This window comes from Scyliorhinus torazame, chromosome 16 (genome assembly GCF_047496885.1).
Source record: "Scyliorhinus torazame isolate Kashiwa2021f chromosome 16, sScyTor2.1, whole genome shotgun sequence".
Lineage (NCBI taxonomy): Eukaryota > Metazoa > Chordata > Chondrichthyes > Carcharhiniformes > Scyliorhinidae > Scyliorhinus > Scyliorhinus torazame.
The window spans coordinates 23,484,477-23,628,655 of NC_092722.1; the positions used below are offsets into that span (position 1 = coordinate 23,484,477).

The window sequence follows — 144,179 nt, forward strand, 5'->3', positions numbered from 1 at the left end:
GGTAGCTTTGAGTAGCAATTACTCTGCAACAAGAAAGATACAGCTGGGGGTGTTGTATAACACAAAGGGAAACAGGCTGAGCTCGGGCTGTGCCTTGTTTCGGAGAAAGGAACAAGGCAAGCAGTGCAAAAATGTTTGGCACATTGTGCACACAGGGCCTTCTATAGAGAAAAGTGTCAAGAGTTCTTAGCACCCTGGGACAATTTGATGAGAATACAGAGCGATGGAGCTTGTATACAGAGCGCCTTGATTATTTTGTTCAAGCCATCAAGATAGCAGCAGATATAAAAGTCCCAACATTCCTGAACACAATGGGTTGGGGGGGGGAAGCATTTAACCTCCTTTGGAGTCTTGTACAGACCAAAAAGCCAGGCGCACAAACATACAAAGAAATAGTGGTCTTTTTCAGGACCACGATTCACTGAAACATCTAGCCATTGCAGAAAGGTTTAGGTTTCATAACCAAAACCAAGAAGAAGGAAAATCGATTGCACAGTTTGTAGCTACCCTAGAAAGTTTGGCTGAACACTGAGAATTCAGGGATGTATTAGACGAAACCATCTGAGACAGACTAGTCCGTGGGTTGAGGAGCAAGGCACTTCAAAAGTGGTTGTTAACCAAAAGCAACCTGACTTGGAAGTTTCTGTGACAATGGAATTAGCAGCCAAAGGAGCTCAATAGTTGAGTTCAAACACAAGAATTCATAAGGCGTCAGCCAAAACTCGAATGCAAACAGACAAACAAACTCGCACTTAGCCATAAGTCTGCTAACACCAGACACTCAGCAGCAGATTGTTGGAGCAAAGACATCATGTGCAGAAATTGTGGGGAAAAGGACCACATTAGACATGCAAGGATGTTAAACAGGCTGGATTCTCCGTAGCCCGATGCCGAAATTGCGATCGACGATCGGGTGGAGAATGGATTCCGACACTGGAATTGGGGCAGGCGACAGTTTGACGCCGGGCCGCCATGCTCCACTCCCTCCAAACCGGCGCCAATGGGACGCACGGCGCGCGCTGTTGCAATGCCGTCAGCACGTCATCAGCCGGACCACCCACGATGCTCCGCCCCCCCGGTGGGCCGAGTTCCCAACGGCATGGACAACGGGTGGTACCAGTGGTCGGGAACCCGGTGTGCCGGCTGCGGACAGTGTCCAGCACCGCCACACCCGTCCGGGATCTTTGTGGCGCGATCCATGGGTGTTTCTCGTGGTGCCGGTGCTAGCCCCTCACCGGTAGCGGAATCGCTGAGGGATTTGTGCTGAGTCTCCCGTCGTGAAACTCCCGCAGATTCTCCGTTTGCTCCAGCACTTAGCCTCAGGAATGGGGAATCCAGCTCAGTGGAGAAGTGGTTCCATTGAGGGGCCGTATTGATGTAACCGTACAATTGAATGGGCGGCACGGTGGCACCGTGGCTAGCACTGCTGCCTCACAGCTCCAGGGGCCTGGGTTCAATTCCAACCTTGGTGACTGCCTGTGTTGAGTTTGCACATTCTCCCCGTGTCTGTGTGGGTTTCCTCCAGGTGCTCAGGTTTCCTCTTGCGTCCAATGATGTGCACGTTAGGTGGATTGGCCTGTTAAATTGTGCCTGTTAGGTGGGGTTTTGGGGTTATATGGATAGGACAGGGGAGTGGACCTAGGTAGGGTGCTCTTTCAGAGCTTCGGTGTAGACTTGATGGGTTGAATGGCGTCTTTCCACACTCTTAAGGATTCTATGAATGGACAGATGACAGATTTGTCTTTGCAAAGGAAATTATCCAGCAATAATGAGAAGAACTTGATTGGAAAAGATTATGTTAAATTGGGCTGAAGTAAACCTCATGATAGATCCTGAATTAGGCCGTACCAAAATGCTGAAGAAACATGCTACTGTTTTCAACTGTGATCTGGGACGTATGAAGGATATCTTAATAATGTTGAAGATCAAAGAGTCAGGAGTCAAGGCTATGTCGGTGTCTGACGCAATCAGACCTAAAGCTAAAACAGAATTAGAGCAACTGGTCAAGGCAGGCACCCTAAAACCTGTTAACGTGAGTGAATGGGCTACACTGATCGTGCCTGTAATGAAAAAAGACAGATCCATATGGATTTGTGGTGATTTCAAAATAACTATTTGTCCTGTACTCCTTGCAGAATGATACCCTCTATCTCTGATTAATGATCTGTTTGCTGGGTTGGCTGTAAGCTAACACTTTAGTAAGATCGACCTCAGTCAAGCATAACTACAAATGAAAGTAGGTCAGGATTCCTGACGATTGTGACACACAAAGGTTATTCTGATACAAAAGATTACCATTTGGCATCACCTTAGCTCCGGCATTGTTCCAATGGACTATGGACCAAATATTTTCGGCAGGATAAATGGAGTCCAGTATTACCAGGATTACATCTCGGTGACTGGGAGGAATGAGGAAGATTATCTCTGCAATCTAAATCCTACATTTTAGAGATGGAAAGATTATGCGACACGAGCCCAAATAGACAAATGAGAATTTTTCCAATCTTCAATCAAATATCTGGGATATGTAATCAATGCCAAATAATCTTTATTATTGTCACAAGTAGACTTCCGGGGACGGCGGGCGGGAGGCGGCCGCACAATGGAGAGCCCCCGCTCGGGAACGGCAATTTCGGGGCTTTAAGCCCAGTCCCAGGGTCCGCGGAGGCGGCAGAAGAAGGGAGAAGGCACGGAGGAGGCACTGAGAAGACACAGGAGGGAAAAAAAACCCAAAGAAAAATGTCGAGGGTGAGCAGAAAAACGGCCGGAAAAAAACCAGCTGGAGGTCCGTCGGGGAGTGGAAAGGTCACCGCGGGGTCACCAGGAAAAATGGAGGCTGGAGCACCAGGGAAGGCCGCACTGCTTACGGCTGAAGAAATAACCAAGGTGATGGCTGCGGAATTTGAAAAGCAGTTGGCGCAGATTGCAAAATGCATGGAGACGGTAAGGAAGGAGATGAGGGAGGTTTTGAGTGTGCTGGTGGAGGAGGCGGTTTCCCCGGTGAGGACGGAGGTGGCGAGCGCAGTGGCGGAGGTGCGAGAGCAAGGGGAGGCGCTGAAGGAAGTGAAGGAGACGTTATTGCAGCACGGTGATCAACTTGCCTCGATGGGGAAAGAGATGCGGAAGGTGATGGATACTAACAAGGATCTGCGAGGAAAAATGGAAGACCTGGAAAATAGATCCAGGCGACAGAACTTGAGGATTGTGGGGCTGCCCGAAGGAGTTGAAGGACCGAAGCCCACTGAGTATTTTGCTGCGATGCTGGCAAAACTACTGGGGGAGGGAGAGGACCCCTCCCGATATGAACTGGATCGGGCTCATCGGTCGTGGAGGCCTGTACCAAAGGCGAGTGAGCTGCCAAGGGCAGTGACTCTGTGCTTCCGTAAGTACAGGTAAAGGAGAAGGTCCTGAGCTGGGCCAAGCAGAAGTGGGTGGTGCAGTGGGCTGGAGCTGGTATACGTGTATACCAGGACTTTACGGTGGAGCTGGCAAGGAGGCGGGCTGCCTTCAACCGGGTGAAGAGGGCACTGTACATTAGCAAGGTGCAGTGCGGCATTGTATATCCAGCGAAGCTGAGGGTGACTTACAAGCTCAGGGACTTTTATTTTTAACGGGGAAGCAGCGTAGGAGTTTGCGAAAGCAGAAGGACTGTGGCAGAACTGACAAACTGAGGAATGGCCATGTGCCGATGTAACCTCATGACTGTATTTTCTTCTTTTTTGTATCACTGGTGTAGAGATTAAAGGAGCCAATGTGGTATATATTTGGACAAGGGAAGGGACGGGACTTTCACTCGAAATGAGAGTTCTTTGGGGTGTAAGTGGATAGGCGGGGTTTGTGTGCTAAAAGGGGATCTTTGGGCTTTCCTGGGGCCGGGCAAGTGGGAAAGGGACCCGGGCGGGGGCCTCCACGCTGGCCGGTTTAAGCCGGCCAGTGAATGGGAGTGAGGTGGGGGGAGGGGCTGCGGCCATCGGAGCCTGGCAGAACAGGGCCGAGTGGTCTAGCCGGGGTGGAAAGTTGGGGGGGGAGGAACCGAGGTTGGGAGGAGGAGTTTTACAAGAGGCAGTGGACGGGAGGAGCTGGAGGCCTGGGGTGGGGGGGTGGGGGGTGGGAGCTGTGTAAGATTAAGGGTGACTACGGGTAATCCCTGATTTATTTTTGTCATTTGTTTATGTAAACATGCGGGTTGAGGTTTGGGGGTTGGTGGGTAGATGGGATCGTTGTTATTATGGGGACTGACATATCTTGCTGATTATTGTTTATTGTTGATGGATGTAAATGTGGGAGAAAATGTGAAAATGGAGAATTAAAAAAAAAAAAATTATTGTCACAAGTAGGCTTACGTTAACACTGCAATGAAATTACTGTGAAAAGCCCCTAGTCGCCACACTCTGGCACCTGTTCGGGTACACAGAGGGAGAATTCAGAATGTCCAATTCACCTAACAAGCACGTCTTTCGGGACTTGTGGGAGGAAACCGGAGCACCCGGAGGAATCCCACGCAGACACGGGGAGAATGTGCAGACTCCACATAGAGAGTGACCCAAGCGGGAATCGAACCCGGGTCCCTTGCGCTGTGAGGCAACAGTGTGCTACCGTGACGCATAAGACATCTTCGAAGGTCAGAGCTATTACCAAGGCACCCATACCTCTGAAGTTAACCAACTTTGATCTCTCACAGGCTTGAGAAATTCCTACGGAAGGTTTGGCCCAAATCTGGCAACTATTCTTAAATCCTTGCTTAATCAATTGTGTCAAAATATTAAGTGGAAGTGGGAAGAGCAATGTGAGAAAGTGTTCGTGCAAGCCTAGAAGCGCTGCTCAAGTCAGATGTACTGACATTTTTTTTTCTTATAAATTTAGAGTACCCAATTTTTTTTTCCAATTAAGGAGCAATTTAGCGTGGCCAATTCACCTACCCTGCATATCTTTTTGGGTTGTGGGGGTGGGACCCCCGCAGATGCGGGGAGAATGTGTAAACTCCACACGGACAGTGACCAGGGGCCGAACCGGGTCCTCAGCACTGTGAAGCAACAGCGCTAACCACTGCGCCACTCTGCTACCCCAGTCCTGACACATTTCGATCCAAACCTACCCCTGCAGTTACTTCATCAAAGGAATCAATAAGGTTAGTCAAGCAGGACCTTCCCTATTAAAAGTGCTAATAAATCTCCATTATAGTTATGGTGTTTTGATTTTTCTTCTATGACATTTATAAAGATTTCAATATGTTTCCTGTCACTGACCTTAAATTAGTGAGTCTATAGTTTCCCAAATTGTTCCGACTCCATTTTTGAACATAAGAATACATAATCAATAATGATATCTTCTCTTTCCACCAGGTGTGTCGTAGGCCATAATGCCGGGTGTGGTGAGCGCTGATTTATTTGAACGGGCTGTTCCTATGTTACCGTTGCTTTCAACGTTTGGGAGTCAGAAACATTTTAAATGCAACAGTCACCTAGAGAGCCTGGCGCAAAACCTTTTAATAATTACCATGGTGTTTGTGTTGGTCCTCTTTGCCAATGATGTTTTCGACGGTAAGAATTACATTTTGTTTTGAATTCTGTCTTCCTCCATTTAAATTTATTATCCCCCCCCCCCCCCCCCCCGGATTGTAAGGATGGGCGTAGATGTTAACAGGATTGTTTAAGTAGTAGTCAGGTCTGATAAGTAAGAGATTGATTTAAATATCTTGACAGGAGTCCCGGAACATGTTAATGCGAGTGAATGGGTGACACTGATTTTGTTCTCAAGTCTCTGGAGTGGATTTGAACCCCACAATTTATTAACTCAGCAACAAGAGTACTCGACACTCAGCCCCAGCGTAATCTTTCAGATTGTAACCGCCTAGAAGGAAAAATAAATAAAATGGGGAAATACGTGGCAGAATTCTCTGGCCGATGGAATTCTCTGTTCCCGCCAGCAGTGTCCCCGACCATGGGTTTCCGGGCGGAATGGGGTGGCTTCAATGGGAAATCCCATTGACAAGCGGCTGGAGTGGAGAATTCCGCCTCCAGTGAACGGCACGCGGCCAAGGAACACTCGGCTGGCAGACCAGAGTAATCCCAACCAAGATTACTGGTCTGAACTGGTCTTGTACACGTTAAAGTGGAACACCAGTAAAACAGGGAAATAAGAATACTGGCCCAACCTGTTCTTTCCCTTCTGGGATTCTCCATCCCGCCAGCTGGCCAATGGGGTTTCCCATTGCGGGCTCCCTCACGCCTTCGGGATACCTGCGGGCGTGAGTGCGCTGCCGGTGAAGCAGAGGATCCCACCCCTGATTTTTCCAATTCACTAAACCCCCCCTCCCCCCACAGCTCCAGCACCAATGAATTAAGAGAAAAGTCTTTGTAAATTGCCACAAATCCTTTGCTGTGCAATCCGAGTCCTGTTAGTTGCTGGATATTGAGCAGCAGTGAGGGTTAGTGAGAAACCTGATTATTTAAAAGTTGTTAACTTTGTAGGTGTGGTGTTCTTTGTTGCTCGTCTTGGTCCTTCTAATTCTCTTTGCATTGTTTCCTGTCTGTCCAGAATCTGAGCTGCTTTTTGCATCGTTTATGAGAACTGTGTGTTATATTACTTGTCAGTAATATGCCGTTACTCTTTGCTTTATACTTCCAGAATGGTCTGATGGTGTGATTCTCAAGAAACCATCAATAATTAACTCAAAGCAAAATAGGTGTCGTGAATAACAAATTGATTAATGTTGAGTTTGTTCACTCTTACAGAACTATAACTATTGATTAGGTAATTCAAAATAAAGTCTTAACTATTTTAGCTACATGTGGTAACTATGCTATTATCTATCTCTCTATCACTCTGCTGTCTAGTCACTCCTGGTTCGAAGAGCCCCAAGATCCTTTGAGTCCACATATATATACATGAATCTAGTGCTGCCATCTAGTGTTGTCTTACACTGTGATGTAGTCATTAACCCTTTATATATCTCTCTATATACATATCACTACACTGTGGTTTTTGAACATGTAAAACCAGCGCTCAACATAGAATCCAGATAGTCTAAGCCTGTACTACAGAACTACACAGCTTCCCTTCTTTCTTGCTGCTTGGCTTTTTCTGTTTTTGGTAATGTTTGCCTTGTTTCCGGCCACTTTCTGCATCATTTGTATAAGAGCTGAGTTCTTTAAACATACATAAAAAAGACCCAAGGCCAATCGGGGGAACAAAATTTGGATAATTCCTCTCCAACTCTGCTGAACAATATGAAGTACCCCAGCAGACTATATGGACCATGCATAAAACAACGTGTGTTGTATCCAGACTTTATAAGAAATGGAGCTGGATTCTGCTGTGGGTAGCAGAGTTCCCGACGAGGTGGAGAATCCAGTGTCGGGCAATAAATGGCATCAGAGCTCATCCAATGCTCCAGTCCCCCGCAGCCGACGGCACCGAGATTCGTGCCCCTCACCAGCAGGAGGGTGTAAATGAGTCACATTTATTAATTTGCATCCAATTAACAGGGTGTGCACTGGATCCTCCGGTCACCTGGGCTGGAATTCACATGGGTGAGAATTGATGCAGGTATTTTTCCCACGGTGGCCTGACGTGGTGGCCCTTGGGGTGGGCCAAGGGGTTAACCCTTTAAGGAAGTTGCCCACAATGGAAACCCTGCCCAACTCACCCCCACAAGACCCTCCCCCACTGTCCCTCACCAGGCACCCCCTAAGAGAGACTCCCACAAGAGACCTCCAGAAAACCCCACCATTACAGTGGCCACTACCAGAAACCCCCCATAAAAGAGCCCCCCACCAGAGCCCCGTGTTGAATCTGTTGGGAAAGAAACACTCAGGATGCATGGTAGGATACAAAGAAAGAGATTTATTAAGATGCACTTCTAAACTCCCACGCCCCAAAGTGCCAGCCTCTCTGACCTGCACCCAGGTCAGGGTTTTTATACTGTGGAGCCTTCCCTGTTAAGGGGGAAGTTCCGCCCACAATTACCGGGAATGGGGGGGGTGGTGCGGGTTCATACTAGTTGTGAGTTAATGGGAACCGGGTGGTGCACACTTCCGTACTTCCCAAGGTGTTCATAAACCCCCCTCCCTTGCACGAGCGCAAATCAGTGGTGATACATCTCCAGGGGGAGGACATAGGGGCTGGTTTAGCACACTGGGCTAAATCGCTGGCTTTTAAAGCAGACCAAGCAGGCCAGCAGCACGGTTCAATTCCCGTGCCAGCCTCCCCAAACAGGCGCCGGAATGTGGCGACTAGGGGTTTTTCACAGTAACTTCATTTGAAGCCTACTTGTGACAATAAGCCATTTTTCATTTCATTTCATTTCATTTCATTTTCATTTCATTTTTCACATAGTCTCCCAAATGAAGAATGCTGCCCATGATCTTCATCCCAGGAAACACAGCAAGTCTGCACTCACCACATTTTTCATGTAATTTTCATTCAGGTTCAGCTTCATGTAATTGACCCTGGGATTTGTGCAATACTGTCAAACTGCTGAAAGGTTGAAATCAGCTAATGGTATAGATGGGGGATTGAACCTGGGATTTGCTGCTGTTCAAAGCTCACAACCACACTGGGCAATATCTTGGACCAGAGAGTTATTGGAAGCTTATGTCCCAATGTGCAAATACTGAGAGAACATTACTTCAAATTTTAATTATTTCCCCCTATTCTTTACAGTTGGACATTACGTTGTCTGCTATGAAAACAGTACAGTTGTTAAACAAAAGGACATCAACATCTGTGTGGAAAGCATGAAGGGGCCTAATGAAACACAAGCCCCCGAGGTCAGAACCTGATGGAATTTTTAAAATCTTCCCTTCATTCTTCTTCCCTTTTCTTTTACATTTTCTGTTAAACATGCAGTACAAAATGTTTATTAGTTTGCCCATTTCCTTCACTCTATTGGCGGCCATGTCTCCAGCTGCCTTGCCCAAAGCTCTGGAATTCTTTCCCTAAATCTCACCTCCTTAAAACCCAGCTCCCTGACCAAGCTCATGGTCACCTGCTCTGATATCTCTATGTGTACCTCTGTGTCCAATTATTTTCTGGTAACGCCCCTGTGAAGCACCTTGGGACATTTCACTATGTTGCAGGTGCTATAAAAATCCAAGTTGTTGATCCCTGTTCTGTTCTTCATGGCTCCCTGGAATCACTGGATTCCAATTCTTGGAGATTCCAGACCCCCTCACTTCATGAAGTTCAATAGTCTCTGTGGTGAGCCATGTATGGCTACGTAAGGCTGTTGTATATATGTTCTACTATTCTATTAGTATTGTTATCTCCACTGTTGTATATACTTATTGTTATTGCTGTTCTGTTATTGGTTGTTGCTGTTGTACTGTTGGAATGTTATTATTGGTGCTGCTGTTGGCTCCGCCTGTGGCTCCGCCCAGCGGAGGAGGTATAAAGCCTGTTGACCTGGGTCAGCCCTGCAGTGCGGGAGGAGCTACAGGTCAGCACATACTTAGCCTATTAAAGCATCGGTTCACTGCTTCTCAGCGTCTGGTCTGAATCGATGTCTATCAATCTCCTAACCTTCCAGGAATATTTCAGTTTGATTCAATGTGGTGACATCAATGTTCTCCGTCGATAGAAAATTCAGCTTTTGTATTGATCAGCTCAGTGATGGTGAGTAACTTGTTAAGCAGTTCATGGCAATGTCTTGGGAACTTAACCTCTCAGACCATTGAGCTCATCTGACCATGTTCGTTGTTTTGGTGAAATTAGTAAAGCAACTGAAATGGTCTTTATGAATGTTTTGCTGCTTATTACAGGTCCAGCTGATCATTTTCCTCTTCTATCCATGGCAGCAACATATCTGAAATTGTCCCAGTTTCCTGGAATGGACTACTCGTCCCACAGACCTGGTATTAAATCTTGGAGTGTTGCCAGCCCCTCTCCAATTTCTGATCAAAGATTCCTCCAAAAATACCCAGTATGGTCTGTCCTGACCCCAATTTAACCCTTGTTAGTGTTATGGGCGAGGTGTTTTCAGAACCCCAAAATGTATCATGGAGTTCAACCAACCTCTCCCTTTAATGGATTTGTTGCTTTTTCTAGCACACGGCTTTTCCCCTAGGTGTGGGATTACAATTATGAACACGTGGGTTTTTAAACACAAAACACTGTTTATTCCATGAACTCAACTTAACATCTTAAATAAACATTGGAGCTCTTAACACCCCTTACTTCAGAAAATATTGCAAAAGTAAATAATTCCTTAAAATGTTCCTTCAAACTTCCAAGAGACTTAACACCTTTAAACAAAATCACATCAGGTTAAAGGCTTTACATTAAATCACCCAAATGATCCAGAGATAGTCTTTCATGGCAGAGATCCAGCTCATTGCAAAACACAGACACACACAAGCTGCTTTTCAAACTGCAAAACTAAACTGCAAAATGGCTGACCTGACCTCAGCCCCACCCACTCTGACATTACTGTTTTCTTAAAGGTACATTGCTTAAACATCCATGTCTTAAAGGTACTCTAACATGACACCTCCCCACAAGAAAAAAAAATAAACCACCAACTTCAAGATGGTTTCATTTTTCACTTTTGCACCATCCACTAATAAATGTACACAGTAAATATACCTTTTCGTTTTAAAAAAAAACAACACATGCAAATCGGTATAATAATATAGTCCATTTTTCTTTGTTCTTCTCCCTCCAACCGAAATCCTTCTCGATTGACAGTCTCTTTGAACAAAGTCTCTGCACGATCCATCCATTCCTCTACTCCTCGGCATTTCTCTTTAGAATCAGATACTTTAGTTCAATCTGAGCACTGAGTCCCTTGCAATTCTCCAATACAGGAGTATTGGTAATCACAGCCTTCAGGCAGTCAAATGCCTGTTGAAAGTCCGTTGTCCATTGACATTTTTTACGTTTCTTCAGCAATTCCATCAGTGGAGTAATCACGCCACAAAAACGTTTGCACAAATGTTCGATCAAATCTACTCATGCTAAGAAATCGCATTATTTCCCTTTCGTCTTGAGGATATTGGAAACTCCGCAAGGAAAGTGATTCGGGCTTCTCCAAATTCACTTTCGGCTAGGTTCATCACCAAACCCGCCTCCTGAAGTCGATCAAAGAACTCCATACGATGTTTTAAATGTTCTTTCCATGTCTGGAAGTTGGAAATAAAAGCAGATTGTCCCACTTTCTCAATGCAATCCTTCAAACGTGGGATAGGATAAGAGTCCGTTCTTGTAACTGCATTCACCTTTCAATAGTCCACACACAACCGTTGGGTACCATCTGATTTAGGTACCATCACTCTGGGTGAGCTCCATTGGCTGCAACCCACTTCATTTATGCCATTCTTCAGCATACTATCAATCTCTCTGTTAACCTGTGCCAATTTTAAAGGATTAAGTCTATATGGATGTTGTTTGATAGGAACAGCATTTCCCACATCTACATCATGTATACCAAAAATTATGGCCATGAGAATAGAGGACTGTGTGCCGCAGGTCATACACGAGGGTCAGACGGGGTTTGTGAAAGGGAGGCAGTTGAATACTAATGTACAGAGGCTCTTGAATATTATAATGATGCCGGCGATGGAAGGGGAGGCGGAGATAGTGGCGGCGATGGATGTGGAGAAGGCCTTTGATAGGGTGGAATGGGGTACCTGTGGTAGGTGTTGAAAAGGTTCGGGTTCGGGGAGGGGTTTGTCAGGTTGGTGAGGCTGCTGTATGAGGCCCCGGTGGCAAGTGTGGCCACGAACAGAAGGAGGTCAGAGGCCAGAGTGGTCCCTGTCCCCCCTGCTCTTTGCGCTGGCGATTGAACCCCTGGCCATGGCGTTGAGGGAGTTGAGGAACTGGAGGGGGCTGGTGCGGGGTGAGGAGGAGCATCGGGTGTTGCTCTATGCGGATGATTTGCTGCTATATGTGGCGGACCCGGTGGGGGGAATGCCGGAGGTGATGAGGATCCTTTGGGAGTTTGGAGATTTCTCCGGGTACAAGCTTAATATGGGGAAGAGCGAGTTGTTCCTGGTGCACCTGGGGGACCAGGAGAGGGGGATTGGTGAGCTCCCGCTAAAAAGGACGGAGAGGAGTTTCAGGTACCTGGGGGTCCAGGTGGCTAGGAGCTGGGGGGCCCTGCATAAGCTTAACTTCACGAGGCTGGTGGAGCAGATGGAGGAGGAGTTTGAGGTGGGATGTGCTGCCACACTCCCTGGCAGGCAGGGTGTGATGTGTTGGGTGTTCTGGATCACAAACAGGTCACCAACACTGGAAGTGGTGCTACTCTATTTTATTATAAGGTTAACTATATTAACATACTTGAACTGTGGGTAAATGCAATACCAGCTTTAACTGTTGACCCTTGCCTAGTCCTAACCAGTCGATGCACTCAGGACATGGTGAATGTCTGTGTTGCAGGCTGTGAGCTCTGTGCTCCGAGCTGACTGCTACTAGAATGAGCGGGAACTCTCCTGTCCCCTGTCTTTATAGTGCGTGTGCTCTCACTGGTGATTGGCTGCGGTGTTGTGTATGCTGATTGGTCCCACTGCATGTCCATCAGTGTGTGTGTCTGCACCATAATATACTGATGTATATTATGACATCACCCCCCTTTATATAAAGAACATGTGCCTGCGTGACAATAAATATTGTGTAGTGAATGTACCTGACTATGTGTGTGCGTGTTATTTACATGACTATGTACATGAGGCTAATCTATTTACACGAGAAGGTGCCTGGTGCAGAGAAATAGGGTGTCACACCAACAACGAAATGAACATTATGTACAAACTACTGGAACGATGAAACAGGATAACAGAACAGATCAAAGAGTCCAACATTGTAAAACTCATAAGTCAAGTCTCTGAGGATTCACAACCCTTTGGGTGAAGAAGTTCCTCCTACACTCCGTCCTAAATCTACCTCCCCTTATTTTGAGGCTATGCCCCCTAGTTCTGCTTTCCCCAACCTGCATCTATCCTATCTATTCCCTTCATAATTTTATATGTCTCAATAAAATCCCCCCGCATCCTTCTAAACTCCAATGAGTACAGTCCCAGTCTACTCAACCTCTCGTCATAACCTAATCCCCTCAACTCTGGGATCAACCTAGTGAATCTCCTCTGCACTCCCTCCAGTGCCAATATGTCCTTTCTCAGGTAAGGAGATCAAAACTGAACACAAAACTCCAGATGCGGCCTCACCAACACCCTATACAATTGCATCGTAACCTCACTAGTCTTGAACTCCATCCCTCTAGCAATGAAAGACAAAACTCGATTAGCCTTCTTAATCACCTACAACGAAGTTAAGCTTACCGGCCTATAATTACCCGCTTTCTGCCGACCTCCTTTTTTAAACAGTGGTGTCACGTTTGCTACTTTCCAATCCTCTGGGACCACCCCAGAGTCTAGTGAATTTTGATAAATTATCACTAGTGCGTTTACAATTTCCCTAGCCATCTCTTTTAACACTCTGGGATGCATCCCATCAGGGCCAGGAGACCTGTCTACCTTTAGCCCCATTAGCTTGCCCAATACTGCCTCCTTAGTGATTCACCTATCATATCCTTATTTCCATCAGACTGACCCAAAAAACCTGTTCAGCTCCTCAGCCATTTCCCCGCCTCCTATTATTAAATCTCCCTTCTCATCTTCCAAAGGACCAATATTTACCTTAGCCACTCTTTTTTTGTCTTATATATTTGTAGAAGCTTTTACTATCTGCTTTTATGTTCTGAGCCAGTTTACTTTCATAGTCTACCTTACTCTTCTTTATGGCTTTTTTAGTAGCTTTCTGTTGTCCCCTAAAGACTTCCCAGTCCTCTAGTCTCCCACTAATTTTTGCCACTTTGTATTTTTTTTCCTTCAATTTGATACTCTCCCTCACCTCCTTAGATATCCACGGTCGATTTTTCCTCTTTCTACCGTCTTTCTTTTTTGTCGGTGTAGCGCACAAAGACTCACGAGAGACGAATAGAGATGAAGTCGATGAGGCTTTATTAAGCGTGACTTGTTCCCCGCAGTTCAGTAACAGACTGGCCTGCGGGGGAGAACTCCTGGTTCTTATACTCCGCCTTCAGGGCGGAGCTAGAGGTCAACAGCCAACCAGGACCCGGGATCTGTCAGCCAATGACATCACAGCTTCACAGTCCCACATGACCCCTATTGCATACTACCACAGTCGGTATGAACCTTTTCTGAACACTGTGAAAGATCGCTCGGAACGTTCTCCACTGTTCCTCAACTGCTTCACCATGAAGTCTTTGTTCCCAGTCTACCTTAGCTAGTGCTTCTCTCATCCCATTATAATCGCCTTTGTTTAAGCACAAAACACTAGTGTTTGATTTTACCTTGTCATCCTCCAACTGTATTTTAAATTCCACCATATTGTGGTCGCTCCTTCCAAGAGGATCCCGAACTATGAGATCATTAATCAATCCTGCCTCATTACACAGGACCAGATCTAGGACCGCTTGTTCCCTTGTGGGTTCCATTACATACTGTTCCAGGAAATTATCCCGGGCACATTCTATAAACTCCTCCTCAAGGCTGCCTTTACCAACCTGGTTAAACCAATCGATATGCAGATTAAAATCTCCCATGATAACCGCTGTACCATTTCTACATGCATCCGTTATTTCTTTGCTTATTGCCTGCCCTACCATCCTGTTACTATTTGGTGGCCTATAGACTACTCCGATCAGTGACCTTTTCGCCTTACTATTCCTGATTTCCACCCAAATTGATTCAACCTTGTCCTCCATAGCACCAATATCATCCCTTACTATTGCCCGGATGCCATCCTTAAACAACAAAGCTACACCACCGCCCTTACCGTCCATTCTATCCTTTCGTATAGTCTGCTACCCTTGGATATTTAACTCCCAGTCGTGACCATCTTTTAACCATGTTTCAGTAATGGCCACTAAATCATAGTCATTCACGATGATTTGCGCCATCAACTCATTTACCTTATTTCGTATACTACGAGCATTCAGGTAAAGTACACTTATGCTGTTTTTTATGTCTTTGTTATGAATCCTAACACCTTGATCAGTAACTTTTCGCAATTTATTTTTCCTGTTACCCTTTCTCCTAATTTTCCTTGTCTTTGAACCCATATCTCTATATAATAACCTGTCACGTAACCTGCTGCATTGATCTCCATTAACCATTATACTGTCCATAGCTTTACACTTCCCTTCCCCCCAACTTGCGAGTTTAAAGTCCTTGTGACCAACCTATTTATCCTATTCGCTAGAACACTGGTCCCAGAATGGTTCAGGTGAAGACCGTCCCAACGGTACAGGTCCTTCCTGCCCCAGTACTGATGCCAATGCCCCATGAAATGGAATCCCTCTTTCCCGCACCACTCCTTTAGCCACGTGTTAACTTCTCTAATTTTCTCAACCCTATGCCAATTGGCACGGGGCTCAGGTAGTAATCCAGAGATTATAACCCTGGAGGACCTGCTCTTTAATTTAGTCCCTAGTGTTTGATAATCCCCAAACAGGTCCTCTTTCCTAGTCTTACCTATGTTGTTAGTCCCAACGTGGACCACAACAACTGGATCCTCCCCCTCCCTCTCCAAAATCCTTTCAAGCCGATCAGAGATGTCCCTCACCCTGGCACTGGGCAGGTAACATACCATGCGGGACTCTCGATCTGGCTTACAAAGGATGCCATCAATCCCCCTAATTATAGAATCCCCTACAACTACCACTTGTCTTTTTGCTCCCCCCTCTTGAATGGCTTCCTGTACCACGGTGCAGTGGTCAGTCAACGCATCCTCCCTACAGCCCTCTTCCTCATCCACACAGGGAGCAAGTACCTCATACCTGTTGGACAAGGTCAAGGGCCGAGGCTCCTCAACTCCTAAACTCAGGATCCCCCTACCTGCCTCCCTTGCTGTCCCTGACCACTGTCCGAATTAACAGAACTTATTCTACCGGGTGTGACTGCCTCCTGAAACAAAGCGTTCCCTCTCCCTGATGTGCCGCAGTGTGTGCAGCTCAGTCTCCAGCTCATCAATTCTGAGCTGAAGTTCCTCGAGCAGCCAACACTTGCTGCAGATGTGGTCACTGACGGTCTCAATGGGATCCACCAGTTCCATCATCATACAGCAACAGCACGTCACCTGTCCAGCCATATTCAACTAGTTAATTAATTTAAATATATTTTTTTTTTTTAATTTCTTTATAGAACCTCAAGGATAAACCCGAACACCAACAAAAACACAGCCCTCTCTCGCCACTCGCCCGAACTCAGTCACTCACCTAAACTCAGATGCACTCTGTTCCAATCAGCACTCCGTGACTAAAGGCACTCCTGCCACACCTTTTGTGCACTCACCTCTCCCAGCACTGTCCCGGCTCTCTCCTCCCGCACTTTTAAAATCTCCCGGCTCTCTCCTCCCGTGCTTTTTAAATCTCCCGGCTCTCTCCTCCGGCGCTGTTTTCACTGTCCCGGCTCTCTCTGCTCCCGCGCTGTTTTCGCTGTCCCGGCTCTCTCCTCCCGTGCTTTTTAAATCTCCCGGCTCTCTCCTCCGGCACTGTTTTCGCTGTCCCGGCTCTCTCTGCTCCCGCGCTGTTTTCGCTCTTGTGAGTGGAGGCCCACCTAGCTGGGGCTCGTAAACTTGTCCCTTAAAAGTCGGCCTGGACTGGACCCGGCACTTCTGGTAGTCCCGACTGGGGCCTGTGAGCTGTAATCTGCGTGGCGGCCTTTACTTTATGTTTATACATCAAATAAGAACATAAGAACTAGGAGCAGGAGTAGGCCATCTGGCCCTTAGAGTCTGCTGTGCCTTTCAATGAGATCATGGCTGATCTTTTGTGGACTCAGCTCCACTTTCCCGCCTGAACACCATAACCCTTAATCCCTTTATTCTTCCAAAAACGATCTATCTTTATCTCGAAAACATTTAATGAAGGAGCCTCAATTGCTTCACTGGGCAAGGAATTCCATAGATTCCCAACACTTTGGGTGAAGAAGTTCCTCCTAAACTCAGTCCTAAATCTACTTCCCCTTATTTTGAGGCTCTGCCCCCTAGTTCTGCTTTCACCCGCCAGTGGAAACAACCTGCCCGCATCTATCCTATCTATTCCCTTCATAATCTTATATGTTTCTATAAGATCCCCCCACATCCGTCTAAATTCCAGCGAGTACTGTCCCAGTCTACTCAACCTCTCCTCGTAATCCAACCCCTTCAGCTCTGGGATTAACCTAGTGAATCTCCTCTGCACACCCTCCAGTGCCAGTACGTCCTTTCTCAGGTAAGGAGACCAAAACTGAACACAATACTCCAGGTGTGGCCTCACCAACACCTTATACAATTGCAGCATAACCTCCCTGGTCTTAAACTTCATCCCTGTTGTTTCATTTACCTTCTCGGGCCTCCTGATCTTTTCTAAGGATGTGGGTTTTATTGGCGACGTCAGCTTTTGTTGCCTATCCCTAATTGCCATTGAACTGAATCATATCAGAGGGGCAGTTAAAAGTGAACAAGACGCTGGCCTGGCGATACATTTAGTAAGGACAGTAGATTTCCTTCCATTAAGAGCATCAGTGAACTAAACAGTTTTTTGCAACAATGTATGATAGTTTCAAGGTCTCCATTGATGGGACTGGCTGTCAATTCCAGATTTTATTCATTGAATTTAAATGCCAGAGGTTGTCATGGTGGGATTTGAACCCATGTCCCCAGAGCAGTAACCTGGGTCTCTGAATTACATGTCTAGTGACATTACACCACCATCACCCCTCATATTCACTCTATTTCTATTTATTTATTTTTCCAATTAAGAGGCAATTTAGCGTGGCCAATCCACCTACCCTGCACATCTTTGGGTTGCGGATTGAGACGCACGCAGACACGGGGAGAATGTGCAAACTCCACACGGACAGTGACCTGGGGCATGGATCGAACCTGGGACCTCGGCGCCGTGAGGCAGCAGTGCTAACCACTGCGCCAACATGTTCGCTCTAACAAGCTCTAAGATCATTCACAACGCAATTATATTTATTACTGGTGTGTCTTTATTCTGATTTAACTATATCAATGTTAACAACCTGTTCAGTTAAGATTTATTGAATGTGTTTGGAGCAGATATATCAATCATTACAAAAATTTAAATGATCCTTTCTACAGTTCCTGATGTTGCAAATAGGAATCTTTCTTGGACTAATGTTCCTCATCAACAGAATCTGGGAATTGTGCTTCCAAAATTGGATCCGCAAACATGTGGAGGAGATGATCTACGAGCTGAACGATAGTGTTTACCGGGCTATGATGGTGAACATTAGTGAAAACACTGAACAGCCTGCACACAGAATTAGGTAATTATTAATAATGTCTTTTTCTGGATATGAACTGTTGGTTATCTGGTGCATTTGGTTCGTAGCTGTCTCGTAGTTTGAGTGGTTTAGACAGACCTCCAGGTTCCCTCTGAGGTCAACATTCTTCATTCTTCATGGGTTTAGGAACCAGTGGTTATTTGATATTGGAGGACATCATCACCAAGCTGGATCAGCGATGAGGACATCATCACCAAGCTGGATCAGCGATGAGGACATCATCACCAAGCTGGATCAGCGATGCGTTAAATTCCATTCTGTACCTGCAGGCTACCTTTTTGTTTTAATGCTTGAATCCTGTCCTGTTCTCAACTGGGTCCAAATTAGACAGTCATTTCTTTTGTGCATTTCCTCAGGACCACCGATGCAGGATAGATAGATAGCAGCAGCTGCAATGGTTCCGTTCTGATGTGGTTCCCGGAATAATTAATGTCACTAATAGGAATCTATTTTCCTTCCACGTTAGCATTTACAAGAAGATCCTGACACTGCATATCGAAGATATCTCCCCCATGAACAGCCGCAGATGCAATTGGATTACATGTTTATTCGTCACAAAGAATGCCGCTTATTGTGGTGTCGCGGTGGCACTCAGTAAATTTCTTAATTCAATGGTTCACAGTTACAATGAAGAATCTGAAAAATGCAATATTGAGAACAGAAACCTTTCGTGCACCGTTCCAGAATATAAAACTTTAAAATCTATTCAAATAATAGCTATTGTTTGCAGTTTAATTAGCATTCTGACCATTTTTATTCTTTTGGTTTATACTTACTTTAATATAAATTCCAAGTGGACCTCATTCTTAGCTGCTTATAACCGTAACATTATACCTCATTACAATTATGTATCATTGAAATTTCGATCCAAGTGTTCTTGTGCCTGGGGTGTAATCCTTTACTATTTGAAAGAGAATCAATCCATGCTGACACATTATGGGTATTTGAACAGTTTGTACAGTATACGGGGGATCACTGATCCCAGTGAAACCACCCCTCTTCTCCCAAATCGAGAACAACTCACGCTTCTGAAAGAAATGAAACAGCGAGTACTAATTGATGCGTTTGACAGAGATTTGCCTGACAGGGTACAATCTCTGCCTATACCAGGCTCCCAACGTCGGAGGTCTATTTCCTTCTGAACTTAACTCCTTTAAAAAAAATATTTTATTCAGTCATTTTCATAAAAACAAAGCAAAGTAGAAGTAAAATTTACAACATTATAAATAACCAACACCCACTCCCCCCTCTGCTCCCCAATCATGCTCCCTCCTCCTGTCCTGCCCTCCCCATTTTAACCCCCTCACCCTCATCCCTCCCCCTCTGCTGATCTCTCAATCCTCCTTCAAGAAGTCAATGAAAGGTTTCCACCCCCCGGGCGAACCCATCAACCGAATCCCTCAAGACGAACTTGAGCTTCTCCAGCCTCAGGAAGTCTGTCACGTCACTCACCCACACCCCCACTTTCAGCAGCTCTGCGTCCCTCCATCCAAGTAAGATCCGTCTCCGGGCTATCACGGAGGCAAAGGCAAGACATTGGCCTTTCCCACCCCCTGGACTCCCGAATATCTGGACTCGGGGGCTACCTTTACGCCCAACACCTCGGACATTACATCCGCAAACCCCTGCCAGGACCCCTTCAGCTTCGGACATGCCCAAAACATGTGGAAATGATTCATGGGCCTCCCCGCACACCGCCCAGACCTGTCCTCTACTCCCTCAAAGAACCTACTCATCCTAGCCACCGTCATGTGTGCCCTGTGAACTTAATAAGACTGAGCCTTGTACATGATGAGGATGCATCCACCCTTCTCAGGGCCTCTTCCCACGTCCCGGCCTCCACCTCCCCACCCAGCTCCTCCTCCCACTTCCAACTGGGGCCTCCTCCCAATCCATCAGCTCCTTGTAAATCGTGGACACCTTCCCTCCCCATTTCCCCTTTCAACAGCACCATATCTTGCAACTCCACCCGTGGCACAGCCCTCAATTTGCGAAGCCAACACCTTCGCCAACAACTTGGCCACATTCAATAGCGATTTTGGACGGTGCGATCTACACTGCTCTGGATCCTTGTCCTTTTTCAATATCAGGGAGATGGATGCCTGCGATAGTGTAGGTGGGGGCTCCCCCATCTCCCTAGCCTCATTGTATGTCCTCACCAGCAACAGCCCCAGTTAACCCCCAAAATTTTTCTAAAGCTCCACCAGGAGCCCATCTGGGCCCGGCCTTTCCCTGCCTGCATCGCCCCCATACTCTCCATCACCTCCTTCAGTCCAATTGGGGTCCCCAATTCCTGCACCGACTCCTCGTCCACCCTGGGAAACTCCAACACGTCCAGGAACACGCCCCTCCCTCCCCCTGGCTGGGGACTCTGAGTCAGACAATCTCCTGTAAAAAGCCTCAAACACCCCATTCACCCCCACCGGGTCCGGCACCACCCTTTCCGTCTTTACTCTACCAATCTCCCTCGCCGCCTCCTGCCCCCTCAGCTGGTGGGCTAGCATCCTGCCCGCCTTCTCTCCATGGGGCTTTTCACAGTAACTTCATTGAAGCCTACCCGTGACAATAAGCGATTTTCATTTCATTTCATATACTGCCTATTGGATTCAACAATTATTTAGGGGGTCCTTTAAGAAATTGACTGAACAATTATGCTGGAGCATAAAATGAATCTTGAAAAATGACTGAATCTGCAGGAGCATGATAAAATTCTAAAAGATTGACTGAACCATTGAACCCTGACCATGACTGTCTATAGATACTGACAAATGTTTCAAAAGGTGTACTGTACAAATATGTCTAAAGAAGCGATACGAAGGTACATTCAATGAATTTGCAACAATCTAGTAACAATGGTATAGCTGTGACTAGACATGACGGAAGGAGTTTGACAGGTGATATAGATTGCATGAGAACGGTGCTGTGTCAGAGAAAGAATAATTAATTTGGAGTAAGTGATTAATGTCTAATTAATCAATCACCTGTTAAGTGACTGACACTTCCCTGAATGAATCAAGTGGGTCTCAGCTGAGAATTAGAACCAATGAAAGTAAATAAGGGGCTAAACCATAGATAAGAATTTCCTTAAGTGTGTGATCTGTATGACTGATTATGAGAAGAATTTTACCCTTCTGAGATTCTCGAAGGATCGTGGAAATGACTTTCATTTTCAAGCATCTGTTAAGACCACTTTTATTTTGAAGTCTTTTTCTTTTACTTTTTTTTATCTCAAAACTAAGAAGATTTTTCTCTGTAGTCTCAAAAGTTTATGTGTTATTTTGATCTGAGTTTCGATTTAATTGTATGCAATTGTATTAAGTGAATTCTTGAAAAATAAAGAGTGTTTTGGACACCTCTTCAAATGAACTGAGTACCTTATTCCGAGGAGAAATAAGAAGATCTTACACTGCCCCCCTGGCCCTCCGCAACTGCCCCACCGTCTTCCCCGTGGACACTAATCTGAACTCCATCTGGGGCCCAGCCGCTCCTTCAGCAGCCCTGCCTCCGGGGTCTCCGAATACCTCCTGTCCACCCTTAGAATCTCTTCCACCAGCCTTGCCGTCTCTGCCCATTCCGCCTTCTCCCTATGCGCACAAATTGAAATAAACTCCTCCCGAACCACCGCCTTGAGTGGCTCCCACAGCGTGGTGGCTGCGACCTCCCCCGTGTCATTGAGCTTTACATACCCCCGAATGGCGGCCCTAAGCCGCTCATACCCCTTCTCATCCGCCAACAGTCCTACATCCAGCCTCCACTGCGGGTGCTGGCCTGCGATGTTTATTGCAAACAAAGCACTTTTATAGGCTTTCATTTTCGAATAACATTTTCCATAAAAATATTATACATTTGGCAATGTGTTTAATTCCTCTCCTGGTCATGGAGTATGGTTGTGTCGTTTGAAAGCCAATCATTGCAGCCCCAGGACATCACTGCAAGAGTTCCCCAGGATAATGTCCTTGGCCTAACCATCTTCAGCTGCTCCACCAATGACCTTCTCTCAACCATGAAGTCAGATGTGGGGATGCCTGCAGATGATTGCACAATGCTCAGTCCATTTGCAATTCCTTCAATGCAGTCTGTACCCTCATGCAGCAAGACCGGGACAACATTCCGGTTTCAGCTGATAAACGGCAAGTCCTTGCTGCACAAGGGCCAGACAATCAGCATTTCTAAGAAGAGATTTGGATTTGTTTGTTTATTATCATGTGTACCGAGATACAGTGAAATGTATTTTTCTGTGAGCAGCTCAAACAGATCATTAAATAATAAAAGCAAATTACTGCGGATGCTGGAATCTGAAACCAAAGAGAAAATGCTGGAAAATCTCAGCAGGTCTGGCAGCATCTGAAGGGCAAGAAAAGAGCTAACGTTTCAAGTCCAGATGACCCTTTGTCAAAGCTAAAAGACTGAGAAAGTGGGAAATATTTATACTGTGGAGTGAGAATGAAAGATGCATCAGAGCCACAGAAACCAAGGGAACAGGGTGTTAATAACCACAGAAACCAAGGGGAAAGAGTGCTAGTGGCAGTCCCCAGAGAGAACAAAAGGTGTGAAAGGCCAAACAGCAGAGAAACTAACATCAGAGGGTTCTATCTCTCAACAACTTCTCCTTTAACTCATCCCATTTTCTCCAAATGAAAGGTGTAGCAATGGGTAGCCGCATGGGTCCTAGCTGCACTTGCCTTTTAATGGGGTATGTGGAACATTCCTTGTTCCAGGCATATCTGGACCTCCTCACACAACACCTTTACCGGTACATTGATGACTATGTTGGTGCTGCTTCATGCTCTAGTCCGGACCTGGGAAAAAATAAAACCTTCCCCTCCCCCCCCCACATCTACATCTGTCAGAGTTTACCCTCTGATGTTAGTTTCTCTGCTGTTTGGCCTTTCACACCTTTTGTTCTCTCTGGGGACTGCCACTAGCACTCTTTCCCTTGGTTTCTGTGGTTATTAACACCCTGTTCCCTTGGTTTCTGTGGCTCTGACGCATCTTTCATTCTCTCACTCCACAGTATAAATATTTCCCACTTTCTCGGTCTTTTAACTTTGACAAAGGGTCATCTGGACTCGAAACGTTAGCTCTTTTCTCTCCGCACAGATGCTGCCTGACCTGCTGAGATTTTCCAGCATTTTCTCTTTGGTTTCAGATCATTTAGTACATGGAAAGAAAAGAAAATACATAATAGGGCAACACAAGGTACACAATGAAAATACATAGACACCATTGAAGCATACAGGAGTGTAGTAATAATCAGGTGAGTCCATAAGAGGGTCGCTTAGAAGTCTGATAACAGTGAGGGAGCAGCTGTTTTTGAATCTGTTTGTGCGTGTTCTCAGACTTTTGTATCTCCTGCCCAGTGGAAGAAGTTGGAAGAGTGAGTAAGCCGGGTGGGAGGGATCTTTGATTATGCTGCCCACTTTCACAAGGCAGCGGGAGGTGTAGATGGAGTCAATGGATGGGAGGCAGGTTTGTGTGATGGACTGGGCGGTGTTCACGACTCTCTGAAGTTGTTTGCGGTCTTGGGCCGAGCAGTTGCCATACCAGGCTGTGATGCAGTCAGTTAGGATGCTTTCTATGGTGCATCTGTAAAAGTTGGTAAGAGTTAATGTGAATATTCTGAATTTCCTTAGTTTCCTGAGGAAGTAGAGGCGCTGTTGTGCTTTCTTGGTGGTAGCATCGACGTGGGTGGACCAGGACTGATTTTTGGTGATGTGCGCACATAGGAATTGACCAGAAGCCTTAACTGGACTCAACTGCTTGGCCCAAGATCGCAAGAAACTGCAGCGTGTGGTGAACTCAGCCAGCTCATCACACAAGCTTGCCACCCCCACATTGATTCTGTATACACCTCCCACTGCCTCAGGATACACCTCCCTCTGCCTCAGGAAGGCAGGCAGCATTATCAGAGACCCCTCCCACCCAGGCATTGCCTTCTTCCAGACCCTTCCATCAGGCAGAAGGTACAGAAGTCTGAAGACCCGCACATCCAGACATAGGAACAGCTTCTTCCCCACAGCTACAAAACTCCTCAACGACTCCCCCTCGGACTGATCTGTTCCCTGTAAGAACACTGTTCACGACGCCCTATGCTGCTCTTGCTCATGTATTTGCTTTGTGGTGGAAGTGGAGATGATGAATAATTTATTTTTAAAATAAATTTTGAGTGCCCAATTCTTTTTTTTTTCCCAATTAAGGGGCAATTTAGCGTGGCCAGTCTACCTACCCTGCGCATCTTTGGGTTGTGGGGGCGAAACCCACGCAAACACGGGGAAAATGTGCAAACTCCACACGGACAGTGACCCGGGGCCGGGATCTGACCCGGGTCCTCAGCACCGTGAGGCAGCAGTGCTAAACACTGCATAATTTAAAAAGGAAATTTGATAAGACACTGAGGGAACTTTGAAGGGCTACTGGGCTAGAGTGGGTAAATTGAACTGATTGGATTGCTCTACCGAGAACTGGCATGGATTTAATGGGCTGAATGGCCCCTTTGTGCCATAATGATTCGATGACTCTAGGTACTGCAGTGGTTCAAGATGAAGGTTCATCACCATTTTCTTGAGGGGGATGAGGGATAAGTGAGGGATGAGCAATAAATACTGGCCTTGTCAGTGATGCCTACACCCTAAGACTCAATTCTAAATTAGGTGGTTGAAGACTGAAATCTGATGTAGTCAAGACTCTACTATGACTAATTGAGTTATCCATCCATTCTGGTTATCATATGTTTTACAGAATGGTTTAAGAAAATCTTGGGAGAGTCAGAGGTTGGGTACCGTGGGCTGATTTAGGATGAGGTACTAGGACGGACTAAAGACAAAGAAAGTAATTGATGGGAGTTCTCTCAAGGGAAGAAGGACAAGTAGGAATAACACTTTCTTAAAGTATTAGAGGAAGCATAGATTTTCAGAACATTTTCAGAACGGAACCAGATAATCTGAGTCTAATCACCTTGGAACCTCGTGATATTATGTTGTGTACCAATGTTTTATTCAATGTGTAACTATTCAGTCAGCATAATCATTGCATTTTAGCTGTGTTTCTTCAAATGCAGTTTCTATAAATACAATAAACATTCATACTTTGGAGCAAAGCTCCTTCTCGTCTTTTGATTTTCAATATCCCAATCTTACATTCTTCCACGATGGAATAATCTGGCACCTCTTGGTTTAGATTGACACATGGAGAATGGGGATTTGGGTCAGACACCTGGGAGCAGTTGGTGATTCTGGAAGTGAGTCTAATCAGGAGAGATAAAGTTCAAGCTGGATCTTGACAACATACCTGTTATTCAACGTGCATTTCACCCACGCTGAGTGGGACATCAGCTGCTGGGATCCACCGTCATTTGATGGATTTGTCTCTCAGCTAATTTTTACAAGTTTGCTCTTCCAGCCAATTGTGTGTTGCTGGGAGCGATGCCGGAGCCTGGTTTGTCCACCCACTTCAGGCTTCAGCTATTGTCTGAAAATAGGAAATCCCCAGTCGTGGTACACAGATAATGTAGGAAGGACCATCTTGCTGGAGGTGGATCCCAAAGGTGTGCTATTCTGCTCTGACATGATGCAGCCTTATTGCTCAGCATCGAGAATAAGCTCCAAGCTCCGACTACATCAGTATCTGTACATGAATCACGGGTTATGGGGGGCTGACAGGAAAGTGGAGCTGAGACCAGATCAGCCATGATCTTATCGAATGGTGGCGGAGCAGACTCGAATGGCACAATAAGCCACGGCTGTTCCTAAGTCAGTACTGTCAAAAAAATTAACTGTTCGTTCATCTTATCCTTTTAAAATGGTTCTCCAATTTCCCTAAGCGATTATTTTAGCCTAATGCTAAAAAGTTAATTGTCTGAAACTGATGTTTCAAGAAATAAATCCCATATCAATGTAAATGTTTATTTATGGACTTCTGGTTGCGGCTATGCCGAGGTAGGTCGCACGGTCGGCAGCTCCCGCCGATAACGGACTTTTAGGCCCTTTTACGGAGCTCCAGCGGCACTTTGACGGCGATTCCCGGTGTGGGAAGGAAACAGTGAGGGTCCCCCAGCACTGTATGGAGTGGACCAGGAGCGGAGCGGTCAAAAAAGCGGCTTTGGAGAAGAGAGAACGGGCACGAAAAAACAAGATGGCGGCTGGCGGGGATCAGGCAGCGTGGGCCCAGTGGTCACGGGAGCAGCAGGAGTTTTTGAGAAGCTGCTTGGCGGAGTTAAAGGCGGTGATGTTGGCCCCTATGAAGGCGTCGATTGAGAGGTTGGAGGAGACCCAGAAGATGCAGGGGACGGCGATAAAGGAGGTGCAGCAGAAGGCCTCGGATAATGAGGACGAGATTCTGGGCCTGGCGGTCAGAGTGGAGGCGCACGAGGCGCTGCACAAAAAATGGCAGGAGAAGCTGGAGGACCTGGAGAATAGGTCAAGGAGGCGGAACCTGCGGATTCTGGGTCTGCCTGAAGGCGTGGAGGGGTTGGATGCTGGGGCGTATGTGACCACGATGCTGAGTACGCTAATGGGCGCGGGGGCTTTCCCGCGGCCCCTGGAGCTGGATGGGGCGCACAGAGTCCTGGCAAGGAGGCCTAGGGCGAACGAGCCGCCAAGACCTATGGTGGTAAGATTCCACCGCTTCACCGATAAGGAGTGTGTCCTGCGATGGGCGAAGAAGGAGCGGAGCAGCAAGTGGGAGAACACCGAGATCCGTATCTATCAGGACTGGAGTGCAGAGCTGGCCAAAAAGCGTGTGGGATTCAACGGGGCCAAGGCGGTCCTCTACAGCAAAGGGGTGAAGTTCGGGCTGTTCAACCGGCGAGGCTGTGGGTTACATATCAGGACCGGCACCATTATTTTGATCGCCGGACAAGGCGTGGACTTTTATCAAGAATGAGAAGCTGGACCTGAGCTAATGGACTGTAGTATGTTGTGGAGGTTGCTGTTGGGGTGGTGGGTGGGGGGGGGGGCGGTGTTATGTTGGGGTTTTCCCTGTGTTCTCTTGTGTTTTTGTTGCCCCCTTTGCCCTGGGCCCTCAAGGCTTTGGGCGAGGTTGCAGTTGGGAAGAGCTGCGTCACAGGTGGTGGGGTTGGCCCAGACAGGGAGAGCGGTTTATCTGCTCAATGGTGGGGGCAGCACCCGAAGCTGGGGGGGGGTTTGAGAGGATTGTGCCTTGTTTTTTTTTCTTCTTTCTCTGTACACACGGGGTGTAGGGGGGGGGGGAACGACGACACACTCTCGTTACCTCACTTAGGGGGGGAGGTGGGAGACTCGTAAGGGGAGCCGACAGTGGGATTGGATGTGTAGGCGGGAGCTGCCGGGGTCAGCATGAGTCAGCTGACTTGCGGGAGTGCAATGGGGTGGTAGGGGGGTTAAGCGGATGCTGGACTGGGGTGGGGGGGTTGAGGGGGGGGGCTGCGATGCTGCTTTGCTGACTGAAGGAGAATCGATTTTAAAGGGGAGAGTCAGGACGGGGAGCCTCCGGCTGGGGGGCTGGAGTGTGCGGAAGACGCGGGCACGTGGCTGGCCTAAAAAAGGAGACAGCTAGTCGGCGGGGGTGGGGGTGGGGGGTGGGGTAATTTGCCCCCCGACCAGGCTGATCACGTGGAACGTGAGAGGCCTGAATGGGCCGGTGAAGAGGGCCCGTGTGTTTTTGCACTTTAGGGGGCTAAAGGCAGACGTGGCTATGCTACAAGAATCGCATCTGAAGATCGCGGATCAAACCATGCTGGGGAAGGGATGTGTGGGGCAGGTTTTCTACTCAGGGCTGGATGTGAAGACCAGGGGGGTCGCAATTTTGGTGAGCAAGCGGGTGGCATTAGAGGTGGCGGGTATTGTGGCAGATAAAGGGGGGAGATATATTATGGTGAGTGGCAAGTTGCAGGGGGCCCGGTTGGTGCTAGTGAATGTGTATGCTCCGAACTGGGACGATGCAGGGTTCATGAAGCGGTTGAGTAGGATTCCGGATCTGGAGTCATGCAGTTTAGGGCACTAATCCCGAGAATGGAGGGGGAATATTCGGCCATTGCGATCTCGGACCATGCCCCACACTGGGTGGAGTTGGGGCAGGGGGAGGATAGAGGCCAACGCCCTCTGTGGAGAATGGACGTAGGACTATTGGCGGATGAAGAGGTCTGTGGGCGGATTCGGCGAGGTATCCAAAGCTTTGTGGAGACCAATGATACTGGGGAAGTTTCAGTGAGTGTGGTCTGGGAGGCGCTGAAAGCAGTTATCAGGGGGGAGCTAATTTCAGTCAGGGCCCACAGGGAGAAGAGGGACAGGATGGAGAGGGAGAGGTTGGTGGGGGAGATACTTAGGGTGGACAGGAGGTACGCGGAATCCCCCGAGGAGGGGTTGTTAAAGGAGCGCCGGAGTCTGCAGGCGGAGTTTGACCTGCTTACCACTGGGAAGGCTGAGGCTCAGTTGAGGAAGGTACAAGGAGCGGTGTATGAGTATGGGGAGAAGGCAAGCAGGATGCTGGCGCATCAACTGTGGAAGAGAGAGGCGGCCAGGGAGATTTGGGGAATGAGGGATAGTGGGGTAACACGGTGCTGAGCTCGGCAAGGATCAACGAGATCTTCAAGGACCTTTATGGCAAATTGTATGAGTCAGAACACCTGGAAGGGGGGGGGGGAGAGAGAAAGAGAGAGAGAGAGAGGGGATGAAGCAATTCCTGGACCAATTGAGGTTCCCTAAAGTGGAGGAGGGGCGGGTAGAGAGATTGGGGGCCCCGATTGAGATGGAGGAATTGGTTAAGGGGTTGGAGGGTACGAAGTTGGGCAAGGCCCCGGGACCGGATGGTTATCCCGTAAAATTTAACAGGAAATTCTTGGAGCTGATGGGTCCCCTATTGTTGAGAACTTTTAATGAGGCTAAGGAAAAGGGAACCCTTCCCCCGACGATGTCGCAGGCTCTGATCTCGCTCATCCTTAAGCGAGATAAGGACCCGTTGCAATGTGGCTCCTATAGGCCGATTTTGCTCCTTAATGTAGATGCCAAACTGTTGGCCAAGATCTTGCCCACTAGGATTGGGGACTGTGTCCCGGGAGTGATCAATGAGGATCAGACGGGGTTTGTGAAGGGCAGGCAGCTGAACACGAATGTGCGGAGGCTCCTGATTGTGATCATGAAGCCCTTGGAAGGAGGGGATACAGAAGTGGTGGTGGCAATGGATGCGGAGAAAGCTGTCGATCAGGTGGAGTGGAAGTACCTGTGGGAAGTGTTAGGCAGATTTGGGTTCGGAGAGGAATTTATAGGGTGGGTTAAATTGTTGTATCAGGCCCCGGTAGCGAGTGTGTCATAGAATTCAGAGTGCCGAAGGAGGCCATTCGGCCCATCGAGTCTACACCAGCTCTTGGAAAGAGCACCCTACCCAACCGCACACCTCCACCCTATCCCCATAACCCAGTAACCCCACCCAACGCTAAGGGCCATTTTGGACACCAATCCACCTAACCTGCACATCTTTGGACTGTGGGAGGAAACCGGAGCACCCGGAGGAAACCCACGCAGACACGGGGAGAACGTGCAGACTCCGCACAGACAGTGACCCAAGCCGGGAATCGAACCTGGGACCCTGGAGCTGTGAAGCAATTGTGCTAATCACTATGCTACCGTGCTGCCCACAAAGAGAATCTTGGATGGGTCAGGGTGCCAAAGTGTACTGATCAAAGGTATGAAATGGAGACGCAGATCAGTTGTGATCTGGCGAAATAGCGTTGAGGGGCTGAATGGCCTCATCTGCTTCCTAACTTTCCAACGTAATGAATGAGGGAAGGATTCACTTTATTGAAATGAAATGAAAATTGCTCATTGTCACAAGTAGGCTTCAAATTAAGTCACTGTGAAAAGCCCCTAGTCGCCATATTCCAGCACCTGTTCGGGGAGGCCGTTACAGGAATTGAACCGTGCTGCTGGCCTGCTTTCAAAGCCAGCGATTTAGCCCTGTGTCGACAAACCGGCTGCTGTCGGAGTACTTTAGGTTACATCAAAGAATGAGGCAGGGGTGCCCCTGTCCCCCCCTGCTGTCTGCCCTGGTAATCGAGCCACTGGCCATGGCATTGAGGGAGTCCAGAAACTGGGGGGGGGGGGGGGGGGGGGGGTAGCAGCATCGGGTTTCACTGTATGCGGATGACCTGCTCCTGTACATTGCGGATCCGGTGCAGGTCATGCAGATCCTTAGAGATTTCAGGGACTTTTCGGGGTATAAGCTGAATGTCGGGAAAAGCGAGCTGTTTGTGATACATGCGAGGGGCCAGGAAAAGAGACTGGGAAAGCTACCGCTTAAGATGGTGGAGAGGAGCTTTCGCTACTTGGGCATTCAGGTGGCTAAGAGTTGGGATGCCCTGCATAAGCTCAATTTAGCGCGGCTGGTGGATCAGATGAGGAGGACTTTAAGAGGTGGGACATGCTGCCGCGTTCCCTGGTGGGCAGGGTGCAGTCCGTGAAGATGATGGTCCTCCCCAGGTTCTTGTTCGTCTTCCAGTGCCTTCCCATCCTCACCCCCAAGTCCTTTTTCAAGCAGGTAAACAGATCACGGGATTTGTGTGGGCAAACAAGACCCCGCGTGTTAAGAGACTATTCTTAGAGCGCAGTCGGGGTGGGGGTGGGCTGGCGCTGCCGAACTTTTGCAGCTATTATTGGGTAGCGAATATATCCATGATTCGGAAGTGGGTAGTAGAGGAAGGAGGGGGCGGCCTGTAAGTGGTTGGAGGTGGCGTCTTGCAGGGATACTAGCCTGGAGGCATTGATAACGGCTCCGCTGCCGCCGACACGATACACCACAAGCCACCACCAGGATCTGGGGTCAGCGGAGACGGCACAGGGGGAGGCAAGGGCTTCAGTCTGGACCCCGATACGGAACAATCACAGGTTCGTTACAGGTATAGATGGTGGGTTCCTAAGATGGCACAGAGCGGGTATCAAAAGGATGGGGGACTCGATGGGACTTTTGCTAGTCTGAGGGCGGTGGAGGAGAAATTTGGGTTGCCCCAGGGAATACCTTTAGGTACATGCAGGTTCGGGCATTTGTGAAAAAGCAGGTGGGGGAATTCCCACTGCTACCTGCCCGGAGGATACAGGACAGGGTGGTCTCGGGGGTATGGGTGGGGGATGGCAAAGTATCGGACATATACCAGGAGCTGCAGGAGGCCTCGGTGGAAGAGCTGAAGGGCAAGTGGTTGGAGGAGCTGGGTGAGGAGCTAGATGAGGGCCTGTGGGCTGAAGCCCTGGGCAGGGTCAATTCCTCATCTTGCGCCAGGCTTAGCCTGATTCAGTTTAAGGTGGTGCACCGGACACATCTAACAGTGGTGAGAATGAGTAAGTTCTTTGGGGTGGAGGACAGGTGTGAGGTGTTCAGGGCGCCCTGCAAACCACGTCCATATGTTTTGGGCATGCCCAGCACTTACAGAATTTTGGAAAGGCTATGTCCAAGGTCTTGGACACTCGGGTAAAACCGAGCTGGGGGATAGCGATATTTGGGGTGTCAGACGATCCGGGAGTGCAGGAGTCGAAAGAGGCCGGAGTTCTGGTCTTTGCCCCCTTGGTAGCCCGGAGGCGGCTCTTGTTAATGTGGAGGGACGCGAAACCCCCAAGTGTAGAGGCTTAGACCAATGACATGGCGGGGTTTCTCAGGCTGGAGAAGATAAAGTTTGCCTTGCGAGGGTCTGTGCAGGGGTTCTCCAGGTGGTGGCAACCGTTCCTTGACTTTCTCGTGGAAAGTTAAGTAGAGGTCAGCAGCAGCAGCAAAGCGGAGGGGGGGGGGTTGGCAGATAGATTTTATTTGTAAAGGGCAGACACCCCACCTTGTTTTGCTAATTTGTGAAGTTGTTTTCTTAATTATTACTATGTTTCTTGTTGTTTTCTTTTTGTAGTGGTTTGTAAAAATTATTGAAAATTTTTGAATAAAAACAAATTAAAAAAAAAGTAAATGTTTATTTATTTCCCTTCCTCCTGCTGCATTGTTCAACAAATTTCCTTAGAACTATCTTCAAAAAGCAGTGCACCCAGTGACTGCCAATTCTGTTCACAGCTGGAGATTTAAACACTCCTTACTTGGTGAATTCAGTCCGTGAAGCACAAATGCTTTCACTGAGGTTCTGTTACAAATGTTCCTAAAGTAAGTTTCGTTCAAGATGGTCGAGCTCTCCACTCAATCCATCTTTAACAGCCTGCTTGCTGCTCCCCAAATCATGTAAGCGATACTCTGAACACCTGCACCTTGTCCCCATGCTCAATCTTTATTTCTCCACACAAAATCAGTTCAGCAGTGGGATCACTCACAGTGCAGATTCAATGCAGACTATTTCCAACTCAAAGACCCAACAAAAAGGAATTCCTGATCTGGAGTTTGTGCAATGGTGTAAATGGAGAGTTAGCTAATTGTTTCACTTCTCTTCGATTTTTCAATTTAAAAAAGATGAAAATCAGACTGTGACTTGCCGTCACCTGTTTTAAATACTGCACAGGGTCAAAATCCTCTACTTTAGTGTTCATATTGGCCCACTAACAGGAAACCTTTTCCAAAGCAATGTCACATAAATGGACAAAGGGCACTCAGCAGTAAGAGGAGTGGAGAGAGATGCCCTGATTGCACATTTCTGAGGAGGGAGAAAGGGCTAAGTTGCAGCATGTAGGGTTGGTACTGGAGGTATGAGTTGGAACACCAAAGGTTAACGGAGAGCTTGAGGAGTTTGCAGAAGTAGTGTTAGGTGTGATGGGGTAGGGACAAAGCAGGAGGGAATTTCTTAGACAAGTGCAAGTTTTTTTATGGCAATTGTGTCTGGTTTTATTTTTTTTATTATACATCAAATAGACTTAATAAAACGGAATCTTCTTCCAGGGCACAGGAATCACTGACAAAAAGGTCTGAATCCCATTGTTACAGATTCCCGTGACAAGTATGACATGGAGAAAACCACAACTGAATGTTGCTATTTAGTGATCTGTAAAAGCAGTTTTTAAATCTTTTATACATGGAAAAGAACCAAAAAACTCTACATACATAAAAATAATTATATATGTGCACTTTCTCTTTAATTTATGGGACAAGGAGAAGATTTTTAGCAGCTGGTCTCTGTTCGGGTCCAACTTCTCCATCACTGTCTGCACATCACTTCTTCTCAACCATCTGTGTCAACCCTGTGTGCTGTGGAGGGAATCAGAGGAACGGTGATTCCACGGTTACAGATCACACAATTTACAAAGATAGATCAGGCTGGCTACAACTTCAAAACAAAAAAGCTGATGAAGCAAAACTAATCTTTATTAGACACAAAGTTAGACTGAAATAGCAGTTGTAATATATAGTTGCAGATATATCCAACATTTCCATCATCTTCATAATGGAAAAGTACGGAAAAGGAACAAAATCCGCTCCTGCAGCAGTAACTAAAAACTACTAAATGGGCCACAGTCTTGATTACAATGGATTTATTCTCCATGTGGAACTGGGGATATGGGAGATGCTGAAAAGTGTTTGATGACACGGGTAGGATCCAGTTCCCATTTTAAGCCAGTTTCCAATACTTCAGCTGCAGACATCACTTCCATACATTGTACTGTACTCCTGTATTGTAATTCCATATCAGTCATTCATACAGAACCTGTCCTAGAGCTTTCCAAATGCTCCTGTCCACTAGGTCATTAATATCTATGGGGTAACGGGAATACAACCACAAGAAGCAAATTAAATGTTAAAACAGCTTAATCTCTTTCTTATACTCAGGTGTTTTCACACCACGCCTTTGCAAAATCAGTTCAAATTATTTTCCTACAACTGGTGTCAAACTGACTGATCTGTAGAGTTCAGTTCCATCCACAATTCTTCAGAGAATGAAGTAGCCCGTGCCTACACAGCATAACCTGGACAACATTCAGGCTTGGGTTATAAGTGGGAAGTAACATTTGCCTAAAGTGCAAGCACTGACCATCTGCAACAACATTCCCTCATCATTCAATGTGTTGTAAATCAACCAGCAAGTCCTGGAGTTTCATAACTCGAGGCATACCCCTAAATGCCCTGCGCTTGATGGCTGGCTTGTACATTACTAATGGTGTACATTATTAACACTGTTATTTATCCTGCATGGTCCAACTCATGATCTCCTTAACTAACAAACTGATAGTGAACAGGTGGTGGCATGGGGATCTCTTTGAACTTAACTCACATTGCTTTGGTATCCTAAGGGACTCGTTGTCTGCTGTCATGACCTGGTGCAGAACCCCTCGGAATAGATAGATCACTTTCAGACTCTTTTCCTCTCCAACACATGGGTCATAGAATCCTGGTACCCCGATCTGTGATAATCAGAGTGAATGAGGAATTATACAAACAAAACATACACGACTGAACACAGCAGGAAAAATCTGGGAATACCAGGCTCCCAAGGAAATTCAAACAGCACACCCCACTGCTGTGGGAGGTTGTTAGCGCAGCATGGAGTCTTACAGCCCAGGGTTCACCCCAGTCAGTGCTGAATCATAGTCGGGGTAACAGAAAGGGACCATCAAGAGGAAGTCAAGATAAGGAAAATTAGAATAAATTCTCCAAAGTTCCCGCCCCTGAATATCATGTCGGGATTCCTGTTGCGAAGGGCACAACTGCAAATCCTGGTTGTGATGAAATGCAAAATACTTCATCGGCAGATCCAATTCCAGAATTACAGTCCCTGGTGGGTCTTGGGATCTCTGCACACGACTGGCTGGGAAAGGGCTGCGCACATGCAGTCAGTGGGTTTTACTTTCTTTATGCCATGAACCGGCGCTGTGCGTCTCCACAGAAATGGTGAGTAAAGCAGGTCAGGTGACCTGGAACCGGAGCGCCATTAGGATGGGAGTGGGACAGGGGAAAAGGGACAGGGAGAAGGTTCAAAACTAAGGAGTGGGGCCGCAAGAGGTCCCAGGTAAGGGACAAGGACAGACATCAGAGACTGATCCTGTAAATTAATGTTGAGAGAAAGAAGCAGTTAAATAGGTTCCAGGTTAAAGAGTGTGCTGCGGGGATAGACTTGAATAGAAATACAGAAGATGAGAGGGCAGCTGAGTTTGGCGAGTCCACACTGTGGGCATTGGGACAAAGGTATCCTTTTTGTAGAAGTGGTGTCCTGCTTGGCATGGCCGAAGATCTAAAAGCATGTTTAGAAGGTGAAACAGGAATGTACTTGGAGATCCACAGGAAAGGAATCTTGGCCGGAGACTGAAATCCTGGATATGGATCCTTGTTGAAGCCGACAGAGTGGAAGTGACACTGGGAGACCATTTTCAGGGTGAGTTCTTCAACCGTGGAGATTGGAAGCCCTCCTGACAAAGTCAGAGTTTCAGTGAAACTAGTTGGCTCACAATGTGACAAGCATCTGGGTAGGTTGTTGAGAAATCAATGGAATCAGCTTTGGTAACATAACTTACTCCAGAGCAAATGACATGTTTGACCACAGATCACCTGCTGATTCACATGTACTGCACATGTATCCTGAATATTATTTGCATTGGTAAATATTAGAAATAAGATAGAGTTTTAAGTGGGTTTAATTTAGAGTTTTTTTGTAAGGAAGAGTAAAGCTATAGTTAGATTCATGACAGACAATGGTGTTTGTATGTGGCCGTTTTGGTTGTAATTCAAACTGTGTTTCTATTGTGCTCAGAGAAGTTACATGAAAATAAAAGTTGGCAGAAGTAGAAGTATTTGCTTAGTGATTAGGGCCACTTTTCAAAGAGAAGAGATTTCCTTTGTTCTTAGTTTAACTGGAAGCCAGGGCAGTTGGAAATAAGACGCTGAGGAGTGACAATCTCTCAACTCTGCCAGAACAAACTGGTCAGGACAAAGGGGCTGAAAAAAGGCAGACTTCCCAAAGAACCAGATAAAGTCCAGTAAACCAGGGGATTGGGACAGAAGGAATGTCTTAGGCAGACTGAAGTTTAAGGGAACAGAGACCCAAGAAGTTGAACAAGGAACTGCTCAGGCGAATCCAAGGGAAAAGCAGACAAAGTGCTCTGAAGAGGCAGCTGCAGTAACCAAATTTAAAGTGGGAAAGCAGACTTCAGAGGTCAATCACAGGTTTGTTGCCATCTTAATAGAATCTGGAAATTGATAGTTAAAGCAATTGTAAGGAGTTTGTATAACAGTCAAGACAAAGAAATGCTGAAGATGGTGGTGTAAAACCTGAAAGCCAAACCTTGATGGAAGCAGATAAGGAAAAACATTGTTTAAAAGAGGCTTTGAAAGTGTGTTGTTTAGAAAGTGGAATTTGAAATCACTCGTGCGGAAGCTGGAGTTCAGTGAGACAATGCGGCTCACGGTATAACAATCATCTGGGGGAATTTTGGGGAGAAATGCACAGAAATTCATTTGGGTTCAGAGTGCAGTGTGTCAGGCCACAGCCAGCCTGTGTGCTTAAAGGGACTGTGTGTTACTGAGACTGTTGTAGTCCAAGATATCCTTTGTAACCAGTGTTAACCTTAAAATCTCTGTATATTCGTGAAGATAAGTGGGAATGAAAGAGTATTATATCATAATCAGCCCTCTCATATTTAATAAATGTATTTTTTTCTTGCTATTAAAACTATTTAGCTGTCCTGTGACTCTGTTGTTCCTCGCTTTCTAAAAAAGTTACCGTCTTTTGAGTCAGGGTTCAATTCTGGGATCTTCCTGTCCATTTATAACATCAAGTAGAATCAAAAGGATCAGAAACGAGAGGGCACAGATTTAAAATGATTTGCAAAAGAAACCAATGTAACATGAGAAAAACGTTACACCACGAGTGGTTTGGGTCTGGAATGCACTGCCTGGAAGTGTGGTGGAGGCAGGTTCAATCAAATCATTCAAGAGGGTATTAGCAGCACGGTAGCATTGTGGATAGCACAATTGCTTCACAGCTCCAGGGCCCCAGGTTCGATTCCGGCTTGGGTCACTGTCTGTGTGGAGTCTGCACATCCTCCCCGTATGTGCGTGGGTTTCCTCCGGGTGCTCCGGTTTCCTCCCACAGTCCACAGATGTGCAGGTTAGGTGGATTGGCCATGATAAATTGCCCTTAGTGTCCAAAATTGCCCTTAGTGTTGGGTGGGTTTACTGGGTTATGGGGATAGGGTGGAGGTGTTGACCTTGGGTAGGGTGCTCTTTCCAAGAGCCGATGGGCCGAATGGCCTCCTTCTGCACTATAAATTCTATGAAACAATGTGCAGGGATACGGGGAAAAGGCAGGAGAATGGCACAAAGTCATAATGCTCATTTGGAGATCCCTGTGCAGACACGCTGGGCCAAATGGTCCCTTTCTGTATCTCGAACAATAGTGTGATTCTATCGAGCCAGGTTTAGCTCTGGGATCTGACTTGCCCAGGATTAACACCTGGGATCGTAAAATGGTCAAGGAAAAGATGAATGCTTCGCTGTGATGCCACCCATGGTCAAATACTCAATTGACAATCCTGTTTTGGTTTTATGCAGAATGGTCAATTGTTGTCAGGTATGGTATCTGTGGAGCCACAACTCAGGTAGGCTCACTATCTTGGGGAGTTATCAATTCCAGCATCCTGCAACCCAGAACAGAACGATCCTTTCATATGTGCCGTTTAATTACATTTTTTATTTTGAATAGTCAGAAGCTTTTTCCCAGGGTGGAAGTATCAATAACTAGGGGCCATAGGTTTAAGGTGCGAGGTGCAAAGTTTAGAGGAGATGTACAAGGGAAGTTTTTGTTTTTATACAGAGGGTAGTGGCTGCCTGGAACTCGCTGCCAGAGGAGGTGGTCGAAGCAGGTACGATAGTAATTTGACAAATTCAGGAGTAGCATGAGAATAGAGGGATACGGGCCCCAGAAGTGTAAAAGGTTTTAGGTTAAACAGGCAACATGGTCGGCACAGCCTTGGAGGGCCAAAGGGCCCGTTGCTGAAATGAAATGAAATGAAATGAAAATCGCTTATTGTCACAAGTAGGCTTCAAATGAAGTTACTGTGAAAAGCCCCTAGTCGCCACATTCCGGCGCCTGTTCGGTGAGGCTGTTACGGGAAACGAACCATGCTGCTGGCCTGCCTTGGTCTGCTTTCAAAGCCAGCGATTTAGCCCTGTGCTAAACAGCCCCAGTACAGCTGTGCTGTACTTTTCTTTTTCTTTTGAACTTTAAGCGTTATCACTGGCAGGTGGCAGCTTGTCTCAGTTGCGAGCACACTGATTTCCAAGACAGGTGGTTACGGGTTCAAACACCATTGCAGGACTCCAGTACATAATTCTGCCACAACAGTACGATACAATCCTGAGGAAGTGCTGCACTGTTAGATGAGATATTAAATTAAGGCGTCTTTAGGTGGATATAATAGAGTTGTGCATTCTACCCGTTCCTAGGCCAACGTTCATCCCAATCAACAGCATGAAAAGCAGGTTAACACTGTGATTTGTAGGAGGCTGCTGTGTACAAATTGACACTGCATCTCCCGAAGTCACAATTGTAACTGTATTTCATTGGCTGAGATACTCTGGGTCTGGTTTGTCCTGATGTCATGAAAGACAGCATAAATGAAACTCCTTTTGATCTTTAATACAAATTAGATGTTTAATGTGTGAAGCAACCCAAGGAATTGTACATCGAGTCCAAGGGTCCTGAGGGGAATTGGGGGAAGTGACTGAATGTTTGATTAAAATGGTGAGGATGGTAAAATGGTAGATTATAAAGAGTCAGGAGAGGATGGAGTGGTCATATAGGAAATGGAAGCGACTGTTCATCACACTGTGGGGTGTGTTATATCACCACAGGGATCACATCCTTACATTACTTAGATGATGACAGGGAAACCAGTGGGATGTAGTATATTTTTACATTCAGGAGATACCAGAAGAGAATGTTGCCATGAGATAGACTCATGGGACTAAGGGTAACATATTAGTTTGGGTTGGTTAACTAGCAGAAAACAGTAGAAATAAACAGGCTGTTTTCTAGATGGCAAGGCATAACTAGTGGTGTGTCACAAGGATCAATACTTAAGGCTTCAACTATTAACAATCCATGTCAATGACTTGGATAATGGGGCGAGTGCCATATGACCAAGATTGCCGATGATGCAAAGTTAAGTGGGGAAGTAAACGATGAGGAGAACGCAAGGAGCCTGCAAAGGGCTAGAGACAGGTGGAGTGAGTGAAAAGAAAGCAGTAGACGGAGTACCATGTGGGAAAGGCTGAAATCAGCCATGTTTGTCGGGAGAATGGAAAATAATCTTATTAAAAGGAGAGAGTGACTATTTACTGTTGGTGGATAGACAAATTTGAATTTCCCTGCACATCCGGAGCTACAATAAGCAATTAGGAAGATCAATTGTATGTTAGCCTTTATTGCAAATTGAGTACAAGAATAAGGAAGCCTTGCTGAAAGTATATAGGGTTTGGCAAGGCCACATCTGGAATAATGTGTGCAGTTTTGGTCTCCTTATGCATAGAAGGATAAACTAGTTTCAGAAGGATCGCAATAAAGGTTCACTGGATTGATTCCGGAGATGAGCATACTGTCCTATAAGGATAGACTGAGTAGACTGGAGTTCTCCCAGTGAGCCAGAGAAGACACAGCCAGAGTGAGACACAACCAAGAGTGAGTTTGGGAATTTGAATTGAGGTGGGAATTCGAAGCTTGGGGGGGGGGGGAGGGGGTGCTTTTTATCTCTGGTAAGTGACTGGTAAGTAGTTTTTCTTTTCATTGTCTAATTTATTTATTGTTTCTTTAGTTTTTTGGAATTGTAGTCGTATAAGTTTACCTAAGGTTTAAGACATGGCAGGAGATCCCAGACCCGTGTCATGTTCCTCGTGTGCGATGTGGGAGCTCAGGGACACGTCCACTGTCCCTGGCTCCTTCACGTGCAAGAAGTGTGTCCAGTTGCAGCTCCTGTTAGACCGCTTGACGCTCTGGTAATGCGGTGGACTCACGTTGGAGCATCCGCGATGCTGAGGACGTCGTGGATAGCACGTTTAGCGAGTTGGTCACACCGCAGGTGAAAGTTACTGAGGGAGATAGAAAATGGGTGACCAAAAGACAGAGCAAGAGTAGGAAGACAGTGCAGGTGTCCCCTGCGGTCATCTCCCTGCAAAACAGATATACCGCTTTGGATACTGTTGAGGGAGATTGCTCACCAGGGGAAGGCAGCAGCAGCCAGGTTCATGGCCCCGTGGCTGGCTCTGCTGCACAGCTGGGCAGGAAGAAGAATGGCAGGGCTATAGTGATAGGGGACTCAATCATAAGGGGAATAGACAGGCGGTTCTGCGGACGCAATCGAGACTCCAGGATGGTATGTTGCCTCCCTGGTGCAAGGGTCAAGGATGTCTCGGAGCGGCTGCAGGACATTCTGGGGTAGGGGTGGGGGGGGGTGAACAGCCAGCTGTCGTGGTGCACATAGGCACCAACGATATAGGTAAAAAACAGGATGAGGTCCTACAAGCTGAATTCAGAGAATTAGGAGTGAAACTAAAAAGTAGGACCTCAAAGTAGTAATCTCAGGATTACTACCAGTGCCACGGGCTAGTCAGAGTAGGAATGTCAGGAAAGATAGGATGAATGAGTGGCTCGAGAGATGGTGCAAGAGACAGGGATTCAAATTCCTGGGGCATTGGAACTGGTTCTGGGGGAGGTGGGACCAGTTCAAACCGGACGGTCTGCACCTGGGCAGGACTGGAACCGATGTCCTAGGTGGGGGTGTTTGCGAGAGCTGTTGGGGAGGGTTTAAACTAATGTGGCAGGGGGATGGGAACCGATGCAGCAAGTTGCAAGGTAGTAAAACAGTGACAGAAACAAAAGGCAATAAGGGGGAAACTGTAAGGCAGAGAAGGCATAGTCAAAAATCAAAAAGGGCGACAGTACAAGGTACAGTGACTGAGGGGAGCTCAGTAAATAGGCCCAGTAATACTGAAAGGAATAAAACGGGGAGTAAAAACATTAATGGTAAGCGACGCGGCAGGCTGTTACATGAAGATATGGGATCAACGACAAGGAAAATTAGGAGAAAAGTTAAGAGGAAATATAACTTAGGAGAGGTTACTGATCGAGGTGTTACGATTCAAAAGAGAGGAAAAAAAGCCAACATAAGTGTACTTTACCTGAATGCTCGTAGTATTCGGAATAAGGTAAATGAGTTGATGGTGCAAATCATCGTGAATGACTATGATTTAGTGGCCATTACTGAAACATGGTATAAAGGATGGTCACGACTGGGAGTTAAATATCCGAGGGTCTCAAACTATTCGGAAGGACAGAGTGGATGGTCAGGAAGGTGGTGTAGCTCTGTTATTTAAGGATGACATCTGGGCAATAGTAAGGGATGACATTGGTGCTATGGAGGATAAGGTTGAATCCATTTGGGTGGAAATCAGGAATAGTAAGGCGAAAAAGTCACTGATAGGAGTAGTCTATAGGCCACCAAATAGTAACATTATGGTGGGGCAGGCAATAAACAAAGAAATAACGGATGCATGTAGAAATGGTACAGCAGTTATCATGGGGAATTTTAATCTACATGTCGATTGGTTTAACCAGGTCGGTCAAGGCAGCCTTGAGGAGGAGTTTATAGAATGTATCCGCGATAGTTTCCTAGAACAGTATGTAATAGAACCTACGAGGGAACAAGCGGTCCTAGATCTGGTCCTGTGTAATGAGACGGGATTGATTCATGATCTCATAGTTAGGGATCCTCTCGGAAGGAGCAATCACAATATGGTGGAATTTAAAATACAGATGGAGGGTGAGAAGGTAAAATCAAACACTAGTGTTTTGTGCTTAAACAAAGGAGATTACAATGGGATGAGAGAAGAACTAGCTAAGGTAGACTGGGAACAAAGACTTTATGGTGAAACGGTTGAGGAACAGTGGAGAACCTTCCAAGCGATTTTTCAGTGCTCAGCAAAGGTTTAAACCAACAAAAAGGAAGGACGGTAGAAAGAGGGAAAATCGACCATGGATATCAAAGGAAATAAGGAAGAGTATCAAATTGAAGGAAAAAGCATACAAAGTGGCAAAGGTTAGTGGGAGACTAGAGGACTGGGAAATCTTTCGGGGGCAACAGAAAGCTATTGAAAAAGCGATAAAGAAGAGTAAGATAGATTATGAGAGTAAACTTGCTCAGAATATAAAAACAGATAGTAAAAGTTTCTACAAATATATAAAACAAAAAAGAGTGGCTAAGGTAAATATTGGTCCTTTAGAGGATGAGAAGGGAGATTTAATAATGGGAGATGAGGAAATGGCTGAGAAACTGAACAGGTTTTTTGGGTCGGTCTTCACAGTGGAAGACACAAATAACATGCCAGTGACTGATAGAAATGAGGCTATGACAGGTGAGGAGGACCTTGAGAGGATTATTATCACTAAGGAGGTAGTGATGGGCAAGTTAATGGGGCTAAAGGTAGACAAGTCTCCTGGCCCCGATGGAATGCATCCCAGAGTGCTAAAAGAGATGGCTAGGGAAATTGCAAATGCACTAGTGATAATTTACCAAAATTCACGAGACTCTGGGGTGGTCCCGGCGGATTGGAAATTAGCAAATCTGACACCACTGTTTAAAAAGGAGGTAGGCAGAAAGCGGGTAATTATAGGCCAGTGAGCTTAACTTCGGGAGTAGGTAAGGTGCTGGAATCGATCATCAAGAAAGAAATAGCGAGGCATCTGGATGGAAATTGTCCCATTGGGCAGATGCAGCATGGGTTCATAAAGGGCAGGTCATGCCTAACTAATTTAGTGGAATTTGTTGAGGACATTAACAGTGCGGTAGATAACAGGGAGCCAATGGATGTGGTATATCTGGATTTCCAGAAAGCCTTTGACAAGGTGCCACACAAAAGGTTCCTGCATAAGATAAAGATGCAGGGCATTGAGGGTAAAGTAGTAGCATGGATAGAGGATTGGTTAATTAATAGAAAGCAAAGAGTGGGGATTAATGGGTGTTTCTCTGGTTGGCTAGTGGTGTCCCTCAAGGATCAATGTTGAGCTCACAGTTGTTCACAATTTACATAGATGATTTAGAGTTGGGGACCAAGGGCAATGTGTCCAATTTGCAGACGACACTAAGATGAGTAGTAAAGTAAAAAATGCAGAGGATACTGGAAGTCTGCAGAGGGATTCGGATAGGCTAAGTGAATGGGCTAGGGTCTGGCAGATGGAATACAATGTTGACAAATGTGAGGTTATCCATTTTGGTAGGAATAACAGCAAAAGGAATTATTATTTAAATGATAAAATATTAAAACATGCTGCTGTGCAGAGAGACCTGGGTGTGCTAGTGCATGAGTCGCTAAAGGTTGGTTTACAGGTGCAACAGGTGCATTAAGGCGGCAAATGGAATTTTGTCCTTCATTGCTAGAGGGATGAGTTTAAGACTAGGGAGGTTCTGCTGCAATTGTATAAGGTGTTAATGAGGCCACACCTGGAGTAGTGTGTTCAGTTTTGGTCTCCTTACTTGAGAAAGGACGTACTGGCACTGGAGGGTGTGCAGAGAAGATTCACTAGGTTAATCCCAAAGCTGAAGGGGTTGGATTACGAGGCGAGGTTGAGTAGACTGGGACTGTACTCGTTGGAATTTAGAAGGGTGAGGGGGGATCTTATAGAAACATATAAAATTATGAAGGGAATAGATAGGATAGATGTGGGCAGGTTGTTTCCACTGGTGGGTGAAAGCAGAACTAGGGGGCATAGCCTCAAAATAAGGGGAAGTAGATTTAGGACTGAGTTTAGGAGGAACTTCTTCACCCAAAGGGTTATGAATCTATGGAATTCCTTGCCCAGTGAAGCAGTAGAGGCCCCTTCATTAAATGTTTTTAAGATAAAGATAGATAGTTTTTTGGAGAATAAAGGGATTAAGGGTTATGGTGTTCGGGCCGGAAAGTGGAGCTGAGTCCACAAAAGATCAGCCATGATCTAATTGAATGGTGGAGCAGGCTCGAGGGGCCAGATGGCCTACTCCTGCTCCTAGTTCTTATGTTCTTATTTAATAGACCTATATTCTTTGGAGCGTAAAAGAATGAGGTGTAATCTAATCGAAATGTATAAAACTGTTTGAGGACTTGACCATGTAGATGCTGAGAAAATGTTTCACCTCTCATGAACTCAGGTCCTAGACTCAGGTTAGGTGGTTTGCCAAGTTAACTGGTTTAGGACTGAGGTGAGGAGAAATTTCTTTATTCAAAGGATTAGGAATCATTAGAATTGCCTGCTTCGGAGGATGTGTAATCGATAGGTATATTCATGACTGCGACCCAAAGATTTGTGGTCACTAGGGAAACAAAAGGTTTGGCGATAGGGCAGGACAGAGGAGTTTATCTGGAGGTTCAGCCATGATGAACTCATTGAACGGTGAAGGAGCTTGAAAGGCCGAATGGGTGTTTCAGCTCCTACTCCTCTTCTTCTGATGTCCTGGCCAATATTTATCCCTCAGAGTTAATGTTGTGAAAGAGACTATCTGGTCATTATCACATTGCTGTTTGTAGGATCTGGAAGTGTGCGAATTGGCTGCTGTGTTTCCTACATTACAACAGTGACGAAGCTTCAAAAGAATTGACTGCAAAGTGCTTCAGCACACCCGAGGTTGTAAAAGGTGTTTCTTTTCTTTCCTGAGCAAGACTGGGATATTTGTGTGGAGCGAGTCAATGCAGGTCAGGTAAACGTCAAGGGATGAAGTGAAGAACGGACAGCAGGAGGTGGACGATGGTTTTAGGGGAGGTGAAGCAACAGGGAGAAAAAGGAAAATGATTGGATAGTCACTCCTGGGCCAGAATGAAAGCAGTGTAAACAATACAATCTTGGAGAGTTGAAGTGAAGGGAAACATTCAGCCTCACCTTACAGGCTTCAGTGAGAATTAGTTTTGACTCCTTCACCAGGCACTGAAGAGGAACAGTCACGTCAATCACCTTCGCCCTCTCGTTCCTCCCACTGCTGTCAGTCACAAACTTCCCATACCAGGCGTTGGTTATAATTAATCCTGAAGATGACAAGTGAACACTTACACACGTTCCAGCAATACCGCTTTCACACCAGACTTACCCAGTATTACCGTACAAGACAGTGAGGCTCTAAAACAGAGATTCTAAAAATGAAGTCTTTACTTTGGAGGAGTTCTCAATGGTCCTGAGGAAGGCATGGGGTAAGTAGAGTCCTGTCTATATCAGGTCTGGCACAGAGCACATACCGAACAGAGAGTTTGTATTTGTTAATTTACTCGGGTTTTGCCTTTACTGCAAAATACCAGTGATAGAAGATCTGTGGTAATTATAGCATTGTTTTTCCTTAGGTTCCTGAACCACTTTTTTGCCAGTTAGTACAGGGGCACCCCAGGACCATGTGGATATGGGTCGCATGGTACCCTTGTGAGTGATATAGATACGGGTCACGTGGTCCCCTCGTAGTATGTAGGTTTAGCTGGGTTTATTGGCCTTGGAATACAGAGTCATCGAGTTTTAAAGTACAGAATTAGGCCATTTGGTCCATGAGTAGATATGGGTCAGAATTTCTCCCTGAAAGTACATCAAAATTAGCTGGAGATGTCCACACAGGCGTTTGGATTCATGACTATCATTCTCTTTAGGCACTATACACAGAATCCGAAGAAATAGACTTTGGTTGGTGTGATTTCCTTACAGGACAAAGACCAAAAGAATTCTTCCTTCCCTTTCCATAAACAATCCGGGCCTAAATTGGTTTACGATTTTCATAAATTACTTCCTGCTGTGGCGCACACCATTTTTCTCAGTTTGAGATTAACAAAAAATTAAAGAATCTCTAATTTTCCATTCATTGCGGGGAAGAATTGCAGCCTCAACGACTGATTTAAAAAATATATATATATTTTATAAGTTTTCAAACAGAATTTTTCCACTTTACAAATCAACATAAAAATAGTACAATAACTGATAAATAACATTATTTAAATAAAATAGTCAACTAACAAGCTAACAAAAAATAGTGCCCCCCCACCCCCTGGGCTGCTGACGATCTATTTTCCCTTAACGTTCCGCGAGATAGTCAAGGAACGGTTGCCACCGCCTGGAGAACCCCTGAGCCGATCCTCTCAGCGCAAATTTCATTTGTTCTAGTTTTATGAACCCTGCCATCTCGTTTATCCAGGCCTTCACGCCGTGGGGTTTCGCTTCCTTCCACATGAGTAAGATCCTTCGCCGGGCTATCAGGGACGCAAAGGCCAGAATATCGGCCTCTTTCGCCTCCTGCACTCCCGGCTCTTCCGCTACCCCAAATATAGCTAACCCCCAGCCTGGCTTGACCCGGACCTTCACCACCTTTGAGATCACCTTTGCCACTCCCCTCCAGTACTCGTCCAGTGCCGGACACGACCAGAACATGTGTGTGTGGTTCGCCCGGCTTCCCAAGCACCTCCCGCACCTGTCCTCCACTCCGAAAAACCTGCTCAGTCTTGCTCCCGTCATATGTGCTCTGTGTAGAACCTTAAATTGTATCAGGCTAAGCCTGGCACACGAGGAAGAGGAATTTACCCTACTTAGGGCATCAGCCCACAGCCCCTCCTCAATCTGCTCCCCCAGCTCTTCTTCCCATTTTCCCTTCCGCTCCTCTACCAGCGCCTCCCCCTCGTCTCTCATCTCCTGATATATTTCGGACACTTTGCCCTCCCCGACCCATACCCCGGAAATCACTCTATCTTGGATCCCGTGTGTCGGGAGCAGCGGAAATTCCCTCACCTGTTGCCTCGTAAACGCCCTCACTTGCATGTATCTAAAATTGTTCCCCGGGGGCAACTCATATTTTTCCTCCAGCTCGCAAATGCCCCGTCTATAAACAAATCTCTCAGTCTTCTAATTCCTGCCCGCTGCCAGCTCTGGAACCCTCCGTCAATCTTTCTTGGGGCAAACCTAGGGTTGTTCCTGATCGGGGACCACACCGAGGCACCCGTCACCCCCCTGTGTCGCCTCCACTGCCCCCAGATCCTTAAGGTTGCCATCACCACTGGGTTCGTGGTATACCTTTTCGGGGAGAGCGGCAGCGGCGCCGTCAGCAGCGCCTTTAGGCTCGTTCCCTTACAGGACGCCATCTCCAGCCTCTTCCACGCCGCCCCCTCTCCCTCCCTCATCCACTTACAAACCATCGCCACATTGGCGGCCCAGTAGTAGTCGTCCAGGTTCGGCAACGCCAGTCCCCCTCCTACGCTGCAGGAACCCCCTCCTTACCCTCGGAGTCTTCCCTGCGCACACAACTCATAACGCTCCTGTCTATTTTCTTGAAAAAGGCCTTCGTGATCAGAATGGGGAGACATTGAAACACGAAAAGAAACCTTGGGCGGACCATCATTTTTACCGCCTGCACTCTGCCCACCAGTGAGAGCGGCAACATATCCCACCTCTTGAAATCCTCCTCCATCTGCTCCACCAGCCGCGTCAGATTAAGTTTGTGTAGAGTTCCCCAGCTCCTAGCTACCTGGATCCCCAAATACCGGAAGCTCCTTTCCACTCTCCTTAACGGCAGGACGTCTATTCCTCTTCCCTGGTCCCTAGGGTGTATTACAAAAAGCTCACTCTTCCCCATATTTAGTCTGTATCCCGAAAAATCTCCAAACTCACTCAATATCTGCATAACCTCTAGCATCCCCTCTACAGGATCCGCCACATATAGCAGTAGGTCATCTGCGTAGAGTGACACTCGATGTTCCTCTCCCCCTCTAACCACCCCCCTCCATTTCTTAGAGTCTCTCAGCGCTATGGCCAGTGGTTCAATTGCCAACACGAACAGTAGTGGGGACAGGGTCACCTCTGCCTTGTTCCCCTATGTAGCCGAAAATACTCCGATCTTTGCCGGTTTGTGACTACACTTGCCACTGGGGCCCCATCTAGGAGTCTGACCCAATTGACAAACCCCTCCCCGAACCAAAACCTCCTCAACATCTCCCATAAATACTCCCACTCTACCCTATCGAATGCCTTCTCCGCATCCATCGCTACCACTATCTCTGCCTCCCCCTCCACTGGGGGCATCATTATCACCCCCAGCAGCCGTCGAACGTTGACATTCAGTTGTCTCCCCTTTACAAACCCTGTCTGGTCTTCATGCACCACCCCCGGGACACAGTCCGCAATCCTCGTCGCCAGCACTTTTGCCAGCAGCTTGGCATCTACATTTAGGAGTGAGATAGGCCTATATGACCCGCATTGCAACGGATCTTTATCCCGCTTCAGGATCGGTGATATCGTCGCCTCCGACATTGTCGGGGGTAGAGTCCCCCCTTCTCTGGCCTCGTTAAAGGTTCTCGCCAGCAACGGGGCCAACAAGACCACATATTTCCTGTAACCCGGGGCCTTCCCTGCCTGCATATTCCCCAGCCCCAATGACCGATTTTTATAGCTCAGGTTACCTTTGGGCAGTTCACGGTGTGCGTGACTGGACAATGCAGCATTAATGAGCGAGAAAGAAAATGCAAAAAAAAAAATACATTTAAAACAAATGTGCAACACAAACAGACTCTCACCTAGTTTAGACTCCTCTATTTCTATAATCCTCCTCACAGACTCCTGCATCAACCGAACCTAAAACAAAACACTGTTAAAGAGCCTCGGGACACAGATTACCTAAACAGCAGAGAGTGCACATGCTTTAGGTTAACTTTCTTAATCGATACAGTGATAAGAACATTTGTCAACAATGTCCACGTAGTTCATTAAGGCATTTTGTTTATCCACAATAAAGGCACTAAATAATTGCAATAACAAAACATGGGAGTCGAGGGTGAGAAAAGATCAGTCAATGGGTTCAGCTTCTACCATTCAGATTGACACATGATACAAAAAAAACAGACTGCCTGACTAACGCCCAATAGAACATTACACCATTTTAAATTGCTCAACCTTTGGTGGCCATGCCTTCACAGTTGCCAGGACCCATTTCCAATGACAATGAAATGAAAATCGCTTATTGTCACAAATCGGCTTTAAATGAAGTTACTGTGAAAAGCTCCTAGTTGCCACATTCCGCCGCCTGTTCGGGGAGGCTGGTACGGGAATGAAGCATCTTAGGGTGTTTTACTATGTTAAAGTCACTACATAAATACACATTTTGTGCAAATTCAAATGAAAACCATAACCTTAATAACAAACTTTTTTACATCAAGAGGCCTAGGAGTAAAAACTGACTTTATTTGCTAAAAGCAACAGGTTCAATTAGAAGTTGCATTAGAAATCTCCAGGGAAACAATTCAGAAACCACACAGGCAGTCAGTGTGCTGAAATCCTGCACCACAGACACAGGCCATTAGACACAACTTCCCACATTTCCCTGTCCCAATAACTTGCCTTATGCAGTGCTTTTAACTCGAGGTGCTTTCCAAGGCATTTCACAGGTCAACACAGAGAAATACAATATCAAAAGAGACATTGGGAGCTGGGAAGCTGGCGGAACATGATGTTTAGGAAAGGTTTTGATCAAAAGGGTGGAAAGAAATGATGAGGATGAATCTGAGGGAGCAGGTTGCGGTGACCGAAGGTACTGCCAGAGGGAGTGTGCGGCTGGAGTCAAAAGGGTGTCAGAGGGAAATGCAGTTATAGAAAGCAGAAATTTAACAAACACCCGAAACGTGTCCACCTGTGTTAAGAGCATCTGCCGATGTTCAGATGAAGTACTTCAACCCAAATCATTAACCTGCCCTCCCCAGCTTCAGGTCCTGCCAGACCCCATTCTGGGTTGGTGCAAAGCTCTACGCTGCCACGCAGTGGTAGAAATATGGTACTACAATTCAATACTGACAGGTTGTTTTTCCTGTCTTTAAAATATGGATTAATTTCGGAGAACATTCCACAGTTTATGTTTTCCCCTGGCTGATTCCCCAAGGCACCTCATAATTTCCAACTTCAGAATTTGGGACTTCACAGCAGGGGGAAGGTACTGCCAATTGCAAACTTTACCTTTAAACAAACTTGTGTCACTGCTAAGTTAGGGACTTCTCTGCACACCACTCACCCACATAAGAGCTATTTTATTCCAGCAAGATAGCAAGGAAATTATTTTGGGGGATAAATCTTTCTTTCCTCTCAAATCCTTGCTGAGGCAGTTCTCAGGTGCAGTTTACGTTTGGGTTCTTGCTTAAATTACCATTTTTACTGCGCGAGTGTGGACTGGATGGATACCTGGCCACAAAAAGGATCTCTGCCTCCCCAACGGAGATCAGATCACTTATCGCAGCCAAGATCAAATCAGGGCGAGTCTGGGCTATATAGCTCATGACCAAGAATAGAGTAGCCATGGAAGGAATGCAGCAGATTGACCAGTATGTCAAGTTTCAGACGGGGAGACTTCCGGTTGCAGCTATGCCTAGGTAGGTCGCACGTTCGGCAACTCCCGTCGGGAACGGACTTTTGGGCTCTTCAGAGGGGCCCCAACGGCAATTGTTCGACAGCTTCCAGTGTGGGAAGGTGACAGCAAGGTCCCACCGACAGTATATGGATTAGACCAGGAGTGGAGCGGTTAAAAAAGTGATCCTGGTGCAGCGGAAAGTGCGAGGGAGGAAAAACAAGATGGCGGAGGGTGGAGACCAAGCAGCGTGGGCGCAGTGGTCGCAGGAGCAGCAGGAGTTTCTTAAACGCTGCTTTGAGGAGCTGAGGACAGAAATGCTGGCGTCAATGAAGGCGGTGATTGAGAAGCTTGTGGAGACCCAGAAGGCCCAAGGGGCGGCGATCCTGGAGGTGCGGCAAAAAGCCTCGGAGAACGAGATCTTGGGCCTGGCGGTGAAGGTGGAGGCGCACAAGAGGTGGGTGGAAAAATTTGAGGACCTGGAGAATAGGTCGAGGAGGAAGAATCTTCGGATTCTGGGTCTCCCTGAAGGAGTGGAGGGGCCCGATGCCGGGGCATACAGGAGCACGAAGTTCAATTCGCCGATGGGCGCAGGAGCGTTCCCGAGGCCCCTGGAGCTGGATGGAGCTCATCGGGTCCTGGCAAGGAGACCCAAAGCCAACGAGCCGCCAAGGGCTGTAGTGGTGAGGTTCCACCGCTTTATGGACAGAGAGTGTGTCCTGAGATGGGCCAAAAAGAGCGGAGCAGCAGGTGGGAGAACACGGAGATCCGAATTTACTAGGACTGGAGTGCGGGGGTGGCTAAGAAGAGAGCTGGTTTTAACCGGGCTCAGGCGGTTCTCCATCGGAAGGGGGTGAAATTCGGGATGCTGCAGCCAGCGCAATTGTGGGTCACGTTCCAAGATCGGCACCACTATTTTGAAACGCCTGATGAGGCATGGAACTTTATCCAGTCTGAAAAGTTGGACTCAAACTGAGGGTTTGTCGTGGGGGGATGTTTACTGTGTTTACTGCGTTTGGGGAATGTTCTTTTTGTTTTGATGCTGGGTGGGGATGGGTGAATGGATTTGCTGTGGGAGAGTTTGGGCGTCGGTGTTGGAGGGGCAGGGCCCCACGGAGGAAGAAGGGGGGGGTGGAGGCCCGGGGATGGGGAGTTGGGGTAAGGCCGCAAAAAGGAGCTGCGCCAGAGGGGGCGGCTCAGGAAAGCGCGGGCTTCTTTCCCGCGTTAGGGAAGGATGGGCGCCCGGGGGGGGGGTCCCATAGAGCCTACTCCCGGATAGACTTTTTAATTTTGAGTAGGGCGCTAATCCCGAAAGTGGAGGGAACGGAATATTCGGCCATAGCCATCTTGGACCACGCCCCGCATTGGGTGGAGCTGGAGTTGGGGGAGGAGAGGGACCAGCGCCCGCAGTGGCGCCTCGATGTGAGACTGTTGGCGGATGAGGGGGTGTGCGGGCGGGTGTGGGGGTGTATTGAAAGATACTTGGAGGCCAATGACAACGGGGAGGTGCAGGTGGGGGTAGTCTGCGAGGCGTTGAAGGCGGTAGTCAGGGGAGAGCTAATCTCCATTAGGGCCCACAGGGCGAAGAGGGAGGGGAGGGAGAGGGAAAGGTTGGTGGGGGAGATTTTAAGGGTGGACAGGAGGTATGCAGAATTCGTGTGGCTATTATTGGGCTGCCAATGTGGCGATGATCCGTAAGTGGGTAATGGAGGGAGAGGGGGCGGCGTGGAAGAGGCTAGAGATGGCGTCCTGTGTGGGCACGAGCCCAAGGGCGCTGGTGACGGCACCGTTGCCGCTCTCGCCGACATGGTACACCACGGGTCCGGTGGTGGCGGCGACGCTGAAGATTTGGGTGCAGCGGAGGCGACACAGGGGCGAGGTGGGGGCCTCGGATTGGGCACCGATTCGGGAAAATCATCGGTTCGTCCCGGGAAGGATGGATGGGGGGTTTCGGAGCTGGCATCGGGCAGGGATTAGAAGAATGGGGGACCAGTTCATCGATGGGACGTTTGCGAGCCTAGGGGCCTGGAGGAGACGTTTGGGCTAACCCCGGGAAACGCTTTCAGGTTCATGCAAGTGAGGGCGTTTGTGAGGTGGCAGGTGAGGGAATTCCCGCTGCTTCCGGCAGGTGGTATTCAGGACAGTGTGGAGAAGGCAAGGTTTCGGCAATTTACCAGGAGCTGAAGAGGAGGCGGCCTCGGTGGGGGAGTTAAAGGGCAAGTGGGAGGAGGAGCTTGGGGAGGAGATAGATGAAGGTCTGTGGGCTGATGCCCTGAGTAGGGTTCATTCTTCCTCCTCTTGCGCCAGGCTCAGCCTAATACAGTTTAAAGTTACTCACAGAGCGCATATGACAGGGGCGAGGTTGAGTAGGTTCTTTGGGGTGGAGGACAGATGTGGGAGGTGCTCGGGGAGCCCGGCAAATCACGTCCATATGTTCTGGTCATGCCCGGCGCTGGATGGGTTATTCCGAGGACTATGTCCAAGGTAGTGAACGCCCGGGTCAAGCCGAGCTGGGGATTGGCATTATTTGGGGTATCGGACAAGCAGGGAGTGCAGGAGGCGAAAGAGGCCGGTATTCTGGCCTTTGCGTCCCTGGTAGCCCAGCGGAGGATTTTGCTACTATGGAAAGATGCAAAGCCCCCTAGTGTGGAAGCTTGGATCAATGACATGGCAGGGTTCATCAAGCTGGAGAGGATAAAGTTTGCCTTGCAAGGGTCTGTGCAAGGGTTCTCCAGGCGGTGGCAACCGTTCCTAGACCATCTCTCGGAGCGCGAGGAGGAGGTCGTCAGCAGCAGCCCAGGGGCCGGGGAGAGGGGGGGGGGGGGGGGAAGAGTTCTTTTGGGGCGGCGTTTGGGTGAAGGTGTTTTTTCCCCCCTATTTGTGCTCTTAAATGTCATATGGGGGGGTTATTGTATATGGGGGAAATCCAATGTATAATTTCTGATTGTTGTGTTTTTGTTTCTTTTTTCTTGTTGGGGGGGGGGGGGCGGTTTTGTTGAAAATTTTGAATAAATATATATATATTTTTTTAAAGTTTCAGACAGGGAGAGATTACACAGACCCAGGTAATATTCCCTGGTATATGGACAGTTAATAAATAGATGATATATTTTTTATGATTTTGAAAAGCGTTGATAGGATAGAGGAAAGCTTTGAATGCTACTGAGAGAGTCTGAGACAAGGGGACACAGTCTAAAAATGTCAGCAAGGCAATTAAGTTAGGAAACATCTTTTGTGTGAAGAAGTGGTGGAGGTGTGAAATCCTCTTCCATAAATAGCCTTAGATGCTAACTCAATTAATAATTTTAGATTGGAGATCGAAATACCCTTGGCTTGTTAAATAAAACTAGGGATACGGAGCCAAGATAGGTGGACAGAATTATGATACCAAACAACCACTGACACCACTGAACAATGGAATGTTCAAGGGGTTTAATGGTCTTGTGTTTCTATATTCCTATTGCACAAGAGTGCTGCATTTACCCCCTCACAGATTGTGATAGATTTATATTGCTATCACTCCTAGTTTTCACTACAGCATACAGGGCATGTGCCAAGCTGCTAATTGATGAAAGCACATCACTTACCGCTGCCTCAGCTTCCTGCTTCTTCACTGCTACAGCACTCGACGAGTTCTCTCTCTGTTTCTCTAATTCCCTGTTACATAGACGCACACAATACAAAATGGCAAGTTATCTCAGTGACTACCCAAAGCCTCAAAAATGTAATATCTTAAAAAAAAGAGAAAGCTGTATTATAGGGATTAGAAACACAGTTGAAATTATAGAGAGAATGACAGATAGCCAAGAGTGAGCTACAGGGCAAATTCTAACAGAGGGATAAGTAAAATTTATAGGAATAGTTAAAACATTTCCAGTGGTGTTTATGGCTATCAATTGATGAATATGTTTCTCTACAAGACAGTAGCGTAGTTTGGGCAGGCACATCAGAAACTTGCTTCACAGAGCCATCTAGTGGCTAGAGCCTGTGGCTATACTACGGGAGCTGCCACAGTTAAATTGAGGTGTTGACATAGTTATTTACAATGGAAGCTTGAGCATTAAAAAAAATATGAATCAGGAAAACAACAAGTCAGGTTTGTGCGCAAGGATTTTCTGTCCGATCGGTCAATGATATATGTAGTAGGTAGCAGAAGGAGTTACAGGCTAGACTCTGTCACAGGTTTGTATCATTTGGATTAATAAAGTGTCAGAGACAGAAGAGCATGCGACAGACTGGAATCTACTAGAGGGGTTTGAAAGGTTTAGAAATTGAATAATGGATACTTTGGAGTTAGGTTGGTGTCAAACCAAAGGGATCAAGAAAGTAGATAGAATAAGATCACTGGCTGGGAGTAGCATCCGCCGCCAGTGTCCAATAAACAGTTTGTGAGGCAGCACGGTGGCGCAGTGGGTTAGCCCTGTTGCCTCACGGCGCCGAGGTCCCAGGTTCAATCCCGGCTCTGGGTCACTGTCCGTGTGAAGTTTGCAAATTCTCCCCGTGTTTGCATTTCGCCCCCACAACCCAAAGATGTGCAGGGTAGGTGGATTGGCCACGCTAAATTGGAAAAAATGAATTGGGTGCTCTAAATTTATGAAGTTAAAAAATAAACAGTTTGTGAAAGGGTGATGTGGCAGTGATGTTGTCTTACTAGTTTATACCAGTGCATTTAGTAATTACTGAAAATTGCTAAGTGCACAAAGAATTTCAGAATTAAATAGCAAATGTTTGTCTTTCTCTGTTTATTTTCTCTCCCAAAGACACTGATTTTTTGGGGTACAGTTGTACAGATGCTCATTGGTCCCTCAGTCGAATAGGCATTATTTGCATATGTCCGGGGCTTCCTGTTTTAAATGGTTCAGCGGCACACGAGGCAGCGAACAGCTGGATCAGGTGCATCTGGGGGAATGCAAAATGGGGGGGCGACCTGGAGGAAAATACAAGACAGCGTTTCACCCCACTCAAAGCAAGACTCACTTTTCTTTCTGTAATTGGAGGTAGGGTTTGATGATGAGCTGGTGCATGGCAAAGTAGACGACGAGGGGTCCGACAGTAGCATAGAAGATGGCACTGGGCAAGAGTTGGTCTGTCAGATGAATAGGGAAGAAGTAAGTCTGACTGGCTCGATTCAACCTGCAGTGAAAGGAATTTTAAAGACAGAATTCAGAAGGGAAAAGTAAAATCCATGGATGCAGGTTTTCCCACTGCTTACAGGACTCCAGCTTGCTAAACAACCATTAGACATTATTAGTAGATACTGCAGGCAGTTCCACTGACTCAACCATTGGATGCCTCCATTACATCGCAGGGGTATGGCTTGTACAACAACTGATTGTTACAAAGCACCGTTAACACCTAAAGGTTCATCACAGGAGCATTCTAAAACTAAGTATGATACTGAGTCGCATTAGGAAATCTAGGTCAGATGCCCAAAAGCTTGGTCGGGGCTTTTTTTTTGGGGGGGGGTCTCTTAAAGGGGGAAGGAGAGGTGCAGAGGTACAGGGAGGGTTTTCCAGAGCTTGGGACCAAAGTGACTGAAGGAGTGGCTGCCATTGGTGGCGCGATTAGAATTGGAGATGCACAAGAGGCCAAAATTAGAGGGGTACGGTGTTGTGGGGCTGGAGGCAATTCCAGAGATAGGGAGGGATAAGGTCATGGAAGGATGTGAAAACAAGAATAACAATTTTAGAATCAGGATGTTGTTCCACAGAGGGCCAATATAGAGGTTAGTGAGCACCGGGGTGATACGAATATGGGAATTACTGGGAGGTAGAATGCGGGCAATAAAGCTTTGGATGACTTCATGTTTATGGGGGGTAGAATGTGGGAAACAGCGAGACGGTGTATTGGAACAGTCAAGTCTAGAAGCAACAAAAGCATGAATGAGGGTTTCAGCAGGAGATGAGCGGAGACAGTGGCAAAGATTGGCGATGTTTGAGAAAAGGACATCAATGGACTTAATGATGGCATGAATCGGAGGATGGCAGCGCATCTTAAGAGTTGAATGTGATACTGATGTTGTGAACAGACTGACTGTTGCTAGGGAGAGGGATGGGGTTGAATGGAGTTTGGAGTGGTGTCTGGAAACGATGTCTTCAGTAATGGCCCATTCTGCATGTGCAAAATGTTTCAGAAGGTTCTGCTATTGCTAATGCTCCAGCTGCGATTCAGCAGGCATGTACTGCTGAGGCTGTACAAGGCTCTGGTCACACCCCATTTGGAATATTCTGAGCAGTTTTGGGCCCCATATCGAAGGAAGGATGTGCTGGCTTTGGAGAGAGTCCAGAGGAGGTTCGCGAAAATGATCCCCGGAATGAAGGACTTATCATAGGAGGAGCAGTTGAGGATTCTGGATCGGTTTTCGATGAGGTTTAGCAGGATGAGGGGGGATCCGATTGAAACTAACTGAATACTGAAAGGCCTAGATAGAGTCGGACATGGACAGGATGTTTCCACTAGAAGGAAAATCTAGAACCCCAGGGCACAGGCTCAGACTGAAGGGATGATCCTTTCAAACAGAGATGAGGAATTTCTTCAACCAAATGGTGATGAATCTGTGGAACTCTTTGCCGCAGAAGGCTGTGGAGGTCAAGTCACTGAGTGTTTTTAAGGCAGAGATAGGTTCTTAGGTTCTTGATTAATCAGGGGATCAGGGGTTATTGGGGGGGGGGGGGCAGGAGAATGGGGCGAGAAACACATCAGCCACGACTGAATGGAGGAACAGATTCCATGGGCAGAATGGCCTATTTCTGCTCCGATATCGTATGATCTTGTGGTCTGAGATTAAAAACTGAACACTTCTGTAAAGTGTCCCACTGCACTGCAAGATGGTTACAATGATTCACAAGAACAGAATAAACCCATTCACCTCCTTGAGCCGACATTCATTTAGATCGTGGATGATCTGTATCGCAACTCCATCTACCTGCTTTGGTTGCATATCCCACAATACCTGTACTGATCGAAAAACTACAGAAGAGGATATGCAACACTGAGTCACCTGTCAGGTGCCTGGTCTGGAATAGGACAATACGTTTTCCGAAAATATATTCTTCAATGCATTTCCCTGCTCTCCGTACTCTCAGAGGTAGGCAGACAATATGCCCAATGGCCAAGACATTGTGTTAATGAGTTGCTGAAAGCAGAACGAGGAGGAAGAAGTGGAACCAACTCCTCTGATTTTATTTGCCCTTCCTTTGGAAAAGCCATCGCAAATCTTGGCAGTTTCCCCATGGGTACACAGTCTGCTGGTGAGTTGCAGGGTGAAGCAGTGGGGCTGAAGCTACACTGGGCCACTCGGTGGCTCAACAATTGCACCCATCCAGCATCCAGGTCACCCGAAATGGAAAAGCTGCAACAAACCCCTCAAGTCAACAACTCTGGCTCCTTAGCTTGGGCAAAGAGAAAGAATGCTCCTTTAAAGAATTTTACACATGTAACACATTGTTCAATACATACTTAATTTTGAGGGACACTCCCTGGGGAACTCCAATACTGACAGTTGCTCCGAGGATGCTGTGTCTGGAGATCTTCCTCTCAGCACCATATTCAACCAGAGTACCAAAGAATCCTGTCCTGTAGGTAGAACCGCAACAGGCTCCATGAAACATTGTCACTTTTGTGCAGCTTTAATTCCTAGCTATCCAACATTCCAATCCAGCCTGTAACTCACTCTGAAATATCCGGTATTCTACACGTGAACCCCCAACTTGATAAGATTCTACCCTGTAACTTACTTCCAGATATGTGCTACTCTATATGTTAACCGCCTTAACATTCTGATTAACCTGCAACCTAGAACCCATTCATGGGTGTACTTTATACAGTACCCAACCCCCTCCTTCAATCCCTTGGTTAGATGCCAGCCTGTAACTCACTTACCCACATGTATTCCTAGAATTACTTGAACTCTCTACATCATGATCTTTTACATCAACGTTACCGTAACCTTGCTTTAACACATAATATTTAATATCATATACAGTGTATTAGAAGTGTCTGTCCCTTGTACAGCTTAAATCACTATATATTTAAAATTACACCAAATGATTCTTACTTGATTGTCCCCTTTATTCTGGTTTGGTCATCATCCTGGAACTTGTATTGGTAGCTCATTAATACAAATGAATGAGGAATTCCTAGCTGTAAACAAATCAGAATACATTATTTAAAATATTCACTTAAAAGGTTTTAACAACAGAGTTGGGGCTGAGTGGTGCAGTAGATATACTTCCTGGAATTTGGATTCAAACATTTGCAGGCTGGTGGGATGAAAGCCCCCTCCATCTGCAGGCTGTAAAATGGGTTTGGACAGTTTCAACACAATCCGGACTATCAAGCCACAGAACCTATACTTGGACACAAGTTGCCAATCTTAGTCAAAGATGAGTGGTCCTTCCTGTGGCTCAGTGGTACGGTTACTGAACTGGTAATCCCCAAACCAAGGGCAATGCTCTGGGGTTTACTTCTAACGCATACAGAAATCTGCCCTGGGAGTGTTGGATGGTGGTGTGGAGGGAGCTTTACTTTGTATCTAACCTGTGGTGCGTGGAGTACCGGTCTTGGGGGTGTTTCATGGGGCAGTGTTGAGGGAGTTTTACTTGGTAATGAATTAGTGTTGTACCTGTGCTGAGAAAGTGTTTGGTGGGACTGTGTGGATGAAACTTTTTGTCTGTATCCAGCCCATGGGAGTGTTTGACGTGACGGTGCAAAGGAAGCTTTACAAGAGATAGAAACCATACGGTCCCTTGAGCCTGCTCCACCATTTAATTCGGCTCCAACTCCCACTTTCCTGTCTGCTCCCCAGATTCCTTAATATACTGAGATAGCAAAATTTTAAATATTACTTTCTGGGATGTGGGTATCCTTGGCTTAGGCCAGCATTTATTGCCCATCTCTCTTTGCTCTTGAGAATGTGGTGATGAGCTGCCTTCTTGAACCGCTGCAGTCCATGTGGGTCGGTAACACTCAGTGTTGTGAGGGAGGAAGTACCAGGATTTTAACCAAGTGACAGTGAAGGAACGATAATATAGTTCCATGTCAGGATGGTGTGTGGCTTGGAGGGGAACTTGCAATTGATGGTGCTCCCATCCATCTTCCGCCCCTGTCATTCAAGGAGGTAGAGTTCACGGGTTTGGAAAGTGCTGTTGAAGGAGTCTTGCCGAGTTGCTGCAGTGCACCTTGTAGATGGTACACATTGCTACCACTGTGTATTGGTGGTGAAGCAAGTGAACGTTTAAGGTTCTAGATGGGGTGCCAATTAAGTGGACTGCTTTGTCCCTGAAGGTGTCAAACTTCTTGAATGTTGTTGGAGCTGCAGTCATTAAAGCAAGTGGAGAATATTCCATCACACGTCTGACTTGAGCCTTGTAGATGGTAGACAGGTTTTGGAGTCAGGAGGTAAGTTACAGAATTCCCAGCCTCTGACCTGCTCTTGTAGCAACAGTATTTATAGGGCTAGTCCAGTTCGGTTTCTGGTCGATGGTCACCCCCAGGATGTCGATAAAGGGAGACTGTACTGTCACTGAATGTCAATGGGAGATGGTTAGATTCTCTCATGTTGGAGGTGGTAATTTCATGGCACTTAAGTGGCACAACAGTTTCTTGCCACTTATCAGCCCAAACCTGAATGTTGCCCAGGCCTTGCTGCACAATTGCTTCAGTCTCCTTCACTCTGTAACTAACCACTGCTATACCTGGCCTGGAAATAGTTTACGGGTGACTGAGATGTTCCAACCCTTCACACCAATCATGATGATCATAATAAAAGTCACTAATTGCTGGGAAGGGTGGTGAAATATTATGATCCAACAATAGCACTTGTTATAAAAATGTTTAAATCTCCCTTACCTGCATTGCTATTGTAAGGTGGCTGGTTTTAGTGTCCCTTACTAGACTGGTATTCATGGCGGACTGACTGCCCCAGCGCCATTGCAGGTAACCCATTGTGTTCTTGTCCAGGTTTCGTGCTAGGACTGTGGTCAAGCCAGGACGGATTCCACGAGATGAAAACTGTAGCCCACAATGAGTGGTGATAAAACTGTACAGGATCAGGGAGAACAGAGAACAATTGTTGGGGAAGTCCAGTGTTTTGTTTAAATAAAAAGCTAAGCATTCCTGTTTTCCCTCCTTTATAGGTTTCCCGAGTAGCTGTTCATCAGGAGCAAACTGAAGAAATGAGTGATCAGCCTCGTCTGACCTTGCCCACCCCCAATTTTCATATCTTATGTACCTGCAAAGTACGAGTGGCAGATATGGGTTGTCAATGCAGGTGGTTGGGTGTGGGAGTTCTGCCTGACTTTTTTTCCCCTTCCCAATCCATAGACCTAGCCCCGTCTATCCCAGATCAGCTAGCTCAGCAACTGGTCAGATTGTGCCTAGTATTCTTGTACAATTCTTTTGGCTGCATATTTACTCACTCACTGACTCATAAAGCTGAAAACTTTTAAGATGAAGTCGGTTTGCAAAATTCTCAACTAATGAGGACAATTCCCCAATAGCAAAGTTGCATTGCAGCATTTTGGCTTTGCTAATTGGATCTTACAGGCCATATGCCCAGTGCTCGCAAATGGGAAATGGTGCTGACTGTGGAGGGAGGGCAACAATCCTCATTGACTCAGTTTCAATTGAATGTGAGCCTAAAGGTTGGAGGTCCTTGTTTAAATAACAATGATACCTTCTTTCCCACACACCCCTGCATTTAGAAATATAGAAATTTGTGGACAAAAACCACAGCCTCGGTCCCTTCAGTTTACCTTCCTCCATTCTAGTAGGCATGGAGTTAACTAATCAGAGTAAGCAATTTCTATGGAACAGTCCAAACAATCCCAGACATGAGACTAGGAAAATCTCAAGTAGTGGAGAGCTTTGAGAACCATAGGCCCAATGTCATCTGTTTCTCCAGAGCACGCCATACTCACCATGTCAAGTTTCAAAATGCTCTCATACATTTCTTTCAGGAAACAACATTTTATAGTATCTAATTCGGACACCAACGAATCAACACTATCAGTCCCAGCCATCACCCTGTGGCATCTGTTCCACAGATTAATCGCACATTTGTTGTAATAATGGTTCCTCAGATCAGTTCTGCATTTACTGGTTATAGTCTGCATTATGCAGTCCACTTAGAATCCAAAATATCAAATCATCTTTCAACCTTCCCTATGGTAGTGAGTAGGTGCCCAATTAACCTCATAATCCAATCCCACTATCTCCTCAACCATTGCTATCTTCCGTTTCCTTTCAATAGCTGAAATTTTCTTTTTGTGCGTGACGATCAGAACTTTATGCGACATTCTAAGTGAGGCTGGAGCAACAATTTACAAAGTTGTACGGTGACCTCACTATTTCCACTCAATACTGATCCTTTAAATGTACCAGCATTTGATTTGCTTTGCTTACTGCCTTCAAGCATTATTGCTCAATTTGTCAACCAGGACCCCCAGATCTCTTTCATTTTCTGTATTTCATTTTTATTTTCAATACTGAAGATCATTTCCTGACAGAGAGCAAGTTGGCGAGTAGCTCACTTCTGTTGTTCTCTGACCCCCCTGCCAGAACCCCAAGCATTTTCCAATTGACCATCGCCTTGGAGTAACCTTTATAAAGAGGAGCCAGTTGCAATCATTCCATGTCACCACTGGTGCATGTAGCACATTGGTAGTCATTTAATTTTGTGGTGTGCATTGCCTGAAGCTCAGAAAATATACATTGGCCTTGGAAGAGGTGCAGCGCAGATTCGCCAGACTGAGACCTAGGCTTAAAGGGATAAATTACAAGGACAGATTGCTTGTAGATTGACAGATGATTGTGATATTTTAAATGATTAAAGGATTTCATAGAGTGGATAAAAAGAAACTTCCCTCAATGTGAAGGGAGTTGTGTGGGGGGGGGGGGGGGAAGAAAGCGAGAGAGAGAGAGAGACAGAGCGAGAGAGAGTGAGCGAGAGAGAATCCAGAACAAGGGCAGATAATTTCATAATCACGGTAAGGTTGTTCACGAGCAAAACCAAGTAGCTCTTTTTCACAAAAGGGTGATGGAGGATTGGAATGCAGCAATTGCAGGAGGATGGAAATATAAATGTATTGCTGGTCATTTTACCTTCTAGTGAATACAGAACAAAACACCAGCAACAACAGTCATGTCCATTTGGAAATTAATATTGGAACCTGCACACGTCACTTACCTTTGTGATGTGAGGTTTCTAAATATTTTCAGCCCAAATAAAGGCCCTTGAATGTCTCCCGCCCCGAATTCCAACTGGGAAACACAAAATGAGCATTTAAGAATGAATGGAACATTACAGGCCTTGTGCTAATTTACATGACTTGTTTCAATATCAGGATTGTATCATGTTCATTTTCAATAACGGTTGTATCAGCAGCATTCTTGCCTCAGTTAATGGTTGCAGATTCTAGCACCACTTGAAGCTTGAATGCACAAGCTCGGCAGAAGGATGAGATGATAAATTATGATTTGTCTACCTGTTATGCAGAAGCTGTCATTAAATCCTGGGACACTATGTGAAGATCAGGGAGTTCTCCCTGAGACCTGGATAACATTCCATCTTTCAGAAAAAAACAAAAGCTGCTCATTCATCTCATTTGCTGTTTGTCTTTTTGTACGGTTGCATAAAAGGCTGTGATGTTTGGTTACACAACAGTCAGCTGCTGCTTTAAATATTCTAGTGAAATGTAATAAGGAACTGCACAAATGCAAAACTTTCATCTGCAGAGTACTCTGCTAGGTGTTGGAGAGCACAAGTGCTTTATGATGAAAATCCTTTTACAGCAATTAAACACCAGAACCATTTTCAATGCGTCAATGGCCATAATTGCACCTGACCTTAAAACACAACCTGTTGCTGCATGACCCCGAGTTGCAGCTGACAGCAACTATGTGGCTGCACCACCTGAAGATCTCTGTCAAGTAGCTGACAGGCATTGGTCGTGGAAAATAGTTACTTCTTGCTACTAACTGATGTGCATTATTTGGATAAATACTAGTGAGCGCTCAATCTTTATCAATACAGAGGGATAGGAATCAGTTAAAGGAGCATTACACTGTATTGGGCTCTCCTGGGGGCCATAACTGCAAATTCTCAAACTGACACAATCAACCTGCCAATTAAGGATCAAAAGATATTGGGAACACGATATATATATTTCAACTTGTGTTTGATGGCAAGGTAGTTTGATATGGACTGCAGAGATACGTTGCCTCACGTTAGCAAGCTATGTTGCATTCTTGCATGAGTCATAGCCTCACAAAACATGCTGCATTTGAATAAAAGAAACATGCAGGTTACGCGAACTAAATTCATGTGTATCCCAAACAATCCTGGTACAAGTGTAAAATTCCGAAGGATCAAACCGTTTCCAATTCACTATCACTGTAGAATTTTGATTGGAGTGTTTGAATGGTCTGTAGAGCAACCATTTGCAAACTGTCAATTTCATGCAACTTTCTTTTTTTAAACAAACAATTTTAATGAGGTATTTTTGGCATTACAAACAACCACAGTATAAAAAAATAGAGTACAAAGAACAATAGTCATAATGCAACCGCCGACATCCGTCCCTCCAAAGCCCGCCTATTTTAACCCCCTACTCTATGCTACCCTAACCCCCCCCCCCACCCCCCACCCCACCACCCTGATGACGATTAATTCTCTGCAAAGAAGTCAATGAATGGTTGCCACCTCTGGGCGAACCCTGACACCGACCCTCTCAAGGCGAACTTGATCTTTTCCAGGCCGAGAAAGCTTGCCATGTCGGTTAACCAGGCCTCAGGCTTCGGAGGCCTAGAATCCCTCCAAGCCAGTAATATCCGTCGCCAGGCTACCAAGGAGGCAAAGGCCAGAACATCTGCCTCTTTCTCCTCCTGGACACCCGGGTCTTCCAACACCCCAAAAATCGCTACCCCTGAACTCATTTCCACCCTTGTCTTCAATACTCTTGACATGACATCTGTGAACCCCTGCCAATATCCCCTAAGTTTTGGGCATGCCCAGAACATGTGGACATGGTTCGCCGGCCCACCCGCACATCTGACACACTTGTCTTCCACCCCAAAAAATCTGCTCATCCGGGCCACTGTCATGTGTGCCCGGTGCACCACCTTAAATTGGATCAAGCTAAGCCTTGCGCATGTAGTGGTCGCATTGACCCTGCTCAACGCCTCCGCCCATAGGCCGTCCTCCATCTCACCCCCAGGCCGTCCACCATCTCACCCCCCAGTTCCTCCTCCCACTTACACGTCAGCTCCTCTATAGGGGTCTCCTCCGCCCCCATTAATTCTTTGTAGGTGTTTGAGACGCTCCCCTCCCCCACCTAGCCCCGAGACACTACCCTATCTTGAATCCCTCTTAATGGCAGGAGTGGGAAGGATGATACCTGCCTGCGCAGAAAGTCCTTCACCTGTAGATATCTGAAGTCATTGTCAGCCCAAACTTCTCTTCCAGCACCCTCAAGCTAGGGAAGCTCCCTTCCAGAAACGGGTCCCCTATCTTCTCAATTCCGGCACTTTGCCATACCCAAAACCCCCCATCTAAGCTCCCAGGAGTAAACCGATAGTTGTCACATATTGGGGACCAAACCGATGCACCCACTGCACCAACGTACCTCCTCAACTGACCACAGATCCTCAGGGCCGCCACCACCACGGGACTGGCGGAATATCTCGCCGGCGGGAACGGCAAAGGTGCCCCCAAGCTGGTACCCCTGCATGACGCTGCCTCCATCCGCTCCCAAACCGCCCCCGTCCCCACCACCCACATCCTTACCATTGCAATATTGTCTGCCCGGTAATAATTACTAAATTTGGCAGGGCAAGCACCCCCTCCCTCCGATTCCTCTCGAGCATCACCTTTTTCACCCGTGGGGACTTAACCGCCCAAACAAAGCCCAAAATGATTTTATCGATCCTCTTTAAAAAGGACCGTGGGATGAAAATCGGGAGACATTGGAACACAAATAAAAAATCTCAGCAATACCGTCATCTTAACCATCTGCACCCTCTCTGCCAGTGACAGCGGAAGCGCATCCCATCTCCGAAACTCGCCCCTCATCTGCTCAACCAACCGGGACAAGTTCAACTTGTGTAACCGGCTCCAGTCGTGCGCCGCTTGTATCCCCAGATATCTAAAATTGTCCCCCACTAACCTGAACGGTAACTCCCCCAGCCGACCCTCCTGACCTCTTACCTGGACTACAAACATCTCACGCTTCTTCATATTCAGTTTGTATCCCGAAAACCGTCCAAATTCCCCCAGAATCGCCATAATCTCCCCCGTCCCTGCCCCTGGATCTGCTACATATAGGAATAGGTCATCCGCGTACAGTGATACCCTATGCTCCAACCCCCCCCACCCCACCCAACCCAACCACCCCTTTCCAACCCCTTAAAGCTCTCAGAGCAATTGCCAGTGGCTTTATGGCTAAGTGGGGAAAGGGGACATCCCTGTCTTGTCCCCTGGTGCAGCCTAAAATAGTCCGAGGTCGTCCTGTTCGTCCTTACACTAGCTTCCGGGGCCTGGTACAACAACCTGACCCAGTCGATAAAGCCCCTACCAAACCAAACCCCAGCACATCCCATAGATAGTCCCACTCTACCCGGTCGAACGCCTTCTCCGCATCCATGGCCACAACTACCTCAACTTCCCTTCTGTCCGGGGGCATCATAATCACATTAAGCAGCCTTCTTATATTGGCCACCAACTGCCTACCCTTGACAAATCCGGTTTGGTCCTCCATAATCACCTCTGGTACACAATCTTCAATCCTGAAGGCCAACACTTTGGTCAGCAGCTTAGCGTCCACATTAAGCAACGAGATCGGCCTCTAGGATCCACACAGCTCTGGGTTCTTGACCCACTTCAATATTTTTTCGATTTTTTAAATTTAAAAAAAATGAATTTAGAGTATCCAATTCATCTTTTTGTATTAAGGGGCAATTTAGTGTGGCCAATTCACCTAGCCTGCACATCTTTTGGGTTGTGGAGGCGAAACCCATGCAAACATGGGGAGAATGTGCAAACTCCACACGGACTGTGACCCAGAGCCGGGATCGAACCTGGGACCTCGGCGCCGTGAGGCAGCAGCACTAACCACTGCGCCACCGTGCTGCCCATTCCGCTTCCACATTAACGAAATGGTGGCCTGTGACATCGTCGGGGCAGCACCCCTCTATCCCTCACCTTGTTAAGAACCTTGACCAGCAACGGCCCTAATATCCCCGAAAATTTCTTGTAAAATTCCACCCTGAACCCATCCGGCCCTGGGGCTTTACCCGACTGCATTGCCTTCAAGCCCGCAGATATTTCTTCGGCCCTAATCGGAGCCCCCAACCCATCCACCAGTTCCCTGCCCACCCTTGGGAAAGTCAGCCCCTCCAGAAAGCGTCTCATCTCCTCAGGCCCCGTGGGGGGTTCCGAGCGATAGAGTCCGCTGATTAGCCCAGCCGAATCCCCTACCAGGTTCCCATCTCCGTCGACCACCTTATCAATTCCCCTGGCCGCCTCCCACTTCCTCAAATGCTGTGCCAGCATTCTGCTGGCCTTCTCCCCATGTTCATACAACCTCCCCCTCGCCTTTCTAAGCTGCTCCACTGCCTTGCCCGTGGACAGCACTCCAAACGCAGCCTGCAGCCTCCGGCGTTCCCTTAACAGTTCCACCCCCGGGGTCACCGCATACCTCCTATCTATCCGTAAGATCTCCTTGATCAGTCGGTCTGTCTTTGCCCTATCCGTCCTGTCCCTATGAGAATTTCATGCAACCTTGACATCCGAGCACGATCCAAGCTCAAGAATCCTTAGCAAACGCATCCTAGATCGGGAGTGAGGTTCTGAACAATAACTGCAAAGGAACCCCAAGAGTGGCAGGTTACACTTTGCTACTGCGAGGAGTAAAGATACAGCCCTTACCTCGCCCCATCCCTTTGCAGAGGTGACTCGTCTCAACGCAATGTTAATCGAACCACCGCCATTGCCATTCTGTGTTGAGAGGCTCCCTGCCAGTACTGCTGTATCCGTCGTGGTTAATGGAGCCTGGGTGAAATGAATGTCAATTAAATCAATTAAACTTCACATTTATAACTTGATGCTAACCCACAACATATACCAACACAAGGTGGGCACCAAGTGACAAAGAGAAACTTTTGACTATTGCCACCTACTTCAATAGATTGTGATATATGCATTTTATTAATTTCAATTTGAGGAAAGCGATTGCCTGGCTCTTCAAACTCCTCATCATAGTGGTCAAACAGATCAGTGGCATCCACACCAACACTTATCGTACCCTGCAAGAAGATTAAACAAGTTATTGCTGTTTTATGTGCAATTCTAAAGTGACAGTGCATCAAATAATGTGTTCAACTCCTGAAACTATTCAAAAGAACTACCCCAGGTCTTAAACTGACATATGCACCTGTCCATTTCATGCAATGATGCACAAGTACTTAAATCCAAGTCTTATCTCCAGAGGAAATAGGGTTAGCCAGCAAATCTGTAGTTTTATGATCTTGTTATAAATTCCTATGCCCACATTTGTAAAGGAAACAACGTACACTAGTCACACTCCAACCATACCAGTTGAGGCACTGCAGCACCTCCAGTGGTGGGGGATAGCAACTAGAACATGACAAATTTATAAGATACTTCACTTAAGTGCACACACAAGAATTTATAATGGAAAACGTTAACAAAATTCCCCCACACATTTTTTAGCATAACTACGGATGTAAACTCAGACATACATACACATTTTGAAGCGCTTTCAATTTTTCACCACCAACACCTGTTTGAAATTTGTATTGCTCCGGGTTTCTTTTTCTGTGTTTTTCTCTTTCGGGTCGGTAAGGGTGGCTAGGGCGGGCTGGGCACTGTTTTGGTTGGGTTGGTCGGGGGGGCTATTGGAGGGGGGTAGGTAAACGGAACAGGGGGGGGTGGATGGCGGTGAGATGGGGCCCCGCGGCGGAGAGGGAGGCCCGGGTCAGGGGTGAGGGGACCGGGCCTGTAAACGGAGCTGCGACAGAGGTGGCGGGGCCTGGTAGGTGGAAAGCGCAGGCTTTTACCTGCGTTGAAGACTGGAGGGGGCGGGGCCGGGGCAGCAAAGCCCCCTGATCCGGCTGATAACCTGGAATATAAGGGGATTGAATGGGCCGGTTAAGCGGGCCCGCGTGTTCGCGCACCTGAAGGGGCTCAAGGTTATGCTTCAGGAGACACACCTGAAGGTGGCAGACCAGGTAAGATTGAGGAAAGGGTGAGTAGGTCAGGTGTTTCACTCGGGGCCGGATGCCAAAAATCGAGGGGTGGCGATCTTGGTGGGAAAGAAGGTGTCGTTTGAGGCGTCGAACATTGTGGCAGATAATGGCGGCAGGTACGTAATGGTAAGTGGTAAGTTGCAGGGAGAGAGGGTGGTACTGGTCAATGTGTATGCCCCGAACTGGGACGATGCGGGTTTTATGCGGCATATGTTGGGTCGGATCCCAGACTTGGAAGTGGGGGGCCTGATAATGCGGGGAGACTTTAACACGGTGGTGGATCCGGCACTGGATCGTTCCAGGTCTAAGACGGGTAGGAAGCCGGCGGCAGCTAGAGTGCTGAGGGGGTTTATGGACCAGATGGGAGGGGTGGACCCTTGGAGATTTGCAAGGCCGAGGGCTAGGGAATTTTCATTCTTCTCACATGTCCATAAGGTTTATTCCCGAATCGACTTTTTCATTTTGAGTAGGGCGCTGATAGCGAGAGTAGAGGATACTGAGAATAGCCATTTCGGACCACGCCCCGCATTGGGTGGACTTGGAGAGGGGACAGGAGAGGGACCAGCGCCCGCTGTGGCGCTTGGAGGTGGGGCTGTTGGCGGACGAGGTGAGCAAGCGGGTCCGAGGAAGTATAGAGAGGTACCTGGAGACCAATGACAACGGGGAGGTCCGAGGGGGATGGTATGGGAGGCACTGAAGGCGGTGGTGACGGGAGAGCTGATCGCCATTAGGGCCCATAAGGAGCGGAGGGTGGGTGGGTTGGGGGGGGGGGGGGGGTAGACAGGAGGTATGCGGAGGAGCCCGAGGAAGGATTGTTGAGGAATTCGACCTGACCACCACCAGGAAGGTGGAGGTGCAGTGGAGGAAGGCCCAGGGGGCGGTCTACGAGTATGGGGAAAAGGCAAGCCGGATGCTGGCGCATCAGCTTCGGAATTGGGACGCAGCTAGGGAGATCGGGGGAGTTAAGGACAGGGGAGGGAGTGTGGTGCGGAGTGGGGTTGGCATCAATGGGGTCTTCAGGGACTTTTACAAGGAATTGTACCGATCCGAGCCCCCACAGGAGGAGGGAGGGCTGGGCCGCTTCCTGGACCAATTGAGGTTTCCAAAGGTGGAAGAGGGACTGGTGGCGGGATTGGGGGCCCCGATTGGGCTGGAGGAGCTGATCAAAGGGATAGGAAGTATGCAGACGGGGAAGGCACCGGAGCCGGACGGTTTCCCGGTCGAATTCTATAAAAAATATATGGACCTGTTGGGCCCACTGTTAGTCAGGACCTTTAATGAGGCAAGGGAAGGGGGGGGGGGCTTTGCCCCCGACAATGTCCCAGGCACTGATCTTCTTGATCCTGAAGCGGGACAAGGATCCCGTGCAATGTGGGTCTTACAGACAGATTTCCTTGCTAAATGTAGATGCCAAGGTGCTGGTGAAGGTCTTAGCCACGAGAATTGAGGACTGTGTGCCACAGATCATCCATGAAGACCAGATGGGGTTTGTGAAGGGGAGACAGTTGAACGCGAATGTGCGGAGGCTTTTGAATGTTATCATGATGCCGGCGAGGGAGGGGGAGGCGGAGATAGTAGTGGCGATGGACGCTGAGAAAGCCTTCGATAGGGTAGAGTGGGGGGTACATGTGGGAGGTGCTGAAGAGGTTCGGGTTTGGGGAGGGGTTTGTAAGGTGGGTCAGGCTGTTGTGAGGTCCCGATGGCGAGTGTGGCCACAAACAGGAGGAGGTCCGAGTACTTTCGGTTGCACCGAGGGACGAGACTGGGGTGTCCCTTGTCCTCCCCCCCTGCTCTTCGCGCTGGCGATTGAACCCCTGGCTATGGCACTGAGGGAGTCAAGGAACTGGAGGGGGTTGGTGCGGGGTGGGGAGGAGCATAGGGTGTCACTTTATGCAGACGACCTGCTGCTGTATGTGACAGACCCGGTGGGAGGAATGCCGGAGGTAATGAGGATTTTTGGGGAATTCATGGACTTTTCGGGGTACAAGCTCAACATGGGGAAGAGCAAGCTGTTCGTAGTTCATCCAGGGGACCAGGAGAGGGGGATTGGCGAGCTCCCACTAAAAAAGGCGGAGAGGAGCTTCAGGTATTTGAGAGTCCAGGTGATCAGGAGCTGGGGGGCCCTGCATAGGCTTAATTTTACAAGGCTGGTGGAGAAAATGGAGGCGGAGTTGGGACACGTTGCCGCTGTCCTTGGCGGCTAGGGTGCAGTCAATCAAAATGACGGCGCTCCCAAGGTTTTTGTTCCTGTTCCAGTGCCTCCCAGTGTTTATCCCAAAGGCTTTTTTCAGGCGGGTTAACAGTATAATGGGGTTTGTGTGGGCACGAGGGACTTCGAGGGTGAGAAGAGTGTTCCTGGAGCGGAGTAGAGATAGGAGGGGACTGGCGCTGCCCAACCTCTATGGGTACTACTGGGCCGCCAATGCGACGATGGTGCGCAAGTGGGTGATGGAGGGGGCAGCATGGAAGAGGCTGGAGACAGCGTCTTTTGTGGGTACGAGTCTGGGGGCGCTGGCAACGGCGCTGCTGCCGCTCCCTCCAAGGAGGTCTACCACGAGCCCGGTGTAGTGGCTGCCCTCAAAATTTGGGGGCAATGGAGGCGGCACAGGGGGGAAGTTGGGACCTCGGCGTGGACCCCATTACGGGGGAACCACCGGTTCGCCCCAGGAAGAACAGCTGGAGGGTTTGCGGGGTGGCACAGGGCAGGGATACGGAAGTTGGGGGACCTGTTTGTGGACGGGAAGTTCGCGAGCCTGGGTGAGCTGGAGGAGAAGTACGGGCTCCCACCGGAGAACACCTTCAGGTACTTACAGGTAAGGGTGTTTGCCAGACGGCAGGTGGTGGAATTCCCGCGGCTACGGCCACACACAGTACAGGACAGGGTGCTCTCGGAGGGGTGGGTGGGAGTGGGGAAGATCTCGGAAACTTACCAGGTGATGCAGGAGGAGGAGGAGGAGGAGGCGGCCTCGGTGGTGGAGGTAAAAGGTAAGTGGGAGGAGGAGTTGGGAGAGGAAATTGAGGAAGGGACGTGGGCAGATGCCCTGGGAGGGTGAACTTTTCCTCATCGTGCACGAGGCTCAGCCTCATACAGTTTAAGGTGCTGCACAGGGCACACATGACCGGGACAAGGATGAGCCGGTTTTTTGGGAGTGAGGACAGGTGTGTTAGGTGCTCAGGGAGCCCAGCAAATCACACCCATATGTTCTGGGCATGCCCAGCGCTGGAGGAATTTTGGAAGGACGTAGTCGAGGGTGGTGTCGAGGGTGGTAGGATCCAGGGTCAAACCGGGCTGGGGGCTCGCAATATTTGGGGTGGCAGAGGAGCCGGGAGTGCAGGAGGCAAAAGAGGCCGGAATTCTGGCCTTGGCGTCCCTGATAGCCCGGCGAAGGATTCTTCTTCAGTGAAAGGATGCAAGGCCCCCAAGCGTGGAATCCTGGATCAGCGATATGGCGGGGTTTATTAAGTTGGAGAGGGTGAAATGTGCCTTGAGAGGGTCAGTACAGGGGTTCTTTAGGCGGTGGCAACCGTTCTTAGACTTCCTGGCAGAACAGTAGACATTGGTCAATGGCAGCAGCAGCTCGGGGGGGGGGTTTAACTAATTTTGTGTTTTTTTTGTTATTTACACTGAGGGTCTGAGAGGGTGTATATACTTGTTGTATTAAGTCGGGGTGTTAATGTTAATTTATTATTTATGTACAGGGGGGGAGGGGGTATGATGGGGTGCTTTTCTGGACTGTGTTTTGTACTTAACCCTGTTGGGTTCCTTTTTCATTTTGTTCTTGATATTTTATGAAAATCTTTAATAAAAATTATTTTTAAAAATAAAAAAAACCCAGATTCCACCGCACAAGCAATGGCATATGTTCTGTAGCTTCATACTCATTTCACAATCTCCTTGAATAAGCCTGGATGGTGAACTTTGGTTGCATTCCAGTGTGGTAGCTGTCAGACAATCTTGACCTTGATCTCTCCCATACGTTCCCTCCCACCAACTGGAGCAGTAGCCTTGGCTGCTGGCTCCCCCCTCTCTCCTCTTGGGATGCTGTGGGTCATTACCAAATGACCCAGCAGGTCCTGATGTACCTTGGGATTTGTTCTTTGTTGTAGTCGCCTCTCTTCCCTTTCGCGTTGTAGCCTTTCAAATTCTTCACGTATTTCAACCGCTGCTTTTTTCCTTTCCACTAACTGTAAAACAAATACATCAAGCAGCTGCAGAATTACAGTTTCTTGCACATTACATGGCTTATTTGCAATTTTCTATACGAGTCAAAAAACAGCCCTGTATAACTTACTACCCTCCCACTCAGAACTGATAAACTCCACGCCTCGATGACTCAGCTGGGAGGCAGTGAGCTTTATCTGAGCCAGACCAGAGAGGTCTCGGATTCTGTACTTTGATGTGGAAGTAGCCGATCTCAGCTGGGTTGGAAGGGCCAATTTAATAGCCCAAAGCCTCAATTGGGGGGGGGGGGGGGGGGGGGGAGAATTAGAAACTCATCAAGATAGCTTTGAAAGATTCCCCCTACTTGGCAAACCTAATCATCAATAAGGACAAGAGCATTACCATCCTGACTTTATATTGCCATTTGTTCATCATTGATGGGATAATATCCTGTTACTCCCTACCCAATAGCTTTGTGGAAACATCATCACCACAAGGACAGCAGTAGTTAAAGGAGATGGCCCACCACTACCTTCTCAGGTACCTCCAGATGCATAGGAGCCAACGCCTCGTCAGTATCGACAGTACATCCAATGGGCACATATTTTAAAGAGAACCGGTTCTCTTTCAGATTGTGATCCGGTTAAACCTGATGGCAAGTGCGCACACACACATCAATTAGGACAGTGATACATGTCAACACCCAAAGCATCGGCTCAAACAAGAAGCAAGGTAGTATAACATACATTAAACTACACAATATCAGCATATAGAGTCAAGTGCGTCAGAGGTGAAGATTAGGAAAGAGAGGGAAGCTCAACCAGGCGAATTTTCGACCGAGATGTCAGGTGGTATGTTTAAGAACAGAGGGAAGCAATGGAGCAGCACATGGGACTGGAGGGGGCATCGGTGTGGTCACCGATCTGTGACAATCATCGGTTCGCTCAGGGTGGAGGGCTTCAGGTGGTGGCAGCGGGCAGGGATTGAGAGATTTGGAGATCTCTTCATTGAGGAGGGTTTCCCGAGCTTGGAGGAGCTAGAGGAGGAGTTCGAGTTGCCAGGGGGGGGAATAGGTTCCGGTACTTACAAGTGCAGGATTTTGTCCGGAGGCAGATTCCGGGCTTTCCTTGCCTCCCACTAAGGGGAATACAGGATAAAGTGATGTCAAAAACGGGGTCGGGGAGGCGAGGTTCTCGGAAATAAATAAGGAACTGATGGAGTGGGAAGGGATTCCAATAGGGGAGGTGAAGAGGAAGCGAGAGGAAGAGTTGGGAGGGGAGTTGGAAGTCAGGTTATGGGAGGAGGCCCTGAGGAGTCGGTACATCCTCGTCGTGTGCCAGGCTTCGCCTGATCCAATTCAAGGTGGTCCACATGGCTCATATGACATGTGGCCCGGATGAATAGTTTTGAGGAGGTGGAGGACAGGTGTGGGGGAAGTCCTGCGAACCATGGACATATGTTTTAGGCGTGTCCAAGGCCATGGGGATTTTGGCAGGCATTTTCAGATGTCATGTCAGAGGTCCTGGAAGGGAGGGTGACTCCGAGTCCAGAGGTGGCAATATTTGCAGCGTTTGAAGATCCGGGAGCCCAGGAGGGGGGCTGACGTTTTGGCCTTTGCCTCCCTGGTGACCCGGAGACAGATTCTGTTGGGATGGAGGGACTTGGAGCCTCCAAAGTCGGGTGTTTGGGTCAGTGACATGGCAGGGTTTCTTAGGCTAGAGAAAATGAAGTTCGCCTTAAGAGGTTCACTACAGGGGTTCGCTTGGAGGTGGCAGCCACTCACCTTCTTCAAGGAAGATTGACCCATCAGCAAGGCGTGTGTGTGTGTGTGTGTGGGGGGGGGGGGGGGGGGGGGGGCATGGAAGTGTCGAATAAGGGCAGGGAATCTAATGTATGGGTAGTTAGGATCTATGCTTTGGGGGGGGGGGGGGGGCGAAGAGATTGGGTATGTTGTGTGTGTTGGATCTCTTTGTTTAAAACGTTAAAACTATAAATGCCTTAATAAAATATTTTCTGAGAAAAAACAGAGGGAAGGGCAGAGTTGAGAAATCTAAGAGTTAAAGTTGACCTAAAGTCGGCCTGATGTGCAATTTACCTACAGTGGTCAGAGAGATCAGGGAACATGGTTTCTGAGCAGAGAGTGATATTTTACAAAATGGAGACGGTTGAAAGAAGATTGTTACTCTCTTCCATACTATTAGCTCCTTAAATGGAATTTTGAACCATAACTTGCAGGGGAAAAATACAAAATAAAATTATTCAAAATTTCTGGATCTTGTATCGTTCAAGCAGCAGTTTGTACACAACAGTTTAATTAATCATTTCTGGGAGCAATATTTATGTCTAAAGATGTGAAGGTTAGGTGGATTGGCCATGCTAAATTGCCCTCAGTGTCCAAAAAGGTTAGGTGGGGTTACTGGGTCACGGGGATAGGATGGAGGTGTGGGCTTAAGTATGGTGCTCTTTCCAAGGGTTGGTGCAGACCCGATGGGCCGAATGCTCTCCTTCTGCACTACAAATTCTACGATTTTATGATTTAAGCTTCTGCAATATGTATTTAAGACTGAACACTAATGTCGCCAAGATTTTGGTTTATTCTGCTGCACCTCTTGTGACAATTTTTACCAGTTCTCCCACCAGCAAATCTGTGAGCGTATTAATTTATTGCTGGTTTAGGGAACAGTTTGGGCTGTGGCCTCATGCTCACCAGGAACCAGATTGAGAACACCCCAAGTCTTTTTACGCAAGACTCAGCAAAGTCAAGTCCATCTAATTTCAATTTGAGCTTAAATCCAACCTTTGGGGAGAAGTGCTGGGATAGAATATTGTCTTACCTCCCATCCTTCCATGTCCAAGCCCTTTTTACCATAGATGTCATAGATGGCTCTGCTCTGGGGATCACTAAGTACTGTCAAGAAAAACAGGAAAAATAGCAAAGATTTAGAATGAACTGATCTTTAAAAACGAGTCATAGAAACATCGAATTTACAGTGCAGAAGGAGGCCATTCAGCCCATCGAGTCTGCACCAGCTCTTAGAAAGAGCACCCACCGAAGGTCCACACCTCCACCCTATCCCCATAACCCAGTAACCCCACCCAACACTAAGGGCAATTTTGGACACTATGGGCAATTTATCATGGCCAATCCACCTAACCCGCACATCTTTGGACTGTGGGAGGAAACCCACACACACACACGGGGAGGATGTGCAGACTCCGCACAGACAGTGACCCAAGCCGGAATCGAACCTGGGACCCTGGAGCTGAGAAGCAATTGTGCTATCCACAATGCTACCGTGCTGCCCAGTTTGAGAGGTTTCTCCACAAAATCACCATCTTCTTTTATTCCTGGCCATAACCCCTTTTATTCCAAGTGTAACTTTAGTACTTCACAATTTTGCTTGCTCTGAAATATTTTCAGAAGTTTCATCCATTGGTCTATACTTCAAAAGGCAGTTATCGGTTATGTGTATAATCTATCATTAGATATTAACCACAACAGTGTTCCAAACCATATTCCCAGCATTATTACTATTAGATTTACTCTGCAATTCATAGGATATGTGGTTCTGTAAACAAAATTGTGGCATGGAAGTCTGTGACAGCGAGAGAGAGAGAGAGAAAGACAGTGAGAGAGAAAAGACTGAAAGCATGAGAAAAGAAAGCATTTTGATCACAATAGAATGAACAGAATAGGAGGGGAGCAGAGAAAAGACGACAAACAGAATAGAGCGATAACAGCCTTCAGAGAGGATTGATCGCAGGAAAGATGGACTATTGGCATGCCACACTAACTGGTTCACAACAACCTGCGCACCAAGGGAAGAAAAAGATGCAAATCATTTGGGATTATTTGATACGTAATAGGTCAACTGAGAAAAAGGGTGGTTGATGGGGACATGGAAAGAGGAAATCAAAGCTGTGCGTTTCATTTTCCTTCTACCACCCAAGGTACTTACCTTCATATGCCTGGTGCACAAGGTTAAAGAGAGTCTCTGCCTGTTGTTTCAGATCTGGGTCTCGGTGTTTGTCTGGGTGGTAGAGCATACACAACCGACGATAAGCAGCCTTGAGCTCATCTTGTGTGGCCTGCAATCAACAGATAAATCAGCAACATTTAAACACAAAGCAGCTAGAAGCAAAGGTTGTTCCAAAGTGACCTGGTATGGAGTCAAGCTGACAGCACTGTTGTCTGATCCAAGAGTTTAATTTAGCTCTCCAGATACATTTTGCTGGAAGGTATGTCACTCGGTTCTATGTAATCTGTGTAAAGATCACTGGGGTTGGTAGCAGGGCAGGTGACAGGGGAGACCTATTATGACACTGTTCACTTCGCTGAAAAGCTGAACATTGAATAAAAACTTCCTATTCATTCTCCAGCGTTCCTTGGATCAATGTAACACATTGTGTGCTATAGAAGCGTATTGATCTGAACTATCCAAAGTTTGACCTGGGGGTCCCCCACAGTAGCAATTTCAGTGCCTGTTAGGGGAAGCGCAAGAATAAAATTAGGCTTGGATGGGACACATCTCTCAGCCAGCTGACACTTGCTAGCTCCCTCTCAACTAACACTTTTAAAGAGGCGGTCAGGCCATTTATTGTATAATGGATGTGGCAAATCTATTCTTAGAAACATAGGGAAGTTCAGGCACATAATTAACATCTCTGAAGACTTGAAATTAAATGTAATCTCAGGAGCTATCTCCTCAGACTTCTGTCAACTTTTCTCTTTTCATCTCTACTCCTTCTACCATATTTTTGCTGGGCTACTGCTCCACGTGGAACCAATATCCTCTGGGACTTCATCCAAGGGGCCATGCTTTATGTATGGCCCTGGACAGAGAGTCTGACAGGTCATTCATGGGAATTGTTGGGACAAAAGAAAACATGGTTTATCTAATTGCCTTTGACCATCCTGCTAATTGCTTGATACACAATGATGGATTGTTAATGAGTCACAACAATGAACCTTTAGCAATTAGTCTACAACAAACGCAGACATGTGGTGAGGAATACCCCCTTGGAAGAGAGCTTTGGGAACCATAGGTCCAAAGGACCAAAGTCATCTGTTCCTTCCTAGTATGCTACAATTACGATGTTATGTCTCAAATAATTCACATATGTAACAATATGTATATCCTAAGGAATACAAAGGGTTAACAATTTGACGTTAACACTTCTCACCACCAGATGGAGATAAGGAACACTCATATAAATATTGCGTGGCTCCTGGGATTCTGGGAGAAGGTGTTTAGCTGAGAGAAAGATTAGTTGCATAGTTGAGAGATCTGTAGTTAGAGATATCGTACAGTTTAATTTAATAACTTTTACCTTGGTAACTTATTCAAATCTTATTCAAGTAGTGTAAATAAATCAACTTTGTTCATTTACTTAGCTTGATGTTCTTTGTTCCACACTACGTTCTCAAGACATCCTGATTTACAAAACAGAGAACATCACAACATTTGGTCCCCCACAAATATTATGTTCCAAGAAAAGTCCATCTAATTTACATTTGAATGAATCAATACCAGTTGCTTCCTGAGGGAGTCTGTTTTATACATATACATGGAAAGTTGGTTTAGTACTGGTAATGTCACTGGACTGGTAATCCAGAAACCCAGGCTAATGCTTTAGGGACTTGGGTTTAAATCCCAGTACAGCAACTGGTGGAATTTAAAATAAATCTCGAATTAAAAGCTCATCTCAGCAATGGTGACAATTAAACCATTGTAAAATCCCATATGGTTTACAAAAACCCTTCAAGGAAGGAAATCTGCTTTCCTGTCTGGTCTTGCCTAGGCCTGGTCTCCAGCAATATGGTTGATTCTTAATGCCCTCTGCCCAGCCCCATTGACCCTGCAAAGCCTACCTTACTAATGCCTAGGGCCTTGCGCCAAAATTAGGAGTGCTGGCCCACAGGTTAGTAACAGCCTAACATAGTCACAGCCACCGAGCCATGCTTTACAAATGCCCCCAACGCAACCACCACTGGGTACATCCTGTCCCACCAGTAAGACAGTTCCAGCAGAGGTGGCATTCGGCTCAGTTGTATACAGTCAAGAGGAAGCTGCTCCCGACATTGACTCCTGACTACAAGTAGTCTCACAGCATCAAGTCAAACATAGGCAAGGAAACCACCTACTGTCCTCCTGAATCAGTACTCTTCCATGCTGAACACCCCTGAGAAGAAGCACCAAGTAGGCAAGGACACAAAGTACTGGATCGAAGCTGGTTGAGTTCTGAAGGATACAGCTGCTAAACTGGGCCTGTGGTAGGGAGTGAGAGAGCCAAGAGGAACTCATCCTCACTAATCCACCTGAAGTCTTGTGCTTCAGAACTAGCCATTCCCGCCAAGCTGCTCCAGTGCAGCTACATTTGACCGAATGGGTTATCAAGGAGCACCGACAAAACTGAAGTAAGTGGGAATCAGGGGGAAACTCTCCACTGGTTGAAGTCATACAAAGGAAGATGGTTTTGGTTGCTGGAGATTAATCCTCTCAGTCCCAAAACATTCCTATAGGAGTTCCTCAGGGTAGTGTCCTAGGTCAAACCATCTTCAGCTGACCTTTTGTCCATCATAAGGTCAGAAGTGGGGATATTCGCTGATGATTGCACAATGATCAATACCATTCACAATTCCTCAGACACTGAAGCAGTTTGTGTCCATAGCAAGACCTGGACAACAATCAAGCTTGGGCGGAGAAGTGGCAAGTAACATGTGTGCCACATAGGGGCCAGGCAATGAGTATGTCCAACAAGGGAGAAATTAACTATCGTCCTTTGACATTCAATGGTATTACCATTACTGAATTCTCCCATTATCAACATCTTGGTGGCTATCAATGACCGGAAATGTAACTGGACTGGACTTATAAATACAGTCGCTGCAAGAGCAGGTCAGGGAATGGGAATTCTGCTGTGAGTAACTCACCTCCCGACTCCCCAAAGCCTGCCAACATCTACAAGGCATAAGCCAGGACTATGATGGAATACTTTCCACTTGCCTGGATGCGTGCAGCTCCAACAACACTGGAGAAGCTCAACACTATCCAGGACAAAGCAGCCCGCTTGATTGTCACCGCATCCATCACCTTCAACATGCACTCCCTCTACCACTGCCGTATAGGGCCAGCAATGTCCAGCATATACAATATGTAGCAACTTGTCAAGCCTCCTGCGACAGCATCTTCCAAACCCACAATCTCCAACACCTAGAAAGACGAGGACAATAGATGCATGGGAGCACCATCTGCAAGTTCCTAAGCCACATACCATCCTGACTTAGAACTACATCACTATTCCTTCACTGACACTGGGTTAAATTCCTGGAACTCCCTCCCTAACAGCACTGACGGTGTACCTACACCACATGGACTGCAGCAGTCTAAGAAGGTGGCACACCACCACCTTCTCAAGGGCAATTAGGGATGGACAATAAACATCCAGTCCCTGAAAGAATTTTTAAAAATCACCAGCTCGATCTTGCCTTCGCCTGATGACCACTTTCCAGTTATAAGTCACAGATTTACAAACAAACACTCAAGTTTCTTCACCCTACTACAGGAGTATCCAAACTCATTGGTACTCATTGGAAACTAATTTCCCCAGCCATGATCCTTGGGTAGCCCATCTTCCCACTCAATAAACCTAACAAGCCACTAAAAAAGCTTAAAGAAGGTTAAATACACCTCCAGGCACCTGACACATTGACTGAAATAGGATCCAAAGGAATACTGCTTAGATATTGGTAACATTTATTTTTTGCAGTTATTCTGTGAATTAAGTTTTTTTGTAACCTTTTGCAACAAAGTTTCCCCTTTAATGATTTGGAGTGTGGAACCTGTTGGTAGAATAAGTAGTTTAAAACTCAGACGCTTGAGAGACAAACTGTTCTTCTACCATTTTTCTCTTGGAGGAGTGCATCAGCAGAGTCACAGTAACTGTCTGAACACTGCTTTCTTAATCCTCCACAGCAATAACCATAAAACTGGAAGTGTGATTTTCTATAATTTACCCCTTTCCCAGAACAGGCTACATTTTGTCAGGATGCAGCTTCATGTGCTTCAGCAACCTCACCCAGCGACTATTTTTTCATGGGTGAGATTGGACGGGGTTAGTGGGGGATATTCTACTAAGTATGAGTATCTTAGTATGGGGGATACTCAGTCCTGGAAAATTCTGTTATGATCACCACTCACTAGGCCATCAAGAATACCCATTTCATGATCTTATTCAAAAACCCTTTGGTTGTGATAATAAAGTGAATATTTGTGACTGCAGCTTACAGTTAATGTATTGCTCTTTGTGTCTCTGGACTCCATTCACTGGCTGTCCAGCTATGACACCAGTGTGATGCAGTGTGACTCCAGTTAACTGGTAACATTCCTACCAAGGAGCAAGAAGATACCAGATTTAAACCCCCACTCCAGACAACAATGGCAAATGGAGATCGGAACCAAGAGGTTCATGCTTTGGTTAACATCCAACAAGATAATCACAGCAGGAGGGTGAAGTGCGGATACGCCGCCCCCCCCTCCCCACACAAGTTGTAGGAGCCCATGAAATCCTCCCACCATACAGGACAAATATCAATTGGTATAAAGATGGTTGTGGCCAAGGCAGAAGTTTTCACATTGTGGCCTGTCAGACCGTTAGTCAGTCCACAAACCTTCCCTTGCTTCATACTGGTCTGGAAGAGACGTGTGAAGACATATAAACAATATTGTCCTCCAGTAAAAGTAAGCTATTAGTCAAGGCTACCCCAGCTCTTATGCAGCATGTTAAGAGACACTGGCCATTACCATATCTCAAAAAAAGCCATTTCTGTACGTTTTTACTACCTTGAGCATTACCTTAGTGAGGCGAAAGATAATGGAGTCAAGAGACGGAATCAGAAACTGCTGGGTAAACTCAGCAGGTCTGGTAACATCTGAAGAGGAGTCATACTGGTGCGAATCGCTGACTATATTTTCTTTCCCTGCAGATCCTTCCAGACCTGCTGAGTTTTCACAGCATTTTCTATTTTTTTCAAATTTAGAGTATCCAATTCTTTTCTTTTCCAATTAAGGGGCAATTTAGCATGGCCAATCCACCTAACCTGCACATCTTTGGGTTGTGTGGGTGGAAAGTTCACTCTGGAGTAGAGGCTGATGTTATTGCCTTTGTCTCATCGATAGTCGGAAGGCAGGCGCTACTCGGTAGGAGGTCTCGTGCCTAGTGCCTAGACTGGTATGGGGACTTCGCGTCCTTTTGCAATTGGAAAACAATTAATTTACCACCATGGGTTCCACTGAGAGATTCTACCTGGAATGGCAACTATTCATCTCCTTTTTCAAAGATCTAGACACCATCAACTTTTGGGCTGTTAGGGATTTTGGGTACAGACTTTAAGTTATTTGTTATTTTTCTTTGTTTTGTTTGTTTCTTGGGAAATGTTTCTTTTTGTTCTTATATATGCAACAATTCTTGGTCTGGACTGGACTTGGTTTGCATTGAAAATGTTTGCATTAAAAATTTGAGAAACCTAATAAAATATATTTTTGAAAAGTTAGAATCTAAAGCAGTCTCTCTGCCAATCTCTGCTTTCAAATGTGTGCGCATGCAGATGTGTGTTAATCACCACAAGTAGTTTAGTGCAGTGGTCAAATGGCAAAAGCAAAAAAAAGATCGTTCACACTTTATCTACTAAGTGTGTTGGAATAATAAATATTCGAAAACCCCAAGAAACAATTCATTCATGCTTCAAAGGCTGCCTCCATTATAAAGACAAAATATCTCAAGAGGGATGTCTGAGCAACAATTGGAGGATTCTTTTACCAGCTGTCTCCACATTGGAGTTGAAGATTCAGCTGTAAAAGAGCTAGTGTTATCAGGTCATAGACAGTTGTAGCACAAGAGGACGACATTTGGTCCATCATGTCCAGCAAGTCACAGTCCCTGCCCTTTCACCATAACCCTGCAGATCTTTCGTCCACAACCCTTTAGCGAGACACTGGTTTGCACTTTGGTCGTCAACATAAACATTTTCAGTAAAGGCGCATCAGAGGACAAATAGGAATATTGTTGCAAAGCTTTTTGTTTGTAAAAATGATTTTGAACAAGCGGTTTCCCAACAGACCATTTTCTGCATTAAATAGTAACTTTTTGTAAGAAAATAATTAATTAGAAACTGTAATCCCTGGAAGCTAGTCAGCATTTGTAAAATCAGAAGCCATCTTACCCTGTTTTGGGTGTTTAACTTTCCAGTTCTAACCAACGATACACACCCCAAAATATCATTCCATCTTCCCTCTCTAATGTTAAATAACCAGTAGTTATAGTTTTTTTAAAAAAATGATAGGTCATTATTTGGAAAGGTTTGTCTCTCAAGATTTTCCTTCTCTCCCACCTGACACCAAGCAGTATTCCCAGCCAAGGTTGCTTAGTCAGCATTACGGGGCACGTGGAGGCAGTCTGGATCGGAGTCAACGCTGACAATTGCCCTTCATAAGCTCTGCCTCTTGCTCACCTACCCGACCAAAAAGGTTGACTGGGACAAAACAAATCACTCTGCAATATCGAGCCACACCATGGAATACCAGGGCTCAAGGCATCACACCAGGGCAAATCTTGAAGGGACGTGTCAATGTTAAGGTCACCATGAAATATCTGACAATTAATTCAGACAGCACAGGGGAAAAAGTGGCCTACATTATTTTGCCTGCACCCATCACGCGTGCGAAGGGGTTCATCCACAAAGTCAAAATATACAAGAAATGTGACAGCTTTCATTAAGGGCAATCAAAGACGAAAAGTAAAATATCACCTGAACCTTTGATGCAGCCAATCACATTACACACAGTTATAAATATAAAACTAAATTAGAAGTGAGATCCCTGAATAGGCAACTTCACGAATGACCTTCACTCTCTATTTGACAAATTGCTTAATAATCTATCGATTATGTGATAAAAGTGAACAGTTTCATTTCTTGTGAATATTGAATTAATTGAGACAGCAGGCTGAATCGTCCATCACAGTCGGGTCCTTAAGGTCAGGTGTTCAATACTCGATGAGTGATGACTTGCGCCTGAAGTGGTTATAAAGTACAAGGTATTGCCACCATCTAGCTCAGGAGCAAGCTGCATCAGTCAACACCACATTGTCATTGGTTTTCAATAGAGGATAATGGAGGATGTATGACATTTTCTCTTCTCATCTCCTTCTTCCACATATTTTCATCTTTCCTCCAATTTCCTCCCCGAACAGACGCCGGAAAGTGGTGACTAGGGGCTTTTCACAGTAACTTCATTTGAAGCCTACTTGTGACAATAAGCGATTTTCATTTTGTTTCATTTCAATTTCCATCTGGGGCCTGGCTGGGACTTTAGCCCGATGTTCAGGCAAGCAGCATTTATTCAAATCAGCCTGTTGATCTGCAGGAGACATTGCAACTATGTTCTGTCCAGCAGCAGCAAGACTAATGGTAATATCCCATCACATCAGGCCAGCACAGACCAGGGATGTGCTTGACCCACAGCAGGCAATGCAGTTTCTGGGCAAAAAAGCAGAGCTAAAGAACAAGTAGATAAGCTTTTAGACACAGTAGTAAAGCCACTTCAAATGGAGGGTACACTACACAGACTACAACAGTGGTTAGCACTGCTGCCTCACTGCCAGGGACCCCGGTTCAATTCCAGCCTTGGGTCATTGTCTGTGTGGAGTTTACACTTTCTCCCCATGTTCTTGTGGGTTTCCTCTGGCTGCTCCGGTTTCCTCCCACAGTCCAAATATGTGCAGGTTAGGTGGGTTGGCCATGATAAAATTGTCCCTTAGTGTCCAGGGAGGTGCAGGTTAAGTGAGGTCACAAGGATGGGGAAGTGGGCCTAGGTAAGGTGATCTTTCAGAGGGTCGGTATGGAGTCGATGGGCCGAATGGCTTCCTTCTGCATCAGGGTTCTAAGATAACAGGGGCTTCAGTGCCTCGATTCATAACATGCAGCACATCAGGAAGCATCAGGGCTCCTAATCTTTTTTTTTAAGTTTTAAATCCCCAATTCTTTTTTTTCCAATCAAGGGGCAATTTAGCGTGGCCAATTCACCTATCCTGCACATCTCTGGGTTGTGGGGGTGAGACCCACGCAGACATGGGGAGAATGTGCAATCTCCACACGGACAGTGACCCGGGGCTGGGATCGAACCCGGGACCTCAGAGCCATGAAGCAGCAGTGCTAACGACAGCACCACCGTGCTGCCCCTATCAGGGCTCCTAATCAAAAGGGGCAGGACCGACTTCCGGGTGCGGTGATGACCAGCTAAGCCGCACGTTTCGGCAGCTCCCGTTGGTACGGACTTTTGGGCTCTTGATAAGAGCCCCAACGGCAATTTTAAACGGCCAAAATCGCTGTGCGGTGAAATAGAAGGGAATCCCCCCCGGACGTTGATGGACAAAGGAGAGGATAGCGGCAGGATTGCAGTGGATCCTTCGGAGCAGCGGCAAGGAAGGGAAGCTCGAAGCAAGATGGCGTCGGAGGGTGGCAGTTCGATATTGGGCCCGGAGCAACAAGTGTTCCTGCGGCGCTGTGTGGAAGAGCTGAAGAAGGAGGTGTTGGCCCCGATGCTACAGGCAATTGAAGGGCTAAAGGAGGTGCAGAGGACCCAGGAGCTGGAGCTTCGGGTCGTGAAGGCAAAGGCTGCTGAAAATGAAGATGAAATTCAGGGCCTGGTGGTGGAGACAGAGATGCACGAGGCGCAGCACAAGAGGTGTGTGGAGAGGTTGGAAGCCCTGGAGAATAAATCGAGGAGGAAGAATCTAAGAGTCTTAGGTCTTCCCAAGGGCGCAGAGGGGGCGGACGTCGGGGCATATGTGAGCACGATGCTTCACTCGCTAATGGGATCGGAGGCCCCGACGGGCCCTTTGGAGGTGGAGGGAGCTTATCGAGTTATGGCGGGAAGACCAAGGGCAGGAGATATACCTCGAGCCATAGTGGTGAGGTTTCACCACTATGATGACAGAGAGATGGTCCTAAGATGGGCGAAGAAAACTCGGAGCTGCAGGTGGGAGAACGCAGTGATCCGCGTATACCAGGATTGGAGTGCGGAGGTGGCGAGAAGGAGGGCAAGTTTCAATCGGGCTAAGGCGGTGCTTCACAAAAAGGTGAAATTTGGAATGCTGCAACCGGCGAGACTGTGGGTCACATACCAAGGGAAGCACCACTACTTTGAGACGGCAGAAGAGGCGTGGACATTCATAGTGGACGAGAAGCTGAAATAGTCTGGCGAGAGAAAGAGCTTCTGGGGCAAAGTGGTGGGGTGACTATGTGGGACGAGGAAGGGGGGGGGAGATGATTTTTCAATTGTTAACTCTTTAAGCCTGTAAATTTTCTCTCTTCCCCTCGTTTTGGGGGGGGGGGTATGAGGAACTGTGGGCGCCAGTGGGTAGGAAAGCGGGGCTGAGTGGGAAACGCGGGCTTCGTTCCCGCGCTATGGTAATTAAGGCGGGAACAGGGACGCAGGAAGGTGGGGACCTCGCACAGTGAGAGGCCGAGGGCAAACGGGGAAGCAGAGGTCAGCCAGAGTTCGCTGACTTCTGGGAGCAACATGGGGGGGGGTGTAATTACGCTAAAGGGGGATCTAGCGGAGGGGGGGGGAGGGAGCTAACTGGGTTGCTGCTGCTAAGGGGAAGGGGGAGCTGTTATGGGGCGGGGTGGTCGAGGCGGGAGGGCACCGTCGGTGGGATATACGGGTATGTGGGAACCGGGTGAGGAGCTGGGGTAAAAAAGGGGATGGCTAGTCGACAAGGGGGGGGTAAAGAGCCCCCCAACCCGGTTGATCACGTGGAACGTGAGAGGGCTGAATGGGCCGATTAAAAGGGCGCGGGTACTCGCACACCTAAAGAAATTAAAGGCAGATGTGGTTATGTTGCAGGAGACGCACCTGAAATTGACAGATCAGGTCAGACTACGTAAAGGATGGGTGGGACAGGTGTTTCATTCGGGTTTGGATGCGAAGAATAGGGGGGTGGCTATTTTAGTGGGGAAACGGGTACCGTTTGAGGCAAAGACCATAGCGGCGGACGGGGGGGGGGGGTAGATACGTGATGGTGAGTGGCAGACTGCAAGGGGAGGCTGTGGTTCTGGTGAACGTATACACCCCGAACTGGGATGATGCAAACTTCATGAGGAGTATGTTGGGGCGTATCCCAGACCTGGAGGCGGGAAAGTTGGTAATGGGGGGAGATTTCAATACAGTGCTTGATCTAGGGCTGGACCGGTCAAGGTCCAGGACCGGGAGGAGGCCGGCAGCGGCCAAGGTGCTTAAGGACTTCATGGAGCAGATGGGAGGAGTAGATCCTTGGAGATTTATCAGACCTAGGAGTAAGGAGTTCTCATTCTTCTCCCATGTTCACAAGGTATATTCACGGATAGACTTTTTTGTACTGGGAAGGGCACTGACTCCGAAGGTGACAGGGACGGAGTACACGGCCATAGCCATCTCGGACCACGCTCCACACTGGGTAGATCTGGAGGTAGGAGAGGAAAAGGAACAGCACCCACTCTGGAGAATGGATATGGGCCTGTTGGCGGATGAGGGGATATGACTAAGGGTGAGGGGGTGTATCGAAAGATACTTGGAGCTCAATGACAATGGAGAGGTTCAGGTGGGAGTGGTCTGGGAGGCGTTGAAGGTGGTGGTCAGAGGGGAACTGATATCCATAAGGGCACATAAAGGGAAGCAAGAGAGTAAAGAAAGGGAGCGATTGCTGAGAGAACTTCTGAGGGTGGACAGGCAATACGCAGAGGCACCGGAGGGGGGACTGTACAGGGAAAGACAAAGGTTACATGTGGAATTTGACCTGCTGACCACGGGTAAGGCAGAGGCACAGTGGAGGAGGGCACAGGGAGTGCAGTATGAGTATGGAGAGAAGGCGGGTCGGCTACTGGCCCAACAATTGAGGAAGAGGGGAGCGGCGAGGGAGATAGGTGGGGTGAGGGAGAGATGGAATGGGGAGCGGAGAGAGTGAATGGGGTGTTTAAGACATTCCATGAGAGGTTGTATAAGGCTCAGCCCCCGGAAGGGAAGGAGGGAATGATACATTTCCTGGATCAGCTGGAATTCCCGAAGGTGGAGGAACAGGAGAGGGCAGGACTGGGAGCACAGATGGATGTGGAGGAGGTGGTAAAGGGGATTGGGAGCATGCAGGCAGGGAAGGCCCCGGGACCGGATGGGTTCCCGGTGGAATTTTATAGTAAATATATAGACCTACTGGCCCCGCTCTTAACGAGAACCTTTAATGAGGCCAGGGAAAGGGGGAAGTTGCCCCCGACTATGTCGGAGGCGACAATATCGTTACTTTTGAAGAAGGATAAAGACCCGCTGCAGTGTGGGTCCTACAGGCCCATTTCCCTTTTGAATGTAGATGCTAAGCTCCTGGCCAAGGTAATGGCGACGAGGATAGAGGATTGTGTCCCGGGGGTGGTCCATGAGGATCAAACTGTGTTCGTTAAGGGGAGACAGCTGAACACGAACATACGGAAGCTGCTAGGGGTGATGATGATGCCCCCACCAGAGGGGGAGGCGGAGATAGTGGTGGCGATGGATGCCGGGAAAGCATTTGACAGGGTGGAGTGGGACTACCTGTGGGAAGTGTTGAGGAGATATGGTTTTGGTGAAGGGTTCATTGGATGGGTACAGCTGCTATATAGGGCCCCGGTGGCAAGTGTGATCACGAACAAGCAGAGGTCTGACTACTTCCGTCTTTATAGAGGGACGAGGCAGGGGTGTCCCCTGTCTCCGTTACTGTTTGCATTGGTAATTGAGCCCCTGGCCATAGCACTGAGGGGCTCCAGGAAGTGGAGGGGAGTACTCAGGGGAGGAGAAGAACACCGGGTATCATTGTATGCAGATGATTTACTGTTGTATGTTGCGGACCCGGTGGAGGGGATGCCTGAGATAATGCAGACGCTCGGGGAGTTTGGGGAATTCTCGGGGTACAAATTGAACATGGGGAAGAGTGAGTTGTTTGTGGTACATCCGGGGGAGCAGAGCAGGGGAATAGAAGATTTGCCGCTGAGGAGGGTAACAAGGGATTTCCGGTACTTGGGGATCCAGATAGCCAGGAGTTGGGGAACCTTGCATAGGCTTAATTTAACATGATTGGTGGAACAGATGGAGGAGGATTTTAAGAGATGGGACATGGTGCCCCTGTCACTGGTGGGGAGGGTGCAGGCGATCAAAATGGTAGTCCTCCCGAGATTCCTTTTTGTGTTTCAGTGCCTCCCGGTGATGGTCACGAAGGCTTTTTTCAAGAAGATCGAGAAAAGCGTCATGAGTTTTGTGTGGGCTGGGAAGACCCCGAGAGTGAGGAGGGGGTTCTTGCAGCGTAGCAGGGAGAGGGGGGGGCTGGCACTACCGAGCTTAAGTGAGTACTATTGGGCCGCCAATATTTCAATGGTGTGTAAGTGGATGGGAGAAGGGGAGGGAGCGGCGTGGAAGAGATTGGAAATGGCGTCCTGCAAAGGAACCAGCCTACAAGCACTGGTGACGGCACCGCTGCCGTTCTCCCCGAAGAAATACACCCCAAGTCCAGTGGTGGTGGCAACACTGAAAATTTGGGGGCAGTGGAGACGGCATAGGGGAATGACGGGAGCCTCGGTGCGGTCCCCGATAAGAAATAATCATAGGTTTGTCCCAGGGAGAATAGATGGGGGATTTGGAGCATGGCAGAGAGCTGGGATTGTGCAACTGAGGGATCTGTTCCTGGACGGGACGTTTGCGAGTCTGGGAGCGCTGACGGAAAAATATGGGTTGCCCCAAGGGAATGAATTTCGATACATGCAACTGAGGGCTTTTGCGAGGCAACAGGTGAGGGAATTCCCGCAGCTCCCGACACAGGAGATTCAGGATAGAGTGATTTCAGGGACATGGGTGGGGGATGGTAGGGCGTCAGATATATACAGGGAAATGAGAGATGAGGGGGAGAACATGGTGGATGAGCTGAAGGGAAAATGGGAGGAAGAGCTGGGGGAAGAGATTGAAGAGGGGCTGTGGGCAGATGCCCTACGTAGGGCAAACTCTTCATCCTCGTGCGCCAGGCTTAGCCTGATACAATTTAAGGTTTTGCACAGGGCACATATGACCAGCGCAAGGCTCAGTAAATTTTTCGGGGTAGAGGATAGGTGTGAGAGATGCTCGAGAAGCCCAGCAAACCACACCCACATGTTTTGGTCATGCCCGGCACTGCAGGGGTTCTGGGTGGGGGTGGCGAAGGTGCTTTCAAAGGTGGTGGGGGTCCGGGTCGCGCCAGTCTGGGGGCTGGCTATATTCGGGGTTGCAGAAGAGCTGGGAGTGCAGGATGCGAGAGAGGCTGATGTTTTGGCCTTTGCGTCCCTAGTAGCCCAGCGAAGGATACTGCTTATGTGGAAGGAAGCCAAGCCTCCGGGCGTGGAGACCTGGATAAACGACATGGCAGGGTTTATAAAACTGGAACGGATAAAGTTTGCACTAAGGGGTTCGGCTCAGGGGTTCACCAGGCGGTGGCAACCGTTCATTAACTACCTCGCAGAACGATAAAGGAAATGGGAAGGTAACAGCAGCAACCCAGGGGAGGGGGGAGGGCCCAGGTGGGTCCTCAGGGGTGTTATTGTAAAGATATTGGTACTTGGTTATGTATATTGAATTGCTGATTTTATTATTTGGGAGAGCTATTATTTTTGTTATGGCAGTTGCCATTTAGCTTATATATTATTTATTTATTTGTTAAAATACGGTCACGGTTATTTATATTGTTTTGCTGTTGTAAAAAGGAGAAAAACCTTTGTACTGTTTTGTTTGGCCGAAAAAGTTGAATAAAATATATCAAATAAAATTTTTAAAAAGGAGGACCACTGGGTAGTGGCTGACAGTATCAGCAGTTTTAAAGATCTTTGTTTGTCAGAGTTGGTTTGGTTTTAAAAAAAACTGTAAACATAAGATTTCCTGCACAGTGCGCAAGCAGTTGAGCTAGGGTTCACATGGTTTGGAGTATTGTGAGCAGTTTTGGGCCCCATATCTAAGGAAGAATGTGCTGGCCTTGGAAAGGGTCCAGAGGAGGTTCACAAGAATGGTCCCTGGAATGAAGAACTTGATGTATGAGGAACGTTTGAGGACTCTGGGTCTGTACTCGTTGGAGTTTAGAAGGATGAGGGGGGATCTTATACAAGATACTGCGAGGCCTGGATAGAGTGGACGTGGAGAGGATGTTTCCACTTGCAGGAACACTACAACCAGAGGACACCATCTCAGATTAAAGGGACGATCCTTTAAAACAGCGATGAGGAGGAATTGTTTCAGCCTGAGGGTGGTGAATCTGTGGAACTCTTTGCCGCAGAAGGCTGTGGAGGTCAATTCACTGAATGCCTTTGAGACAGAGATAGATATGTTCGTGATTAATAAGGGGATCAGGGGTTATGGGGAGAAGGCAGGTTTGTGATTAATAAGGGGATCAGGGGTTATGGGGAGAAGGCAGGAGAATGGGGATGAGAAAATATCAGCCATGATTGAATGGCGGAGCAGACTCGATGGGCCGAGTGGCCTGGTTCTGCTCCTATGTCCTATGGTCGTATGGTTACCCATCAGGCCAGTTGCAAACTTAACCAACTTCATGTTTGGCAATGAAACAAAGTTTGGTCTTCCATTTTAATTTGTAAGTCTGTTTCCTGAAGGTAGAATGGAGGGAGCTATTGATCTGAACCATGCTTTATTGACCTGGGAGTGTCTGCTGGGACAGTGTGGGCTTGATGTAATGCACATGGGAATGTTCCATTCCCTTTACTGCATTCAGCATATGAAATGTTCGATCTTTAAAACAGTTGCCACTCTCTTCAATTAAAATTTGACGCATTATAAATGACCGACAAGACCTCAGGGAGTAACTACGGGGCAAAAACCTGAACCCGAGGTTCACATGCAGAGTTGGTCCTTCAGTAAAGAACAGAAAAAAAAACATTTAATGATAACAAAACTGAATCATTTTCAAAACAGCATAGAATTTGACCAATCAAAGCAACATTACACACAAGGCAGCACAGGAGATATCAAGCATAGCAACCTAAAGGGATATTCCGATATTTTAAACAATCCACTACTGGATTTAATGGATTGCTACCAATATGCCGTGCTCTTGCAAATATGTTATGTAATTCTCCTCTTCATTCATCTCAAATTGCTCTCATTGCCAGTGACAAGACTGTTTTCCCCTGTACTTTACTCTACTTTATACAAATCAGAACACTTTTTCCAGATACAGCCCACATTTGTAAAATTCTTTAACTGTATCGCTAGATGCCTTTTAGTTTGAGTGGATATATACGAGCAGAAACATTTAACACCTCGACCATTTAATTTTGCTGGGATCCTAGCGATTGCTCCAGGCACAATCCCATCTTGAAGGCAGGATCGGTAACTTTTTTCCAGAGTGCTTTTCTTGTTTGAAGAAGGCACATCACAAAAAGATGGGGGAACGTCATTATGCGTGTGTTACAATATCAATTTTTCAATCAAGAATACATTCAGTATTTTACGTCTGCTGGACTCTGACAACCATCTGTGAAACAGAAGTTCACCATTTCTCATAATTGTTGATCTGGAAATTATGGAGCATTTGTAAGAAAAAAATTAAAACATATATTTTTACCTCCTCATCCCACTAATTCCCAGCACCCCATCCACTCAAATGAGGTTGTTAGCCAGATTTGTTACTAAATGGGGAAATACACTTGGCTCCTGTCAGAGTTCTCTGCCCACTCAACATGGTTGGGCAACCATTAACATGGTGCAGATTTGCAATATTTTACTTATATTGAAACAGTGCATTTTTAAACCAGAAGGATGCAACTTGTGCATCAATATAACATTTCCATCCCGTGCAGGCATTGCATCTTATGAATTCACCAGTCCCCTGGCGAGTTACAACCCCTGGATTGATACCCATTTGAAACTGGGTTCAGGTCAAAGCATTCTAAGTGATCGTGTCACTAATGGCAGGGCCACGAGGTGTCGGGGTCGCCACTTGTCCAGATTTGGGGGCAGACAGGCTTGCTATTACAAAATGTTGCACCAGAAATTTCTAAAACATAAATAGGTGCCAAGCCTATCGTATATTATGGGAATCAATTTATTCCACTCATTTCTGTGTCCTATGATATGGAGGTTTTAATTATTAAGGCTATTGATTTTTTTCTTCTGGTTAGCAGGAAAGAAAACAGAGTCTTAAATCATTGTCCCCCATCCTTTTTGGACTTGGCAAAGGCAATAACTCTCGGGATTGTCGCTACATTTATTTAGTATGAACATTGATACCAATGCACTGTGGCAACACACTTCTTGTACAATGCATTAATTCATTGATACAAATCACAACCATCACCAGCAACAAAACTGAAACGTCAGTACTTTATTGACTTGGAATACAACCAACAACAGTCAGTTTATGGGTTCATGCCCATTTGAAACTGGGCTGAGCTCCACTCAGGATAATTTCACACTAGACACATGCAGCTGTCAGACAGAAGAGACTTATCAATTCTGCCAAGTCAAAACAGTTAAAAGACAGATTCCTCAGGCATGGAGGCAATTTCACTACCATCCCCTTTAATTAAAAAATTAATAATCCAAACCGCTAATAAATGGGATGCAATGGAAAATGAATGCCACTGATGGAGCAATTAAAATCAGGATGGCACAATGAGGCCAGAATTGGAGGAGCGCAGAGGTTTGCAGGGCTGGAGAAGATTTCAGAGATAGGGAGAGGGAAAGCCACGAGAGGTTTTGAATTTTAAGAGGTATCTCCATACTGGCTGCTAATGGAGATCAGAAATCATAGAAAAGGTGGGTCATAGAACATAGAACAGTACAGCACAGGCCCTTCAGCCCATGATGTTGTTTCATTAAAGGGGATGTTGTGCCGACCATTTAGCCAAATCTAAGATCAACCTAACCTACACCCCTTCAATTTACTGCTGTCCATGTGGCTGTCCAAGAGTCGCTTAAATGTCCCTAATGACTCTGACTCCACCACCTCCGCTGGCAGTGCATTCCACACACCCACCACTCTCTGTGTAAACTCTCTGACATCTCCCCTATACCTTCCTCCAATCATCTTAAAATTATGTGCCCTCATGACAGCCCTGGGGAAAAGTCTCTGGCTACCCACTCTAGCCATGCCTCTCATCACCTTGTACACCTCTATCAAATCACCTCTCTGCCTTCTTCACCTCTATCAAATCACCTCTCTGCCTTCTTCGCTCAAGTGAGAAAAGCCCTAGCTTCCTCAACCTTTCTTCACAAGACATGCCCTTCAGTCCAGGCAGCATCCTGGTAAATCTCCTCTGTACCCTCTCCAAAGCATCCACATCCTTCCTATAATGAAGCAACCAGAACTGGACACAATATTCTACCAGGGTTTTATAAAACTGCAGCAAAACCTCGCAGCTCTTAAACTCAATCCCCCTGTTAATGAAAGCCAACACACCTTCTTAACAACCCTATCAACCTGGGTGGCAACTTTGAGGGATCTTTGTACGTGGACCCCAAGATCCCTCTGTTCCTCCACACTTCCAAGAATCCTGCCTTTAATCCTGTATTCAGCATTCAAATTTCACCTTCCAAAATGAATCACTTCACATTTATCAAGGTTGAACTCCATCTGCCACTTCTCAGCCCAGCTCTGCATCCTGTCAATGTCCTGTTGTAACCTGCAACAGCCCTCGACACTATCTACAATTCCACCAATCTTCGTGTCATCATCAAGCCACCCTTCTACTTCCCCATCCAAATCATTTATAAAAACCACAAAGAGCAGAGGTCCCAAAACAGATCCCTGCGGGTCACCACTGGTCACCGACTAGGCGCAATACTTTCCATCCACTACCACTCGCTGTCTTCTTTTGGCTAATCAATTCTGTATCCAGACAGCCAAATTTCCCTGTATCCCATGCCCCCCCGACTTTCTGAATAAGCCTACCACGGGGAACCTTATCAAATGCCTTACTGAAATCCATATACACCACATCCACTGCCTGACATTCATCATTGTGTCCCATCACATTATCAAAGAATTAAATGAGGCTTGAGAGGTATGAACTGCCCCTCACAAAGCCATGCTGACCATTGTTAATCAAACTATGTTTTTCTAAAATAATTATAAATCCTGTCTCTCAGAATACTTTCCAGTATTTTGCTCACCACAGACTGACGGTCTGTAATTCCCAGGGATTTCCCTATTCCCTTTCTTGAACAGGGGAACAACATTCGCCTCCCTCCAATCATTCGGTACTACTCCAGTGGAGAGCGAGGACGCAAAGATCATCGCCAATGGCGCAGCAATCTCCTCCCTTGCTTCCGTAGTAACCTTGGGTATATACCGTCTGACCCAGGGGACTTATCTATCCTGACGCTTTTCAAAATTTCCAGCATGTCCTCCTTCTGAATATCAACCTGTTTGAGCCTATTAACCTGGTTCACGCTGTTCCCAAGAGCAACAAGGTCCCTCTCTCGTGAATATTGAAGCAGGGCTGGTTAGGATATGGGCAGTCTGGTTTTGGGTAAGTAGACGTTTGTACAGGGTGATAGCTGGTTGGTTGCCGAGTTTCGGAGTAGACAAGTCTAGAGTAACAAAGGTATAGATTAGGGTTTCTGCAGCAGGTATGAGGCAGAGGTGGGTGATAATTTTAGAAAGGATGTGAAGGCATTGGAGAAAGTGCAGAAAAGATTCATGAGAATAGTTCTAACAATAAGGAATTTCAGTTAAGAAGGTAGATCGGATAATTTGGGACTGATTTCCTTTGATAAAGGAAGGCCAAGTGGAGATTTGATAATGGAATTCATGATCATGAGGGGTCTGGTGTGGAGAATGGTTCCCAATCCTGAAAGGATCGAGAACGAGAGGACACAGATTTAAAATAATTGGCAAAAGAAGCAAAAGCAACATGAGGAAAAACATTCTTCGGCAGCAAGAGGTTAAGGTCTCGAATGCACGGCCTGAGAGTATGGCAGAGTCACTTCAGTACAGTGCAGGAGGTCCTTCAGCCCATCGAGTCTGCACCAGCCCTCGGAAAGAGCACCTTACCTAGATCCACGGCCCACCCTATCCCCATAACCCAGTAACTCCACCTAACCTTTTGGACACTAAGGAACAATTTATAATGGCCAATCCACCTACCTTACACATCTTTGGACTGTGGGAGGATACCAGAGCACCCGGAGGAAACCTACACAGACACAGGAGAATGTGCAGACTCCACACAGTCAGTGACCCAAGGCCAAAATTGAACCTGGGTCCCTGGCGCTGTGAGGCAGCAGTGCCAACCACTGCACCACCATGCCACCCAATCAAAGCTTTCAAAAGGGAATTAAGCTGTTATCTGAAAAAGAGGAATACGGGGAGAAGACGGGAGAGTGGGTCTCGGCGAATTGCTCGCTCGGGGTGCCGGTGCCCACAGTGGGCCGAACAGCCTCCTTCCGCACTGAAGCAAAGGGGTTGATATGGGGGAGGGGGTCAGAAGCTCTGCTCGGGGTCAAAAAAGGGCAGCAAGGATTTCCAACAGTCCAGTTCGGCCTCAGTGGTCAGGGAGAGAGGGGAGGGCTGGATAAGTACAGGGCAGTCCAAAGTGGCACAAACTGTCCCAGAATCTGGACGGATGCCAGTCCCTGTCGTGTCACACCTTTACAAGGGCAAAAATCGACGGTTGCGTAGCAAAGGGGACAAAGCGTAAAGGTTTGAGACGCTGGTCGCCAGACAATTGAAATAAAACGAGAGACACAGGGAGCCCTGAACACACGATTGGGTTCTTTATAACAGACTGAACAGCCTGATTAATAGTGACTGAACTCGGCTTCTCCACCCAAGCACAGGCCTGTTTAATACACTAACGGGGCTGGCTCTCGCCCCGCTGCACCGTCAAGTACACGGTGTTGGCTGGGCCCCGACGCACGTTAACGGAAAGCCGCCGGCCGGCCTCCACAGCGGCGGTTTAAAGACGGTGCCGTCCTCTCCCTCCCTCCTTCCCCCACAACGGCCACGAACCCGGCGGAGAACGCGAACAGGAACCCCCTCACCTCCCTCCTGACGTTCAAAAGCGCGTAAAAGTCATCGTTATTAATCTCTTCATCCACCAAGGCCGCCGCCATTGTCACCTTTCACCCGGCACCCCCTCCCCCCCCCCCGCAGCGGGGCACCGGCCAGCAGCCAGCCAGCCCCGCCAAGGAGGTCACCATTCGCCAAGAGACTCCCTCCTCCTCCACCTCCTCCACCACCGCCACCTCGCGGGCCGCCTCATTCCTCCCGCCGGCGCTGCCCTCTGCCGGCGGCGCCGAGATCAAAGCGAGAAGAATAGGTGGCGCGCACGAAAGACGCTTCTCTATTATCGCGCCTTTCGGCACATCCCTGAAGATGCTGAATTAAAAACCGGAAAATGCTGGAAATACTCAGCCGTTCCCCGCGAGACGGGAAAACGAGAGTCAACGGGCGGAACTTTGCCGACGGCAAAGCGGCGCCCCGGCCCCCGCGCCTGCAGCTCAGCGAGCCTCAGTGGCGCCACCAGGAGCGCTGGTCACTTCTGGGACAGCCCACCACAATTTTACCTGGGCTTCCTGGGGGGTGGGGGAGGGCAGTAAAATTCTGCCATACATTTTGGATCTGCGCCAAAGATCCTCACAGCCGATGAGTCATTTAAAAAGTACAGTCACTGTTTTAATTAGACAATCACAGTAGCCAATTTTTAGGCCTCGAGTCCCCAGAGAACAACCATATGATAAATCACTCATTTACCAATGTAATGCAGTGAAGGTTTGTATTTATTGCCCGGTCACCCGGAGGAGGTAGGGGTGGACTTTCTCCTTGAACTACTGAGTAACAGTAAAATATACTCCAAAGAGAAAATGCTGGAAAATCTCAGCAGGTCTGACAGTATTTGTAGGGAATGAAAAGAGCTAACGTTTCGAGTCCAGATGTAAACTATACTCTCTTGCAAAAACCATGTCAGAATCAACCATGTTGATGTGGGACTGCAGTCACAAATGAGAATCAGCGAAAGGCAGTGAGATGGGGAAAGGTGCAATTTAGTGCAGGACAGATATGTGTCACCTTTTTTGACAAATTAGGATTGCTGGAGATTGGAAGAGGGGCATTAGAGTAGCCAAGTCTCGAGTTGATGAAGGAATGGTGGAGGGTTGTAGTAAGGGGAGATGATGGGCGATGATGAGAAGGGACACGAAGTAGCCCTGCCAATAAGCTATCAGTTAGGGTCAAAGACGATGCCATGATTATAGTGGGTCTGCTTCAGACTGAAACAGTGGCTGGGAGGCCAATGACGTCGATGACAAGGAAACAATTTGTCTTGGAGGCTCAGGAAAATGGTTTCAGTCTTCTGAAGATTGAGCTGGAGGGAATTGTGACCCATGAAAGACTTGAATTGACCACCATCACCTTCTCGAGGACAATTAAGAATGGTTAATAAATGCTGTCTTTGCTAGAGATGCTACATACTATGAATAAATACATTAAAAATTAGGAGATCAATCCCACTGAATTGGTGTAACAGAGGGGGTGGTACTTGAACTATCAATTGTTTAGAAGTTGAGAATGCGGGGGGTGGGGGTGTTCAGCACCACAGTCACAGACAATGCAATTTATGAGGTGGCGATGGCAGTTTCAGTGTTTTGTGAAAGGATGAAGATGTACGAGAAGGATGAACAACTTCAATGATAGCCTCCAGCATAACAACAAAAACAAGTTGCATTTATGTAGTGCCTTTAACATAGTTAAATGTCCCAAGACATTTCATGAGAGTGTTATCAAACATAATTTGACACCAGATCACAAAATGAGATATTAGGACTTTTGACCTCCAAAGGCAATCAAACCAAACTTATTATCGTTATTCACATTTCCATTATTCAGTCGAATGTTATATCAGTCAGTGCAACATCACAGTTTTAATAGGAGTTATGTTAAAGCATTGGTGACTATGGCAGTTTGGCACTGGAGGGTTTTATTATAATATCTAGGGATGTTACAGTCGGAAGTTGGAGACTATGGGCGGCACGGTGACAGAGTGGTTAGCGCTGCTGCTTCACAGCACCAGGGATGCAAGTTTGACTCTGGTCTTGGGTGACTGTGTGAAGTTTTCATGTTCTCCCGATGTCTGCATGGGTTTCCGCCGGGTGCTCCAGTTTCCTTCCACGGTCCAAAGATGTGCAAGTTAGGTGGATTGGCCATGATCAATACGTGGGATTACGGGGTTAGGGCAGGCATGTGGGCCCAGGCAGAATATTCTTTTGGATTAAAGCCCAGTCATTTTTGATGTGGCACAGTGGTTAGCACTGCTGCTTTAGACCCGGTTCAATTCCGGCCTTGGGTGACAGTGTGGAGTTTGCACTTTCTCCCCGTGTCTACGTGAGTTTCCTCCCACAGTACAATGATGTGCAGGTTAGGTGCGGTTAAGGGGGGGGGGGTGCGGGGGGAGGGGGGGTGGATGGGTCCACGTAGGGTGCTCTTTCAGAGGGTCGGTGCAGACTCGATGGATCGAATGGCCTCCTTCTGCACTGTAGGGATTCTATGATCCTATTCTTCTCCAGCCCTAAAACCCTCCAAGATCTTTGTGCTCTTCCAATTCTGGCCTTGAGCACATTCAGGATTTTAATTGCTTCACCATTGGAGCCATGCCATCAGCTGCCTGGAATTAAGGTTTTTGTCCTATCTAAATCACTCTCTCCTTAAAACCTACCTCTTCAACATTGGTCACCTGTTCTATGAGGCCTGGTGTCAAATTATGCTCCTGTAAAGCACCTTACGTCACTTTACTGTGTGAAAAGTGCTACATAAATGCAAACTGTTGTTGTATTGGCGCTGTTCTAGAGGTAGTTCACATTGGTCAATGTTTTGTGGAGAAGTTGTCTGATGCTGTTATGTAAACTAAGAAATATTGCATGATGTAAAAAGTTGCACTGGGCAAAATGGCAGGCCATCTAAAAAGCTGTAAATATAAGAGAAGAGAAATGATGATCTCTCAGATGGGGCATGGAGTTTAATGTCATTCAGCAGAGCCTGAAATCTCATGATCTTTTATAACAAAGTCATCATTTTTTAATGACTGACTGGAGGTTGGTGGTGCTGGATTAATGCAAGTCATGTAACTCTTCTATAAATTACATTCGTCAGCAGGTCCCAGCCGAACAACTTGCAAAAAAAAATGCTTTGGCTTGTCTCCATAGAAACTTAACATCCTGCGAGGAGCCCATCAGATAAAATGAATACTGACAACACCATGATCTGCTAAAAATTTCATTTTTAAAAAACTTTCTTTTAGCACTTTGTGAATCTTGTCCTTATTAAGGTAAGGAATGTCTGCATTTAGGAATGGAGCACTTTTATTTTCATCAAGCATGAAGGATCAGGTATAGTATCAAGGCAGACTTAAACAGCCTCTCCCAGCCTTGCATTATTTACCACTGAGATCAACAAAGAAAGTAATGTCAGGGAATAAATCTAAAGTTCTCCTCCAAGTCACACACCAGCCTGGCTTGAATAGATTGCTATTGCTTCACGCTGATTGCATTTAAATTTTGGAATTTCCCGACAACATTAGGGAAGCACGATAGTCGCACAGATTGCAACAGATCAAGGAGAAAGTCCACCATCATCACTTTAGCGATGGGCCCTCAATGCAGCCTTGCCAGATTCCTTCAAATTTGGCTCAATACGGCATCTCAGCCTGAACCTCGGAAGATCTCCTGCTGCTGCAAATACGCAACAATTTCCATTGTCCTGGCTGTTGTCTTGCTTCTTTGGGTCAGGTTCTTTAACATAGTGCTTACTGTTTGAAGTGTTGGGTACTCTGCTACACAGACGAACCAACACGGTTGTGAATAGTACAACTCAGTTTTATTTCAAACATCTATTTACACTGGTAAACTGTTTACTGAGGTTCGATCATAACACTTAAATCTGTGGACCTATTCCTAATTCTATCTTGTAGTGGCACTTAGCACATGGTGGATGTCTGAGTGTCTTGCTATGAGCTCTGTGCCCTGAGCTGTCTCCTGCTCGAGTGCTCAGGAAGTGTCCTGTTCCCTGTTTTGTACTGTGTATGCTCTTGCCTGTGATTGGCTGTCGTGTTGTGTGTGTGTTGATTGGTCCGTTGATCTGTCCATCAGTATGTATGTATGTGTGTGCTGTGATGTTTACCTGAATATCATGGCACTGTTGTTGAAATAGAGGTTATTTTGCACAGAGCTTTGTACAGAAACCTTTCTCACCCTGCAGGTGGCCAAAGCACCGTACGATTTTGGAATATAATCATTGATGTAGGCGTACTGAGCAATCAGTTTGAGAACAGCAAGATCTCATAAAAAGCAATGTGATGAATGGGCCAGATTCCGTTTTGGCGATGTTTTTTTAGGGATAAGAAGAGCCAGTTCTGTGCTGTGGGCTCATGGACTTGGTGTGACATTATCCAGATTCAGGTAGGATTCCTACAACTAGATTTAATTTTAACCAAGGTTCCAGAGTCGAAAGGCCAACGTCTAATGTGCTGTAATATCCAGAGCCCAGATACATGCAACAAAGACAAATAACACTGAAAATACTCAACAGGGTACTATCTCTCCACAACTGCCGAGCGACCTGCTGAGTTTTGCATTTCTGTTTTTGTTTTAGAATTCCTGCATCTGCAGTTTTTATTTTTATTGCAAGCAATATGCATTTCCTAAATAAATGATGAACATGACTGAATGCTGTGGAGACTGATTTCATGTTGAGCTTAATGAGCTTTGGGAGTAATAAACAAGGCCTCATAGATGTCACTCGGAATACACTTCAACATCTTTTAAACAGTATTCAGCTTTCACCGCCAGTGCATCAACTCACCTTTGTGTTTGGTATCACTGGTGCCACCAGTCCTCCAATGCCAATTGCAAGTGACTATTTGTGAGTGAGCTTAGGCAGTGAGTGCTGATTAGCAGCTGGAGCGTAAGTTACATTGAAGAAGAACTCCCTATCACCTATCTGCTAAGGTGACCTATTTCTACCCCCGTAACATTGCTTGACTCTGCCCTCGCCTCAGCGTATCTGTTACCGAAAGCTTCATCTATGCCTTCATTACATCTGGACTTGACTTTTCCAAAGCAATCAAGACTGGCCTTCCACATTATACTTTCTGTAAACTTGTGGCCCTTCAAAGCCCTGCGCCCCGTGTCATGAAGATATGAAACACAGGCAGAAAGAGGCCATTTGGCTCCTGAACCCTGCTCTGCCATTCAATAAGGTCATGGCTCATCTGTTTGTGTTTCAAGTTCTGCATTCCCATCTACCCCCGATAACCTTTGGTTCCCTTGCCGAACAAGAATATATCTACCGCCGCCTTAAAAATATGAGTTGACCCTGCCTCCACCACCTTCTGAAGCAGAGGATTCCAAGGCCGCACAATCTGAGAGAAAATGTTTCTCCTCTAATGCTTAGAGATTTGACGTATATCTCTGCCCTGAAAGGGAGACCCCTAATTTTAAAACTGCCCCTAGTTCTGGACTCACCCACAAGAGGAAATATCCTTTCCATGTCCACCTTGTCAAGGATCTCATATACTTCAATCAAGTCACCCCTCACTCTTTAAACTCTCATGGAAACAGGCCCAGTCTGTCTAACCTTCCTCATAAAACAACCTGCTCATTCCAGTATTCATCTAGTAAACCTCCTCTGAACCGCCTCCAACGCATTTACATCCTTCCTGTTAGGAATTTGGGAAATTAACAATGTTAACAGTGAACTTGCGATGAAAGCGAAATAACAGTCAAGTAACATGACTGGAAAGGCGTCTAGAGGAATAATGTGATGCGATTTGGCCAATAACAAGATTATCAGTCGTCCAAAGACATTGAGGTGTGAATGGCCACATCAGAAAGTTTACCAGGGATCAGTGGGGCTATACAAATGATAACTTATATAGGCAAGGAATTTGAGAAATGTAGTCATCCGAATGTGAACTGCTAATACATTGGGGAGAGAGGCTAGTTCTCCACCCAACAGAGACAAGCCATTTCCATCTATGATCTGAGCCATGGGGGTTTGTGCCATCTAACATTTAGAGCCACAGCAGATTGCAAAAGACTCAGTTTGTGCCTTTGCTGAAACAGGAAGAGATGTTTCCCAGACTTGGTGACCTAAGCAGTGTTGTGTGGTTACTAATTAGCTGGATTTGACCTATATAGAGTTACTAAAATTGGATGTTGCTTGGCAAAAATGTTGTCTCAGTGAGTTCAGGGAACTTGGGTATATTTTGGGAACAGGAGGTAACTTCAGATAAAACTGTGTTTAGTTATTAATATACTTAAGTGTCATAATGTATATTAGTCTTTAGTTGTGCGTTTTTTTCCTTTTCTTTCACTTTAATATATTGTATTAGTTTTTTACACAATGACTGGACTGGTTCCTCAGAATTGTACATCGTTCCAAACATATAAAACCACTAAGAACCAATGTTCCACGTTATCCTGCGGGCTTTGAAACACTCATGCATGTAACACCAGCAGGGTTCTTAACACTTCTTTAAAAAAGGAGACAAAATGACGGCACGGTGGAGTAGTGGTTAGCACTGCTGCATCATGGCGCTGAGGACCTGGGTTCGATCCCGGCCCTGGGTCATTGTCCATGTGGAGTTTGCACATTCTCCCCATGTCTGCTTGGGTCTCACCACCACAACCCACTCTAAATTGCACCTTAATTAGAAAAAAGAAATTGGGTGCTTTAAATTAAAAAAAAGATTTTAAAAAGGAGACAAAAACTGTGCACATTACTCTAGATGTGGCCTCACAAATAACCTGTATAACTGAAGCAGAATATCTTTACCTTCATGCTTAATTTCAGTCGTAATAGAGGATAGCATTCCATTAGTCTTATTAATTACTTGCTGTTCCTACATGCTAACTTGTGACTCATGCACAAGAACACCTGGGTCCCTCAGCACCTCAGAATTCTGCAGCTCTTCTTTGTTTAAACAATACTCTTTTTTTAATTCTTCCTGCCATTGTGAACAACTTTGCGATTTCCCACATTCTTCTCCATCTGTCAGATTTTTGTTCCATCACTCAACCTATCTATATCCATCTGCAACCCCTTTATGTCCTCTTTGCAACATTCTTTCCGACTTATCTTTGTGTCATCTGCAAATTTAGCCACCATGCCTTCACTCCCTTCATCTACGTCATTGATATGAATTGTAAAAAGTTGAGGTCCCAGCAGATCCCTGTGGGACTTCACGTCACAAAATGCCAATCAGAAAAAGATCCATTTATGCATACTCTATTTTATGCCAGCTAGCCAATCTTCTATCCATGCTAATATCCCCTCACCATGAGCTTTTGTTTTCTGTGATAACCTTTGATGTGGCACCTTATCAAATGCCTTCTGGAAATCCAAGTATAGCACGTCTACAGGCTCCTCTTTATCCCCAGCTCTTGTACTCCTTCAAAGAACTCCAATAAATTGGTTAAACATGATTTCCCTTTCACAAAACCATGCTGACTCTTCCCCATTACTTTGAGTTTCTCTAAGTGCCCAACTATAACCCCCTTTCTGATCAATTCTAACACCTTCCCCACGACAGATATTAAACCAACAGGCAAATGGTTTCCTGTTTTCTGCCTTCCTCCCTTCTTGAATAGAGGGGTTATATTTTCTACCTTTTGGTCTGATGGAACCTTTCCAGGAACTAGAGAATTTTGGAAAATTAATACCAATGCATGTACTACCTCATTAGCCACCTCTTTCATCAAGTTCCCCTCTCCCTTCCACCTCTTAATTTTAAGATATTACTGGATTTTGTTTTGTATCCTCTATAGTGAAGACCAAAGCAAAATATTTGTTCATTTTATCCGCCATTTCCTATTATCTCTGTTAACTCCCCATCATTATGCTCGAGGACCGATGCTCAGTTTACTTATTCTTTTCCTTTTTAAATACCTATAGAAACTCTTGCTATCTGTTTTTACATTTCTAGCTAGTACCTCCCATACTCTAATTTCTTTCTCCTGATTAACCTTTTGGTAATTCTCTGCCGTTCTTTATATTCTAACTGGTCATCTGACCTGTCACTCATCTTTGAATAGTTGTGTGTTTTTTCCTCAGCTTGATGCTTTCCATAACTTCTTTATTTAGCCACAGATAGTGGGTCCACCCTTAGAATTTTTATTTGTCGTAGTAATATACTTATTCTGAGTATTCTGAACTATCCCCTTAAATGTCCGTCACTGTTTCTTTATTGATGTATCCCCGAGCCTAGTATTCCAGTTCACTACAACTAGCTCAGCTTTCATGCCCAAATAGTTTCCATAATTTAAGTTTAAAATACTAGTCTCAGATCCACTCTTTTTCCTTTCAAACTGGATGTAAAATTAGACCATTGCAATCAATACTGCCTAGGGATGCCTTCACTCTGAGGTCATTAATTAATCCTGTCTTAACCTTCCCCAAGTCCTACAGGGCAGCACAATAGCACTGTGGTTAGGACTGTTGCTTCACAGCGCCAGGGTCCCAGGTTAAATTCCCGCTTGGGTCACTGTCTGTGCTGAGTCTGCACATTCTCCATGTGTCTGCGTGGGTTTCCTCCGGGTGCTCCGGTTTCCTCCCACAAGTCCCGAAAGACGTGCTTGTTAGGTGAATTGGACATTCTGAATTCTCCCTCCGTGTACTCGAACAGGTGCCGGAGGGTGGAGACTAGGGGATTTTCACAGTAACTTCATTTCAGCGTTAATGTAAGCCTACTTATGACAATAAAAGTTATTATTATTACTCACCCATTACCCCTGTGTTTGTTGACCTACGTTGGCTCCTGCTGAAGTAATGCTTCCATTTTAAGATTCTCATCCCTGTTTTCAAGCCCAACAACATCTCTACTTCCTGCGGAAGCTCAAGAAATTTGGCATGTCTGCATCGACTCTCACAAACTTCTACAGCTGTGCGATAGAGAGCATCCTATCTGGCTGCATCACAGCTTGGTATGGCAACTGCTCAGTCCAAGATCGCAAGAAACTGCAGACTGTGGTGAACTCAGCACAACGCATCACACAAACTTCCCACCCCCACATTGATTCTGTATCCACCTCTCGCTGCCTCAGGAAGGCAGACAGCACTATCAGAAACCCCTCCCACCCAGTAAGAAGTCTTACAACACCAGGTTAAAGTCCAACAGGTTTGTTTCAAATCACTAGCTTTCGGAGCACTGCTCCTTCCTCAGGTGAAGGAATCACTGCTCCGAAAGCTAATGATTTGAAACAAACCTGTTGGACTTTAACCTGGTGTTGTAAGACTTCCTACTGTGCTCACCCCAGTCCAACTCCGGCATCTCCATATCATCCCTCCCACCCAGGCATTGCCTTCTTCCAGACCCTTCCATCAGGCAGAAGGTACAGAAGTCTGAAGACCCGCACATCCAGACATAGGAACAGCTTCTTCCCCACAGCTACAAAACTCCTCAACGACTCCCCCTCGGACTGATCTGTTCGCTGTAAGAACACTGTTCACGACGCCCTCTGCTGAAATTGCTCATGTGTTTGCTTTGTTTGCTTTGTTTGGCCCCTTGTTCCACTCTGTAACCAATCGCTGTTTTGGCGATGTACCATTTGTCAATGTTCTCTGTTGATTATTCTTGTGTCTACTATGTACGTACTGTGTACGTCCCTCGGCCGCAGAAAAATACTTTTCACTGTACTTTGGTACATGTCACAATAAATCAAAGCAAATCAAATCCTTTCATATCTTCACCCCTCTCTATCTCTGTTATCCCCTCCAATCTTACAACCCTTCAAAATCCCTGTGCTCCTCTAATTTGGCCTAATTTTAATCACCCACCAATGGCGGCTGTGCCTTCAGTTGCTCAGGCACTCAGCTGTGGAATTCCCTCCCTAAATCACCTCAAATCTCTTTTCTCCTTTAAGTTGCTCCTTATAACCCATCTCTTTGAGCAAGTTTTTGGCCGCTTGTCCTAACAGCTCCTTGTGGATGTCAAATTTTGTTTGATAACACTTCTAAAGCACCTTTGGATTTTTATTACGTTAAAGACACTATAAATTCAAGTTGTTCTTGAAGACAAACCAAATCAATCCTATCCTGACCAATTTGCACAAAGTGAGTTTTCCAGCAATAATTACTGGACAGTGATCAAGAGTGAGAATTCTGGTGAATTGTCACTCTCCCTAGCTTGACGATTAAGGCCAATTGTAACAACCTAACTGAAGCTAGCTGACACAGCACAGAGCACAGATCATACCTGGGACCTTTCTGATCTCTGGGGCTCAGCTCCACCTGACAGAATTTTATTACTGTAGATATAAAAACTGATTTCGTCCAATAAATTAATTTTTATGTCGCTGCCCAGCTTGTAAGCTTGCCTTCTTGTGTGTGCTGCTCCTGATGTGTGTCGAAAATCGATTATACACTTAACAGAAATGCATGGTGCTGACACCTCCAAGGCAATCAGCCCAGTTTGCACAGTTCTATCCTGGAGTGAATCCAGAGTTGCTTCAGCTGAGTTAGAAGAATGTGGCTGGCGGGACATTATACTGAAACCTTGAATTCTGGATTGCTTCCAGAGTATTAACTCTCTTCTCGATGGACAGTCTGGTAGTGTTAGCATTATAGCGAGGCACTTAACTGAGATCTAACTGTCACTCGAATCTGTCATCCACAAGAAAGCACAGAGCAACCTCCTTGATTAAAGGGCTTCTGAATTTTGAAAGCTTATGAGTGTATATTGGATATTCAGCTGAACAAAGTGTCTTTCTTTCCAGCCCCAATTTCCCTCATCCCTCCATTGGCAGCTGTGCCTTCGTCTGCCAGGGCTCTAAGCTCTGAAATTCCCTCACTAAATGTCTCAATTTTTCACCTTTAAGATGCTTTTTAAATGCTATCTTTGTGACCAAATTTTGGTTAACTCTATTGGTTAACTTATTATTATTATTGCCATATCGCTTTCCATGGCATTGTGCCACAGCTTTGCCTGATACACTCTTGCTTTGGGACTTTTACTGTGTTAAAGGTGCTGTATATATGCAACTTGTCTTTATCCCAAAACGATATTGCTTTGCCTATGCTGACTGAGCAGTATTTTGTAAAAAGAATTGAGACTCTTCCCCACACCCGCACCCGCACCCGTACTTTCATTCACATCCTTTCCTCCGTTGCTGACTACTACTGGGATACCATTCTTTGTGCACTTCCATTTACCTCTTGTACTTCAACACAATTTCCAAAGTCCCACTCCAGAGATTTGAGTTATAATCCAGGCCAACATCCCCAGGGCAGTACCGAGGGACTGCTGCATTGGCAGAATTGCTGTTTATCTGATGAGATGCTCACAGAATCCAAGGCCCCTATTCCTCAGCTGGGCATAAATATTTCCATGGCACCATTTGAAAAAGGTATAAAGAATTCTTTATATTTATCCCTCAACATCACTAAAAACAGATTCTGACCATTATCATATTGCTGTTTTTGGGACCTTGTTGTGCGCAATTTGGCTGCCATGTTTCCAACATTACAACAATGATTACATTTCAAAAGGAGTTCATTGACTGTAAAGTGCTTTGGGAATTCCTGAGATCGGGAAAGGCACTGTGTAAATGCAAGGTTTTATTATTTTTTAAAAATTACTGCTCATCGCACCTGGACATAGTTTTAGTCCATCGTTTGATCGTTAGAGATATGACAACTGAACAAAAGTGTTCTCCTTCCCCTTCCAGTGACCTCTACACATATACACTTGCAGATTCTCAGCAGGGATGAGGGGTTTGGGGAGGGGGTGGCTGGGCACTCAATAAGATCAGGAGCTGGTTTTCGTCTTTCTAATCAAGAGAGCCCTGAGGCTAGTTGGAGTTATCCATCAGATCAGCTAATTCTGATCAGACCAGTGATCCAACCTGGGACTTTCCTGGTTTAGTATCCAACTGAATGATGCTTATTCCCCATTTACGAGGTGAACTGCATCAGAGGTGAATGGCAGATACACTCTTCTTCATTTTCCTCAACCTCTTCTCTCTCCCGAATCACTCCTCTGTGCCTCTTCAACATGCGCCTGCACCATCTAATTCAAAGATCCTTCTCAGTATCTTGTTCCACACAACCACAACATTCCATTAAAAAAATTGTTCCACCTGACTTTACTGCTTACTTTTTTTAAAATTCAGAGTACCCAATTATTTTTTTTTTCCAATTAAGGGGCAATTTAGCGTGGTCAATCCACTGACCCTGCACATCTTTTTGGGTTGTGAGGTTGAGACCCATGCAGACACGGGGAGAGTGCAAACTCCACATGGACAGTGACCCGTGGCCGGGATCGAACTGGGGTCCTTGGCGCCGAGAGGCGGCATTGCTAACCACTGCGCCACCGTGCTGCCCCTCCTGTTTACTTCTAATTTACAGTTATTCATTCACAGGATGTGCATGGCTGAGAAGGCTGACATTTATTGCTCCATCCCGAAACATTGGAGTGCCTTGTTAGGCCATTTCAGTGAAGAGCTAACTACGTTGCTGCAGGTCTGGAGTCATATCTGAGGTCAGATTTGGTAAGGGTGGCAGATATTCTTCTCTGAGGGACATTAGTGAACCAGATAAGTCTTTACAGCAATCCAGTAATTTTATCGTCACCATGACTGATACTATTTCTTTTTCCAAATTCTAGATTTAATTAATTAACTGATTTTAAATCCCGTAGCTGCCACAATGGGATTTGAACTCACGGATCATTAGTTTAGGTTCCTGGATTACTGGTCCAGTATCATAGCCTCTATGCTAGCATACCCCATGAATTTTTAATTTTTGTCCACTGGGTTTCAACTCCTTCAGCAGAGTGAACAATTTATCCGGATCAATTTTGTCAATTAAAATTGATCCAAACAAACAGAGAGCCTGTTATTTATTTTTGCTTTGTCTTGGAAAATGTCTAGGTTCCATTCAGAACCTCCCTACCAGGAAATCATTAGATGGGGGACTATCTGTTTGTGTCATAAAGCTCTGCTTGTTGATTGCTCTGGTGTCATTTATTAAGGTTTCTGGGGTTTCTGCTCATTTCCCCTCTCTTATTTATCTGCTACTTATGAAAAATTAAAGTTCAGCTTGTATTTATGCAGCACCTCAAACTTGGCCCAAACTGTTTCATGGACAATTATTTGCTTTGATGTCCAGTGAATGTTGTGTAGGAAGTGCAACGGCCATTCAAAACACAGCAAGGTCTCACAAACAGCATTGAGACAGATGACTAGGTGATCCACTTTTTTTTGGTGTGCCTCCAGCAGAGGGAGGAATGTTGTCCAGGAGGACTTCCTGCTTGCCCTGTGGCGCTGCGTCATCACATTCTCTCAATAAAGACAATGACGTGTAGAAGCTTTGAAGTGGTCAATCATCAGCTGCAGAGAATTGATGGGAGCACTGACGAGGCTTTGCACTTTGTTGAGAGGCTGTTCAGGCCATCCAAGCACAAGGCAAAGGAGAAATGGGGCAACTATTTACAGAAGGGCCAGCAGAAACATCACGGCCAGAGTACAGGGCACCACATAACAGAAAAAGGAAGCATATCCAGCATGGGGAAAGCAGCGCTGTGAATGCAAGCAGCTGAATCACTTGCAGCACAAGTGTTTTGGGTGACACGATAACACAGTGGTTAGCACTGTTGCTTTACAGCACAGGGTCCCAGGTTCGATTCCCGGCTTGGGTCCCTGTCTGTGCGGAGTCTGCACATTCTCCCTGTGTCTGCGTGAGTTTCCTCCGTGCTTGTTCGGCGAATTGGACATTCTGAATTCTCCCGCTGTGGACCCGAACAGGCGTCAGAGTGTAGCGACCAGGGGCCTTTCACAGTAATCTCATTGTAGTGTTAATGTAAGCCTACATGTCACACTAATAAAGATTATTATTATTTTGCAGGAAATATAAAAATGAAACCTATAAAGATAATTGTTGGAGAGATGTCAGATGATGATTCTGATGCATCACTCATTGCCCGAGAATAGGTTGGCACCGACAAGTCATGGTTTGTGACGATTGAAATGATGACTGCAGAGGAGAGGATCAAGTTAATGTTGTCATAATATCAACTCATGTATATAATGAGATGCAGACAGGTAGTGATTGACACATAGGATGACCAGTAAGCACACAACACAGTGCAGCCAATCACCAGACAGGACACTACCACTATAAAGCCAGAAGGCACTAGGTTTCCCGCTCTCTTGGGACCCAGCCACTGAGACAGTCAGAGTCCACGAGCTAGCAAGTACAAACACCATGTGGTAGCTAGTAAGTCTGGTCAGGCTACTACAAGGTCTCCAGTCAGTTCAGTATAGTGTCGACCCACAGCTGAATATGTATATCAGTTCTATCGTTGAATAAAACAGTGTTGGATTTTCTCCAGTGTTAGACGTCTGTTTCTAGCTTCCCTGCCTCGAGTGCAGTCCACATCGAACCTACCTGCCTAACACATCAAATGTGACATGTCAGATAGACACCGGTGCTACAGCTTCGCAGACCTATGTGAAGTTGATCAAGGTGGTGACCCAAAAAAAAGCCGTCAGAAGTAACGTTGAAATTCTATGATGGTATGATGCTCACCCCAAGAGGACAAACAAATTAGAGAGCCCAGTGTAATGGGAAGGAAGAAGATTTCTCATTCCAATTAGTACTCACAAAGCAACATCCACTCATCTCAGCTGTAACAAGTCAATAGCTTGGTTTGGTTACCCCCCAAGTACCAGAAGAAGTTTGCAGTGTTTTGCCATTTATTGCTGGACAGATCCTGACAAATTGCAAAGATGTTTTCACAAGGTCCAGGATGTCTTACTTGTGAATATCATCTTGAGGTAGATGAGAGTGTGAGACTAACTGGCACCTCCCTAGGAGAGCCCTCTAGTCCAGCCTGAAAGACATGGTAGAGGAACTTGTAAAGATGGGGGCAATCAAGAAAGTGATAACACCTACAGGCTTCATGAGCAGCAGGGCAGCAGTGAACAAAACTGGAAAGCTGAGAGTGTGCGTAAGTCCAAAGAACTTCAGTAAACCTTTGACGGGGCCTCACTCCTCCATCCCAACCATTACCACCCAAAGGATGGATACACGCAAATGAATTTGGATGAAAGCCACATTTCACTTTGATAAAGTGGCCAAGTCATTGCCAGCATTGAGGGTCGGAGGGGTGGTCATAGTGCAATCATTCAATGCACTCAACCAAAGTCAGCCCACTTGGCAACTTGGAGTCTGTGCAAACCAGTTATCACCTCATGGTGAAAGTGAATGGTGAGGGATATGGTTGCGTTTGCAGACACATGTGTGCAAATGGACGAGCTGCTCCTTCACAACGGACAGATGAAGAGGGAGAGTTGATTTCAACTGAACAAGGAGCCGAACGACCATCAGTCCCAGAGGGCAATTGTTCGGCAACAAATGTAACAGGCTGGCAGCAAACTCGCCAGAGCATCCTTAACAACATCCTCCGGAGAAGCAATGTCATCCCAGGAACCAGCAGACACCAGACAATCACCAACAACAATCTACGGCATACTATTGGAAGGCCTTTGCGCTCTAAAGATTGCGTGCAATGCATGTTTATAGACAGGTGAAAGTGAGCCAGGCTGGACTGAGCAGATTCTTGTTTGCTACAATGAGTTTCTTTATAGGATGTGTATGCAGGTAACTTGCAACTGGAAGTGATAATGAGTGCAATGTGCTTTTCTTTTTATGAAAATCTTTCTTTCTTTTTATTGTCACAAGTCGGCTTACATTTACATGGCAACAAAGTTACTGTGAAAAACCCCTAGTCGCCACATTCCGGCGCCTGTTCGGGTACACAGAGGGAGAATTCAGAATTCTCAGCTGGTACGGGAATTGAACCCGCGCTGCTGGCCTTGCTCTGCATCACAAACCAGCTGTCTAGCCCACTGAGCTAAATCAGTATCAGTAGTGGGATGTTTGGCGAAATGCTTTCCTGCATTGCTGCCTCTTGTGTACTGTGGCTTGCTGTAGTCATATGACTGCTGTGGTCATCTTGAGTGCAATAACGATTCTACGCAGAAGCCATTTTACCCACCACAGGAAGCTCACAGCCTCAGTTTAAGACCTCACCCGAAAGACGATAACACTTCTGACAGTGCAGCGCTCCCTCAGCATTGCATTGGAGTGTCACCTTACATCTTGTGCTCAAATCCTTGGATGAGGATTAAGAACCCACAAACCTCTGATTCAGAAGTGAGAGTGCTACTGACTGTGCCAAGCTGACATTGCAGTTGGCCAAAGCTGCATAAAGCATTTATGAGGTCCTGCATGGGTACCAAAAACATTTGGTCGTCTGTGATGGCAGATTTCAGTATGTATATTTAATAAATCTGATCTGCTGAAGCTACCTCTCCCACCCCTGACAGTATTTGTAAATACTGGGATAGTTTGATCCAGCAGTTTTCCATATAGTTTTTCGGCATTACATCGAGTTTCACCCAGGCCCCATTTTGCACAGGTGGGCTGGCAGGGACCCCATATTGTGCATTCATTAATCTGCCCTTACACACTTGCGCATGCATTAATCTGCCCTTACACACCTGCGCATGCATTAACCTGCTCTTACACACCTGCACATGCACTAATCTGCTCTTACACACCTGCGCATGCATTAATCTGCCCTTACACACTTGCGCATGCATTAATCTGATTTTACACACCTGCGCATGCACTAATCTGCTCTGACACACCTGTGCATGCATTAATCTGCTCTTACACACCTGCGCATGCACTAATCTGCTCTTACACACCTGCGCATGCATTAATCTGCCCTTACACACCTGCACATGCATTAATCTGCTTACACACCTGCACATGCATTAATCTGCCCTTACACACCTGCGCATGCACTAATCTGCCCTTTCACACCTGTGCAAGCACTAATCTGCTCTTACACACCTGCGCATGCATTAATCTGCCCTTACACGCCTGCAACGCATTAATCTGCCCTTACACACCTGCGCATGCATTAATATGCTCTTGCACACCTGCACATGCACTAATCTGCTCTTACACACCTGCGCATGCATTAATCTGCCCTTACACACCTGTGCATGCATTAATCTGCTCTTACACACCTGCGCATGCACTAATCTGCGCTGACACACCTGTGCATGCATTAATCTGCCCTTACACACCTGCGCATGCATTAATCTGTTTACATACCTGCACATGCATTAATCCGCCCTTACACACCTGCGCATGCACTAATCTGCCCTTTCACACCTGCGTAAACACTAATCTGCTCTTACACACCTGCGCATGCATTAATCTGCCCTTACACGCCTGCAATGCATTAATCTGCCCTTACACACCTGCGCATGCATTAATCTGCCCTTACACGCCTGCAATGCACTAATCTGCTCTTACACACCTGCGCATGCATTAATCTGCCCTTACATGCCTGCAATGCATTAATCTGCCCTTACACACCTGCGCATGCATTAATCTGCCCTTACACACCTGCACATGCACTAATCTGCCCTTTCACACCTGCGCAAGCACTAATCTGCTCTTGCACACCTGCGCATGCATTAATCTGCCTTTACACACCTGCGCATGCATTAATCTGCCCTTACACACCTGCGCATGCATTAATCTGCTCTTACACACCTGTGCATGTATTAATCTTCCCTTACACGCCTGTGCATGCATTAATCCGCCCTTACACACCTGCGCATGCATTAATCTGCCCTTACACTCCTGCGCATGTATTAATCTGCCCTTACACCCTGTGCATGCATTAATCCGCCCATACACACCTGCGCATGCATTAATCTGCCCTTACACACCTGCGCATGTATTCATCTGCCCTTACACGCCTGCGCATGCATTAATCTGCCCTTACACACCTGTGCATGCATTAATCTGCTCTTACACACCTGCGCATGTATTAATCTGCTCTTACACACCTGCGCATGCATTAATCCGCCCTTACACACCTGCGCACGCATTAATCTGCTTTTAACACACTTGCACATGTATTAATCTGCTCTTACACATCTCCGCATGCATTAATCTGCTCTTGGCAGTGACTCATGATTTTAGACAATTCATAAGATTACGGCCCCCTCTCTGGACAAATGATTACCTCTATCATAATTTGAAAAATCGAGCTGCGGGAGTGTAGCGCAATCGTTAAAACTTTGCCTTTTCAGCTCTGGGGCGAGAGTTCAGATTCAGTCTGGAGCGATGAGATACACAAAAATCAGGAACAGGCCATTCAGCCCCTCAAATCAGCTCTGCCATTTGTTAAGAGCATAACAAATCTGACTGCGGCTTCAAACCCACTTTTCTGTCTTCTGATATAACAACAGACACCGCTCTTCAAAAATAATTGAGGATGGCCTAAAGATGCTGCAAGTTCTTTCTTTGTAAATCAGCTGCCTCAATGAGGGAGGTGACAGAATGGGTATTGTGAAAAATGGCCACAATAATCATACTGCAGCAAGCAGAGGGAACATTACTCTTCATCTTACCTGTGCTGTAACTGAGGAGTGCTTGATGCTGACACTGGATGCACGGAATGGATACTCCATTCACATTCCTCATCTTGATGAGGACAACTTTTTTTGTAAATAAGAGGAAAGCAAAGTTTGATTAGTCCTATCTGACATAAAGTGAATTCTGGGAATGGTGTATTCTTATGAAAACACTGACATATGTGATGTCAAGTTGCTGCTGATGGGACAACTTGTACTGGTGGAAAATGTCCAGTGCTAAAGAAAACTACCTAGCAAAAGCAGCGTTACTAAGTAAATGTATTCACTCAGAGAGGACTGGCTAGTGGGGGCACCATTGCAGACTCCCTCAGGCTGGTTGGTCCCACAGAAATTATTTCCCAGGCTTTCCCCTCCTGGATTTGCCCCCTTGGGAATTATGGAGTTGTCAGAATTTGAGGATCTACCCGTGCCTGCCACAGCCGGCTGCTGGAACTCAAATCCCTTTGGAGGCTGCAGAATGAAGCGGCTCATCTCTAAGCTGAATATGTAGGAAGCATTTTACATGAGTGACACTTAAAAGGGATGGTAATCAAATATTACATACTCATGTTACATATTTTATTGCTCCCGTAATATATACTGAAGGACCATCATTTTGTTAGGATTAAATCACTATGCAGATGCAAGTTGTAGTGCATAAGGGATTTTTTGTTTTCTCTCTCCCCTTCTTCTTGGCGGGGGTTCCATGGGCACTGGCTGCCCTCCGTCCCTCACCCAAGTGAATGTCAGCATGGTATTCAACCCTGGAGGCCATCACAGCTAAACTCAACATTCACACGCACACAGGTTCTAAAAGGAAGAAGAAAGATTGGTTCATTTTCCATCATAGCTCCTAGCTGTGATCAGTAATGTGGTGCAGACAATAAAATGCAACCTGGGATCATATTCACATCCTGCTTCTTCCCATTATGTTCTAACCTCTGACAAGAAATGTGTTTGGTCCTACAATCCTTTATCTGATTGGTTCACTGTTTTTACTGGACCCATGAATCTCCATTGGCATTGCTCCCGGTAAGCTATGTAAAACATTATTCCAAACAGCGAAGAAGACAACTGGAGGCTGATCTTTAAACACTTTATAAGCTTTTATTTACTTATTTATTTTTATTGACTGATGGGATGTGGGCATCGCTGGCTGGGCTCGCATTTATTGCCCATCCCTAGTTACCCTTTGTGGCTCAGAGGGCAGTTAAGAGCCAACCACATTGCTGTGGATCTGCAGTCTCATGTAGGTCAGGCAGGGTAAGGATGGCAGATTTCCTTCCCGAAAGGACATTAGTGAACTAGATGGATTTTTATGACAATGGTTTCAAGGTCATCATTCCAGACTTTTAAAAAAAATCAAATTTCACCATCTTCCGTGGTGGGATGAAAAAAAATATATAGACTTTTGTTGAACATTTTCATATATGATGAACAAACATATCAAACACATACCCCAAGTACGCAATTGTACCTAAGAAAATAACAGATATAAATAAATAAAATACATCCTTGAACTGAACATACAAGAAATGTGATTAGAATGCACACTTGTGACAGCCATGGTTAACAGCGTGATCAGTTTTCACAGTTGTGACAGATGCGGAAGAACTGGGGCGAGTGGTCCCAGTGTACAGCTCCACAGGACGAGGCAAACTGAAGTGGTGAAGCCTGGCCTGGAGGCTTTGCCTCTTTTAGGGCAGTGCTGCTGTCGCACTGCTTGTGGGCACCCACGCCCCTGATGTAGTGCAAACATTTCGCTTTCCCTGAGTTCTGGGTACTACCTCCCCCTCTTCTTCCCATCCCCCCCCCCCTCTGGCTATTCCTCTCTCCCCCCTTCCTCCCCTACCCACCCACCCACCACCCCCCCTCACCCCGTTCCCCCCTTAGCTGCTGGTCACGAACAGGTCTTGGACGATGTTGGGGAACTGCTTCCACGTGCAGTAAAACTCTTTTCTCTGACCCTCAAAGACAAATTCTATTTTGCCGCACCTTAGGAATTCTGCTAGGTTGGACAGCCAGTCTGCGCCCTTGAGTGGTGCTGCCGACCTCCATCCAAGCAGGAGTCTCAGCCGGGCAAACAGAGAGACGACGTCCAGGCCGTCAGCTTCCCTCCCCAGAAAGAGTACTGGCAGCTCTGACACCCCGGAGATCGCCACTAAAGGGCATGGCTCCACCCTCACGTCCACGTCTTTGGACATGGCCTCAAAAAAAGTGGTCCAGAACCTGCTCAGCTTGGGACAGGGCCAGAACATGTGGGAGTGGTTGGCTGGACTCCCCTAACACCATTCGGACTTGTCGTCTACCTCCAGGAAGAACCCGCTCATGTGTCCTGTTCAGGTGCGCCCTGTTTACCACTTCCGATAGATTCAGCCCTGCGCATGAGGAGGTGGAGTTCACCCTATGCAGTACTTCGCTCCAGAGTCCTCCCCCTATTTCAATGCTCAGTCCCTCCTCCCATTTTTCGCTTGTCTCGTCCAGTGGGACCCTTACCTCCTCTAACAGCCATCCATATATGCCTGCTCTTTTACTGTCCCCTAATTTGTGTTGTGCTAAAAGTCTGTCCAGTGTGACTGGATAGCTGGGGGAACGTTGCGGCCTCCTTGCAGAAGAAGTCTTGCAATAGGAGATACGGCACAGTAGGGCAATGGTTAGCCAAGGACCCTGGTTCGATACTGGCCATGGGTCACTCTCAGTGTGGAATTTGCACATTCCCCCCCGTGTCTGTGTGGGACTCAACCCCACAATCCAAAGATGTGCAGGGTAGGTGGATTGGCCACGCTAAATTGGCCTTTGATTGGAAAATTACTAATTTTTTGAAGTAATTGCAGGTACCGGAACTCATCCCCTTTCAGGAGCTGGAGCTTCTCCACTAGTTTCCCTAGGATTGCTACTCTACCGTCCACATCGATGTCCCTTCCTATCAGTAGCCCTTCTTCCCTTCTCCAGGCTTTGTAAGTGGCATCTACGTTTTTCAAGAATTAACCTATGATTTCTGAGGAAAGGGGCTGCAACAGATATGTCTCTGAGTTTGAAGTGGTGGCTGAGCTGATTCCAGGTTCTTAGTGTAGCTACCACAACCGGGCTCACTGAATATTTGGCTGAGGGGAATGGGAATGTGGCGGTAGCCAGTGCCTGCAGGGATGTTCCAATACAGGTGGTCTCCTCCATCCATACCCATTCCGCCTCCGGCTCCCCCAGCCATCCCCGTAACCTTTCTACATTTGCTGTCCAGTGGTAGAATAGGAGGTTCGGCAGTGCCAGGACCCCCCCCCCCCCCGCTCTGCCCTCTCTATAGGACGGTTTTGCGGATTCTGGGGTTCTTTCCAGCCCACACGAAAGCTGTAATTAGCTTGTCCACCTTGGTGAAGAAGGATTTGGGATAAAGATCAGGAGTGAGCTGAGTATGAAGAGGAACCTTGGCATCTTGTTCATTTTTATCTTCTGCACTCTTCCCGCCAAGGAAAGCGGGAGAGAGTTCCACCTCTGCAAGTCCCTCTTCACCTCCTCCATGAGGTTGGACAGGTTCCACATGGTGGGATTTTAATCCGGCACATTACCCTGGGTCTCTGGTGTTGTGTGAGAGTACCTTTAAGAAATGGGTGTTTTTTATAGGAAAACTGTAGTGGGTGTACCTTTAAGAAATGGGTGTTTATTACTGCAGTGATGTCAGAGTGTGGGTGCAGCTGGGCTTTCTGTCACCTTTTAGTTTCACTTTGAGAAAAGTTTGGGTGTGTCTGTGTTTTTTTGGTTTTGTTTCAGTGTTGGAGCTGCAGTCAGCCACAGAAGGGGTAATGTTGTTCTCTCTGCCACGTAAAGACTATCACTTGATCATTTGGGCAGCACGGTAGCATTGTGGATAGCACAATTGCTTCACAGCTCCAGGGTCCCAGGTTCGATTCCGGCTTGAGTCACTGTCTGTGCGGAGTCTGCACATCCTCCCCGTGTGTGCGTGGGTTTCCTCCGGATGCTCCGGTTTCCTCCCACAGTCCAAAGATGTGCAGGTTAGGTGGATTGGCCATGATAAATTGCCCTTATTGTCCAAAATTGCCCTTAGTGTTGGGTGGGGTTAATGGGTTATGGGGGATAGGGTGGAGGTGTTGACCTTGGGTAGGGTGCTCTTTCCAAGAGCCGGTGCAGACTCGATGGGCCGAATGGCCTCCTTCTGCACTGTAAATTCTATGAACATTTGGTGAATTCGGAGTGATAACTGTTCTCAGTAGTGAATTTAAACCTGATGTGCTTCTGTTAAAAGTTTTTTTTAAAAAGTCTTATGGATGTTAAAAGGAAGGTAAAGATTACTTATTGTTGTATTCTTTGGGGGGTTGTATTTGAATTGATGGTTGCTAAGATGTTCACTGTATGTTTCAAACAGGTGAACTTGAGTTCGTAGAATAAACATTGTTTTGCTTTAAAACATACTTTTCGATCCCTGCTGCACCACACCTGTAGAGTGGTCTGTGTGCTCCCCAAACCACAATCTAGTAAAAGTTATGGGTCAGGTGAACTCTATGATACACTTTGGGGTTCTCTAAACCCTGGCCCATAAGAAATTGGGGGCTCATCCGGGATAAAAGTCTATCGGTTGGATTGGCTTAGTGAACTTAAAGACAGTGAGGGGTGAGCATATTGTGGTAGCTTTTCAGGTGTGGTATTTCAGTTTAAGTAGGGAGTGTGTTGTGGACAATGGCTCTTTCGGAGGCTCTGAAGTTTTTGGGGGTGGAGACGATCACATGCAGTACCTTACGGACAGAGACTAGAAGCAGACTGTTAGATTTGGAAAAAACATTTTTATTGGCCTGGACTACATAAAGATGTAGTTAAATTTTGTCGATCATATCACACATGTCAAGTGATAGGGAAGCCTCAAGCAGTGATAAAACCAGCGCCCTTAATACCCATTCCAGCATTTGAGGAACCTTTTACAAGGGTCCTAATTGATTGCGTAGGACCGCTTCCTAAAACAAAAAGTGGGAATCAATATCTTTTGACGATAATGGATGTATCTACTAGGTTTCCAAAGGCCATTCTAGTACATAATATTACAGCTAAAAAGATTGTGGAGAAGTTACTTAAGTTCTTTACTAGATATGGACTACCCACAGAAACACAATCGGATCAAGGATCAAATTTTACCTCAAGGTTATTCAAAGAAGTTATGGATAGCTTAGGAATAAAACAATTTAAATCAATTGCGTACCATCCAGAATCTCAGGGAGCGTTAGAAAGGTGCATCAAACATTAAAGACAATGTTGAGGGCTTATTGTCACAATTATCCAGAGGATTGGGATAAAGGAATTCCATTTGTACTGTTTGCAATTAAGGATGCACCTAATGAGTCAACCAAATTCAGTCCTTTTGGACTAATTTCTGGTCATGAGATAAGAGGACCACTTAAATTGATTAAGGAGAAATTGGTGAGTGAGAAATCAGAACTTATATTATTGGACTACGTGTCAAATTTTAGGGAACAATTAGATAGAGCAGGTGAATTGGCTAGACAACATTTAAAAGTTGCACAACATGTGATGAAACGGGTAGCGGACACGTAATCCAAAGTTCGTAGTTTTGCCAGTGGAGATAAAGTGTGAGTATTGTTACCAGTGGTAGGTGAACCTTTAAAAGCAAGGTTTTGTGGACCTTATCAGATTGAAAGGAAATTAAATGAGGTGAATTATGTAGTACGAACGCCGGATAGAAGGAAAACTCACCGAGTGTGTCATGTGAATATGCTTAAAAGGTACTTTGAAAGGGAAGGAGAGAAAAAGGAGGTTTTAATGATTCTAACTCAAAGTGACAAACCAAATCCAGATGACTTTGAATTTGACATACCTCAAATTAAATTGGAAAATGAGGATGTTCTTAAACATTGGGATAAATTGTTGAGTTACCTTCCAGAGGAAAAACGGACTGACCTGAAAGAGTTATTGATATCGCATGGGCAGGTTTGTGGAGATAAATTGGGAAGTACTAAAATGGCTATACATGATGTAGATGTGGGGAATGCTATTCCAATCAAACAACATCCATATAGACTTAACCCTTTAAAATTGGCAGAGGTTAACAAAGAGATTGAGAGTATGCTTAAAAATGGCATAATTGAAGTGGGTTACAGCCCATGGAGCTCACCCACAGTGATGGTACCTAAACCAGACAGTATCCAACGGTTGTGTGTGGACAATAGAAAGGTTAATGCAGTTACAAGAACGGACTCTGATCCTATCCCACGTTTGGAGGATTGCATTGAGAAAGTGGGACAATCAGCTTTTATTTCCAAACTGGATTTACTTAAAGGTTTCCGAAAGGGCAAAGAAGATTTCAGCTTTTGTGACTCCAGATGGTATATACCAATTCAAAGTTATGCCATTTGGCATGAAAAATGCCTCAGTCACATTTCAACGGTTAATTAACAAAATCGTTTCAGGATTACCCAATTGTGCGGTGTACATCGGCGATCTGGTAATTTTCAGCCAGACATGGAAAGAACATTTGAAGCATCTGATGGAGTTATTCGATCGACTTCAGGAGGCGGGTTTGGTGATAAACCTAGCCAAAAGTGAATTTGGAAAAGCCCAAGTCACTTTCCTCGGCCATACAATCGGACAGGGTCGAATGGTCCCACGGGATGTGAAACCAACAGTTATTGAAGAGTCTTTAATACACTCGAGACGAAGGAAAACAATGCGATTTCTTGGCAAGAGTGGATTTGGTCGAACATTTGTGTAAAATTTTTGTAGCGTGGTTGCTCCACTGATGGACTTGATGAAGAAATGTCAAAAATTTCAGTGGACAGTGGAGTTTCAACAGGCATTTGACTGCCTGACAACTGTGATAACCAATGCTCCTGTGTTGGAGAATTACAAGGGACTCTGTGATCAGATTGAACGAAAGTATCTGACTTTAAAGAGACAGGCCGAGGCGTAGAGAAATGGATGGGTCGTGCAGAGACCTTCTTGTTCAAAGAGACTGTCAATCGAGAAGGATTTCAGTTGGAGGAAGAAGAACAAAAAATGGAGTATATTATTATACCTGTTTGCGTGTGTTGTTTTTTGAAACGAAAAAGTATATTTACTGTGTGCATTTCTTAAAGGGCAGTGAAAAGGTGAAAAATGAAACCATCGTGAAGTTGATGGTTTATTTTTTTTTCTTGGGGTGAGGTGTCATATGAGAGTACCTTTAAGAAATGGGTGTTTTTTATAGAATAACTGCAGTGGGTGTACCTTTAAGAAATGGGTGTTTATTACTGCAGTGATGTCAGAGTGTGGGTGGAGCTGGGCTGTCTGTCAGCTTTTATTTTCACTTTGAGAAAAGCTTGGGTCTGTCTGTTTTTTTGGTTTAGTTTCAATGTTGGAGCTGCAGTCAGCCAGAGAAGGGGTAATGTTGTTCTCTCTGTAATGTAAAGACTATCTCTTGATCATTTGGTGAATTCAGAGTGATAACTGTTCTCAGTAGTGAATTTAAACCTGATGTGCTTCTGTTAAAAGGTTTTTTTAAAAAGTCTTATGGATGTTAAAAGGAAAGTAAGGATTACTTAGTGTTGTATTTTTTGGGGTTGTATTTGAATTGATGGTTGCTAAGATGTTCACTGATGTTTTAAAAAGGTTAACTTGAGTTCATAGAATAAACATTGTTTTGCTTTAAAAAATACTTTTCGATCTCTGCTGTACAACACCTGTAGAGTGGGCCATGTGCTCCCCATACCACAATCTAGTAAAAGTTGTGGGTCAGGTGAACTCCATGATACACTTTGGGGTTCTCTAAACCCTGGCCCATAACACTGGATTACTAGTACAGTCACAATACCACTTCACCACTGCATCCCCATCAAAGCCAACAACCATAGTTTCAGTTTTCTGCTATGTATGGGAACACAAAAACGCAATTATTTTGCAATTTACAATGTTGTATGGGATGTACATAACAAATATGCACTGTTTTTTCTTTCTTCATTCTTTCATGGGATGTGAGCGTGGCTTGGCAAAGCCACCATTTCTTGCTCATGCCTAATGGCCCTTGAACTGAGGGAACAGTTAAGAGTCAACCACATTGCCGTGGAGTCACATGTAGGCCAGACCAGATAAGGGCAGCAGATTTTCTCCCCTAAAAGAACATTAGTGAACCAGATGAGCTTTTACACCAATCAACAATGGTTTCATGGTCATTACTAGACTTTTAATTTCACATGTTTATTGAATTAAAATTCCACCATCTGCTGTGGTGGGATTCAAACCAAGGTCCCTAGCGCCTGACCCTGGGTCAGAATGTTGTGGGTGCAAGGCCGAATATAGATTGAACCACACAATCCAGGCTGATACTCCAGCGCAGTATGGAGACTGGCATTTCTACCTCAACTGAAACTGTTAAAAAAATAAATGGTCATTCAGATTAAAATTAGAATACTTAGGGGTGGTTGTTTTTGACAGGCGGAGACGTAATGGGCCGAAGTGCCTTTTCTGTGCTGTCGACCTCTATGACTCATCTTTTTCCGTGTTTATGGGACTATGTCTGCAGAACAAGGTCCCACGAACAGCAACGATGAAATAATCTGTTTTACGATCCCATAGAATCTCTACAGTGCAGAAGGAGGCCATTCATTGTTCATTGAGTGTACAGATGTTCATTGAGGATAATTATTTGACCACAACACCAGGAGAAACCCCCTGCTCTTTTTCAAATAGTACCAAAGTATCTCTTAGGTCCACCTGAGAGAGCAGATGAGACCTTGGTTTAATGTCTGATATGAAAATCAGCACCTCTGACAGTGCAGCATCGAAATATCGGTCTAGATTATGTGCATATTTCTGGGTGGGGTTGAATCCACAACATTCTTTTTTTTAAAATATGTTTATTCAGAATTTTTAACAAAATTTTCAACCATATAAACAAACCCCCCCCCCCCCCCCCGGTAACAAAAAAGAAGAAAAAACTCGCATAGCAAGACATAAACATGGCAAATCAATATGATACAGAACTTTGTACATTGGATTCCTCCCGTACATATCAGTTTTCCGGATTGTTTATGTTTTTCTTGCTCAGATGCCCCCCCGAAGAACCCCCTTTCCCTATCCCTCCCTCTTCCACCCCCCCCCCCCCCCCGCAGAAAGAGATGTCCCCCCCCCCCCCCCGCCCTGGGTTGCTGCTGCTGTCGACCGAGCTCCATCTAACGCTCCGCGAGATAGTCCAGGAACGGTTGCCACCGCCTGGAGAACCCCTGCACAGAGCCTCTCAAGGCAAACTTTATCCTTTCCAACCTGAGAAACCCTGCCATATCATTTATCCAGGCTTCCACACTGGGGGGCTTCGCATCTTTCCACACTAACAAGATCCTTCGCCAGGCTACCAGGGACACAAAGGCCATAATGCCGGCCTCTTTCGCCTCCTGCACACCCGGCTCGTCCGCTACTCCAAATAGTGCTAGCCCCCAGCTTGGCTTGACCTGGACTTTCACCACCTTAGATACTGTTCTCGCAACTCCCCTCCAGAACCCATCCAGTGCCAGGCATGACCAAAACATATGGACATGGTTCGCCGGGCTTCCTGAGCACCTCCCACATCTGTCCTCCACCCCAAAGAACCTACTCAGCCTCGCCCCCGTCATATGCGCTCTATGAACCACCTTAAATTGTATCAGGCTAAGCCTGGCACACGAGGAAGAGGAATTAACCCTACTTAGGGCATCAGCCCATAGCCCTTCCTCAATCTCCTCCCCCAGCTCCTCTTCCCATTTACCCTTCAGCTCCTCTACCAAACCCTCCCCCTCTTCTTTCATCTCCTGGTATATCGCCGACACCTTGCCCTCTCCAACCCATATGCCCGAAATCACCCTGTCTTGAATCCCCTGTGCCGGGAGCAGCGGGTATTCCCTCACCTGCCGTCTCACAAACGCCCTCACTTGCATGTACCTGAAGGCATTTCCAGGGGTTGTCCAAATTTCTCCTCCAGCGCCCCTAAGCTCGTAAACGTCCCATCGATGAACAGGTCCCCATTCTTCTAATCCCTGCCCGATGCCAGCTCTGAAACCCCCTGTCCATCCTTCCTGGCACAAACCGATGGTTATCCCTGATCGGGGACCACACCGAGGCTCCCATCGTGCCCCTATGTCGTCTCCACTGCCCCCAGATCTTTAGCGTTGCCGCCACCACCGGGCTCGTGGTGTACCTTGTCGGTGAGAGCGGCAGCGGTGCCATCACCAGTGCCCCCAGGCTCATTCCTTTGCAGGACGCCATCTCCAGCCTCTTCCATGCCGCCCCCTCTCCCTCCATCACCCACTTGCAGATCATCGCCACGTTGGCTGCCCAGTAGTAGCCACCCAGATTCGGCAACGCCAACCCTCCTCTATCTCTGCTACGCTCCAGGAACCCCCTCCTTACCCTCGGGGTTTTGCTCGCCCACACAAATCCCATAATGCTCCTGCTTACCCTCTTAAAAAAGGCCTTGTTAATCACAATTGGGAAGCATTGGAATACAAAAAGAAACCTCGGGAGGACCACCATTTTAATCGACTGTACCCTGCCCGCTAGCGAGAGTGGCAACATGTCCCACCTTTTAAAGTCCTCCTCCATCTGTTCCACCAGCTGCGTCAAATTAAGTTTGTGCAGTGCCCCCCAGCTCCTAGCTACCTGGATCCCCAAGTATCGAAAGCTCCTTTCCGCCCTCCTCAACGGCAGGTCGTCTATGAATCCACAACATTCTGACAGAGAGGCGACTATATTACCACTGCAGAGCCAACATTTTAGATACTTTTTCAGTCGATCTCGATGTCTTTTATAATACAGTTTTGAATAATAAGTATGCTAGGTTTTGAGCCAGTGACCACACGAGCACATGTGGAAAAAGAAGCGGTTTAATAGCCACAAGCCAACACAATATGCTCCCCGAAGGGACTCCCGTGACCGGGCCCACATCCGGGCTGGGGTTTTAATGTCCGGGTTGATCCCGCTACAGGAGGAGGCTCTGCCCCCATTATCAGGGAAGTCATATTCCCTGAGGGTTGCGGGGAACCGGATTGGACCGGTCCTGTAACGCTTGTACAAGTTCTAACAAAGTACTTGCTACTGCTTTAGTTGCATGTTGAAAGTACCAAGTCATAACACCAAATGTGATCAATGGTGACAACTCTGAATGTGTCCACTAGGTGGAGTAGAAAGATCTGCTTTTGGATGTTGAGCAGATGATCAACAAAGTTGGCTTCTGGCAGGGATGTGATGTGTTTGTTTGCTCTGATTTTAGAGATTAAAGAGTAGGATAGGTTAAGACAATTGGAGGTGTTTAGAATAATTTTTGATTCAGAGAAACTTTCCAATGGCCGAAGTTCCGATGACAAGATGTTGACAATTAAGGCAAAAATCAAAAGTAGGATGAGAAATCTCCTTACTCAATGGCTTGTTATGGCCTGAATGCACTTCTGAAAGGGTGGTGAAAGTAGATTCAATAATAACTCTCAAAAGGGATTTAAAAAAAATCTGTTCTTGTGGTGTGAGCATTGTTGGCACATTGGCAACATCTGCATTTATTGCCCATCCCCAATTGCCCTTGAGGTGGTGGTGGTGAGCTGCCTTCTTAAACCACTGCCGACCATGTGGTCTGTACTCATAGTATTATTCGGATAAATGCATGAAGGGCAAACATTTGCAGAAATATGAGGAACTAGCAGTGGTGTGGGCTCAATTTGATTAATGTGGTTGACTCTTAACTGTCCTCTGAAGTGGCCTAACAATTCCACGCAGTTGTACCAAACTGCTAAAGAACATCAAAAAAGTATAAAACCTAGGCACCGGAAACGACAACAGCATATCCAGCCCTGCAAAGCCCTCCTTACTACCATCTGGGCTCTTGTGGCAAAATTGGAGAGCTGTCCCAGTCAAGTAATTGTCATATTCACCAAGTCAGCTATAGCCAGTGTCCCAGACTCTTACATCACCATCTTTGGGTGTATCTTACCCTATCGGTAGGACAGACTAGAGGTGATGGCACAGTGCGAGACAACTATTTTGTTACTGGATCGAGATCCTGTAACTCTCTTCCATACAGTACTGTGGAGGTACCTGCACCAGATGGACTGCAGCGATTCAAGGTGGCTCACTAGCACCTTATTCAGGGCAATTAGGATGGGCAACATCCACAACCAATTTAAGAATGCAAAAAAGATTTTGATAGGCTGAATCACCTCCCTCTGTGCTGGTGGCACGGTAGCATAGTGGTTAGCACTGTTGCTTCACAGCTCCAGGGTCCCAAGTTCAATTCCGGCTTGGGTCACTGTCTGTGCAGAGTCTGCACGTTCTCCGTGTCTGCGTGGGTTTCCTCCAGGTGCTCCAGTGTCCTCCCACAAGTACTGAAAGACATGCTGTTAGGTAATTTGGACATTCCGAGTTCTCCCTCTGTGTACCTGAACAGGTTCCGGAATGTGGCGACTAGGGGCTTTCCACAACAACTTCATTGCAGTGTTAATGTAAGCCTACTTGTGACAATTAAGATTATTCTTATATCATTCTGCAAATCTATTTTTAAATATATCATTTAGAATCTTGTGTAAGGTGACAAGAGGGTCTACTTGTCTTTACAATTCATTTATGGTGTGTGTGTGCGCTGGCTAGGCCAGCATTTATTGTCCATCCCTACTCGCCCTTGGGAAAGTGGTGGCGGGCTCCTTCTTGGACCACTGCTGTCCCTGTGATGTAGGTATACCCACAGTGCTGTTAGGAAGGCACCTCCTTTCTTTGATCCAGCCACAGAAAGGAAGGGCTGATACATTTTCAATTCAGGATGATGAGTGACTTGGGGGGGGGGGGGGGGGGGAACTTCCAGGTGGTGGGGTTCTCCGGTACCTCCTGCCCTTGCTCGTGGGTTTGGACCTGCATGTCGACTGGCACTAATCCTCCGGGCTTCGTGGCGCTGAACTGGGAGGACCCACATGACCTCGCTGATGGCGCTCATCTTGCCGTTCGCTCACACTCGTCGTTAAGAGTGTGGACACAATCTCCAGCTCTCACGAGATTTGCCGTCGACTCCGAGCGCGCGTGGGCAGGTTTCCTCGCGCGCGCGGCCGGGGGGGGGGGGGAGCGCGGCCCGAGCAGCGCGCGCGCCCCCGCCCGACCGCGCGCGCGCACGCATGCACCGAACGCCTTTCGGGGTGGGCACAACCTAACCCGCTCACCGGAAGCTCCGGGCGGGTGATGGACCAGCGCACCAGCCAATGGGTCGCCGATCCGACGGGGAAAGGGGCGGGTGGGCGGAACGCGGCGCCCAATGGGCAGCGCGGCGCTGGGCGGGCGCTGGAGAAGGGGAGGGAGAGGAGGGCGGGCTGGGTTCTGTGCCCGGTGCTCAAGGTTGGTTGAGCGGCGGTCTCTCCGGCGGTCGGGTTTAGGGATGTAAGTGGGGGACTGAAATGGCTGCCGAAAAGAAGCCGGAAGGTAAGAGAAGGAGGAGGCGGGCGAAGGGGGAGAAATTTCAAACCGGCCGGAATATATATATATATTTTTTTTTAAAAATCACCGCTATTTAATTTTTAATTGTGATGACAACCTTCGGGAGGACGGAAAAAGGGCTAAATCTGACAGAACAAGGCGCTGCGAATGGAGCCAAAAAAAAAAAAAACCCGGTTTACCTCAAATCCAAGCAGCGCCGTTAGATGTGGGGCACGGGGAGGGCGGGCGGCTTCCCTCCCGGGGCACGGGGCGGCACGGGGGCAACGGTTTTCGCTGCCCCCAGCAAACTGTCACTTTAGTCGGGGAAGGGGAAAAATGTAATTTTAAAAGGTGGGAATGGAATAGGAACAGGCTGTGTGGCGCTTGCCGGCGGTGAACTCCACGAGAGGGCGGTAAGGGATTGTTTATCCGGCGTGAAAGTGATTTAACTCCTCTCACACTCTCTCTCAAATATCCACATACTTTTATAGAGAGTAACATGCTCCCAAATAACGATCGCGATCGGCACAAAGTGTGGAAAATCGCACGCCCGGCAGCCACCTCCTTGACGCTTGGGCTGGATTGCGTTTCAGATGCAAAACGGGTTTTTTCTAAATAAAAGACCCCCCCCCTTAAAAAAAATATTTCAGATCAAATGCTGTCGGGACCTGTGTGCAGAGATTGCTCGCCATCAGAAGTTTGGGTTGTTTCACGGTGGAAATTTGGTTATCAGGGGGCAACTGCCTCCAGAAAGCACCCTCTCTCGCTCTCCCTTTGCTGGGAATTTATAAACTTAGCAGAAAAGTTTTATTATCATTATTTTTAAAAACCGTACCACTTGAAAGGAGTGGATGGTGCAGCGTGCTGAAGGGCACCCTTCCACGATTGAATTACCTGCGATTTTTTTTTAACGATTTTAATAAATGGGCAGATCAGGCAGCTGAATTTTCAAACGCTGATGCTTTGAAATTATAAATGTGAAACTCTCTTGCCAGTCCCATAATGAGGGAACAGTCTGTAATTTCCCTGTATACACAATTTGTGCAAATGGGGAGAAAGCCATGCATGATGTATCGTAATTTCAAGTAAGTTCTTGTAATTACAGTCAGGTACTATTTAGTCCATTAACATAAAATGCTGATTACACCGGTATATCTTACTTGCAAATTTGTAGTACCCGAAGCATTCGTTGTATATGCTACAGGGGGAAAAAAACCCAAATGACATAGCATAAGGTAGTAAGTTACTTGTAGATTTGTCCGATACATAACGCTGGCGGAGATTCCCAACAATCTAGGGCAAAGATTACTTATCAAATCAATTTTTTAGTAAATTATATTTCTTAAAAGTAAAACCACTTGGCAGTAACTGAAGAAACAATTTTTGAATACATTATACAATATTTTATATTCAAATGAAAATTTTACTGTATCAATTCAGGCATATAAAATGTTCGCTACTATGTCTGTAGGGGTGCATGGGGATACCTCCTATAAGGTTTTAAAGGTCTGAATTGATCGTCATTGTAACCTTCTGAAAAAAATGTTCCAAAGAGTTTTGAAATAAATTGGGAACTGGCAGCTTTAACCCTTTGTTGCTTCTGTTTGACATGTGAAGCATGTCTCTTTTATAAGTAATACATGATGTGGGTGCAAATCGAGCTTGGCTCTGTGCTGAGAAGAGCTGGTCTTTATTTGTGCCCATATGATGAGTAATGTATTGACTCTTTTCAGAAAATAATTTTTAGTTACAGCTGTGTAATGCCTGTCTTCCTTGAAAATTTGGACACTTATCAGAAATAATTGTACCCATATCAATTCCATTGGACAAGGCTATTTTGATGGCTGCCAGGATCTTTTCTCTGTTCTCTTGGCTGCTGGTTTTGCTCGTAATTAAATGATCAGTTTCTCATTCAACAGACGGACCAGGTCTCAGACTCCGAGAGACCCTACTTTTTAAAGCAATTTCTTCTCCCCCTTGTAGACATCTAAACAGCTTACAGTATATCTGTCAGACAACAATAACGACGAATCAAACATTCAATGGTAGCCTGTGAATTATCTCTGTCAAGCTGTCGGTTCAAGAGATCCTTTTGTAGTGTTACCTGTTCTCTGGCAACTTTAGTACTGAGTCATTTCATGACTGCTGTTCACGGCAAAATTAAACGAGGCAATGGTATCTCTGAAATTAGTATTTAACATGCTTTTTGTTTCATGTGGTGACGACAATAATGAAAATTAAGGAAATCAAGTTTATTGAAGCACAACATTATAATGTTAAGGAATTATTGTTACAAGCCCCAAGATTAAAAAAACCACATCGCAAAGCAGAATATTGCAGATGCTGGAAATCTGAAATAGAAACAGAAAATATACAAAATGCGCAGGTTACGGCAGCATCTGTGGAAAGAAACTGAGTTAATGTTTGAGGTCTGTGATCTTTCATCAGTAGAGGGAAAACTTTTTAAAATAAACACTGTCCACATGGAAATTGGTTGGTGGAGTTCAGGAAAAATAACTTGACCAAGGCCCACTCCCCCTGCCCTATCCCTGTAATCCCACCTAACCGTTGGACATCTCGGGGGCAATTTAGCATGGCCATTCCACCTAACCTGCAGATCTTTGGACTGAGTTGTGTTTGTAAATCTTGACGTTTTGTATTTGAATTTGAAGTAGATATTGGTATTGACAAGATGTTTAGACACACCAAATTTAATTGTTGAATACGTGATCTCTCTCTTCCCCCCCCCCACCACCACCGCTTGTAATGAATTCAAATGTGCCGATCGCTGGAGAACACATGCACCCTCGTAATAATTGGTTGGTGGTGGCTACATCACTAGTGCAATTGGTTAATGTAAGGCCATCTAGCTAAAGTTTTTGTCAGTTGACCTGTATTTAGCCAACCCTTCCCTTTCTGAAAATTCTGACTCTTCCATTGCTGGACTGCAGTTCCATGGGAACTGACTACTTTGGTACCTTTTGAAAAAATTTACATAATTTAAAAAAAAATCTAATTGAGGGGCAATTTAGCATGGCCAATCCACCTACCTTGCACGTCTTTGGGTTGTGGGGGTGAGACCCATGCCTACATGGGGACAATGTGCAAACTCCACACGGATAGTGACTCGGGGCTGGGATTGAACCCGGGTCCTCGGCACTTTGAGGCAGCTGCGCTAACCACTGTGCCATCGTACCACTCTTTACCTTGATACTTTGATCAAGGATTAATTCTTCATGTTTGAGCCAAGGCAAAGAGTAATAGCAGGCTGTTTTATAATGGGAATATCACAGCCAAACTCAGTCTTGTTCTCAGAAGTGTCAACATTTTCTAATTGGCACCATGACTGATTTCCCCACTGACCCCTTTCCTAGCCTTGTGATGCTGAGACCAATTAAGTTAACTTTTTATTTGTAGAACATTTTTTACTTAAGAATAGCTGTTTTATTTTGGATATTGGAAAAATGTCTTTTCTCATGTTAAACTGTAGGATTAGAAAATAATCAGAATACAGTTGTTAAAAATTCAGGAGTGTGGAACTGGTTACTGGGGCAATTATTTCGCTGTGGGTGTCCTTGCCATTCTTGACAAAATACAGCAGTTACCAAATATGCAAAGAAGACAGTGGCAGAATATTGGCTTTACTCCTAATTTGTCACATAATTTATTCCTGTGCCAGCAATATTGAGTAGGAGACTGGTATTGCAATCAATGCCTTTGCAATAGCAGGTGGAAGTGCTAGTGGTACCTAGTGGCAGACAATTGCAATTACAATGGATATGACATCGAGATAGTTACTGCACCAGTACGAGATTACATTTTCTTATTCAATCTGCATGTTACATTTATCATCGTGCTGGAATGAAAAGTTGCACATTGGATAGTTTGCTGTATAACCAGATGATTAAAACTTCAAAATAAAAGAAATAAAGTTGCTAATAATTTATTGGTAGTTTTGTTTTGTCAGCATTTGCTTTGTGTTCCTCCTCTCTTACCAAGCAAAGTGCCATCTGATCTGAAGCACCGCTTTGGAAACTTCAAAATTTGTTTTAATTTGATTTTCTAAAATTGCAGCTACAGGTTGTCTACAGTTATTGTGGTTTATACATTTCTCCAGTTGGTAATAGTCTGCACATTATTGTGGTTTAGCATCTTGTAACAGAGTTGAGCTGGCTGGAATGCCGAGCACCAACTCTTCAAAAGAGCGCTCATCCCTAAAATCCCACCTAACCGTTGGCACTTAGGGGCAATTGATCATGGCTAATCCACCTAACCTGCACATCTTTGGATTGTGGGAGGAAACTGGAGCACCCGGAGGAAATCCATGGAGACATTGGGAGAACGTGCAAACTCCACACGGCCAGTCACCCAAGGTTGGAATCGAACCCGAGTCCCTGGCTCTGTGAGCCAGCAATGCTAACCACTGTGTCACCTTCCTGCCTTTGAAGGCCATTGAGCTGTTCTGTTTTTTGGACTCACAGATTGTCTAACTGCAGGGCTTACAATGTAACAGTCTACTAAAAGCTGTAATACACTCGAATGATGAAAGCCGTAGATGTTTGCTGTAGTGCACTGCTAACAATTCTGCACTTATGTAAAATATACAATTTAAAATACTGGGTTGAAAACATTGAAGTTTACTTTTTTGTTGCCGTGAAGCAATTTTTTATATTGCTAGCCACTATCTTTTGGTACTAAGAAATGGCAAAATGGAGCAGCATGCATATTTTCTTGGACAAGAGGCATGTAAGCATCACCATTACTGGTAATAATCAGCTCAGCACCCCAAATACCTGCATCAATTAATGAACTAAGTATGTTAAAATATCCCTGTCTAAGCCATTGAGAGTAGCAGGTTTCATCCCCAGTCTGCCTTGTGTTAACTGATATCAGCCAGCGTGCATTAAGATGCTAAAATTGATCTTGGCACCTCTGAAATTGAGAAAAATGGCCAAACCTTTTCCTCTTGATTGTATCTACATAACCTCTTTTGAAAATGCATGAATGAGGCTATATTTCATGGGGATGGGATTGAGTTCAACTTTGAATGCCCTCAGTAACTGAATAATTTGTTCACAATCACTTCTCAAACTCTTGAGTGAAGAGTGGCCATTTGGCTGAGATACTTGAGAGAAAATTAGCAAAACTAAAAGTACTTATGAGAGAGTTGATTCAGATTTTAATGACCAAGTACAAAGAATAGGAGGTTGGATTTCCTCCAAAATCTGTGTAGAATTGCACCTATGTCGGCATACATGAAATGCAAGAATAAGTTCTTGTTGATGTGCAGGAGTACCACTTATTGTGGGCAGTGGAAACCCCCTCCCCCTCCCACTGATATGCTTTTATAATTATATAACTTCATACATTTGTTGTCCCTCTTTCCACCTGCCTTGCTCAAAAATGAGTTTGTTCCATTATCTTTACCCGATTGGACAAATATTGAGGATAAGGTGAAACATGCTTCAATTGCCACAAAAAATTCATCGAAGTATTAAAATGGGCATACGAATCAATAACTTGAAACTTGTATGGTGTCTTTATATCTGTGAAGCATGTTCAAATGTTAATGATAGAAATTGATGTCAAACCAAAAGCAGAGATAGTTGGAGGAGTTAACAAATGCTTTAGTTTTCAGGAGGAGTGGGAGGTGGAATGTTCACAGGGTTTTGATGTAATCGTGGAATGAGAGATATTTGGTTCAATTAGAAAACTTTTAGATGACCTGAGAGTTAGAATGAGTTGAGGTTAAGAGGCCAGTTGGAGGAGCAGCCAACCAATCAAATCTGGAGGTACTAAGGGCATGAATGGTGTGAGGCGGTAAGACCTTACCCTAAATATATATAACGAATTAGATATAGATATCCTCATGGTTATTTCTAAAATTTTAGAAATTGGACAAAAATGGCACTCCTGCACATCAACAATGTCTGTCTGTCTGTCTGTGACCCCCTGAACAAAAGGAGCCACCTGGCAGTACCAAAGAAACTTGTACGAAGTTTAAAGTGAGCTCTGCAAAGGCTGTCTGCATTTCATAATGCAGGTTACCGAACTGGAGTCTACTTGTCTGCCAGGACAAAGGGCCTCACAACCTTCCTTTCAATTCTTAATGGGTGAGACATTTAGAGACCCAGATAAGGGATATGCTTCCTTGGTCAAAGGCAATGTGGAGAGATGGGAGTCATGTGACATGGACCTCTAGTTTGTGAAACCAGTAATATTGCCTTGTGAAATTGCAAGCTTAGTCTGCCATTTTACCATCTAACCAGCAGCAGCACAGAAAAGCAGCCCTGCCCAGATCAATTACCTGGCACCATCTAAATTAAATAAATAAATAACCTTTTTTATTGTCGCAAGTAGACTTACATTAACACTGCAGTGAAGTTACTGTGAAAAGCCCCTAGTCGCTACACTTTCTATGAAGACTTCTGTACTATAACCTACGTGACTGATTCATCTTTGCATGCCTAACTCATTGTGTAAAGTCAATTCGACTGGAAAAGTAAATTAACCAGCATTGGTTTGCAGCCCACTGACCTCCCATGAATGAATACCTTATTGGAGTTGATACAGAACTCTGGAACCCACATAAATGTTTTTCCATGTGTTCTTTGTCCTGCAAATCTTTATTTTCTCTATCCCTATTTTCCTTATGAATGCAAAGGCGGTATTTAGGGGGCAGCATTGTGACCCCCCTGTATTTATGGGGTAAAATTGCAACCCCCCCCACATTTTTGGGGCAACATTGCGATCCCTCCCCGCATTTTTTGGGACAACATTGTGACCCCCTCCCTGCATTTTGGGGGCAACATTGCGACCCCCCTCCCTGCATTTTGGGGGCAATGTTGCAACCCCTCCCCGTGTATTTGGGGCAACGTTGCAACCCGTCCCTGTGTAACTAGGGCAACGTTGCGACCCCTTTGCGTTTTGAGGGCAACATTGCGACTCTCCCCGATCTTATGGGGCGACATTGCGACCCCTCCCTGAGTTTAGGGGGAGACATTGCGACCCCTCCCCGGGTTTAGGGGGCGACATTGTGACCCCTCACTGCCTTTAGGGGGCAAAGCTGCGACCCCTCGCTGCATTTAGGGCAAAATGTTGTGACCCCCCCTGTTTAGGGGCCAACATTGTGACCCCCCTGTGTTTAGGGGGCAACATTGCAACCCCTCCCCGAGTTTAGGGGGCAACATTGCAACCCCTCCCCGAGTTTAGGGGGAGACATTGCGACACCTCCCCGAGTTTAGGGGGAGACATTGCGACACCTCCCAGAGTTTAGGGGGAGACATTGCGACACCTCCCCGAGTTTAGGGGGCAGCATTGCAACCCCTCCCTGAGTTTAGGGGGCAACATTGCAACCCCTCCCCGAGTTTAGGAGGCAACCTTGCGACCCCTCCCAGAGTTTAGGGGGCAACATTGCGACCCCACCCCGAGTTTAAGGGGAGACATTGCGACCCCTCCCCGGGTTTAGGGGGCGACATTGCGACCCCTCCCCGGGTTTAGGGGGTGACATTGCGACCCCTCCCCGGGTTTAGGGGGCGACATTGCGACCCCCCTCCGAGTTTAGGGGGCAATATTATGACCCCTCCCTGCATTTAGGGACAATATTGCGACCCCTCACTGCCTTTAGGGGGCAAAGCAGCGACCCCTCTCTGCATTTAGGGGACAATTTTGTGACCCCCCCCCCCCCATGTTTAGGGACCAACATTGTGACCCCCTGTGTTTAGGGGGCAACATTGTGAACCCCCTCCACCCCAGTTTAGGGGACAACATTGCGACCCCCCATGTTTAGGGGGCAACATTGTGACCCCCTGACACATTTTGGGGGCAACATTGTGACCCACCCCGCTATTTAGAGGGCAACATTGCGACTCTCTCTCACATTTAGGGGCAACATTGCGCCCCCCCCCCCCCAAGTTTGGGTGTGTATAAATAATGAAAATAAATTCACCCTTAGTCTTCTCTCCAGTCTGCTGTGGCAGCATTTGGCACATTGGCTAGCACTGTTGCTTCAAAGCGCCAGGATCCCAGGTTCTTATCCCAACTTGGTCACTGTGCGGAGTCTGCACGTTCTCCCCGTGTCTGCGTGGGTTTCCTCCGGGTGTTCCGGTTTCCTCCCACAAGTCCCGAAAGACATGCTGTTGGGTGAATTGGACATTCCGAATTCTCCCTCTGTATACCCAAACAGTTGCCGGAGTGTGGTGACTAAGGGATTTTCACAGTAACTCCATCGCAATGTAAGCCTACTTGTGACAATAATAAAGATTATTAATAATAGAAATTGGATCACACCAAAACTGAGGGCTTGGGAAATATACCACCGCTTACAAGGAGTAAGTGGAAGTCGGCAGTCTGTGGTCGGGCACTCAGCTCATTGTTGAGGACATTGAAGCTACAAACGGTATGATTTAACTTGAACCAGTGGTTGTAGAAAGAAATTGAGTCAATGTCAGGAGTTTGCAGTTTGTAATTGGGCCAAAAGATTATGTCTTTAATGATCCCAATGCTTAGCTGGAGCAAATTGTGGTTCATCTCAAGAGTAAACAGTCTGATTGAAGTGACAGTGGAGATATCGGTAGTGAGTGGCAGGAGGAATTAGTGTTATTGAAGTACATGTGGTCTCGTCTGTGGATGATACCAAGGGGTAGTACGGAGGGGGCAATAATTGATCCTTTTCAGGGAGCTTTGGAAGTGATGCTGTGGGAGTCAGAAGAGAAGCCAATGTGAAAAATGTTCTGGAACTTATCAAATAGGCAAGAGTTGAACCAAGCGAGGGCAGTGGAGTAGAGGCATTGGACGAAACATGAAGTGGCTAACCATGTCGAAAGTTGCAGGCAGGTTAGTTAGAGGGTTAACGAACATGGTTACAAATGCTACTTATATGAACTGTGAACAACTATTTTAATGTAATTTGCATCCCCAAACTTGGGTTTTGTCAGAAGAGGCCATTTCTGAACTGTTTAACAGTTGCATGAAATATTAGTAGCTGTAGATGTATCACTGGTGGTCAAGGTTGAAGCAACTCAATGCTGCTGCCATTAGTTAGTGTTATGGGAAAGGAACTTTGCACAAAAAGTTTATTGTTCCAACATTTAATTTACTTAAGCCTTCTGATATTGCTAACACACATGTTCACATTAAAAGGGTTTCCAGTAACAGCATGTTCCTGAATAATGAAAGTACAAAGGCTCCATGGCTTTTTATATATATATATATATATATATAGTTCTGATGTCACACAAAATTATATGCCATTTTTGGGAAACATTACGTGTTAATGCAACCAGGAAATATTTTTGTTCGCATACAGCTTGGGCCTTAGGGAGAGATGTTGGCTGTGTGAGCCTTTCAAGTGCTTGAATGGTTCTAGATTATTGCCACTGTGGATTAAACTCGCATTATGAGGTATCATTACAGCCATCGGCATTAGCAGATTAACCTTTAGCAAGTGACCAAGGAGAGAAATGAAAACAATCTGATAATATACTGCTTGGAGAATATCTAATCGACCACAAAGGTTCCAGTCTGATCTCTGGTCTCTGCTGAGTTATTTGGTCTTGGTCCTGTGATGATGATGGGAGTGCTTTAATTGGTTTCCAGGGCCTGGGAAGCAAAAATCGACCCAGTATTTCTGCTCCTGATCACAATCCTGGTTTCTGTTTGTGAGCATGCACACTTGGGGTGGTGTATGATGTCTTTCACATGTGAGCAGCTTTCTCTGTGTAGGCTCACACAGAAAGTATGGTCAGTTGAGCAAGGTGTTGAGGCCAGGCGATGTCCATAATACGCTACCCCAGAATGACTTATAGCCTTTGGGGGTTACGGGTCGGCAGACAGGCAGTGGGTACTTGGGACATTTCTCTGACCATTCAGTTTGTTCATGATCCTGTCCGTGCATCTGCCAGTGAATCATGTCACATGCATTTTATACACCTGATTTGATTTTTTTTATGGAATGAAGATGCAAGAAATATTCCATGAAATACATTTGCATTTGATTCTGAGCCCGTTTGATAAGTTCTTAAAAGATTTGTGGGATATCAGTGCATTTTGTGTTGCCTAACTGTTTTTGTACAATTTCTAAAATGCAAGATAACTTATTTTTCTTGAGCACATTCTGCATCTGAGACGGTCTCTGATGTATGATTTCTGTGCTTTGGTCTAATTTTGTTCTGCAGCATTAAGTACATCATATTGCTGTATAATTAGGTGTGTAGAACAGCCAGTATCTCTGGCTTTGAGGCCTTGTTCCCGTGGGGTACGGAAGCCATCGAGTTCCAATTACAATCGCAGCATGTCTTTGGTAGATGACACTGAGAACAAAAAGAGAATGAAGTTTGCAGTCTGATTATTGAAGAATGAGTAAAAGGCAGAGGAAGCAGAGTCTTTGAATATATTTAAGGCAAAGTTAGATAGATTCTTGATTAAGAAGAGGCAGTACGGTAGCATTGTGGATAGCATAAATGCTTCACAGCTCCAGGGTCCCAGGTTCGATTCCGGCTTGGATCACTGTCTGTGCGGAGTCTGCACATCCTCCCCGTGTCTGCATGGGTTTCCTCCGGGTGCTCCGGTTTCCTCCCACAGTCCAAAGATGTGCGGGTTAGGTGGATTGGCCATGCTAAATTGCCCATAGTGTCCAAAATTGCCCTTAAGTGTTGGGTTGGGTTACTGGGTTATGGGGATAGGGTGGAGGTGTGGACCTTGGGTAGGGTGCTCTTTCCAGGAGCCGGTGCAGACTCGATGGGCCGAATGGCCTCCTTCTGCACTGTAAATTCTATGATTCTATGAAATGCAGATCAACTATGATCTTCTTGAATGGTGGAGCAGACTTGAGGGACTTAGTGGCTTCCTCTGCTCCTAGTTTGTATGTATGGAAGAGCAGCCCAGGAATGGGCTCCACAGATTGACTTATACTTCAGGGATCTTGAACCTTCTGATCCCATGTTGGATATAATTTAAGAAATAAATTATTGATAGAATTACTTTGCTTAATAAATGCAAAATAACTTTATTGGGATGTTGACTGAAGGATAATTTCATTTTGTATCTAGGCTGCACTGAACATTATAATGTTAGGAGCAGACTGGAAAGAATGCAAAGGTGGTTTCCTCTGCCAGCCTATTTCCTACGGAGTATCCAACTGCAACGACCACCCCACCAATGCCACATAAACATTATATTTTCAGTCAGAAACTCATTAGTCTTTCAGGGTTAGCAATGTCGAATTTTGTGATTACATTCAGGGTTCATTTGTATGAGAGAATCAGTATGTCGTCCACATATGACCCACTAACCCATAGTGGGTTTCCTCATCCATGTCTTGGAATTATTATCAAATTTTGACAGTAATGGAGAATACTTGGTTGTTACTGCTGCCATGTTGCCAGTGGTTAAGAAATAGTTGCAACTTATCTATCCTTTTGAACGTGCAAATGGTGTGCAACATATCAAGTGGAGAAGGAAAGACATTTTGCATGATTTCTTTCTTTTGATATTGCAACAATGCCATAAAGATAAGTAGTAGAGTCATTATAATGAAACTACTATTTATCTGTTAAATTATCCTGCTTCCGATAAGATATTTGCAGAACAAAACAATTTGAAACATTATTCTATTACACAATCTGCAAATGTTTCTTTTGCTGCTTGCGTTGTATACATTTTCGTTCTTGTAGCTGGTTATTGCCAAGTTTTGGGGACTCTTGGTTTTCTGCCATTTTCATTATCTAAGAGGAATTATGAAAGTAATGATCCCAATGTACTTTTTCTATACAATATACAGCGAATTTTCAATCACGAAACACAATTAGCCACCAAAAACTATTTATTGCACTGATTGTGGTGCAACAGGTTTGTAATACAGCCAGCACAGCAAGATATTTTCAATTACTGAGTAACTAATGACTATTGAAGTATACCTCTTGGAAGTTGTGAATATGTTGATAGAACTACAGATTTTGATGGGATTTGTAAGTCTTCAAATAAATGAGTTAGCATTGTTTTTGAAGTAAAGTGCTAATATGCGCAGTTGATTGCTTATGCCAGGTTTGCCCAACATTTTTCCGAGAGGGACTGCGTTTCAATTTTTTTCTCATTCAAGGGGCCAAGGAGCATATTTCAGAAAGAAGCACAACATTAAACATGAATTTCAATAAAATGATGTTGATATGAAGAAAAGAAAGAACTTGCAGATCATTAAAAACCAATAAAAAGCAATAAATTGATAATTAAAGAAAAAAAACATTGAATAAAGATGACCATTGGAGAGACAGTGAGTGTGTCCAGCTCAATCCCAGTCTCCGTGTTCACTTACCCCAAAAAGAAAATGCTGGAAAATCTCAGCAGGTCTTGCAGCATCTGTAGGGAGCAAAAAGAGCTACCGTTTCGAGTCTAACGGCGCTTTGTCAAAGTTAACAGACCGAGAAAGTGGGACGTATTTATACTGTGGAGTGAGAATGAGAGATGAGTCATAGCCACAAAAACCCAGGGAAAGGGGGTGCTAATGGACACAGAAACCAAGGGGAAAAAGAGTGCTAATGACAGTCCCCAGAAGAACAAAAGATGTGAAAGGCTAAACAGCAGAGAAACTGACATCACAGGGTAAACTCTGACAGATGTAGATGTGGGGGCAGGGGAAGGGGGAAGCAGAGTGGAGAAAGGGTAAGGAAAGGTGGATAAAATGGTGGTGGGGCGTTTAATAAATATTAAGAAAGACTAGAAAGAAAGAAATGGTAAAAGACCGTTAAAATGAAATGGGATGAAAACAAGTGGATCAAGGTGGGGTAGAGCTAATCATGTGAAGTTGTTGAATTCGATGTTGAGACCGGAAGACTGTAGCGTGCCTAACGGGAAGATGAGATGTTGTTCCTCCAGTTTGCGTTGAGCTTCACTGAGACATTGCAGCAGGCCAAGGACAGACATGTGGGCATGGGAGCAGGGTCTTTTGTTAAAATGGCAAGCAACGGGAAGGTCAGGATCCTGTATGCGCACAGACCGCAGATGCTCAGCAAAGCGATCACCCAGTCTGCGTTTGGTCTCTCCGATATAGAGGAGACCACATTGGGAGCAGCGAATGCAAGAGGCCAAATTGGAAGAGATGCAAGTGAAACGCTGCTTAACCTGGAATGAGTGTTTAGGGTCTGGGATGTTAAGCATGGAAGAGGTAAAGGGGCAGGTTCTCCACTTTGCTCCCCCATCTAAATCTGTCAGAGTTTACCCTCTGATGTCAGTTTCTCTGCTGTTTGGCCTTTCACATCTTTTGTTCTTCTGGGGACTGTCATTAGCACTCTTTTTCCCCTTGGTTTCTGTGTCCATTAGCACCCCCTTTCCCTGGGTTTCTGCGGCTATGACTCATCTTTCATTCTCACTCCACAGTATAAATATTTCCCACTTTGTCTGTTAGCTTTGACAAAGAGTCATTGGACTCAAAACGTTAGCTCTTTTCTCTCCCTACAGATGCTGCCAGACCTGCTGAGATTTTCCAGCATTTTCTTTTTGGTTTCAGATTCCAGCATCCACAGTAATTTGCTTTTACCCGTGTTCACTTACTTACCCTCACCCCCATGTACCAACACACACTTGCACCATGGTTGTAGGTGAGGGCAAGTGAGAGCCCCAAAACTGGTAATGAGCCAGACAGACATTCTCAAGTTCACTTGCTCATTCATTCTCATCCGACAGGCCTGGGTGGTTTGGAGATTAAAATGCCGAGAAGAGGTTAGGGATTACTTTGAAAGTACCGTTATTATTTTTCCTCCTGCCCTGTCGAGCACCAGCTATCCCCGATCCTGTTGTTGCTTCAACTGCTGTTCTACTAAATCCGATAGTGCTTTAGATGGCCTTGTCCTCCCGTCCTCTTTCCAACAACATCCCCACCCACCCAAAAGCAGGCTTTGTACCCCTCCTCACCAGTTTCTCTTCCTCCTCTGCAGACTACACATTCACTGCAGGTGTTCAGGTTGAATAAATCCACTCGCCTTCACACTATTCGCTGCTCCTCCCTTTGCAGACTGCTTATCTCCTGCAGATAGGCGCAGTAGTGATAGAAGCAGCTTGTAATCAGAGGTACAGCTCCTTGCAGAATCTTTCACTTGCGCCTACCTGTATTTTGAACACTGACTTCGTGGGCTGGACAGAGAGGCATGGACGGCCGTATGTTGGACAACCCTGGTTTATGTTGTACAATGAAGATTTTGATTATTTAATCATGTTTCTGTGTAGCTCAATGTTGAAAACATTCACACATTAAAAGTTTGCAAGTATTCCTGTTTTGTGTGCCATGCCATGATGCTCTTAGTGACTGATGCTTTGATTAAAGTTTTAAAAATGTAGTAATTTACCATTAACTTTGTTAACTAAAAGCAGATTAAACAGACTGATGCCTCCTGCCTTCTACAGTGTTTTTGGGCATCAAGTTGGATTCATAATGACATGGATTCAGGTCTGCTGACTTCTGTTAAAATGTTCTTAATAGGCACACAGGACTTGCTAAACTCCATTTTGTTAACATTTTAACAGATGGCACAAAAATAGTGCATTGTTGAGTATAATGGCAATGGACCTCATCAATTTGTCGACAGGAGATCCAGACAAGAGTGATGCAGTTACACTCAACTTACTCATTCCAGGGTCCCCGTCAGGACCCGTCACCTTCCGAATGTTCACTTTCAGGAAGGCCGATCTGACTTCGGAAGCTGTGACGGTGGGTATGGTGTGACCGGGGCTGCTGGGGCAGTCGACAGTGGTTTGATGGTTTCCTGCTCGAACCGAGCATAGAATGCATTGAGCTCATTGGAGAGGGGTGCGCTGCTGCCGGAGATACTGCTCGGCTTCACTTTGTAGCCGTTATGTTGTTTGGGCCTTGCCATAACCGCCGAGAGTCTGGAATGCTGGTCTGTGACTCTAGCTTGGTCTGATATTGTCTCTTGGCATCCCGGATGACTTTGTGGAGGTTGAACATAGAACATACAGTGCAGAAGGAGGTCATTCGGCCCATCGAGTCTGCACCGACCCACTTAAGCCCTGGATTTCTTGTATAGGTCAGGATTGCCTGACTTGAACGCCTCAGACCTGGCCTTCAATAGGGAGTCAATCTCCCGATTAAGCCATGGTTTCCGGTTGGGGAACGTACGTACTACTTTCTTTGGCACGCAGTTGTCCACACACTTGCTGATGAGGTCTGTGGCATACTCGTTCAGGTTGGTCGCCGAGTTCTTAAATATGGACCAGTCCACTCTTCTGTTTCCTCGGACCAGCACTGCATGACCTTCTTAAC

The 144,179-nt window shown here is 46.3% G+C and overlaps 1 protein-coding gene across 1 annotated transcript; it reads right to left on the reverse strand.

Annotated features, from left to right (window-relative positions):
* Positions 1-33,057: 33,057 nt before the first annotated feature.
* Positions 33,058-97,209, reverse strand: LOC140392631 (dnaJ homolog subfamily C member 11). Its single transcript, XM_072478073.1, has 16 exons — positions 97,052-97,209; positions 76,937-77,066; positions 75,812-75,885; positions 72,899-73,000; positions 67,727-67,852; positions 67,476-67,598; positions 62,739-62,812; positions 60,401-60,590; positions 58,608-58,693; positions 58,010-58,126; positions 55,529-55,684; positions 54,139-54,208; positions 48,738-48,795; positions 45,088-45,230; positions 34,465-34,594; positions 33,058-33,443 (listed from the first exon to the last, which is right to left on the reverse strand). The coding sequence occupies exons 1-16, from the start codon at positions 97,121-97,123 to the stop codon at positions 33,418-33,420; spliced, it is 1,677 nt and encodes a 558-aa protein (XP_072334174.1). The 5' UTR covers positions 97,124-97,209; the 3' UTR covers positions 33,058-33,417.
* Positions 97,210-144,179: the final 46,970 nt, after the last annotated feature.

Bases quoted from the DNA above. Each gene is read 5' to 3' on its own strand.
- LOC140392631 (XM_072478073.1), bottom strand. From the start codon at position 97,123: ATGGCGGCGGCCTTGGTGGATGAAGAGATTAATAACGATGACTTTTAC. The intron at 77,067-97,051 runs GTGAGGGGGTTC...TGTTGATTGCAG, and splicing joins TTTTGAACGTCAGGAGGGAG to GCCACACAAGATGAGCTCAA. The intron at 45,231-48,737 runs GTGAGAGTCTGT...TGTCATCTTCAG, and splicing joins AATAGAGGAGTCTAAACTAG to GATTAATTATAACCAACGCC.